The 138,645-nt window shown below is 45.0% G+C and overlaps 2 protein-coding genes across 5 annotated transcripts; both read right to left on the reverse strand.

Annotated features, from left to right (window-relative positions):
- Positions 1 to 28,837: 28,837 nt before the first annotated feature.
- Positions 28,838 to 102,227, reverse strand: LOC122927335 (RAS protein activator like-3-like). Its single transcript, XM_044279074.1, has 19 exons — positions 101,988 to 102,227; positions 101,566 to 101,909; positions 93,314 to 93,423; positions 76,420 to 76,498; positions 69,952 to 70,016; positions 67,466 to 67,539; positions 66,902 to 67,022; positions 65,601 to 65,699; positions 64,923 to 65,447; positions 64,694 to 64,838; positions 63,089 to 63,233; positions 54,742 to 54,978; positions 52,624 to 52,825; positions 51,955 to 52,046; positions 50,322 to 50,598; positions 46,499 to 46,615; positions 44,104 to 44,291; positions 41,539 to 41,614; positions 28,838 to 29,339 (listed from the first exon to the last, which is right to left on the reverse strand). Exons 2-19 carry the CDS (start codon positions 101,861 to 101,863, stop codon positions 29,196 to 29,198), a joined length of 2,994 nt encoding a protein of 997 aa, XP_044135009.1. The 5' UTR covers positions 101,864 to 101,909; positions 101,988 to 102,227; the 3' UTR covers positions 28,838 to 29,195.
- A 103-nt stretch (positions 102,228 to 102,330) lies between these two features.
- On the reverse strand, positions 102,331 to 116,764 carry PGLYRP2 (peptidoglycan recognition protein 2). 4 transcript variants are annotated; one of them, XM_044279075.1, is made up of 7 exons: positions 116,678 to 116,764; positions 116,233 to 116,301; positions 115,374 to 116,150; positions 113,574 to 113,784; positions 104,552 to 104,608; positions 103,943 to 104,237; positions 102,331 to 102,407 (listed from the first exon to the last, which is right to left on the reverse strand). In XM_044279075.1, exons 2-7 carry the CDS (start codon positions 116,288 to 116,290, stop codon positions 102,396 to 102,398), a joined length of 1,410 nt encoding a protein of 469 aa, XP_044135010.1. In that variant the 5' UTR covers positions 116,291 to 116,301; positions 116,678 to 116,764; the 3' UTR covers positions 102,331 to 102,395. The 4 variants fall into 4 exon arrangements, with proteins under 4 accessions (XP_044135010.1, XP_044135011.1, XP_044135012.1 ...); XM_044279076.1 differs by lacking the exon at positions 116,678 to 116,764 and adding an exon at positions 116,500 to 116,629; XM_044279077.1 differs by lacking the exon at positions 104,552 to 104,608.
- Between the last annotated feature and the right edge of the window lie 21,881 nt (positions 116,765 to 138,645).

A 138,645-nucleotide genomic window follows, 5' to 3' on the forward strand; every position in this document is an offset into this window, starting at 1 on the left:
CCATCCGATAAACACCGTAAAAAATAAAATAAAAACTGTTTAAAGAAAAGCCATTTTTGTCACCTTACATCACAAAAAGTGCAACACCAAGCGATCAAGAAGGCGCATGCCCCCCAAAATGCCACCAATTAAACCGTCACCTCGTCCCGCAAAAAAAAGCCCCTACATAAGACAATTGCCCAAAAAATAAAAAAAACTTTAGCTCTCAGAACATGGAGACACTAAAACATAATTTTTTTTGTTTAAAAAATGCAATTATTGTGTTAATAAAGTGAAATAAAAAAAGTATACATATTAGGTATCGCTGCGTCCTTAACAACCAGCTCTATAAAAATATCACATGACCTAACTCTTCAGGTGAACACCGTAAAAAATAAAAATAAAAAAAACAGTACCAAAAAGGCATTTTTTGTCACATAACATCAATTAAAGTGCAACACCAAGCAATCAAAAAGGCGTATGCCTCCCAAAATAGAACCAATAAAACGTAATCTTATCCCGCAAAAAATTAGCCCCTACCTAAGACAATTGGTCAGAAAATAATAAAACTATGGCTCTCAGACTATGGAGACACTAAAACATAATTTTTTCAAAAATGCTATTATTGTGTAAAACTTAAATAAATAAGGGCTCTTTCACACCTGCGTTCTTTTCTTCCGGCATAGAGTTCCGTCGTCGGGGCTCTATGCCGGAAGAATCCTGATCAGTTTTATCCTAATGCATTCTGAATGGAGTGAAATCCGTTCAGGATGTCTTCAGTTCCGGAACGGAACGTTTTTTGGCCGGAGAAAATACCGCAGCATGCTGCGCTTTTTGCTCCGGCCAAAAATCCTGAACACTTGCCGCAAGGCCGAATCCGGAATTAATGCCCATTGAAAGGCATTGATCCGGATCCGGCCTTAAGCTAAACGTCGTTTCGGCGCATTGCCGGATCCGACGTTTAGCTTTTTCTGAATGGTTACCATGGCTGCCGGGACGCTAAAGTCCTGGCAGCCATGGTAATGTGTAGCGGGGAGCGGGGGAGCAGTATACTTACCGTCCGTGCGGCTCCCGGGGTGCTCGAGAGTGACGTCAGGACGCCCCACGCACATAGATGACGCGATCGCATGGCACGTCATCCATGCGCATGGGGCGCTCTGACGTCATTTTGGAGCGCCCCGGGAGCCGCGCGGACTGTAAGTATACCGCTCCCCGCTCCTACTATGGCAACCAGGACTTTAATAGCGTCCTGGCTGCCATAGTAACACTGAAAGCATTTTGAAGACGGATCCTTCTTCAAATGCTTTCAGTACACTTGCGTTTTTCCGGATCCGGCGTGTAATTCCGGCAAGTGGAGTACACGCCGGATCCGGACAACGCAAGTGTGAAAGAGGCCTAAGAAAAAGTATACATATTAGGTTTTGCCACGTCCGTAACGACCTTCTCTATAAAAATATCATGTGGCCTAACCCCTCAGGTGAACGCTGTAAAAATAAAAAAATAAAAACGGTGCCAAAACAACCAATTTTTTGGGTCACATTGCCCCATAAAGTGTAATAATGAATGATGAAAAAATTATACGTACCCAAAAATGGTACTAATAAAAACGTCAACTCTTCCTGCAAAAAATGCGCCCCTGCACAGGACGATTGGCAGAAAAATAAAAAAAATATGGCGTTCAGAAAATGGAGACGCTAAAACTTTTTTTTTTCAAAAATGCTTTATGTAAAACTGAAACAAACAAACAACGAAAGTAGACATATTTGATATCACCACGTCCGTAGCAACCTGCTCTATAAAAATAGTGCATGAACTAACCTGTCAGATGAACATTGTAAAAAATAAAAACAGTGCCAAAACAGCCATTTTTTTTGTTACCTTGCCTCACAAAAAACATAATCATATGTACTCCAAAATAGTACCAATAAAACTGTCACCTTATCCCCTAGTTCCAAAATGGTCACTTTTGGGAGTTTCTATTGTAGGGGTGCATCAGGGTGGCTTCAAATGGGACATGGTATTTAAAAACCAGTCCTGCAGAATCTGACTTCCAAATACCATGCGGCAGTCCTTTCCTTCTATGCCCTGCTGTGCGCCCTTACATCAGTTTACGACCACATATGAGGTGTTTCTGTAAACCTCAGAATCAGGGTAATAAATGTTGAGTTTTGTTTGGCTGTTAACCCTCGATGTGTTAAAGAAAAAGAATGGATTAAAATTGAAAATCTGCCCAAAAAGTTAAATTTAGACATTTTATCTCCATTTTCCTTTAATTCTTGTGGAACACCTAAAGGGTTAACAAAGTTTGTAAAATCAGTTTTGAGTAACTTGAGGGGGGTAGTTTCTACAATGCGGTCATTTATGGGGGGTTTCCACTATGTAAGCCCCACAAAGTGACTTCAGACATGAACTGCTCTTTAAAAAGTGGGTTTTGGAAATTTTCCAATTTTTTTTTAGAATTGCTTCTAAAATTCTAAGCCTTCTAACGTCCCCAAAAAATAAAATTACATTTACAAAATGATGCAAACATAAAGTAGACATATGGGGAATGTTAAGTATTAAATATTTTATGAGGTAAAGCAGAGAAATTTGAATTTAGAAAATCGCCAATATTTCCAAATTTGGGGTCAATTTGGGATTTTTTCATAAATAAAGGTGATATATATAGACTCAAATTTATGACTGTCATGAAGTACAATGTGTCACGAGAAAACAACCTCAGAATGGCTTGGATAATTAAAAGAGTTCTAAAGTTATTACCACATAAAGTAACACATGTCAGATTTGCAAAAAATGGCCTGGGCAGGAAGTTGAAAACTAGCCCGGGGTAGAAGGGGTTAACCATCTCTCTTTATTGTTGTTTCTCCCACTATGCTATGCAGTTTATAGCTTCTGTTGGAGTTGTGGTTAGCTGGTGTTTGGTTCTTGGCTGAGTTCCTGGTGCTACCAAAGCTTCATTGAAGATAAGTGTTTCCGTTCCCTTTTGTATTTTGTTTTGATATACAGTGTATGTGTGTGTTGCCTTTCCCTGTTTGTCATTAGGCCTGAGGGAGACTCCTGTTCGTCCTTCCTTTTGGAGGAACAGATAGACTCAGTCCTGACATTAGTTCCAGGGTTCTATAGGGTGAGATAGGATTCTAGGTATCCAGTGTATGAACTTGCCTACCTTTTGGGGCCTGTTCATACTGGTAGTCTGTCAGGACTGGAGTTAGGGTTTTCTCTAGGAGGTGTCCATCTTCCTTCCCTAGTTTCCAGGCCTTATTCCGGTATTCCCTTTCCCTCCTATGCTTGGTGTGGTGTTTTCCTCCGTATTTTGTTTGCTGTATCCTGAGGACAAGTCATCAATATTCCACTCTCTGAAAACCCCTTTCAAGACAATTCTTCATTTTAATCTCAATTTTCTTAAAGTACTATTTTGGCACACACACTCACTTTACCGGACCTGTAAAGGAAGGATTACTCACATGCTTCCCGCTGCTCTCTCCCCGAGGGTAGATGTTGGGGGAAAGAAGGATATGTTGGATTTCAACATATCAATCCTTTGTTTTCAAGGGAAGCTTATTCTCCCTATTCAGCACACATGCACACTTGGCCAAGCTCAGCGTGCATGTGTACAGAGGGTGGTTCTGAAGGAACAGCTGTTGGCTAAGCAGCTATCTAAGGCTACTTTCACACTAGCGTTCGGGTGTCCGCCTGTGAGCTTCGTTTGAAGGGGCTCACAAGCGGCCCCAAACGCATCCGTCCAGCCCTAATGCATTCTGAGTGGACGCGGATCCGCTCAGAATGCATCAGTCTGGCAGCGTTCAGCCTCCGCCTGGCCGTGCGGAGGCAAGCGGATCCGTCCAGACTTACAATGTAAGTCAATGGGGACGTATCCGTTTGAAGTTGACACACTATGGCTCAATTTTCAAACGGATCCGTCCCCCATTGACTTTCAATGTAAAGTCTGGACGGATCCGTCTGAGGCTACTTTGACACTTAGAAATTTTTTAACAATATAATGCAGACGGTGTATAGCCACCTTTATGACGGATATCAATATTTGCCATCATCCAAATGTCCAGACTGGGCAAATAGATGATGCTGTGTAAAAAGTCGTTTTACATGCCCTGAGAACATACTTAACGTTTTTTTTTATCTTAACAGTTTTTTTTTTATATATATTTCACCTTCCATATAACCCCCTGCTCTTATGTGATACATGACAAACATGCAAAGACATGTTCCTGCACTCACAGAAGAATGTGCCTCAAACTCTTTCACCCAAATGTTCCTGATGTGTAATGGATATGCCTGATTACTGATTAGACAGTAGTGTTCTTCTTTGTGTGTGAAAGTGGAACTCCACCCAAAGTGGAAAACTTGTCAGTAGAGTTAGAGCAGCCATACACATTCAATAGCTGTCAGCCGAACGATTAATTGTGTGGTAACTATGTCATCCGACACCCTCGAAACGCCTATATGCACATGTACATTTGGCACAGCCAAACTTGTATTTAATGGGGAGAGAGGAGAAAGACAATGCTGGAGACTTCTAGCGGCGGCTTATCTCCTGGGAGAACAAAAGATTCTGATGAAAATATTTATTTCACCCAATCCTTCTCTCCCCCAACGATATTGAACAGGGGAGAGTCGGGAGCATCATTAGTATTGCTAAAGCCCCCCCCAAAAAAGGAGTGGATCCAAAACAGAGGTGACACGTGAATGGAATATTTGCATGTCTTCTGTGTTTTGTACCCACTCTTGCTTTTGGCTACCAAATCATAACCCAATTCTGATGGGACCATACAAGCCTTACAGCTGCTACACAGACAGGATCCATTGTGCAGTCTCATTTTTCCTTCCTTCTGACAGATCAGAAGAAAGGTCAAATAAATGATTATGACAGCCAGGCCAAAAGGCAAAATAGTGGCCCAGTCATGAAGTGGGGAGGGTGGGAACAGCATGAGAAGTCCACAGAGTGGCCCTATGACATAGTGGTAAGGTGGAAACAGCATGAGGAGACCACAGAGTGGCCCAATGACAGAGTCTGGGGGTGGCATCAGCATCAGGAGGAGGACACAGGGTTGCACAATGACAGTGTGGAGGTGGCGCAGCAGCAGCATCAGGAGGAGGCCACAGGGTGGCACAATGATAGTGTGGAGGTGGCAGCAGCATCAGGAGGCCACAGAGTGGCACAATGACAGAGTGTGGAGGTGGCGGCAGCAGCAGCATCAGAAGGAGGCCACAGGGTGGCACAATGACAGTGTAGAGGTGGCAGCAGCAGCATCAGGAGACCACAGAGTGGCAAGATGACAGTGTGGATGTGGCAGCAGCATCAGGAGACCACAGAATGACCCTGTGACAGAGTGGGGAGGTGGGTGACAATACCAGTACCAGCTGAAGATGGTGGGTGAAAGAAGGAGCACTTGACATCAGATGTGTGGCATCAGGTGGGTGGCAGCATCAGAATAGTAGCTGAGGCACGTAGCCAGAAGAAACCGGTCTCTTTTGTCAAAGTGTTGGTGTAGCACCATGGATGACCTAGTCTGATACATCAGGCATTGGTGGGTGGAAATCCTGGCTAATCCACACCTGATTCATCTTGACAAAGGTCAGTTTCTCAACATTTTGGGTGGACAGGCGAGTGTTTCTTTGGGTAACTATGGCCCCAGCCGCACTAAACAGCCACTCTGATGCCACACTACTGGCCGGGCAGGACAGCTTTTCCAGGGCAAACTCTGCCAGTTGCGGCCACAAATCCAGTTTGGTTGCCCAGTAATCCAGCGGCTCTTCAATGTGGGGTGGCAGGGTGCTGTCCAAGTATGCCACCACCTGCTGGTTCAGGTCCTGCTCCAGGTCTAGCTGCTGCTGCTGGTGAGTAGTTACTTCACTAGGCGGTGAAGAAAGCTGCTCATCAGGGACTCTAGACTCAAGTTGCTGCTGATGGAGCTGGAACTGCTCCTACCCTCCCACCCTGCCATAGCAGCCACAGCAGAGGATTGTGAGCGCAAAGGGCCCCCCGGTCAGACCTGAGAGAGGATGGACTATGGCGCAGATAGGCAGCGGCCAAATGACTACATAGTATGTCTCTATAGTAGTTCAGTTTGTCCTCCCTCTCACCAGGTGTAAAAAAGGCCCCCATTTTGGACCAGTAGCAAGGGTCCAACAAGGTGGAGAGCCAGAAGTCATACCTCTGTCGAATGGTGACAATTCGGCTGTCACTACGCAAGCAAGTGAGCATGCATCGGGCCATTTGTGCAAGTGACTCGGAGGGACTCCCTGCCTCCATCTCCACTGCATACTGCCACAGTGTGTCTGGGTCCTCTGCCTCGTCTTCCTCATTGCCCTGTTACTCCTCTGGCTGCTCCTGTTCCTCCTCTCCTGTCACCTGTGTAGAAAAACCACCCATTTCGCTATACATTGCTTGTGCTCCAATGTCCTCCTCCTCCTCCAGTTCTGCCCCCACAGGGCTCATGTGGCCGTGAGATCTAGGCGCCACGTCTCCAGTCCCCTGACCAGCCAAATTTACCAGCATCTGTTCCAGGACATGAAGCAGTAGAATGACATTGTATATCCTGTAGTCCTGGCAACTGACAAATAACGTGGCCTCCTCAAATGGCATGAGCAAACGGCAGGTGTCACGCATGAGCTGCGACTGGCTGACATCAAAGTTATACAGGGGAGTACTCCTGTCCGCTTGGATCATCAAGAAATCGTTTATGGCCTTACTCTGTTCGTATAGTCGGTCCAACATATGGAGGGCGGAATTCTAACAAGTGGAAAAGTTGCATATCAGCCTATGTTGGGGGATGCCGTTCTGCCGCTGCAGCTCAAGGAGGGTGTGCTTTGCGGTGTACGAGTAGCTGAAGTGCATGCAAAGTTTCCTGCCCATTTTTAGGATGTCTTGCAGATGGGTGGAAGACTTCAGGAACCGCTTGACAACCAGATTGAACACGTGTGCCATGCAGGGTGCATGGCTCAGCCCTCCTTGACGCAGCACCGACACCATGTTCTTCCTGCTGTCAGTCACCATGGTTCAGATTTTAAGTTGTCGAGGAGAAAGCCAGTATTCGATTTCTTGATGAAGGACACGGAGCAGTTCCTCCCCTGTGTGACTCCGTTCGCCCATGGAAACGAGGTGCAAAACAACGTAACACCACCGTGCCCTGCACATGTGGTGTGCTGGAGGGGCACTGTGAATTGTCCCTGCAGTGGAGGATGAGAACACGGTGGAGGATGAGGAGGCAGACATTGTCGCAGGACCAATGGCGTGACAACGTGGAGGCGGAAGCAGCGTCACCTGGCCAAGTTGCTGGTGTGGCTGTGCAGGAACCACATTCACACAGTCGGCCGTAAATGACATGTATTGTCCCTGACCGTAGTTACAGCTCCACACGTAGGTGCTGCCTTGCACTTTGGAAGACACCGACAGGCTCAAGGACTGGCCCACCTTCTGTTCTACATACGTGTGCAGGGATGGTACTCCTGGTGCCTTTTGTCAAAGAAATTACGGCTTGGGACTCTCCACCTCGGTGTCATGGAACCATGAACCAGACGTACAACAAGAGATAAGTGGAAATAAGAAGGCTTTATTGAAAATAAAGCTGTAAGGCAAAGTCCAAACGGATGGCTAAACCGAAGCAGGGTCTTGCGAAGCCAGAGGTCAGGAACCAGAAGGGTAGTCAGACGAAGCCTGGATCAGGAACCAGCAGGGTAGTCAGACGAAGCCTGGATCAGGAACCAGCAGGGTAGTCAGACGAAGCCAGGATCAGGAACCAGAAGCAGCAGCAGTCTTAGAAGCATGTGAACACAGGAGGACCAAGCAAGGAACTGAAGCCACAGACCTCCTATATATATGAGCTAGGCATCCAGCTCCTCCCAGTGGGAAGGAGAAGCCGCAGGGTGGGAGGCTACAAGAAAACCCAGAAACCAAGATGGCCGCCAGCACATGTCAAACGAAGGAGAACAGCAAGAAGGTAAGACCATGACACTCGGCTCGGCAAAAGCCATCAGTTCTCTGAAAGGTGCAGAGTCCACCGCTTGGAAAGGGAGGGACTGCAGCAACTTCTGCGCCGTTGGATGAATGCGCGCATACTGTTGTCTCTTGGCAATCGCTTCGGTGAACGATTGCTGACGGAATGACTGATGAGGAGATGGAGCAGGAGCATCAGGACCAGCAGATGATGGGAAGGACAGACAGCTCCCTTTGGCTGAGGTGGTGGAGCCTTGACTGCCTGAAATCGGGTGCATGCCACTGGGTGATGCAGCGGTTGCTGCGGCAGGCTGGACCACCACATCGGAGCCACAGTTCTCCCAGGCCACTTTATGGTGATGCTCACATTGCTCCTTTAGCACCTTTTCTTGGGCTTAGTTAAAGGCTATGACCTGCAAAGCGGGTTGGACTTATGCCTGAAAAATTCTGCACAGTGCGTCACATTCTCCAGTATTGATACGTATGGTTTACATGGCGGTAGTGATGATATTCCGTATTTACAGGCATTACTGCTGCCATGCAAAGAGATACTAGTGGTGGAGTGGTTTTCCAGGTTTTCAAGTTATCCTCTCCACACCATAGGGCAGTGGTGGCGAACCTATGGCACAGGTGCCAGAGGTGGCACTTAGAGCCTTCTCTGTGGGCACCCACACCCTGGAAAAAGTCTATGGTGTACCAATATGCCTTAGACTTTTCCTGCCATTCATCAGCACAGGGCGCTCTATGAACGGCACAGGCAGCTCACTGAATGTAGGCAGGCTATTATAGCTAAATGATAACGTACATGGAAGATGCACTTTACTGGACTGTAGTATTCAGGTTAAATTGCCATGTTGGCACTTTGTGATAAATATGTGGGTTTTGGGCTATAGTTTGGGCATTTAGTCTTTAAAGGTTTTCCATCACTGCCATAGGGCATAACTATATGATTAGTGATGTCCGATTCTGCGACCCCCCCTTATCCCAGGAATGGTCCTGTTCCCCCTTTTTGATGATGTTGCAGGCCACACATATGCCCTGCTGCTCCAACCACTGGAAATAGCCAGCGCTGTACTCTACCATCTCCAGCGACCCCATAGAGCAGGGCTGGCCAACCTGCAGCTCTCCAGCTGTTGCAAAACTACAACTCCCAGCATGCCCAGACAGCCTACAGCTTTCAGCCTACAGCATGGCATGGTGGGAATTGTAGTTTTACAACAGCTGGAGAGCCGCAGGTTGGCCAGCCCTGCCATAGAGAATGGATGGAGAGGCAGGGCATATGCTCGACCTGCCACTCAATCAAGAAGGGGGATCAGTGGGGACTCCAGCGTTCAGACCCCCACGAATCACTTAGTTATCCCCGATCCTGTGGATAGAGGATAACTAGAAGAGTGGACACAGGTCCTTTAACAGGTGAGCATTTCTATTTTAGGTATTCAAAACTTATTTTGCAAATGTTGTTAACCCTTTAGGAGTTCCACAAGAATTAATGGAAAATAGAGATACAATTTCTAAATTTCACTTTTTTGGCAGATTTTCCATTTTAATATTTTTTTTTTCAGTTAAAAAGCAAGGGTTAACAGCCAAACAAAACTCATTATTTATGGCCCTGATTCTGTAGTTTACAGAAACACCCCATATGTGGTTGTAAACTACTGTACGGGCACACGGCAGGGCGCAGAAGGAAAGGAATGCCATACGGTTTTTGGAAGGCAGATTTTGCTAGACTGTTTTTTTTACACCATGTCCCATTTGAAGCCCCCCTGATGCAACCCTAGAGTAGAAACTCCAAAAAAAGTGACCCCATCTAAGAAACTACACCCCTCAAGGTATTCAAAACTGATTTTACAAATGTCATTAACCCTTTAGGTGTTCCACAAGAATTTTTGAAAAATAGAGATACAATTTCAAAATTTCACTTTTTCAGCAGATTTTGCATTTTAATATTTTTTTTCCAGTTACAAAGCAAGGGTTAACAGCCAAACAAAACTCATTATTTATGGCCCTGATTCTGTAGTTTACAGAAACACCCCATATGTGGTCGTAAACTGCTGTAAGGGCACACGGCAGGGCACAGAAGGAAAGGAATGCCATACGGTTTTTGGAAGGCAGATTTTGCTAGACTGTTTTTTTTTATACCATGTCCCATTTGAAGCTCCCCTAATGCACCCCTAGAGTAGAAACTCCATAAAAGTGACCCCATGTAAGAAACTACACCCCTCAAGGTATTCAAAACTGATTTTACAAACTTGGTTAACCCTTTAGGTGTTCCACAAGAGTTATTGGCAAATAGAGATGAAATTTCAGAATTAAAATTTTTGGTCAAAATTTCCATTTTAATCAATTTTTTTCCAGTAACAAAGCAAGGGGTAACATCCAAACAAAACTTAATATTTATGGCCCTGATTCTGTAGTTTACAGAAACACCCCATATGTGGCCGTAAACTGCTGTACGGGCACACGGCAGGGCGCAGAAGGAAAGGAATGCCATGCGGTTTTTGGAAGGCAGATTTTGCTAGACTGTTTTTTTTTAATCCATGTCCCATTTGAAGCCCCCCTGATGCACCCCTAGAGTAGAAACTCCAAAAAAGTGACCCCATTTTAGAAACTACGGAATAGGGTGGAAGTTTTGTTGGTACTAGTTTAGGGTACATATGATTTTTGGTTGCTCTATATTACACTTTTTTTGAGGCAAGTTAACAAGAAATAGCTTTTTTGGCACATTTTTTTTGTTTGTTATTTACAACATTCATCTGACAGGTTATCATGTGGTATTTTTATAGAGCAGGTTGTCACAGATGCGGCGATACCTAATATGTATTCAATTGTTTTATTTATGTAAGTTTTATACAATGATTTCCTTTTTGAAACAAAAAAATCATGTTTTAGTGTCTCCATAGTCTGAGAGCCATAGTTTTTTTCAGTTTTTGGGTGATTATCTTAGGTAGGGTCTTATTTTTTGCGGGATGAGATGACGGGTTGATTGGCACTATTTTTGGGTGCATATGACTTTTTGATCGCTTGCTATTACACTTTTTGTGATGTAAGGTGACCAAAAATGGTTTATTTAGCACAGTTTTTATTTTTTATTTTTTTATGGTGTTCATCTGAGGGGTTAGGTCATGTGATATTTTTATAGAGCCGGTCGATACGGACGCAGCGATACCTAATATGTATACTTTTTTTTATTTATGTAAGTTTTACACAATAACAGCTTTTTTAAAACAAAAAAAATGATGTTTTAGCGTCTCCATATTCTGAGCCATAGTTTTTTTTATTTTTTGGGTGATTGTCTCAAGTATGGGCTCATTGTTTGCGGGATGAGGTGACGGTTAGATTGGTACTATTTTGGTGGGCGTACGCCTTTTTGATCGCTTGCTGTTGTACTTTTTGTGATGTAAGGTGACAAAAAAATTGTTTATTTAGCACAGTTTTTATTTTTTACGATGTTCATCTGAGGGGTTAGGTCATGTAATATGTTTATAGAGCCGGTCGATACGGACGCGGCGATACCTAATATGTCTATATGTCTTTTCCCTATTTTGTTTATTTTTATTTTATTTACTTTATTTTTGGAAAATTATGCTTTATTGTTTTTTTACTTGAAACTTTTAATTTTTTTGTAAAACTTTAAAGGGGTTGTCCAGGTTCAGAGCTGAACCTGGACATCCCTCCATTTTCACCCCGGCAGCCCCCCTGACATGAGCATCGGAGCAGTTCATGCTCCGATGCTCTCCTTTGCCCTGCGCTAAATCGCGCAGGGCAAAGGCATTTTTCTGAGTTCCGGTGACATACCGGGCTCTCTATGGGGCTGACAGGCAGCCCGGTGACGTCACCGGCACTGATGGGCGGGATTTAGCTCTGCCCTAGCCAGTAAAATGGCTAGGGCAGAGCTAAAGCCCGCCCCTCAGAGCCGGTGACGTCACCGAACACACTGCTGGGCGGAAGTTACCACCCGGCAGTGTGTTATTGAAAACACAAGAGCCTGTGCCCTGCGCGATCTAGCGCAGGGCACGGGAGCGCATCGGAGCATGAGATGCTCCGATGCCAGGCTCAGGAGGGCTGCCGGGGTGAAAATAAGGCTATGTCCGGGTTCAGCTCTGAACCCGGACAACCCCTTTAATTTTATTAACTTTTTTTTTCACTTTATTTTTTGTCCCACTATGGGACAAGGTCTGATCCTTGTTTAAATACAGCACAATACATCTGTATTGTGCTGTATTGAACTGTTAGTGTCTTACACTGTAAGACGCTAACAGATGCCTAGGAGACCCAGCCTGGGGGCTGGACCTCTTAGGCTTCCGTAGATAACAGGTCCCAAGCCTCGGAATGGCTTGGTGCTGCCATGGGAAAAATCGAGTCCCCGCCACAGCACAGCGGGGACCCGATGCTTCAGGTGAGGGAGCGCAAACCTCCCATATGCCCCAGTCAGCGCTGACCGCGGCATATTAGGGGTTAATCCACCGGCATTGGCGTTATCGGCGTTTGAGGACGAGCATTCTCGTCCTGGGTCGTTAACGTGTTAAAGGGGTTTAAGGGTTTGTCTCACTTCAGTAAATGGCATTTATCATGCAGTTAACACAAGACACTTTCTAATGTATAGTGATTGTCCATATTGCCTCCTTTCCATCACATTATACACAGCACGTATCCATGGTTATTACCACCGTGTAATCCAGCAGTGGTGGCCGTGCTTTACCTATAGTGTGCAAGCACGGCCACCGCTGCTGGACTGCAGTGTGGTCAAAACCATGCTGTGTATAATGTGATGGAACAGAGTCAATATGGACAATCACAATACATTAGTAAGTGCCTTGTATTAACTTTCTCTACATGATAAATGCCAATTGCTGAAGTGAGACAAACCCCTTTAACCCCTCTAAGTGTCCTACACTTAATAGGATTAGGCATAAATGTCTTGGTGTGTGCATTGCGTGTTTCCTATGTGTGATTGGTGTGTGCTATATATGTTCTATCAGTGGTGTATGTGCAGCATGTGACAGATGCATCCGTGGCATGTGAGCCGTGTATAAGGGTCTTGTGTCCCACATCTGTCCAATGAGTGATTGGTCTGCGCTGCGTGTGTCTTGTTTCTGACTGACTTACGTGCAGGATATCCATATATGTGTAAAGTACTGTATGTTTGGGCATTTTGCTGTGAGTGTCTGCCATCTTACTTCATCTTTAATATTCCTGTTATCACTGTAAGTGTCAGGAACACGACCGTTGGATGTTTTGCCGTCTGCAAATTGCGGATCCGCAAAACATGGATACCGGGTGTGTGCATTCCACATTATGCGGAACAGAACAGCCGCCTCTAATAGAACCGTCCTATCCTTGTCTGTAATGCCAACTATAATAGGACATGTTCTATCATTTAGCAGAACGGCCATGCGGACATACAGACACGGATTGCACATGAAGTAATTATATTTTTTTGGGCCCCATTAAAGGGAAGGGAACGTTACGGACATGGAAAAAAATATGTTTGTGTGCAGGAGCCCTAAGGTGGGCCCCCAGAATCAGTTACACTGGTGGTAAGTACCCCAGTCCGACACTGCACGGGTGATAGCACCTGTCCAACTTTTGCGCTCACATCATAAATATGCTGTACATTTACAAGGCTGGATTTTAATAGCCTGTTTCCACACACATAGAAATCACGGGGCCTCATACCAAAAATCCAGATTGGGCCCCCATGCCGCCCCTTCTACCCGTTCCTAACCAGTATATACAGCAGTATACTGATATATGAGGTATAAATTACAGTTCGTACGTCACATTGCTGTATATACTTTATCTCTGTACACACTGCATCTATTATACCTCGTACCTCACATATCAGTACACTGCTGTATATACTATATATCTTTACGTACTGCATCTATTATACCTCTTACCATACATATCAGTACACTGCTGTATATACTATATATCTTTACACACTGCATCTATTATACCTCTTACCATACATATCAGTAGACTACTGTATATACTATATATATGTGATGAATACCAGACCTCGTGCCCGCTTAACGTCGCCTACTTCGAGCTTACGAGACGCAGTATGGTCACAGGTTACCAAAGCGTGACGTTACGCCCTCCAGAGGAGCAGGTAAGATCAGCTTGCTACAGTTTACACAGACACTTCCTGTCCACGCGGGCACAGAGAGGCAACAAGCTGAGAGAGCCCTTTCACTGCCGCAGTGAAAACAGCACTGTCTCAGCCCGGGTATCTGCCACCAGCTTCTCGTTTGATATAAGCCCGGTCCGCTAAAGGGATTATATAGGGTGAGAAACCAACCCGGGGTAGCTTATAACTAGGCCGAAACACGGACGTGGGGATTAGTTATCGATATACCAGAACAGCACAAGATTAACCCCATAGGGACACAGCCTTATTTCACCTTAAGGACCAGGCCATTTTTTGCAAATCTGACCAGTGTCACTTTAAGTGCACATAACTTTAAAACGCTTTGACTTATCCAGGCCGTTCTGAGATTGTTTTTTCGTCACATATTGTACTTCATGACAGTGGTAAAATGAAGTCAAAAAAATTATTTTTTTTGCACAAAATAATACCTAATTTACCCCAAAATTGCAAAAATTAGCAAATTTCAAAGTTTCAGTTTCTCTACTTCTGTAATACATAGTAATACCCCCAAAAATTGTGATGACTTTACATTCCCCATATGTCTACTTCATGTTTGTAGCATTTTGGGAATGATATTTTATTTTTTGGGGATGTTACAAGGCTTAGAAGTTTAGAAGCAAATTTTGAAATTTTTCAGAAATCTTCAAAATCCCACTTTTTATGGACCAGTTCAGGTTTGAAGTCATATTGTGAGGCTTAGATAATAGAAACCTCCCAAAAATGACCCCATCTAAGAAACTACACCCCTCAAGGTATTCAAAACTGATTTTACATACGTCGTTAACCCTTTAGGTGTTGCACAAGAGTTATTGGCAAATGGGGAAGAAATGTGAGAATTTCATTTTTTTGTCTAATTTTCCATTTTAACCCATTTTTTCCACTAACAAAGCAAGGGTTAACAGCCAAACAAGACTGTATCTTTATTGCCCTGACTCTGCCGTTTACAGAAACACCCAATATGTGGCCGTAAACTACTGTACGGCCACACAGCGGGGCGTAGAGTGAAAGGTGCGCCGTATGGTTTTTGGAAGGCTGATTTTTATGGACTGGTTTATTTACACCATGTCCCATTTGAAGCCCCCTGATGCACCCCTGGAGTAGAAACTCCCTAAAAGTGACCCCATCTAAGAAAGTACACCCCTCAAGGTATTCAAAACTGATTTTATATACGTCGTTAACCCTTTAGGTGTTGTGCAAGAGTTATTGACAAATGGGGATGAAATTTGAGAATTAGATTTTTTTGTCTAATTTTCCATTTTAACCCATTTTTTTCCACTAACAAAGCAAGGGTTAACAGCCAAACAAGACTGTATCTTTATTGCACTGACTCTGCCGTTTACAGAAACACCCAATATGTGGCCGTAAACTACTGTACGGCCACACAGCGGGGCGTAGAGTGAAAGGTGCGCCGTATGGTTTTTGGAAGGCTGATTTTTATGGACTGGTTTATTTACACCATGTCCCATTTGAAGCCCCCTGATGCACCCCTGGAGTAGAAACTCCCTAAAAGTGACCCCATCTAAGAAAGTACACCCCTCAAGGTATTCAAAACTGATTTTATATACGTCGTTAACCCTTTAGGTGTTGCGCAAGAGTTATTGACAAATGGGGATGAAATTTGAGAATTATATTTTTTTGTCTAATTTTCCATTTTAACCCATTTTTTCCACTAACAAAGCAAGGGTTAACAGCCAAACAAGACTGTATCTTTATTGCCCTGACTCTGCCGTTTACAGAAACACCCAATATGTGGCCGTAAACTACTGTACGGCCACACAGCGGGGCATAGAGTGAAAGGTGCGCCGTTTGGTTTTTGGAGGGCTGATTTTTATGGACCGGTTTATTTACACCGTGTCCTGTTTCAACCCCCCTGATGCACCCCTGGAGTAGAAACTCCCTAAAAGTGACCCCATCTAAGAAAGTACACCCCTCAAGGTATTCAAAACTGATTTTATATACGTCGTTAACCCTTTAGGTGTTGCGCAAGAGTTATTGACAAATGGGGATGAAATTTGAGAATTAGATTTTTTTGTCTAATTTTCCATTTTAACCCATTTTTTCCACTAACAAAGCAAGGGTTAACAGCCAAACAAGACTGTATCTTTATTGCCCTGACTCTGCCGTTTACAGAAACACCCAATATGTGGCCGTAAACTACTGTACGGCCACACAGCGGGGCGTAGAGGGAAAGGTGCGCCGTTTGGTTTTTGGAGGGCTGATTTTTATGGACCGGTTTATTTACACCGTGTCCTGTTTCAACCCCCCTGATGCACCCCTGGAGTAGAAACTCCCTAAAAGTGACCCCATTTTGGAAACTATGGGATAAGGTGGCATTATTTGGGGGACTATTTTTAGGGTACATATGATTTTTGGTTGCTCTATATTACATTTTTGTGAGGCAAGGTTACCAAAAATTGAGATTCTGAAATTTCATCTCCATTTGCCATTAACTGTTGAGGAACACCTAAAGGGTTAATAAAGTTTGTATAATCAGTTTTGAATACCTTGAGGGGTGTAGTTTCTTAGATGGGGTCACTTTTAGGGAGTTTTTACTCTAGGGGGGCATCAGGGGGGCTTCAAAAGGGACATGGTGTCAATAAAAAAGGCCATCAAAATCGGCCTTCCAGAAACCATGTCGGTCCTTTCCTTTTGCGGCCTCCCTTTTACTGATACAGCAGTTTACGACCACAAATATGGCATTTCTGTAAACTGCAGTATCAGGGTAATAAATATTAACTTTTGTTTGGTTGTTAACCCTTGTTTTGTTACCGAAAAAAACGGATTGAAATGAAAAAGTGCCAAAAATGGAGTTTTTGGCACCGTTTTCATATTTTTTTTTTAACCGTGTTAATCTGGGGGGTTGGGTCATGGGATATTTTTATAGAGGAGATTCTTACGGACGCGGCGATATCTAATAAGTCTACTTTTTTTTATAATTATTTAGGTTTTTGACTATATTATCCTTTTTGATACCCAAACATTTTTTTGGTATCTCTAAAGTCTAGGTGTCATTTTTTTTTTTTTTTTTTTATCTGATTATCTTATGTGGGGGCTCATTTTTTGCGGGACGAGCGGACGGTTTTTCTGGCACTATTTTGGGGGCTATATGACTTTTTGATCGCTTGCTATTAAATTTTTTGTTATGTTTGGTGACAAAAAAAAATCTTTTTTTGCACTTTTTTTTTTTTTTTGGACCGTGTTAATCTGGGGGGGTTGGATCATGGGGTATTTTTATAGAGGAGATTATTACCGACGCGGCGATACCTAATATGTCTACTTTTAATAAATTATAGTTTTTTTGGGTGTCTCAAGTCTGAGAACCCTTTTTTTTTTTATCCCATGTCAGTCCTAAATTGGGATATAAATTTAGTACTCCATGGAAGTGTGATACTCCCTGAAGCAACCAATAATGCAGAGGCCCGGATGATCGGGGCACGTGTCACATTGAGTTGTAGTGTCCTTCCGTATCCCCCTCCTGTGACACACTCTGCACCTTTTTTGGGTTCGTCCCTTCTTTCCAGTATGGGGGACCACACCTGGAAAGTGTTGGCCAGGGACGATCCGGGCGCCTCCAGTTCCCGAGGTACTCCGGCCTGCTCTTTCCCGGTCCGAAAAGATCAGGTCTTTGAGGACTGCCTCATAGAATTGGAGGAATGTCCCTGTGCTGCCAGCGCTTCGGGATAGTACAAAAGAGTTGTACATGGCAACCTGCACCAAGTAGACCGCAACTTTTTTGTACCATGCCCGGGTTTTGCGCATGGCGTTATATGGCTTGAGGACATGATCAGAGAGATCAACTCCTCCCATATACCGATTGTAGGCGACGATACAATCGGGCTTGAGGACCGTTGCCGCGGTACCTCGCACAGGGACAGGGGTGATGCCGTTACCATGAATTGTGGACAGCATAAGGACATCCCTCTTGTCCTTATACCTGACCAGCAACAGGTTTCCAGTGGTAAGGGCACGGGTCTCACCCCTGGGGATAGGTACCTGGAGGGGGAGGGCAGGGAGGCCGCGTTGATTTTTCCGCACGGTCCCACAAGCGAACGTGGATCTGGCGGCAAGGGACTGGAACAAGGGGATACTGGTATAAAAGTTATCCACGTAAAGGTGGTAACCCTTATCCAGCAGTGGGAACATAAGGTCCCACACAAGTTTCCCGGTAACACCCAGAGTGGGGGGACATTCTGGGGGTTGAATCCGGGAATCTCGCCCCTCGTATATACGAAATTTGTAAGTGTACCCTGAGGTACTCTCACAAATTTTGTATAGCTTCACGCCATACCTCGCTCGCTTGGTGGGCACATACTGGCGGAAAATGAGTCTCCCCTTGAACGCAATGAGAGACTCATCAACCACGACCTCTCTTCCAGGTACATAGGCCTCCATGAATTTGGCCCCAAAGTGATCGATGACCGGCCGTATCTTGTACAGACGGTCATGGGCAGGATCACCTCGGGGGGGACATGCTGCATTATCGGAATAATGCAGACATTTCCGAATGGCCTCAAACCGGGAGCGTGTCATGGCTGTACTGTAAAGTGGGGTCTGGTATAGGACGTCCCCACTCCAGTACAGCCTGACACTGGGTTTCTTGACCAGGCCCATATGCAGCACGAGGCCCCAAAATGTCCTCATTTCGGCTGCACTGACCGGCGTCCAGCCACCGGGCCTGGCCAAAAAGGAGCCCGGGTGTTGAGCGACGAACTGTTGGGCGTACAGATTTGTCTGCTCCACCATCAGATTTACCAGTGGGTCACTGAAAAAATGACGAAAAAAGTCATATTCAGTGTAGCCCACTGTGGAAATCTGGATTCCTGATTGGCCTACAAAATCAGGAATCACGGGCTCGTATCGCTCTGGGCTACACCAGACAACCACAGGGTCCCTAACATGGCGGTCCCCTTGCTCCGCCTGGCGGCGTCTCCGCCGCCTTGGGGGCTCGTCATCATCGCTAGATGATGAGGAGGATGCGGATGACAACAGGAATGTGGGGTCATCCTCATCCTCACTGGGACTCTCGGATTCGGAGGCAAGCTGGGCGTATGCCTCCTCGGCCGAGAACGTCCGGCGGGCCATAGGGGAGTGTGTGTCTGCGTGTATATGTGCGTGTGTGTAACTCTTTATTTTGTGTGCGTGTGTGTGGGGGCACGGGTGTTCACGAACTCACCCTAAAACTAAAAAAATACAAAAATAAACTGACTAAAAAAAAGGCCAAAAAATGTGGAAAAAAAAATTCAAAACCGCTGATCAACCGTCCGAAGTTGATCAGCGGTGGGGTGTGCGATGCGCTAACAGTGGCCGGACACTAAGAGTGCCGGCCACAGTCAGCGTACACAAAAAAAAATAAAAAATCCTGCACCCCAAAAAAGTGGGGGGGGGGGGGGGCAAGTGGCAGCACCCCTGGGGGGTCTAGGGTCACACAGCTGTGCTGTGGACCCCAGACACCCTAACTAGGGTGATGCAATGAAAAGTGAAAAAAACTAACTTTCCCTTTTTTTCCCTGCCTAACCCAAACTTTCCCTAGCTGTCCCTATGTACCTGATGGGGGGTGCTGGTGGCAGAGATCGGGTCCTGGGGGCACAGATCGGGTGCAGGCAGCGGCAGCAGACACGTGCAGGCAGCTCCTCTCTCCTCCGGCTCCGGAACACAAAAGGAGGAGGAGAGGAGCGCCTGCCTCTTTTGAATCTGCCGCCGGACCGCCCACTGACCAATCAGAAAGCGATCCTGAGTGGTGATGTCACCATCACCACTCAGGATCGCTGGATGGTGATTGGTGGAGTGAAATCACACCACCATCACCATCCTGTTCCGGGTTATCGGGTCTTCAGAGACCCGAATAACCCGGAAACGCAGAAAACCGCAGGTCTGAATTGACCTGCGGTTTTCTGCGATCGCCGACATGGGGGGGTCACAGGACCCCCCGGCGCATTTGCCCCAGGTGCCTGCTCAATGATTTGAGCAGGCACCGGGTTCCGATCACCGCCCGCCGAGCGGCGGTGATCGGAACCATTCATGACGTACCGGTACGTCATGTGTCCTTAAGTACCAGGACATCATGACGTACCGGTACGTCATGTGTCCTTAAGAGGTTAAATTATATATTTAATCGCCTTAAGGGCACACTAGATATAACACAATACACAGATAATATATACAGTGGTCTGAGGTTACAGATACAGGTGATATAGGTACAACAGGGTTAAGCAGAACAATAAGTCAGTTTACCAGATATATTGGGTAGGGATGAGTTCTTAGCTGTATTCACGTCGCAGGCAGTGATGTCAGCCGGTTGCAGGTCCCTCCAAACACATTGCACGATGTGACCCCCTTTCAGAGAAAGACCCGCCCGCTTGCTGGCACAAGCCTTTTAACCTGTAGCCGGTCCCTCCCCTCCCGGCCTTTGGGAGGGGTCCAACCCCCCTCTTTCTGGGCTGGCAGCAAATGTCCCACAAAACTCTTTAGGGTTCATAGTTCCAGGCCAGAAGGTCACAGGGAGATGGTTCTGGGACCAACAGATCCGCATGGGTTCTGGCTACAAGTAGAGTCCAAACATGGTACCATTAGTTGGTTTCTGTGGGTAGATATGTATATCTCCCCTCCCGGGCATCCTAGCCTCAAGCCACGACTACATGGATGTTTGCCTTTGCCCCAGGATCGCAAAAAGATAACCGAATTATGCCTGGGATGGACGGACGATTCATAATTTCTTATAAATTGCCGTTTCCATACTGTCTGCTTGATTGGATTGAACTGGAGAATGGCATGGACCATTACCTGCAGGAGTTTTCTGCTATCTGGCTGCAGCTTTGAAGCAGGGCCCTCCTGTGCAGCTTGATTTCCTCTGCCATCTTTCAGCAAATGGTGGGTGTGAGGACATGGCTGACAGTAAATATTAATCCATATTCCTCACAATATCTATACACACTGCATCTATTATACCTCTTACCTCACATATCAGTATACTGCTGTATATACTATATACCTGTACACAACTGAATCTATTATACTTCTTACTGCAGATATCAGTACACTGCTGTATATACTATATACCTGTACACACTGAATCTCCTATACCTCGTGCATCACATATCAGGACACTGCTGTATGTACTATATATCTGTACACACTGCATCTACACTGGGCAAAAATATAAACGCAACACTGTCGGTTTTTGTCACCGCCAGGTCTGTGAGAAGGTCTGTTAGACGTTCTTCTCTACCTCTTGCATGACGTTCTTTGTTTTGGTTTCACTTTGTCATCTCCTTTCCTTCTCCCAGCTGTCACCTATTTACACTAATTGTCTCCCTTTATATTCCCGTTACCCATTCCTTTCCCGTCCTTGGACGCATCTGTCCATGGACTTCATTACGGACCTGTCTCGTTCCTCGGGGAAGACTGTGATTCTGGTAGTAGTGGACCGTTTTAGCAAAATGGCGCATTTCATTTCTTTCCTGGGTTACCCAATGCTAAGACGCTGGCGCAAGCATTTGTTGATCACATTGTTAAATTGCATGGTATTCCTTCAGACATTGTTTCTGATAGGGGCACGCAATTTGTTTCCAGATTCTGGAAGGCCTTCCGTTCTCGCTTGGGGGTTCGGTTGTCGTTCTCTTCTGCTTTTCACCCGCAGTCAAATGGTCAGACCAAACGCGTCAATCAGAATCTGGAGACATATCTGCACTGTTTTGTGGCAGAGAATCAGGAGGATTGGTGTTCTTTTATGTCCCTTGCTGAGTTTGCTTTAAATAACCATCGCCAGGAGTCCTCTGATAAGTCACCATTTTTTGGTGCATATGGGTTTCATCCGCAGTTTGGGACATTCTCTGGAGAGGGGTCTTCTGGTTTACCTGATGAGGAGAGATTTTCCTTGTCTTTGTCATTTATTTGGCAAAAGATTTAGGGTAATCTGAAGAGGATGAGTGAGAGATATAAGCGTGTGGCGGATAAGAGACGTGTGCCTGGTCCGGACCTGAATGTGGGTGATCTGGTGTGGTTGTCTACAAAGGATATCAAACTGAAGGTTCCCTCCTGGAAGTTGGGTCCTAAGTTGATTGGGCCTTACAAGATCTTGTCCGTCATCAATCCTGTTGCCTTCTGTCTTGATCTTCCTCAGACTTGGAAGATCGATAATGTTTTTCACAGGTCCCTATTAAAACCTTATGTCCAACCCACTGTACCCTCCTCTTTGCCTCCTCCTCCAATTGTTGTTGATGGTAATCTTGAATTTCAGGTCTCTAGGATTGTGGATTCTCGCATTATCCGCGGTTCTCTCCAGTACCTCGTTTATTGGGAGGGTTATGGTCCTGAGGAGAGGATGTGGGTTCCAATGGCGGACATTAAGGCCAATCGTCTCATCAGGGCTTTCCATAGGTCTCATCCTGAGAAGGTGGGCTCTAAGTGTCTGGAGTCCACCCGTAGAGGGAGGGGTACTGTCACCGCCAGGTCTGTGAGAAGGTCTGTTAGACGTTCTTCTCTACCTCTTGCATGACGTTCTTTGTTTTGGTTTCACTTTGTGATCTCCTTTCCTTCTCCCAGCTGTCACCTATTTGCAATAATTGTCTCCCTTTATATTCCCTCCCATACTGCCTCACTTTGCGGTTTATACTTTTTCCTGGATGAGTTGTTCACTGCTGGAGCCTGCTTCTGCTGATTCCTCAGATAAGTCTGTTTCCTTTATTTGTGTTTCCTTGCTGGCTTGATTCTAGGTGACCCTGACTCGGTCTGTATTAAGTGCAGGGAGCCGGTAGTCGTGTCCCCTCCCTATTATAGGGTTTTCAGGTGTCACATAGTATTAGGTACGTGGACATGCAATAGTCTACCATAAAGACCTTTGCATGAACATAGCAGTCAGGGAGAGCTCTAGGGGTTTTATAGGGCTTACCCATAAGCTCCTTAGTTTGGGATCAAGCCAGTCGGATGTTATTTATAAGTTTCAGCTTTCTGCAACACCATCTGTGCCAGTTTTGTACCCATTTTGCAAGAGCTAAACTCAAAGATCTGAAACAATATTTTAGAGTAATGGGTCTTTTGTGTATGTAGAAATTGTTTCAGATCTTTGAGTTCAGCTCATGCTAAATAGGAGCAAAACCGAAAGGGTTGCGTTTATATTTTTGCTCAGTGTATTATACCTCTTACCGGACATATCAGTACACTGCTGTATATACTATATATCTGTACACACTATCTACTATACCTCGTACCCCACATATCAGTACACTGCTGTATATGCTTCAAATCTGTATACACTGCATCTATTATACCCCGTACCTGACATATCAGGACACTGCTGTATATACTCAGGGCCGTCTTTAATGCGGGGCAAAAGGGGCAGCTGCCCCGGGCCCAGTTGCTCCTGGGGGGCCCAAGGCAGCTGCCTTTTGAGCCCCGTTGGCCAGTGATGTAGCATGGGGGGGGCCTGGGGGGCCGTTGCCCCGGCGCAAAATTCCAGGGGGCGCTAGCAGGGCTTCACCGCCAATTAGGCAAAGTGAGGAGATGGCCCCAGGAGGTGCAGCCGTGGTGACAAGTGAGGGGCAGCGGCAGGGCACAGGGAGATGAGCGCTTCCATTGTGGAAGCGCTCCTCTCCATATTCATCTGTATCGCCGTCCTCAGGACATCGATACAGATAGATGTGCTGCGGTGGGGCAGGGTAGGTAGAGGGGTCTCCATTCCCCGTTCCTCTGATAGGCTGCAGGCACTAGGCCTTCAGCCTACAATAGGCCGGTGCAGGCGGCGCAATGACATCATAGCGCCGCCTGAGCAGTACAGCCCGGGACACAGGCCGGAAGAGGCCTGCATCGTATCGCTGCCAGCCTGATGGAGGTAAGTATAACTGTTTATTTTTTTATATGGTACTACTTACTGGCACATGATTGGGGGGCATCTATGGGGGCACTTGTTACTGGCACATGATTGGGGGCATCTATGGGGGGGCTTGTTACTGGCACATGATTGGGGGCATCTATGGGGGCACCTGTTACTGAGAACATAATTGGGGGGCATCTATGGGGGCACTTGTTACTGGCACATGATTAGGGTGCATCTATGGGGGCACTTGTTACTGGCACATGATTGGGGGGCATCTATGGGGCACTAGTTATTGGCATTTGATTGGGGGGCATCTATGGGGGTACTTGCTACTGGCACATGATTGGGGGGCATCTATGGGGGAAATTGTTACTGGCACAATATTGGGGGGCATCCATGGGGCACATCTTACTGGCATTTTATTGGGGGCACTGTGGGGGCATCTATGGGGCACTTCTTACTGGCACATTATTGGTGGCACTTTTTACTGGCACATTATTGGGTGGCACTATGGGGCCAACTTGCAATCACACTACATAAACTCAGGTCCCAAATAATTTTTCTGCAGGAAACACATTTCAAACAGAGGAGAGTCTCGAAGCTACCCCTACATCCATATAAGCAATGGTTCCATAGCTGCCACCCATCCTCTGCGTCCAAAGAGGTATCCATAGGATTTAATCATACAGTACCTTTCATACTGCACCAACAACTGTCAGATGCAGAGGGGAAATTACTTCTAAAAGGAGAGATAGCCTCCAAAAAATTCACATTTGCTAATATTTATGCTCCTAATGTCTCCACGGTGACATGGCTCCTTAAAGCTTTGGACACCATGGGGGCTTTCGTGGAGGGTCCAGTGGTGTTTTAATTTAACACTCAACCCAATCACCGACTCCTCATAAGGGAAGGTTCATATTTCGCAAAAACATCTGAGCAAACTGCACAAGAGACTACAAGAGCTACATCTTGTTGATGTCTGGAGACACCTCAATCCCACAACAAAAGATTACTCATTTTACTCTAACCCACATACATCCTTTCAGAGGTTGGACTATATTTTAATATCTACAGGCTGCCGGAATAAATGTCGGACATGTCATAGTTTTATTCCGGCAGCCTCTCGCCGTGCGCTGCTGTGCCTCCGCCGGAACTCCGCCACCATTATAGTCAATGGAGACGGAGTGGCATTCCGGGGGCACGCGGTCACTAGCGGCAGGACGGATCCAGCAGGCTGTTCCCCCGACGGAACAGCCTGCCGGAGGTCCGTGCCGCTAGTGTGAAAGTAGCCTAAGATTGGTTCTATCACGATCTTAGATCATGCCCCTTGTGTGGCATATCTCACTCTGACCTCTCTGCCCTGTAGAAACTGGACCTGGAGACTAAATGAATCATTGTTATACAACCCCAGACACTGTGAGCAGATCAAGGACACTTTATCTGATTATTTCTCCATCAACGTTACACCTGACTGTAAGTATCCAATTGTATGGGAGACACACAAGGCTATAGTGAGGGGGGCTTTCATAGCGCTGGGCACCAAAGTCAAAAAAGATAAACAAAAAGCTTTAGACCAAGCATGTCAAACTCAAAGGCTAACATAGGCCAAAAAAACAAAATTTAAGTTTATGTGGGCCGCATCAAAAAAATAATAATTTTTTTTTACAATATAATGCAGACGGATCCGTTCTGAACGGATCCACCATCTGAGCGGATCCACCATTATATGAGCGGATCCGTCTCAGACGGATCCGCTCTGAACGCAAGTGTGAAAGTAGCCTTAGGGGTGAGAACCTGGGATCTTTCATCCCTTGTCCTATTCAGCTCTATCAGGGTGAATAGGACTTCACACTGTCCCTGCTGCTCTGTGCCTTGTGCACACAGCATCAGGGATGTTACCATGGCAACGAGGGCTTCTGTAGCGTCCTGGCTGCCATGGTAACTGATCGGAGCCCCAGGCTTACACAGTTGGGGCTCCGATCAGAAGCTGCCACTGCACCACCAATGAGGGGGAGGGGAGAGGACCCTGTGGCCACTGCCACCAATGATTTTAATACTGGGGGGGTTGAGAGGGGCTGGCGCACTGTGCCACCAATGATTTTAATGGGATGGGGGGTTGAGGGGGGGGGGGGCACACTGCACCACCAATGATAAATTACCCCTTTATACAGGAGGCTGGTACTGGCAGATCAGCAGTTAACCCCTCAGGTGCGGCACCTAAGGGGTTAACTGCCTCTGATCGCAGCTCCCTGTCAGCGGCAGGGTGCCGGCAATGCGATTCTGCTGCAGGCACCCGCCTCCTGTATGTGTTAAAGACTGACTTTCACTATCAGGCCACACAGAGCGGCGCCCAGCGATGTCTCAGCACTCACCATTAGTCCTGGGCGCCGCTCCGTTCGCCTGCAGTGCTCCATTACTGTCTCCTCTCCTGCTCCACATGCTGCTGATTACTATCGGAGCGATGGGAGGAGACATCAGCTTCACTAGTGGGCGTTCCTTCTTCCTGGCTGTAGCGCTGTCCAATCGCAGCGCAGGGAGAAGGAACGCCCACTAGTGAAGCTGATGTCTCCTCCCATCGCTCCGATAGTAATCAGCAGCATGTGGAGCAGGAGAGGAGACAGTAATGGGGCACTGCGGGCGAACGGAGCGGCGCCCAGGACTAATGGTGAGTGCTGAGACATCGCTGGGCGCCGCTCTGTGTGGGAAATGGGAATAGTCCTATCATTGGTGGCTCAGTGCGCCCGCCCCTCCTCCGCCCCTCTCTCCTCATTGGTGGCGCAGTGCGCCCGCCCCTCCCCCCCCCCTCTCTTCTCATTGGTGGCAGCGGCAGCAGCACAGGGGGAGGGAGGACAGCTTCCTTCTCCCTGTGCTGCTGAGAGAACATGAGCGCGCCGATAGCAGCGCGCTCATGTTCAGAGATACTAGACTGCCGGGCCGCAAAGATATTCATTGCGGGCCGCATGTTTGACACCCATGCTTTAGACTCTCTATTAGCTCAAATAGCAGCAAAAGAAAAAATACATAAAAAATCCACTACCATTACAATGCAGGAAGAATTAACAACTCTGAGACTGGAGGTAAAGAAGCTCCTTTCACAGAGGGTAGCAAAATATTTGCTTTACTACCAGCATAAAATATACGCTCATGGGAACAAGGGAACAAAAAGGATGACTTCACTGTTGAAAAAATCTAAACAGATTTCCTTCATTGCCAAGATTAAAGGGAAATATGGTACATTTCAGCTAGATACACCATCTATAGCCAAATCCTTTCAAGAGTTTTACTAAGACCTATACAACCTAAATAAAGGAAGAGAGCAGAAAGACACTATTAAGAGAGCTGATCTCACATCACAGTTCTTAAACTCCCTAGACTTACCCTCATTCTCACCAGAGATGGGAACATATCTGGTCAGACAAGTCACACAGAAAGAAGTGAGAGATGTGATCCGCAGCTTTGCACCAGGAAAAAGCCCGGGGCCAGATGGCTTCTCTTTGATCTATTATAAAAAGTTCCAGGAAATCTTAACCCCGCATCTCACGGAGCTATGTAATAAGCTTATGAAAGGTGAACCCTTCCCTAGACAGGCCCAGGAATCATGTGTCATTCTCATTCCCAAGGAAGGAAAAGACCTGTTAAACTGTGGTAGCTATAGGTTGATTTCACTCTTAAACATTGACCTAAAAATATGGGCAAAAATACTGGCCATGAGGCTGGGCTCAGTTCTACTGATGCCTTTAGGATGCGAACAATCCGGTTTCGTGAAAGGCAGAGAGGGTAGAGACAATGCCTACCGCATATTTCATTCTATTCATGTGGCCCACAAAAGGAAAATCCCATTAGTTCTCTTAAGTATTGATGCTGAGAAAGCATTCGATAGAGTCAACTGGTCTCTTATGAGGCTAGCACTCCACAAATTCAACATACCTGACACATTTGTGCACGGAATTTTTTCACTATGGCCAACCGAATGCTCAAATGGAATGAGTAAGGGTTTCCCTCTATCTTCTTCCCTCTTTATCATGGTGGCAGAAACGCTAATACAATCAATTCGCCCTTTAATCACAGGCATACGATATGGCGATAGAGACCTTAAATGCACAGCTTTTGCTGACGATCTGATGTTTCTAGTCACCAATCCAGAGACAGGGATGGCGATCCTAGACAATAAACTGAAAGCCTTTAGCGCACTCTCTGACTTTAAAGTTAATACCACAAAATCAGAAATGTTTAATGTTTTTTTTTATGCGAATTGCTACCCGCTCCTAACTACACCATACCTATTTGTACTCCCCCCCCCCCCTTCCTTTCTTATCCTAGGCCGAAAAATGTAAAGTTAGTCTTATGACTATATAACTTGAGGGCAAAACCTGAACTCATATGGAAATTAGTATACTCTCTTGCCAAGCAACTTTGTGAAAATGTTTAATTAAGGTGTTGAAAAGTTGGACAATATGCTCTTGTACACCACGTTATGACATCTTAATGTTTGTTCAACTGTATCCTCTGAAATAAAAAATAAAGAATATAAAAAAAAGAGAGTCTCACACTGACCTCATCTCATTCACCAGTAGCCAATTAAACCTCACCAATGATTCTTTGATAACATCAATGTTTAAGACAAGTTCTGTATAGATCGAAAGGTGGTCTATGAATCATTTCCTTTAGGGGGCCCAAGGTTCGACAGTCCTGCAATGCTGAACACTGATCTTCTCCTCAGATCTTCATCTAAATCAATCTTGTGTTTGTTCAACATAAGAGTGCATGAAGTCATACAGGATGCATTTTATTTGAGTATTGAGAGACAAGGGTGGGCGACAATGAATTAAGCCATACACTAAAGATTTTGATCTGAAGGCCGATTTAGACCATTTTCTGCAGACAACCAACACTTATTTGAGACACGTTTAAGTATGACAGATGCCACCAAAGACAAATATCTGTTGAAAAGTTGATTTATAAATTGTTTTCTGCTGGTTGCTGTAGTTGAAAAATCTTTCATGCTTAAAAGACAGATCTGCAACCCATCTATAGAAGCCCAGACAAGGCTACAGATCACAGTAAAGATGAGTGAATTGTCATTTTAAGATCCCAACTCCGTGTAATTTATTTACCTTCCATCTCTTATAGTCTTTTGAATGGTTATATATGACTATATATTATAAATACCGTTGACATTTTGCTCACAAACTTGATCTTTTCTGATATGCGCTGTACAAAAGGCAACTTGAACTTGACTTGAACGAAAACACTGAACCATTTGTGTCAAGATGGCAAACCCTAAATAGGTGAGCGGACTAGTCAGTGTCAGAACTTCCAATTCCATCCATATCATTAGTTATGGAGGTGTCCTCTAAGGCATTTTCTGTGCTATGCTTATGCTCATTGTGATCTTGTTTGGCGTTTCTGGATGCCTTCTCTAGAGTTGACAGACGTCTCTCCTACAAGAGTAATAACAGCAATGATTTCTCTTACTCGGACAGTATGAATAATATAGACAGTTATCAGGACAAAAGACCCTAAGGAACCTGCACAGAATCTGCCATGATCTCATACTTACCTCAGATTTAGGGATACGGTATGGAGGTTTGTCTCATAGATTCTATAAAATTGTGGCATGCTTCTTTACATGCCATATAATGGAGGGAATGTTGGGTAGAGAAAAATGGCTAACCATTGAGAGGCACATGAAGAACCTAGGGGTCTATAACTTAGGGGTTCATAATACTGACCTTTAGGGTATGTGCATGTGGCCTTTTCAAGTGTATGAACCCTGATGCAGATAGTACTAGCAGAAACAACCAGTTAACAATAATATTCTCATGAAAGATAGGATGAATTCACATGATAAGGATTGTCAATATTGACGTGGTGCATGTTGGGCTCCGATATCTTCCTGACAGGAATATATTGGCAAAAGTCTCAGCTTTTAACATCTGCTTGTATGACCAGCTAGTATAGTCAGTGGTATATCCGTTTGGTGCACTTTCTTCAGTGATTTGTATAATTGTATTGTCATCCACACAATGCTCCGGTCTGTGTAGGATGCTGTTGTGGTGCATGTGGACCGCGCGGGCGTCCTCCTTTGTACGCATAATTGCTCGGGATGGTCGTTTGCTGCAGTCCACATGCGGTGGGACTGCTCCCCCAATGAGAAACACGCCACAGTGTTTGGGGTTTGAGCAGCTCCCCCATACTTGCCACGGTATTTTAGTGGTTCACATGCGGTGGGACTGCTCGCCCAATGATAAACACGCTACAGTGTTTGGTGTTTGGGCAGTTCCCCCATATTGGCCACTATATGTCTGTGATTTTGTTCTATAAGTATTGAATGTGCCTTCATCTGGCTATTGAACATTCTTTTGCACCTGGTAGCCTCCATCACATGATCTGATATGGGTGTGGCTTACGGTCTTGCTTTGTTCACATTGCATTAGCTGTCCTGCTATGCGGTTGTGTGGAAGCTTGGCTGTGAGCTGGATTTCATCACCTTCAGACCGTGTTCACACCATAGTTAGCGCAGTGGTAGGACCCCTTGCCATGCTGAGAACCGTGACGTGGTGCATGTTGGGCTCCGATATCTTCCTGACAGGAATATATTGGCAAAAGTCTCAGCTTTTAACATCTGCTTGTATGACCAGCTAGTATAGTCAGTGGTATATCCGTTTGGTGCACTTTCTTCAGTGATTTGTATAATTGTATTGTCATCCACACAATGCTCCGGTCTGTGTAGGATGCTGTTGTGGTGCATGTGGACCGCGCGGGCGTCCTCCTTTGTACGCATAATTGCTCGGGATGGTCGTTTGCTGCAGTCCACATGCGGTGGGACTGCTCCCCCAATGAGAAACACGCCACAGTGTTTGGGGTTTGAGCAGCTCCCCCATACTTGCCACGGTATTTTAGTGGTTCACATGCGGTGGGACTGCTCGCCCAATGATAAACACGCTACAGTGTTTGGTGTTTGGGCAGTTCCCCCATATTGGCCACTATATGTCTGTGATTTTGTTCTATAAGTATTGAATGTGCCTTCATCTGGCAATTGAACATTCTTTTGCACCTGGTAGCCTCCATCACATGATCTGATATGGGTGTGGCTTACGGTCTTGCTTTGTTCACATTGCATTAGCTGTCCTGCTATGCGGTTGTGTGGAAGCTTGGCTGTGAGCTGGATTTCATCACCTTCAGACCGTGTTCACACCATAGTTAGCGCAGTGGTAGGACCCCTTGCCATGCTGAGAACCGTGACGTGGTGCATGTTGGGCTCCGATATCTTCCTGACAGGAATATATTGGCAAAAGTCTCAGCTTTTAACATCTGCTTGTATGACCAGCTAGTATAGTCAGTGGTATATCCGTTTGGTGCACTTTCTTCAGTGATTTGTAATATTGATTCTGCCCTAAAAATCCACAGCAATTTACAGTATAATACATGTCTTGGGGTTTTACAACCCCATCCACGTTTTGGAGAAACTCAGCGCAGAATTGAGGGCATGTAAGACAGAAGGACTGGGAGTACTACTGCAAAAAAACCTTGTGCCATTACTCCATGCGATGGCCAAGGCTGTATCGGTACATGGTAGGTCATCCACAATATAAAACAGCAAAAAAGAATTTGTGGTACTCACCATCCAATGCAATTATACTTTATTCAAAGCTGGTACATAGGATATGGCTAAAGAGGCGATGGCCATTTTGTGCTACATCGCACTTCGTCTGGCCTACACAGTGAATCATGTACCTCCCTTTTTAACCCCATGCCAATTACAACATAATTACAAACATAGGCTAGAGCAGTAGTATAAAATCCATATAAAATGCATGAAAAAAAAAAAGTCTCATAGTTATAATACGTAGATAACTATTGTCCTAGTTCAGTCCAAAAAGACACGCATGTCATTCTTGTCATTTAACAGCAATATAGTAGGACAGCAATTTAGGCGCAAGATCACCGTTCAGGACAGATGTAGATATAATATATCTTTCTTCTTTAATGGAAATTGCTCATCAAATAAAACAATGCGTTTCAGGGGTACTTAGGCCCCCTTCATCAGGTTAGGAAGGAGCATATAGATGTATACAATATTACATATATTTATACCTAAAAAAAACGCCAGAAAACTGCACCTGTGGGCGGTTCTAGGGGAGGAGACACCCCCAGGGTGTTCCCATATTTGCATAATTTCTGACCAACTCATACATCATAAAATCTCATAAATATAAGAGCATAATACATTCATCCATCTTTTAATGACACTACAGCTCGATCACCTGACTTGTTGTCATGGTGATCGACGATGCAGTGTCGGGTAGGGACAACAACACAGAGTATTATTAGAAATAAGAAGTGATACCAGGAAATGGCCCATATAAAGGATCCCCTGTATATTATTTAGTATGCTTAGAAAAAATTGGGCTATGCTGATAAAATGCATATTTGTAAGCTTGATAAAATGTATATTAAAAATATAGAAAGCAAAAGGACTATGTGTAGAAGATGGTAATTGAAATAAATGATTGTTTTTAAAAAATTTTTTTACTATTTTTGAAAAGGGTTTCTGATAAAGGTAAATACTGTTATAGCAGTAAGGGGAGATTCTGTTGTAGCGTGATCAAAATGAAGATAAAAAAATAAAAAATTGGTATAGCGTGATCAAAATAAAAAAATAATAAAATAAAAATAAATAATAATATAATAAAAATGAAATTCTTAATGGCCATAATGGCCTAATTTTTAATGCAAGGTGATATATGCAATAAAACATTAGACATAGAAAAAGGGGGGGGGGGCGTTTCACATAATAAAAGTAAAACAGTAAAGGCTTAGTAGATAAGATATATTACATTTGGAGGGATTCAGAGATTGATCTCGAATGCTTAATTTAGACCGTATCGGTTAAGACTATTCAGTTTATAAATCCAGTACATCCAGTACATCTCTTGCGCTGATATATTAGTATGTATTCAATGGGGGCAATTTTGAAACCTAAAAAACTACCCCCATTAAGGTTTGCACTGTGTGTGGAAACACTATGTTTTTGAAATTTCTTTTTTATGTTTGACCTATGTTTAATAAGCCTATTGCGTAATGTTTGAATACTGCTCCCAACGTATTGTAGGCCACATGGGCATTCTAACACGTAGATCACGTATGTGGAATTGCAATCCAGGGAATCGGATATTGAGAACGTTTCACCATCTCTTTTGTTTGTAAAAATAGTTGTTTGGCAGATAGTTTCACAGCACAGGCATCTAGATTGTCCACATTTTTTACTGCCTTGTTTATGTAGGGTACCCGTATGTTCGTTCATTTTGAAAGCACTTTTTATTTCACTCGGGGCTAAAATATTCTCAAGGGTGTGGGCCCTTCTATAGGGAAGGTGGGGTGCTATTGGAATGATTTGGCTTAAAGTGGGGTCTTTTTTTAGTAGGTACCAATGTTTATTTAGGATCGATTTCACCAAACTGTGGTTCTGATTGTAAGTCGTAATAGAATTCAGTGATTGCATAGTCTCTTTAGGAGTTGTTCTGGATTTGGGCAGCAGGCACTCAAGTTGTGCAAGTCCCGCTGCTCGTTTTTTCGCTTGGGTGATGATCTTATTAGGATATCCCTTTTCTCTGAACTTTGGGTGAAGGACTTCACTTTGCTGTTCCGTCTAATTCTCTTGAATTGGCTAAATGGAATGTTCTGTTTCCCTTTTTTATAATGTGTACTTTTATAGTCGAGATGTTGCTGTCTACTTAAAAAAAAAAAAAGTGCGAGTCAAGATTTCGCCCCCTTGTATGAAAAGTTCTAAATCAAGATATTCTGTTTTAATATTGTGGTGGGACCCCGTAAAAGAAACTCCCCACTCATTGTTATTTAAATGTGATATGAATTCATCAATCTACAAAAGAACATCGATGTACCTCTTAAAAAAGATGATATTGTCCATCCAGTATTTGGTTTGGTATATGTAACTCTCCTTAAATGTAACCATAAATAATTTAGCAAAACTGGGCGTGAATCTCGTCCCCATAGCGGTACCCCGTACCTGTCTATAGATCTGGTCCTGGAATTTGAATGTATTGTGTGTCAATATAAATTCAATACTATTAGTGATAAACTCTATTTGCTGCGTTGGCATAGACTCATCCTTGGCTAGGAAATCTGCAGTACATTTTATCCCCAATTCATGGGGCTATATCTTGGGGAGAGCCATTTCCTGGTATCACTTCTTATTTCTAATAATACTCTGTGTTGTTGTCAGGTGATCGCGACTAAAGCGATCACGTGACCCTCCCGGCAAGGAGCGCATCCGGGCCCAAGTTGTTGTACATTCTCTCCATAACAACGAAAAGGAGGGGCAACCACGTGACTAACTAATCACGTGCTCCTCTCGCCCTGCCTCCCGCAAGCCACGCTACACCAACAAGAAAGGTCACGTGCCGGCATACATACATAATTCCTTTGGGTAGCCATCTTATATGCTTCTGGCCTATGTAAAAAGCTGTGAACTCTCATCTTTCTGAAGCCTGGGTCGCCTATGATATAGATGGACACTTTTATTACCACTACTCTGTAAGGCCAGCAATAAAAGGTCATAAAAGCTACACCAGGCCCAGCTCATCCTGTCCGGTAAGATAAGATCAGCTCGCTGTCAAGCCTGGCTGGAGCGTGACGTCATTAATTTCCAGGTCTGGTTTGAGGAGAGCTGATAGCCCTTAATTAGCTCTGGGCATAAAACCAGTCCACTTTCATATTTCATTTATGAATCAACTTATGCCCTTTCTGACACCAGATCCAGGCTCTACAGAGTATTGTGGTTAATTGGGTATCAAATATGACTAGAGGATGTGATTCTGTAGCTGACCTATGGGTGGTAGAAGAACTACAGGTCCCAGCATTACCGTGTGTGGTCTCATTCTGTAGGTAAATAAATAAGGATCGCAAATATGTATTCTGTATAAAAATATGCCGATGTATCAGGGAGATACGAGCTTAAGTATAATCCTCATTGTAGGAACTGAACTTTGATGGGGTCATAAAACACTTGGAGGCCATTCCCTAGGCTTCACAGTCACTCTGCTGCCATTGGCGGACAGGAGTAAGTCTCCTGCCCATGGGAGAGTTAATAAAAACCCATGCACAAGGACAGAGGACTGAGACCCATGGAACATCACCAGACACTTAATTGGACATTGACGGCATATCCCTGTATCAGAAGAACTTTGAGGGTCTCCCCTGATACATACTGAAAAGGGGTTTGCAAGGATTCAAAAAGGACATATGAACGACCATCTGAAACCCTCCAGAGAAACTAAGTATTCTTTCATCTTTTTCCCTTTCATTTGAACTGTCGTGATTATTTATATTGTTATCATTATTCTGTAGATTTATAGTCATTTTCATTAGATTTGTCTGCACTGCTTTTTACCGCTTATTAAAGATTATAAAATCTAAATAGCCAAGTCTTCCATATTCTAAGCTGCTGAACAACGTACCTTGCCTTTGAAGAGACGTTACCAGGTAGTTAGTTAAATTGCATTTAGGAATTGTAGCTGGGGGTGATTGACTGCGGTTGGTCAGTAAGTGATATCCGGTTCATCCACTGATCTGTGTGATAGTGAATGACCCGGATAGTCGGCTCGTGGACCGGGAACCCACGTGGTGGCAGTTACCGAAGTGTAGTGGGGGGTGTTAGCCGAATTGTAATACCCCGGTCACGTGAGGTCTCTGTGTGTGCGCAGACTCCGTCACAGACCACTACGTCAGAGCTGTGAGATCCGGAGCGATCGGATCCATAGTTCGTGACAACGTGGTTGCCGGGATTGCGATCACGTGACCTGTATTAAAAACATTTAGGTGGTTTCATCAATAAAAGATGGATGAATGTATCATGCTCTTATATTTATGAGATTTTATGATGTATGAGTTGGTCACAAATTATGCAAATATGGGAACACCCTGGGAGTGTCTCCTTCCCTAGAACCACTCACAGGTGCGGTTTTATGTTGTGGTTTTTTAGGTATAAGTATATGTAATATTGTATACATCTATATGCTCCTTCTTAACCTTATGAAGGGGGCCTAAGTACCCCTGAAACGCGTTGTTTTATTTGATGAGCAATTTCCAATAAAGAAGAAAGATATACTATATCTACATCTGTCCTGACCGGTGATCTTGCGCCTAATTTGCGGTCCTACTATATTGGTATTAGACTAGGCTTCTCTTCTTGAAGAATCAAACGCTTCGGCTGCATACCCGGCGACTGGACAACTGTTCATAAAAAGTCTACAATAGTGTTGTGCCTATGCTTAGCAGAACTACCTAAGGTGAGCCTCCATTTTTCGTTTTATCCACCAGTACTTTAATCTGGAACCTACTACCCTATGGTGTGCTTTCTCATATATATCTTTACAGCTTCTTTACGCCCAATTATTTAAATTCTTGTCATTTAGACCCAAAGGTCCCATAATTATTTCAGCTTCCTTTCTGAATAGTTCCCAATGTCTGTCTACCCAGGTTGTCAAAAGAGCAACATGTAATAACCCAATAGATCGCATCTGTCTAGTATCACCGTTATATACAGACTGCATATGTGAGACTAGTCTGGGTGCTCCAGACCCTGAATGTACAGATTTTACATGTTCACCATACCTAACCTGCATAGGACGAATAGTCTTACCAATGTAAAAAAAGCGCGATTGCAGACTATCGCATAGACCACATAATGCGATTTACATACTCATCACGCTCCTAATCATGAATTCATGACCACTCAAATCATGAATCCATTAACCACCCAAATTGCAGAAGCACCAACGCATTAGGCCTCTTTCACACGGGCATCACGGATTTGGGCCGAATGCGTCCCGGCTGCATTGCGGCAAACCCCTGCGTGAGTAGGTACGCAATTTCAGTCAGTTTTGACTGCGATTGCGTTCCGTTGTTCAATTTTTATTGCGTGGGTGCAATGCGTTTTTCACTCACGTGATAAAAAACTGAATGTGGTACCCAGACCTGAACTTCTTCACTGAAGTTCAGATTTGGGTTCAAGGTTGTGTAAATGTAATTATTTTCCGTCATAACATGGTTATAAGGGAAAATAATAGCATTCTTAATACAGAATGCTTAGTACAATAGGGCTGGAGGGGTTAAAAAAAAAATTAAAACATAAAAAAATTTAACTCACCTTAATCCACTTGTTCACGTAGCCCGGCTTCTCTTCTTTCTTCTTTCTTCAGAACCTGGGTAAAGGAGCTGTGGTAACGTCACTGCGCAGTGACGTCACCACAGGTCCTTTTCCTCACAGATCAGCAAAGAAGAAGACAGAAGAGAAGCCGGGCTGCGCGAACAAGTGGATGAGGTGGGTTAAATTATTATTTATTAATTTTTTAACCCCTCCAGCCCTATTTTACTAAGTATTCTGTGTTAAGAATGCTATTATTTTCCCTTATAGCCATGTTATAAGGGAAAAATAATAATGATCAAAGTGGTTTACACCCATAGGAAGTGCCCACAGAAATTCCAAAAGGTATGGGGAAAGTAGTGCTCCTCTACTCAGTCCTTACATCCTACGCATCTACACTCTGTGATGGAGGAACCTCGAGGATAATTCCCCGCTGATTGTTGTTTTGTACGGCTGTAATTGGTGTTTGAATATTATGTTATAGCTTCAACCTGTCTGTTGATTCCATATGGTGGATTGCTGTGTGGGTACTCGCCTCTCTGTGACATGTCCTTATATAATTTGCTGTGAAGCTAGTGACTCCCCTGCGTGGGCTGTGACTGCTTCATGGTGTCATGATTCATGCCTGTTGTTAAACTTCAATAAAACGAGTTTAAAAAAGAAAATAATAATGATCGGGTCCCCATCCCGATCGTCTCTTAGCAACCGTGCGTGAAAATCGCACCACATCCGCACTTGCTTGCGGATGCTTGCGATTTTCACGCACCCCTATTCACTTTTATGGGGCCTGCGTTGCGTGAAAATTGCACAAAATAGAGCATGCTGCGATTTTCACGCAACGCACAAGTGATGTGTGAAAATCACCGCTCATGTGCACAGCCCCATAGAATGGAATGGGTCCGGATTCAGTGCGGGTGCTATGCGTTCACCTCACGCATTGCACCGGCGCGGAAATCTCGCCCCTCTGAAAGAGGCCTTAGTCTGTCACACAAGCAACACTGTCCGCATCTCTTTTTTCCTTTTACTCCTGAATCCTATATTTCGACCACTCACCAAACAGTCACGCAGATTTTTAGTGAGCCTGAATGTGATGAGTGGTTGAGGGTGCACTTTGTATATATAGGGTCACTGTTTATCATGTGCCAATTTTTTCTAATTAAAGTTTTATTCGCTTCCGAAACTGGGCTATATGAAAAGGAGAAAGTAAATCTTCTCTTTTGAGAGCATGATGCAGATTTTCTAATATTCACTATATGAATTATGTTGCACATTTTACCATGGATTTTAGTGTTTGCAATGGATAGAGTAAAAATGACACCTGGTCCGAAAAGATCTCAGTGTGGACTCAACCTTATGATATAATATAAGTACGGTAACTTCAGTATTGAAGCCACTTTGGCCAGGTCCTCCAGAGCGTCTTTTGCTCTTGAGGACCTGTCCTGTCCTGCATTACCCAGGCAACCCAACGATTTCAATGGGCACCTGTGTAATGCTTTCACCACAAGGGGCTGCTACAGAGAAATAGAAGCACCTCCTTCAGGGCAGTGGCATATAGAGTAGTAAGGGCCCCATAGCAGCAAGGATCAAACCAGGCCCCCTAGACAGGACAGAAGGGTTTCCACCTAAACCCTTTTCAATGACCCTTGGGCCACTTTTGCACTGCCTCATTTGATAAAAGTTGTTCCTTAGAGGGTAGAGTCCTGACCAAGTTTTCATCCTCAGTAGAAGAGGAGATGATCCCAACTAAGACTGGGCCCCCTCTTGCCCTGGACCCCATAGCGGTTGCATGGTCTGCTGCTATGGTAGTTACACCCCTGCTTCAGGGTTTTCCTACAGATTACAACTGATTGCCCAGGGATAAGGGGCACTTTGTAATCAGTTTTTTGTCGAAGGACCCTACTAACAATTAAGGATTGTACAAAGTGAACAATTCCTTTAATAGGCATACCACTATCCAGTCCAACACCGGATGGGATGTAGGGATAAACCCATGTATCATGATAGGATATCAATCACTATTCAGTGCTGGCATCAACCAGCACAGGGTAGTGCTAAATATTTTTTTTTATGATATAGGGTCTGTTCCCCCCTATGCAAACTCCTGTGTTGAACCCCTATGCCCACCTTGACGTAACTGTATAGTTCACGGTGTTCAAGGGGTGTAAGGAGCAGTCTCATGAGCTGAGCCCGCTGCTACACGGAGGATGCCAGCAGTGATATACAGCAGACACCCACGCACACTGACCAGGATCAGGAATGATCTGGAATAGCAACCAGAGGCTCCCTCTGACATCCAATCGGACCCACTGTGGTGAAATCGCAAGGCTTCTGACTGGTTGCTATAGCAGTCTTGGGACTTGTGAAGGCTCCCAAGGCCTGCCAGAGCGAACAACCTGTTAAAGGCTATGTACACCTTCGGGGGCAATCTTTTTATGATTGCATTTTACTCATTATGGGATAAAAATATATTTTTTTCAATTGGTCTTTATTAAAAATATTGAGTCCTTCTGTCACAAAGGGTTAACTGTTTGTCTAGGTACTTTTTACTTTCATTTTGTGCCAGTCATCTAATAAAACGTATCACTAAATTACTAAAAGGTCATAAACACTTATTTAAGCCACATTCTTATCAGTAGGATAAGGATTGAGCTATAATGAGTGTTTATAAGGTCAGAGATCACAAATAAGGAGCCCATCAGCTGAGCTACCTGATGGAACAGAGAGAAAATTCAGATCCTGCTATTAGAGAAACCCAAGGCTCCACAAAGACAGTGGTTAAACATTTTTAATAAAGACCAATTTAAAAAAAAAAATGGATTTTTAACTCAAAATGAGTACAATGCAATAATAAAAAAAAATTCCCCAAAGGTGCATGTAAATAGCCTTTAAGAGGTGTTGTCTGGAATTTTTATACTGATGACCTAAACCAGCACCCCCACTGATCAGCTGTTTGAAGAGGCCCATGGCCTCCTCACAGCTTACAAAGCACAGCAGCGTTCATTGAATAGTGGCTGTGCTTGGTACTGCATATCAAGCCCATTCACTTGAATTGGACTGAGCTGAGCCCAGGCCATGTGACCAATGAATGTGACATCACTGGCCTAAGAAGAGGACTCAGTGCCTGTTCAAACAGCTGGTTGGCGGGATGCCAGCAGTCTGACACCCACCATACTGAGTATAGGCCATCAATATCTCAGATGACTACTTCAAGCAGTAAAAAAAAAAAAAGTTTTAAATATATAAAAAATTCAGAATTAAAATCACTCCCCTTTACCTATTTTACACATAAAAATAATAAAATTGGTATCTCCACATCCAAAAATGTCAGAACTATTAAAATATAAAAGTACTTAGCCTGCATGGTAAACGTCATAATGGAATAAAAAATGAAAATGGAGAATCTGCTTTTTTGGTCACCTCGACCACTGAAGGAAATTTAATAAAAAGCGATAAAAAAAAGTAGTATGTCCCCCAAAATTGTACTTAAAAAAATTACAGCTCGTCCTGCAAAAATTAAGCCTTTAAATAGCTCCGTAGAGGGAAATATAAAGGGGTATTCTCAACACGCCGTTTAATACTTATCTGCTCCCGGCACGCTGTCCACTTCCTGGTTTCGGCACTCGGCAGGGGGCGGGCTCCATCTTGATTGAAGTCTTCTCCCGGCCGGGCCGCGCGCTGGACTGAACGCGCACGCCGAGGCCGCGCATGCGCCGTGGTGACTTCTTCCTGGCAAGTATACTATACTGGCCAGGAAGAAATCACCATAGCGCATGCGTGGCCTCGGCGTGCGCGTTCAGTACAGCGCGCGGCCGGCCGGGAGAAGAAAATAAGATGTCTGCGCACGCGCGGCCACCGCGATTCCTGAGAAGAGCGGTGGCTGTAACCAGGGGAGACGGAAGACAACAGTCTGGTAAGTATAGGTTTATTTTCTTCTAAGGGGTGGGAATTTGTTAATTAAATATATTTAGAAAAATGATCACTGTTAAATCATTAACAAATACCCCTTTAAGGTTGTAAAAAATAGCAGTGAAAAAAAATATAGTTTTTTTCCACAAAGGTCTTTCTTTTTCAAAACGTAATAAAACATAATAAAAACTATATAAATTTTGAATGGCCATAATCATACTGACCTGAAAAATACTGTAAGGTTGCTATGTCATTTTTAGCACACGGTGAGTATCATAAAGGCAAAATCCTAAAAACAATGGCAGAATTTTTTTCAATTTTACCGCACAAGAAGTTTTTTTTCCTGTAGTTCAGTATGGTAAATAAGTTTTTTCAATATGGTAAATTAAATGGTGCCATTAAATAATACACTTTGTCCCGCAAAAAACAAGCCCTCGAATGAACGGAAAAGTTAAAAAGTTATAGCTCTCTAGAGGAAGGGAGGAAACTAAGATGCTAATTGAACTGGTTCTGAAGGTGTTAACATGCTAGTGGCTCAATGCCACTTTCATTTTATGAGACCTCACCAGTATTGCAATCTTTTCTTCATTCTTCTCTCTTTGTATCTTCTCTTCGGCACATTCCTTCTGTAAAGAATCCATCCTGATTTAAAAAAAATATATACAAAATTATAAAAAATTTGGAAATAATTTGCTCTTGTGCAGAGCAATTCACAGTATGTTCAAATGGAAGTTTTAGTTGGTGGCCCGTATGAAGTGCTTTAAATATGGGTCACATTGGTAGGTGTCTAAGATCTGGGACTGGCACCCTCAATATAGTCTAGTATTGATGGATCTCATCTGGGGTGGACAGGAAATTTACAGTGCAGTACAATATATTGCCCCAAAATCTGTCCCTCTCTGGTGGCCATCAAAAGATTCAATTTGCTGTCCTACTCAGGGGCGTTGCTAGGTTAAAACACTAGGGGCCTGGGCCCCTGATGTTTTGTCCCAGGCCCCGAATGTCCTGCCTTCCAGCTAGATACAACTGTATTGCCATCTTCAGGACTGCAATACAATTGAATGTAATGCACTGGAAGAGCTGAAGAACCTGTGATGACATCACAGGTCATGTGACAAGTAAAACAGGCAGTGGTTGAGAAGGACCTGTGATGATATCACCATCATGTGACCAGTGCAGGAGAGGATGGCAGTGAAGAGGAGAAGACCTGAGGGAAGAAGCTGTGGTGATGTCTGCTACATGAGGAGAGGTGAGTGAAGGGAGAGGCAGAGCAATGCTGGGAGTTGTGGTTATTTAACTGGGACTGTATGTTAGGGCTGAAGGGAGGGATGTTATTTACATGGGACTGTATGTTAGGGATGAAGGGAGGTATGTTATTTTACATGGGACTGTATGTTGGAGGTGGCTAGGGAGGGGTGATGTTATTTACATGGGAATGTATGTTGGTGGCAGCTGGGGGAGGGAGTAATTTTATTTACATGGGACTGTATGTTGATGGCAGCTGTGGGAGGGAGTGATGCTATTTACATGGAACTGAATGTTGGAGGGGGCTGGGGCAGGGTGATGTTATTTACATGGGATTGTATGTTTAAGGCAGCTGTGGGAGGGGATGATGTTATTTACATGGGACTGTATGTTGGAGGCAGCTGTGGGTGGGAGTGATGTTATTTACATGGGACTGTATGTCAGAGGGGGCTGGGGGAGGCAGTGATGTTATTTACATAGGACTGTAAGTTGATGGCGGCTGTGTGAGAGGGTGATGTTATTTACATGAGACTGTATGTTGAAGGCGGCTGGGGGAGTGATGTTATTTACATGGTACTAAATGTTGAGGGGGTTATGTTTACATGGGATTGCATGTTGGAGGCTGTTGGGGAGGGGTGATATTATTTACATGGGACTATAGGTTGAAGGTGGCTGGGGAGGAGGTGATGTTATTTACATGGGACTGTATTTTCGAGGGGGCAGGAGAGATAGCGTGATGTTATTTGCATGGGACTGTATGGTGGAGGGAGGAATATAACTACAGGGGGCACTGCAAGGGGACATTATAAATACTGGGGGCACTGTAGGGGTATTATAAATACAGGGGACATTATAGGCGGTCTTATTACTAGTGGGGGCTATATAGGAGGGACTTATAGATCCGCCTTATTTCTACTAAGAGCACTATGGGGGCCTTATTACTACTGAGGGGTCTGTAGATAGCTTTATTACCACTGGGGGCACAATAGGGGGTCTTTTTTCTACTTGGGGCTCTGTGAGGGTATTATTAATGCTGTAGGGCTCTTCTACTAATGGAGGCACTCTTGGGGAGCATTATCACGGTTGGGGGCACTGTAGGGGCTGTATTAATAATGAGGGCATTCTAGAAGGGAATTACTATTGGTGGGACTATGAGGAGCACTATTACTATGGGGGGCACTGCTTTTTTTTCAGGATAGTATTTGGGGGTATTGGGGAGCACAGCGAGCAGCAGGATAACACTGTGGGAACTCGAGGTTGGGGGATGATGATAGAAATGTGAGGAAGCTAAGATGTCCGTGTGTCACACTCTGCAGAGAAGAGGCACGGCTGAAAGAAGTTGTACGGACCAAATGCAGAAGATGATGACAGAAAAGATCTAACTTAAAGGAGACGTCACCGGGAAGGCACTGTATGTGACAGGTATGTGCGGCTGTATAGAAAGTACAGCAAAATGCGGTGTGCGAGGGGAGGGAGGGCGACTTAGAGAACTGGGCCATATTCATTGGGGTTGGGTTCCGGATCTTTTGAAACCGTAGCAACGACCCTGGTCCTCCTCCAGTTCTCTCTGATTAAGATATAGAGCAGGGGGCTTAAGAGGTTAGAATTGGGCCAGAGCAGTTGAATTCAGGAGGATATGTGGATTGTGGCAAAGAGAAGTGCTTGAGTGGCCCTGACTGACAATGGGAGTTATGCAAACCTACATACACTAGTAGCTTTCCATAACTTGAATTCAATGATGAGCAGGACACGTTATCTGGACATGAAAACCAATTTTGCTACCTACATGTATTCAGTCTAAAGACCAACAGAGGTCTCCTTTGTTCTGATTGATATGTTTGAATTGTACTTTTGCCAATTTAATGTCTACCTTTTTTGTTTTTTACCTGCTTTGCATTTGTGTCATCTGGTTTGTCATCTCGGCTTGTAATGCCTTATGCATTTCCTCCACTTTGGCCAACTGGTCTAGAGCTTCCTGCATTTTCTCCTTCATTTTGATCATCATTCCCTCCAGATCCTTTTGTTTGTTCTGGTTTTCTGCTATTTGTCCCTTCATCTCCTGTAGGTCTGGCTCCTAATGAGATCAAAGATTATTCTAACTTTGCAACACATCCCGTATATACAAAGTGAAATAGACATATCTCTCTTCATTGTGTTATCTTTAGTATACTCTATTGTTTTTTTTTTAATATGATGGCTGTAATTTTTATTTCTAAGGTCATATAAGAGATATTAGCTTTTCAAGTCCTGCACTTTTGGCAGTGGCTTACTTTGGTAAAGTATAGTATAATGAGTGGTTTGGCAGAGTCTTCACAATAGAGCTTGTGGTCACTGATGGGCATCAGTAATTTTAGTCTGCCAGAATTGTTGGGAGAAAGAACTTTTGGGCATATTGAGTTTCAACATATCAGATTCTTCAATCTCGTGGGAGGCATGCCACTGCCAGACATGAGCTTATACACCATTTTCATTGAAAAAAACAAACGGGTGAACTCGTGGCGAACTGGGAACTAAAAGTGGCCCTGGAAAAAAAACTAACTAAAAGTGGCCCCATTTTGTAGGGAGGTCCAAATTAACAGAAGACAGGGCAACACAAGTAGGCAGAGTCAACAAAACTATGGTGCAAAATACCATCTCAGCAGAACCAAATAACACAGTGTACCACAATAAACTGCCCCAAAAGCTGCCACCCTGTGCCATCAATAGCTACCATCTTCTGTCCTCATCTTCCAGTTGTCTATGGAGCAGGGGGCTTAGAAGATGAGATGTGGCCACAGCAATTGAATTCAGAAAGGCCTGTGTGGTCACTGCCCGGGTACATGAGTACCTGATTCTCACAACGTTAATTACTGTTGAGAGCTCATTATGTACCCGGTCAGCAGCAGAGAGGAGGACTTGGGTGGCCCCATGGGGCATCGGCCCACCGGGAAATTTCCCTGTAGGGTCTATGGCCAATCTGCCCTTGGGTGAACTATGTGTGCATATTTATGGCCAGGAAAAAAAACTTTTGGTCAACTGAACTGAGCTATCTAAAGGTACCTTTACAAGAGGCGATGATCGGTATGTTTGAGCAACCAACGAGTCATTTCGTGGTGTAGAGAGTGTTTCAACAATGACCCTTTAGACGCACCAATTATTGTTCACAAAATCGCATTTTCGATCACATATTCCATCGTTTGTAAAGCATACTGTTACATTTACACAAAGCAAAATTTGAGTGGCGGGCTTAATCATCTGTATGTCACCACCAGACATCTGAGAAGCTCTGACAGACGTCCTTCAGAACCTCCTCCTTGAGGTTCCTTTTGTTTTGCTTTCATTTTCTCATCTCGTTAGCCTCTCTCAGCTGTCATGTAGTTGCACTGATTGCATCCCTTTAAATCCCTTCCCATACTGCATCACTTTGCGGTTTACATTCCTTCCTGGAGTGTGTGCATGCTGATGCTACTACTGAGTCTTCTACAGATAAGTTTTGTTCATTCATTTGTGTTTTCCTGTTTGCTGGATCCCAGGTGACCCTGACTCCCTCCGTATCAAGTGTAGGGAGCCGGTGGTCGTGTCCCCTGACTATTATAGGGTGTTTAGGTGTTATACAGTCGAGGTACGAGGATATGCGATCATCTACCATTGAGATTTTTGCATAGGCTGAGCAGTTAGGGAGAGAGCCAGGTCTGTTGCAGGGCTCTCCCTTTTGTTCCTTAGTTTTGGATCCAGTCAGTCGGATCTTCATTTTGTGTCTTCTAGTTTTCTGTACACCTTCCGTGACACTGTAATCGTGCGTGCAGTGAACGTTTCATGTCTACACGTATGTAATCGTTAACGTCCAACAATGATCTTTGTGCCCACACAAATTATTGAACCCACGAGAAATCTACCTTATTGTCGGTTGTCGCCCTACTGTTCATTGCTTTTACACTGGTCAGTAATTGTGCAGTTTCGCTTGATTTATCATAATTTACATGATAATCACCTCGTGTAAAGGTACCTTAAATTGTATGGCCAGCTTTATGCAAAGGTCAAAATGTAAGCAAAAGAATCCTCAGCCTTGGGCCTATTGTAGCTTAAAAAATATGGTTTCTATTCATTAAATTAAGACATTTAAAGAGGTTTTCTCATGAAATACAAGATAAGTAAAGCCAAAGGTTGGTTAACTTGGGCTTCTCTACACACATAACATTGACTAAAGTTATATAGGTGACTTGTCTTCGTTTCTGTTGGTTTTAAGGCATGGTTTCCAATGGGAATCTTCTAAGAATACCTTTTCTCCTACTTCAAAATTACCTGGCTGTCTTCTACTTCTATATTTTGCTTTACAAAGGGTCGCTCCTCATTCCTGCACCATGGTACAGTTGACTTCCGTCTGGGTAGAGTAGATGATTGCCTTGGTCGTGTTGGCTTCTGTATAACAAAAAATGACAACTATAAAGTTTTGACCACGTAAAACCAAACTGTTTAGCAAATCAGGCCTTTATAAAGACATTTTTAAAGTCACATTAGACTATACGGAGCACTTTTTAAGCTGGTATTGAATTTCATGTGCAAGAAATTTTGATGAGCAACATGCTAAGACAATTTAAGCTCAATGTGCCAGAATTATGACTTAAGTTGTGCCAATAAACTGGTCTACATGGTCTTACAGAACAGTTATTGTGTGTTTTAGACAATTTTTGCTTCTCACTCGACAAGGGAGAGTGACTTAGTGAAAGGGGAAATTTTTTAGTAGAAAGGAGGTGTGATGTAAGATGTGACACTGTGTGATGAAAATGTGCCAAAATAGTAAATGTCACGGCGGACTGGATCTCAGATACACAGACAACCAAATAAACAAGTATCTAGGCGAAATGCTGGGGAAAGGTCACCTCCTAGCAAATCCCTGACTTCTCTCCCTACGCTGCTAAGCCCACATTCAGACCTTCAAGGTAGGAATAATGTGTCCTCGTGCCTGGACTGCAAATACCCTAGAATCCCTGAGATGGTGAAAGGGGAGAAGGGGCAGAAGACACACAAACAGCCTAGACCGCAAATAACAAAAACAGAAACCAAACTTATCTGAGCTGGAACAGAAAATCCTTCCTTCCTTGAATCCAAGGCCAGACTGAATTCTATAACCTGCACGGCCCTCTGGGAGTGAAAGCAATTTAAGCCAATGACCCCACCCAGAGCACCTGAAGGAAGGCGGAACAAATGATTAGACACGTGCTGACAATCTGACAGACCTCCGCAGACCGTCCGAACAGGGCATGACAGTACTCCCCCCTTCTACGGGTGACCTCCGGACACCCCGGACCAACCTTATCCGGGTGGGTTCTGTGAAAAGCCCTAACCAGTCGACTGGCACTGACATCCAGCGCCGGAACCCACATCCTCTCCTCAGGGCCGTATCCCCTCCAGTGTACCAGGTACTGAAGGGAACCCCGAAGAACTCTAGAGTCAAGAATCCTGGAGATCTCGAACTCTAAATTTCAATCGACCAGAACAGAAGGAGGGGGCAATGGCGATGGTTCCACCGGTCTCACATATTTTTTCAATAAAGATCTATGAAATACATCATGCGGAAGATCCAGCCGAAACGCTACTGGATTAAACAGCGCAGATATTTTGTACGGGCTGATAAATCTTGGACCCAGTTTCCAAGATGGCACTCTCAATTTAATATTTTTAGTGGACAACCACACCAGATCACCCACACACAGGTCCGGACCAGTCACACGTCTCCTGTCAGCCATTCGCTTATACCTCTCACCCATCGTCTCCAAATTCACTTGTACCCTCCGCCAGATAGAAGACAAGGTAGAGGAAAATCTTTCCTCCTCTGGCATCCCAGAGGAAATAGTCCCAGAAAAGGTACCAAACTGAGGATAAAAACCATATGCGCCAAAAAATGGCGACTTACCCGTGGACTCCTCTGCCTACGGTTATTCAAAGCAAACTACGCTAGGGGCAAGAATGAAGACCAGTTCTCTTGATTCTCTGCCACAAAGCACCTCAAGTAGGTCTCCAGGTTCTGATTAGTGCGCTCTGTCTGTCCATTCGACTGCGGATGGAAAGCCGAAGAGAACGAAAGTCGAATGCCAAGCCGAGAGCAGTACGCCCTCCAGAACCTGGAGACAAACTGCGTACCCCTATCAGAAACCCCATCCGAAAGAATACCATGCAATTTCACGATATTATCAACAAAAATTTGCTCAAGAGTCTTGGCCTTAAGCAGACTAGTTAACGATATAAAATGAGCCATCTTGCTAAAACGGTCAACTACCACCAAAATCACAGTTTACCTGGAGGAACTCGGTAGATCCTGTAATAAAGTCCATGGACAAGTGCGCCCAAGGACGAGACGGAATAGATAAAGGAAGGAGTGAACCAGCCGGTCGAGTATGAGCAACCTTAGATCGTGCACAGGTTTCACAAGCTGCCACGTAATCCTGAATGCTCCTACGTAACCCGGGCCACCAGAACCTCCGGGACACAAGGTCACAGGTGGACTTTCCACCAGGATGTCCGGCAAGGACAGTATTGTGATGTTCCTTGAAAACCTTGTATCGCAGTTCTTCAGGAACAAACAACCTCCCTGGGGGACAAGAACCAGGAGCCCCCTCCTGGGCTCCCAACACCTCCATCTCCAATTCGGGATACACGGCGGAAACCACAACCCTATCAGCCAAAATTGGAGCAGGATCCTCTGAATCACCCCCCCAGGAAAACTGAGAGACAACGCATCTGCCTTGATGTTTTTAACCCCCGGACGAAAAGTAACAACAAAATTGAACCTGGTAAAAAACAGTGACCACCTGGCCTGCCTAGGGTTCAGACGCTTGGCAGATTGCAGGTAAGCCAAATTCTTATGATCCGTATAAACAGTAACAGGGTGAGAAGCCCCCTTCAACCAGTGACGCCAGTAACTATCTCCCACATCATAGTTCCTCTCGGCGACCGAGAGCTTCTTGGAAAAAAATGCACACGGGACCCACTTGCCAGGAGAAGAACCCTGCGACAGCACTGCTTCCACCCCCACTTCTGATGCATTCACCTCCACCACGAATGGCTGAGACACATCGGGCTGCACCAGAATGGGAGGAGACGCAAAACACTCCTTAATAGACCAAACAGAGACGTCGGCGCCCTTATTTGTCATATCAGTCAGAGGTTTAACAATGGCGGAATAGTTCAGAATACATTTTCTATAATAATTAGTAAACCCCAAAAACCGCATCAAAGCTTTCTGATTCTCTGGTCTGTCCCATTCCAGAACCGCCCGGACCTTTTCGGGAGTGAAAGCAATTTAAGCCAATGACCCCACCCAGAGCACCTGAAGGAAGGCGGATCCAGCACGATTCCAAAACAAAACAAATGATTAGACACGTGCTGCCAATTTGACAGACCTCCGCAGACCGTCCGAACAGGGCATGACAGTAAGCCAACCATCATTGTCATTTGCTCCATGGTTTGTGTGGCGATGAGTATATCACTGAAGGCCCCATTACACTGCCTGATGTTCGGGGAGATTATCGTAACAAGCATTCAGTCAGCGATAATTGGCCTGTTTAAAGGTGCTGCTGGTTATCTGTTGAACAAGTGAAATGATCGTTCTTTGGGCAACAGATCATTGGTGTGGTCACCTAAATTATCGTTGGTGGGCAGCAGATCGTGGTGTCTAAACAGCATTCTGCTGCCCACAAACAATTATTCTGTATGGTGGTGAGCAATGGCATTAGTGATCGCTCCTCACCATACTGTGGAGGAGATCTCTGCATTTCCTTCACTGATGAGCAGGCGATTGTCAGGAAGGAGACAAATGTCTGCTCCATTGAGCAGTGTAAAGGGGCCTACAGGCCACTTATTCGCTTCTGTAACTCTCATTCATTCATTCAACAAAGAAGGGTTAAGCATACATTGGCAACGCAGCATTGACCTTCAGGACCATGACAAACGTCATTTCAAAAACAGCAGCTGTCCCACCAGACATACCTGTAACCCGGCAATTAGACTTCCCTGATCATTGTGTCATAAAAAATATTTTTTCGGACAACACTTTATCATACAGAACCTAAAAGTATTAGAATAAAAAAATACATTGGAATATATTTGGCACAGGTCATGTTCGTACCATTACATTTGCAGTTCCGTCCTCCGGTTCTTCTTTCTCAGCCACAGAAGAAACATTATTTCTGGTCCTGCGTTCACGACCCGGCCTGGTCTGGGCCGGCACACTCTGCGTTCGTGTAACATGGCGTCTGCTCTTTTTCTCTCTTTCCTCCATCTTTGGAGGTGGAAGCAGTCTTTCCTTGATTAGGCTGCTCAGAGACTGGCTCTTTTTTACAAGTGGGCGGAAATGGCGCATGTCTTTTGGTAATATGTATTCAGGTTCTTCACTTTCTTCCTGACTAAGTAAACAATGACATTGTGAGCTGTTTACAGAATACACGTACTGTAGATCACTATCAATATAGAGGTACCTATGTACCGACCTACCTGCAGAAACCTAACCATGCATGCTTGGGAGATCCTGACGTTCTTGTTTATTGAGTGGTTTTTCGGACAAATTATTTTGGCGGTTGACTGCATTACACTGTCTGTAGCCACTTTAATAGCTTGATAATGTAAAGCTTATACATAAAAGACATCAGCTGCTGCTAGAAGAGTCTTGCAGCTGCTCAATTTCTTCTCCACATTGAAATAAACATGGATGTTCAGCTAGAGGTGAGCTTGTGTGTTTATGGTGGGATCAGGAAACATTGCTATTGGCAGGCAAGCTTGTTTATTTCAGTGAAGAGAGGGGAATATGCCAAGACCCTTAGGCAGCATCTTATCTTTCACAGGAAGAAAGGATTGGTCCAACATGTCTGATCCTTTTTTTCCCCCCACATCGTGAAAGATCTGGGAGGCCCCATACACATAATATTGTTGGTTGGTCTTACCTAAATAGGAGGAGCTTTAGATTATCAGGCTGTTAAGGTGGTCACAGACATAAGTGACTCCAGTTTTGCTCTCCATGCTAGTCCTAAGTGTTGCCTTGTAGCAAACACTAATCATTGACTACTCTTAGGACCTGAACGTCATCTGGTTGCATAGTTCATGCCTCACTGAGGACATTCTGGTTGAACCCCAGGGTACTTTGGACACAGTAACCCTTAGTTGACATTATGAAATCAAGCACTTAAAGTTATGACTACTTAAATGGGGTTTTCAAGGACTAGAAAAAGATGACCCGTTCCTTCCAAAGACAGCACTACACCTGTCCACAGGTTGTTGGTGGTGTTAGAGATCAGCCCCATTTACTTCAATGAAGCCGAGCTGTAATATCAGGCAGATAGAATGGACAGGTGTAGGGCTGTTTCTGGAATAAAGTGGCCATGTTTTCCTAATCCTGGATAATCCCTTTAAGGCTTTGTGTTTGCCTTTTCTCCATCGTATTCTCTAGGTGGGCACAGTCAAATCATGGAACAGAAACACTCCGATAATAATGGAGGCCATAATAGGTCTAGACATCACAGTGCATTATCGCAGGCCAGTAGTTTACTGTGATATTAACAGCAAGGCTTTCTTTCAAAAGCAAAAATACATCTGTCGCAGTACATTTCTATGTCATTGACCTGTTGTTTGCTGAGTCCAATAATTTAGGAGAAGAGCACATTAAAATCTGAAGTTTGCAAATAGTCTGTGTTGTTATGCATGATAACATTGGGGATTTTTTGGGGCAATATTGTCAAGGCTGATGTGCCCACTGGCTCTAATGTTACCTCTGATCCTGGGTGATGCATTCAGGGACAGGCAAACCCTCAGCTAAGGCTTTGAGGATTGTGGGCAAAGGCTCCAAATCGTCTTTCGTTTGCTACAGAAATAAAGACAAACATGCTACTAGTGCAACCTCAGCCAATGAGGTTCCATACCGATGTCTTAAAGGCAATGGACACCATCGGGGCATTTTTTTTATGATTTGCATTTTACTCATTTTCAGCTGAAAGACATTTTTTCAATTGGTCTTTATTAAAAATTTTCTGCAGTTTTTGTGATACATGGGGTTAGAAATCAGTCTATTTGCAGACTATTTCTCCTGAATTCCGTCAGCTCACAGCTCATGTGTAGCTCCCACTTTCTGACCTCATAAACACTCATTGTAGCTAAACTTTTGTCAAATTCATAAGAATATAGCTTAAATAAGTGTTTATGAAGTCAGGAGGTCAGCGATAAGAGCTCCATGTGAGCCATCAGCTGATGGAACTCAGGAGGGATCGTTGGCAAATAGACAGATTTTTAACCCAACGTATCACAAAAACTGCTGTAAATTTTTAATATAGACCTACTGAAAAACATATTTTTTTCCCAAACAGAGTAAAATGCAGTAATAAAAAAATTGCTCCGAAGGTGTTCATAGACGTTAATAAAGCTGAATTGGTTTTAATAAGTACCTGGTGGATGCCAGTGAATATCCCGCACAGCATATAATGAAGGGTAGAAAGTTCATAAGCCAGATCAACGCTGCCCTCATAACCCGTCACCGCAACCTCACTGTCGGGATCTGTTACTGTTTGCAGGAAGAGAGACATCTCATCCCAGTGCTGCTCCAGGAAGCCATTCATAAAAGACATGTAGTCCTCCTTCTCTCCAAACCTGTAGAAGCCCAATAAATAGCAAGGGTTGTATATTATTGTCTGGATCCACAACAGAACATAGTTAAAAGATATGTGCCATATACTATAGATGAGTTAGCATCTAATACATCACATAATGGAAATATAGCAAGAAAAATGTAACTATAGACACAGGTGCACATCCATAAAGCTAGCATGCAGACAGCAAATAAAAACGTATAGCAGCACACCATTACACATGCAAACAATAGAGCAAAGGATTAGGGATTATTCTGGATTAAAGTGCTATAATACCTACTATACATAGAAAATGGGAGCTCCTTGCGCACATTTTTTGATCAAACGTGTGTCGGGCCCATCTACCGGCATCAAGGTGGCTTCCGCAGATGGATACCTAACACTAGGTAAGGCAGTGTTAGGTACCCATCTGCAGAAGCCACCTTGATGCTGGTAGATGGGCCCGTCAGACACGTTTGATCAAAAATGTGTGCAAAGAGCTTCCATTTTCTATGTGTAATGGAAATACAGTCATATATATTCAGAGCATGCAAGATCAGGTCTGAACATTCAGAAAATACTCCTATACTTGCTATTCACAAGAAAAGAATCTGCATGAGGTAGCAACAATCATTCATCCCTATACAACAGAGAAAATGTTTTCATTTACATGCAGCTAATAAGTGGGGAAATGATCAGGAATGAACATTCCTCATCCCCGATCATTGCCCAACCTATCGGCCCATGTGAAATGGCCCTAAGGGTCAAGTGTGAGCAGGATCTTAGAACTCCCCATTGATTGTCTACTACAGTGTATCAGGGTAGATCAGCGCTATCGACTTGGATTCCAAGACAAAAGAAGGTTTCTTAATCTCACACGATTGTTATCTCACTGATACATTGTAACAAACCTCTGCTGTGTGAGCAGGGCTAGGTCACGATGGAGTTTCAGTCTCTGGTTGTAAATGAGAATGTTCCCATTCTAAGACATCTTGGAAATAGTGAAGATTTCAATCATGAAATGCCAGTATATTAGAAGGCTGGGCAATTGTACATCATATAATGATCAAGCAGTATTTTTAAGGTTGGACAATCCCTTTAAAATTCCATAAGCTTCTTTTCATGAAGTTTCAAAAACTTTACTTATTTTCTGTTTATTTTTATAGACTGTCTCATAGCCAGCTTGTATTGTCATTCAGAGCTGCATTCATAATTCTGTATTCTGCTGAGTCTGTATCTCTCAGCACCCCCTTTTTTTAATCAATGTCTGTACAGTAAGAAAGTGCGATACAGCAGAAAGCATTGTGTTATATGAAATCGGCTGTGCTGCTAGAGATGTGTCTCTCAATGGTTTAGAGTAGCAGAATTGTGAATTCAGCTCTGAAATATAATAGAGTCTGTGACTCAGCACAAGATAAGTAATGTGTTTGCAAAGTGACTCCACTTTGTATATAGATTTCATATGAAAGAATATACACTGAAATGTGATCTTATAAAGACAATCCCTGTCGATATCCCCTGTTAGGGCATCATTGAAGGGATCGCTAAGGACCTCCTCAACTTGGGCAACTACTAAGATGACCTATCCTTGGGATACATCATCAATATTCGATGTTTTGGACAGCCACTGTTGCTGGAAACTGTAAAGTGGATGGAAGGCTCTGTCCACTTAGTAGTTTCCAGCTCTTAGAATGGGATCTGAGCTGCAGAACCATAGCAGGCCACTACACAGTGGACAGAACCTTGTGCTTCCTGCTCCATCCACTGTATAGTTTCCAACGGCTGACTAAAACAGCTGATTAATGGGGGTGTCGGGAGCCTGAACCGCACTAATATGATATTGATGACCTAGCTTGAGGATAGACCATAAATATCTAAGTACAGGAAAACCCCTTTAAATATCACCTGGAAAATTTAAAGGTTATGTTGGATCATCACCTTGTGAAATTAGCCAGATTCTGTAAAACTTTGGCCACCAGGGTCAAGGCACGAGCAGCAAGAGGATGAGGATGTTCAGGTGAGAGGTGAAATAGTCCTGGGGAAAGGATAGCTGGACACAGGAAACGCAAGAACAGGCAGGCACTGACCAGTCGGAAACCCAATTCTGGCCTTCCTCGCATGACAACTTTTTCTTGCCAGCTGGAAAACACTGCCAGGAGATCCGGCGGAAAATCCCTGTAACAAACCACCAAAAAACATGAAAAGAGATATGTTAGGTGATTAAAATACTTAGGCTATGTAAAAACAATGGTGGGCCATCTATCTGACATTTATGATGTACCTGGTGATTATGCCATGGTAAAAAACCTCTTTAACATTTGTGCAAAATCAATGGTGTACTAAGCTTGAGGTTAGAGGTGTTATCCACTTTGGACAATACCTACTAGTTAGAAGGGTCCCTTGACAATAAGCTGATCACTACCTCAGCAATCAGCAGTGATCTGTGAGAAAACCCAGCAGTAAGTCTTCGTGCTCCCTACAGCGCCACAACAGGGGAAACTAACAATTACACCTTGACCATTCTAATCAATGGGATATATGTTTAATGTAGACAGGTCCTCCAGAGCAATAGATGTTCTTTTGAAACTGCTCCTCAGTCTGGTCAAGACATGAAGATCCTGAACTGGAGCAACTGGGTTCTCTAACTGGGTGTATAAAATGGGTTTTCTAAACCCGTTTAACTCTCCATTGTCTCTTCTCTTGTGCACTCAATCACAGAGTTAGGAAATGCATCACTCATTGGACAGCTGTAACAGTTGTTCCAGGTAGTACGAGGCCTGGATGGGCCTACCATATGACCCTGGGGAAAGCATATGCATATGGCTCGGTTAAAGGGTTTTCCCACCATGGGAAGTTCTGGTATATTGGCCCGCCTATGTTCTAAAGATCATTGGAGTTCCCAGCAGTTGTACCCCTACCAACTAGTAAATTGTGTCATGTACTTTGATCTGAAAACCTTGTTAATAGTTGAGTATAGATCAAAAGGTACATCCCACTACTCTATATTTATGCATGTCTTCTATATTTGTGTATTCATGATTATATATGTAGGCCAGACCCTTCATTGATCCTAACATTCAACTTTGTGGATGGACAAAGAGGTAAACTTAAGGCTTTGTGTGTAAGATTCGATCACTGGTCGTGAGGTGGGTCATGGCTGCAGCCAATGAATGGCTGATCGGCATCACAGACATTTTCTGCCATGTGGAGACAGCAGAAGGAAGTGGAGTGCACCAAAACTAAAGTGACGGGAAATCAATAAGGTACCCCTAGTACAGTTTTTTTCTTGCACAGGAAGACCACTTCCAAATTGTACCAAATATTGAAAAAATATATACCGTAGTTACATAGTTGTTAAGTTTGGAAAAAGAACCATAAAGTCCAACCTGTAATCCTGCTATATCGATCCCTGGATCAATGTCCATCTTCCTTTTAAAAAGGGGTTGGGCCAAAGTGAAAGAGTGTGTACAACAAGATTTCTATACATTTTCATAAGTCTCAATGTTATTTTGAATTAAAAAGTCATTTAAACCTATTTTGAAGCCATCTCCCGTATTTGCTGTGACCAACTACTGTGGCTATTGCAGAGATTCACAGCCCTTACTGTAAAGAATGCTTGTCGCCTCTTATGACTGAATCTCTTTTTCTCTAGTCGTAGGGAGTGTCCCCTTGTTTTTTTAGGGGGTTTAGCACAGAATAGCCTCCCTTGATATTTTTTGTATGGTCCATTTATTTATTTGTACAGGTTAATCATGTGCCCCCTTAGGCTACTTTCACACTAGCGTTCGATCGGATCCGTTCTGAACGGATCCGCTCATATTAATGCAGACGGTGGCTCCGTTCAGAACGGATCCGTTTGCATTACCATAAACAAAAAAAAACAAAAAAAAATTTTGGTTTTGTTTTTTTTTGTTCATGATAGTGCAAACGGATCCGTTTTGACTTTACATTGAAAGTCAATGGGGGACGGATCCGTTTGAAAATTGAGCCATAGTGTGTCATATTCAAACGGATTCGTCCCCATTGACTTACATTGTAAGTCTGGACGGATCCGTTTGCCTCCGCTGCAAGCAGCGTTCAGGTGTCCGCCTGCTGAGCGGAGCGGAGGACAAACGGTGCCAGACTGATGCATTCTGAGCAGATCCGCATCCACTCAGAATGCATTAGGGCTGGACGGATCCGTTCGGGGACGCTTGTGAGAGCCTTCAAACAGAACTCACAAGCGGAGCCCCGAACGCAAGTGGGAAAGTAGCCTAAGACGTCTTTTTTCAAGGCTAAACAAATTCAGTTCATTTTATCTTTGCTCATAACTGAGATCTTCCAGGCCCTATATGAGTTTAGTTGCCCTTTGTACTTTTTCTAACTCCAGGGAATCCTTTTTTTGGACTGGTGCCCAGAACTGAAGCGCGTATTTCAGTTGAGACCACACCAACACTTTGTATAGAGGCAATATTACATCCCTGTTCTGCGAGTCCATACCTCTTTTAATGCAAGACTAAATCTGTTGGCCTTAGAGGCAGCTAACTGGCATTGCATGCCGTTATTTAGTCTATGATCTACTAATACACCCAGATCCTTCTCAACAAGTGACTCTCCCAGTTTTACTATGGGTCATATGCTGCATGTAGATTATTACCCCCCATGTGCAGAACTTTACATTTATCTACATTGAACCTCATTTGCCAAATGGAGGCCAAAACAGTAAGTTTATTCAAGTCAGCTTGTAAGTTATTAACATCTTCCATAGACTGTACCATATTACAAAGTTTGGTGTCATCTGGAAAAATAGAAACAGCACTATTAATCCCATCCATTAACGAATAAGTTAAATAATAGCGGACCCAGCAGAGAACCTTGGGGTTCACCACTTATAACCGGGGACCATTCAGAATAGGAATCATTGACCACAACTCTTTGGATACGATCATAAAGCCAATTTTCAATCCAATTACAAATTATATTTTCTAAACCAACAGACCTCAATTTACCTATTAGTCGTCCATGTGGGCAGGGCCTGCGTTAGGGGGGGCAAACTGGGCAATTGCCTTGGGCCCCCATCACCAAAGGGGCCCCCTTCCAGTCAGTGGCTGACGTTCGGGTTGGCAGCCCCAGGCCCAGCACCACTGGGGGGGCCCAACGCTGACCCATCGCTCGCGCCTGTGCCAGGATGCAACACAGTGAAGTGTGCGCGGCTGCCATTGCGCTCATGGCACATAGGTAAGTATTTAGCTTTTCATTTTTTTTGTTTGTTTTTTTATTTTATGTGCCAACTTTGGGGGACATGGGGGGGACACACAGGAGGACATGTGAAGAGACAGTACATTGGGGGAAATTGCAGTATGGGGGCAAATTACTATGTGGGGGGGGAAATATTATAGTGGGATTACTGTGTGGGGGCAAATTATTATGTGAGGGATTACTATGTGGGGGAAAATTACTATATGGGGCAATGTGAGGAAAACTACGGTGTGGGGGAAGTGTGGGGTAAATTAGTATGTGGGGGCAGTGTGGGTAAACTACTGTGTGGGGACAGTGTGGGGTAAACTACTGTGTAGGGGCAGTGTGGGGTAAACTACTGTGTGCGGGCAGTGTGGGGTAAATTACTGTGTGGGGGCAAACTACTATATGGGGGCAGTGTGGTGAAAATTATTGTGTGGGGCAGTGTGGGGAAAATTACTATGTGGGGGAAATCACTGTGTGTGGTGGTAAATTACTATGGGGGATTGCTATATGGGGCAGCGTGGGGGGCCTTGCTATTGGGGAGGCACTGTAGGGGCAATTCTATTATTTCTGGGGACACTATACAGGGATTATTACCTGGAGCACAATATAGGGTGTTATTATTACTGGGGGCACTCTATAGGACATTATAACTGCTGTGGACACTATAGGGACATTTGGGATAATTTATCAAACTGGTGTAAAGTAAAACTGGCTTAGTTGCCCATAGCAGCCAATCAGATCTCACTTTTCATTTTTGACAGCTCTTTTGGAAACCCAGTTCTACTTTACACCAGTTTGATAAATGACCCCAATTATGACTATTAGGGTCACTATTTTTTCAGCAGTATAGTACCTGTGGCATTGGGGGGCACAACAGGCACAGTATTGGGAGTAGCAGCAGGATGACACTGTGGGGACACTAGGATGGGGAGGTTGATGCGGCTGAAAGAATTTGTCATGGCGGTCTGGGTCAAACGGAGGAGAAGAGGAAAGAGAAGGTCTTCATGACAGGAGATGTCCCTGGATGTAAGAGGTATGTGGTCACTATGACATGTAGAAAGTGTTTTTAAAGGAGAGTTACAATTTAAAGGCTATATTTGTTTGTCTTTCCAACCTGCTTCTTTTCAGTTAATAGGTTTACCTGGGAATTTGATATGGATGGACTATCCTCAGGATAGATACAAATAGTGATTTAGAAGCAGCACTGTGCGGTCTCTTGATGGTGCATATGTTCAATGCAACAGCCTCACCATAGGCCCTTGATCCATCAGGCCATGTAGTATGCATAAAAAAGAAGAAATGGCTCCGGCAGCATTCCGCAACATCCAATATTCTTTTATTGTAACCTCAAGACACAATACAGCAACGTTTCGACTGCAGAACAGTCTTTGTCAAGCCTGACAAAGACTGTTCTGCAGTCGAAACGTTGCTGTATTGTGTCTTGAGGTTACAATAAAAGAATATTGGATGTTGCGGAATGCTGCCGGAGCCATTTCTTCTTTTTTATGCATATCCTCAGGATAGGTCATCAGATCAGTGGGGATCCGACTCCGGACACCCCTGCTGATTAGCTGTTTGAAGAGGCCATGGCGCTCACAAGAGCTCCGGTGAGCACTGCGGTCTCTTTATAGTTCACCAAGCCCAGCGCCGTACATTAGACAGCAGCGATGCTTGGTAATGCAGCTCATCTCCTTTCACTTGAATGGGTCTGAACTGCAACTAGGCCATGTGACATCAATGGCCTCCCAACAGTTGATCGACAGGTGTCCTGGGAGAAGGACGATAGCCGATCTGATATTGACGACCTATCCTAAATATAATCTTATACACCTTGCTGGTACTGTATTACACTGCAGTTTCTCTGCACGAGAATCTGCGTGGAAAAACCTTGTGTAATCCGCAATCAGTGCAGGCTATGTGTGAATGTGTTGTTTGTGCAATATTTATTTTGGGGCCCCACTTAACTTTTGCCCAGGGCCACACTTTGTCTAAAACCGGCCCTGCATGTGGGACAGCACCAAACGCCTTTGCAAAGTCCAAAAACACAATATGGACAGCCTTCCCTCTGTCCAGGCTTCTACTCACCTCCTCATAAAAACAAATCGGGTTAGTCTGACAGCGTCTGTTCTTAGTAAAACTCATTATATTATTGACAGTTACATAATCCAGTATGTACTCCTGTAGAAGGCCCTCAAACATTTTCCCCACTATGGATGTTAAGCTTACTGGTCTATAATTGTCTGGTGAAGACCTAGCACCCCTTTTGAAAATCGGCACCACATTGACCTTCCGCCAGTCTCTTAGTACAATGCCTGTCATTATAGAATCTGTACATTTTCTGAACAGAGGCAAAGCAATAACTGAACCGAGCTCCTTTAGAACTCTAGGGTGTAATCCATCTGGACCTGGGGCCTTGTTTACTTAATTTCTTTTTAGCATATTAAGGACCATATCTGCAGTCAGCCAGGACAGTATGTTATTTGAGGTATTTATGCCAGTGGCACCACCCTCATGAGATGGCCTCTTTTCTTTTGTATATACAGAGACAAAAAAAACAACATTTAGGAGCTCTAACTTCTCACGATACCATCATTTAGGGGTCCTACATGTTCTGACCTTGTTTTTTTTGCGTTTATGTATTTGAAGAATGTTTTAGGGTTGTTCTTACTTTCTTTGGCCACCTGTATTTCATTGTGTATTTTCATAGATTTTATTACCCCCTTAGATACGGTAATTTATTTAGTTCTTTATACTTTTTAAAGGCTACAGCTGCCCCTTCCGATTTGTATTTCTTAAAGGCCCTCTTTTTGTCATTTATTGCACTTTTGACACTATTTGTTAAGCCATGTGGGGTTTAATTTTATTTGCTTGTACTTTATAAGTATATAAATATAAAATAATGATTTGATAAATATATAAGGTGAGGTCTAATATACAGGTAGGAACAGGGGCGTAACTAAAGTCTCATGGGCCCTTGTGCAAGAGTTCAGCTTGGGCCCCTCTTCCCTCAGTGGTTTGTGGCCAGGGGCCAGGGACCACATAGCCTTCCTGCTACCTGAGGCAAAAATTGAAATGGTACCCCCCTCAGGCCAAATTCTTGATCTAACCCCTTCCCTCCAGCCAGAGGTGTAACTTGATGATTCTGCATCCCAGTGAAAATCCATGACAGAGTCCTCCCAGCATGCAGTTTCTATAATACAGGTGTCTTGACACAAGGGTCTTTGACCCCTCAGGCTCCGGGGCCCGGTAGCTACTGTTACCTCTGCACCCCCTATAGCTACGCCTCTGGGTAGGAATCAGCAGTTCACTAAGTTTCGTCATGCACATTTTTTCCCCAGCTCGATAAAAAGAGGGACATTTAAGAAACAAAGAGGGACAGGGGCACTTGGGTCAAAAAAAGGGACTGTCCCTCCAAAAGAAGGACACTTGGGAGGTGTGCATAGAGGTAGGCTAACAATCACACCCTAGGTAATATATGCATAGTTCTTTGAAACACAAAATGTAAGTTACACCTTATAAACTGTGTGTCTACTAAGGTCCCACTTGAGTACCGTATAGTCTATTGTAGGCCTTAAATGGGTTGTGCATCTTTTGGTGGGGAGGCAGATGTACGTAGGGAAGGATAATTACTTGCTTCCCAGTGCTGGCTCCTTCGCTCTATCTCCTCAGCTGCTCCGCTGGGCTTCCTTGGTGTAAACTTCCTTTTTGATGCTGCTGCAGCCAATCACTGGCTGCAGCGGTGACCTGCTCCTCTTGGATCATGACAAATGGTTACGTGACATAAGGTTAGCAGATTACTGCTGCAGCCAGCGATTGGCTGCAGCAGCTTCAAACAGAAGGTTTACTTTCAGGGAGCGAAGCAGAGCAGCCAAGGCTGTGGAGAGAAGGAGGTAGGAGCCAGCACCAAGAAGTAGGTAAGTATGCTTCCCTTTGCAGATCTGCCCAGGAGGAGGGTTTGCCAAAAATCTCTTCAAAGGGGTTATCCAATAGTAAAAAAAAGCCCCCCCATATGCCGGGCCCCCCACACTGAATATACTTATCCGGGTTCCTGATCCCTGCGCTGCTCCTGGTCCCCGGACCCCCCAGTGTCGGGGTGGCAGCCAATGGCAGGTGTGGACGCGAACAAGCCTCCCAGATGTTTTCATCCGGGCATGGGGAGAAGCAGCAGCGGCGGTGCGGGGACCAGGAGCGGCACAAGGAGCGTGGACCCGGTAAGTATATTCAGCGTGGGGGCCCTAGGGGGCTTTTTTTTAGGATTGGATAACCCCTTTAATGTCTACACAGAGATACCACTGATTGATTATTTGCATTCTTGGAAGTGCCATTTTAACATCAGGCGCTAAGAGCAATCTGATGTAAGAATGCTAACGCCATTGTACGAGCTCAACTAAGTCAATAAAGATGTATCTGATTTGTGTCAGTGACAGACAGCAGAATTGTGAATGCAGCTCTGGACTGGGATAAAGACTGTAAATCAGGATTAGGCCGTGTGCATTCCGCATCATGGATCACGGACCCATTCACTTGAATGGGTCCGCAATCACGGAGATGCGGAACAGAGGCACGGATCTGAACCCCACGGAAGCACTACGGAGTGTTTCCGTGGTGTTTCTGGCCGTGCCTCTGCACCGCAAAAAAGTACTGCATGCACTACTTTTTTGCGGTGAGAGCCGTCGGATGCGGATCGCGGACCCCATTCAAGTGCCCCACGGTCTGGGGTCCACAGCACGGGCACGGAGCCCTAATGTTCGTGTGCATGTAGCCTTAGTGTAATATGAATTATGCTGGGTGTTTATAAATGTTCTCAAGTTATGTCGACCTAATATAAAGCGTTAGGAGGAGATTTATCAAACTGGTGTAAAGTAGAACTGGCTTAGATGCCCATAGCAACCAATCAGATTCCACCTTTCATTTTTTACAGCTCCTTTGGAGAATGAAAGGAGGAATGTGATTGGTTGCTATGGGCAACTAAGCCAGTTCTACTTTATACCAGTTTGATAAATCTCCCCCTCATACTGTTGTACAAGGGTTTTGATAATAATGGTACTATGAAGTGGCGCACTTTTGCGACTGCGTAATGCTCTCCATAACTTCTTCACAGCTCCTCCATAAATGTTCTTTATTCTCATGGAGCTCTTCTGGTGAACATCTCTGTGGGTCGACCTCATGGCTCTCCATTGAAGCGTATATGCGTGTTATAAACGGGCCTAGGCAAAACATAAGTTTTTCATATATTATTCATTCTTGCCCGTAGTTTGTTTGCCTAAAATGCTTGGCATTATTTATAAAATTAATATTTTGGGTTTTATGTTAGCAATAGTATAAAAATGTATTAATTGTTTTCTCTTTTTTTTTCTTTTAACGAAGATATGACAGATATGATATGTTGGTTCTATATCTATGGCTTTAAAAGGGGTTATCCAGGACTAGAAAAAATTGGTCTTTTTTCCAGAAATAGCACCTCACTTCTCCAAAGGCTATGTCAGGTATTGCAGCTTATGCACGTTCACTTGAATAGGAATGAGCTGTAATACCAGCCACAGTCCTGACAACTGGAATTCGTTTCTGTAGGCAACACTTATGATTTTGCTGCCTAAGGGTCCATTCACACGTCCGTTGTTTCTTTCCTGATCTGTTCCGTTTTTTTCAGGAACAGATCTGGACCAGATCTGGACCCATTAATTTTCAATGGGTCCTGAAAAAAATCTGACATTGTGCTGTCCGTTTTTTTTCAGGACCCATTGAAAATAAATGGGTCCAGATCTGGTCCAGATCTGTTCCTGAAAAAACGGAACAGATCAGGAAAGAAAAAACGGACGTGTGAATGGACCCTTAGGCCTCATGCACACGGCCGTTGTTTGGGTCCGCATCCGAGCCGCCATTTTGGCGGCTCGGATGCGGACCCATTCATTTCAATGGAGCCGCAAAAGATGCGGACAGCACTCCGTGTGCTGTCCGCATCCGTGGCTCTGTTCCGCAGCACCGCAAAAAAAATATAACATGTCCTATTCTTGTCTGCGATTTGCGGACAAGAATAGGCATTTATATTGCCGGCGCCTGTTCCGTTCCGCAAATTGCGCCTTCCGTTTTTTGCGGATCCGCGGCACGGGCGCCTTCCGTTTTTTGCGGATCCACGGTTTGCGGACCGAAAAAAACCGCACGGTCGTGTGCATGTAGCCTTATATGAAGCCTTGAGGTAGCACTTGCTCCTAGGAACTGTTGCCTGAATGGTCTCAAAGGACTGTCTGGCCCATAAAATGCATCTAATAGTACAAATAATACCATTAAGGGCCCAGGAGCTTGTAGTTACGACTCAGCATAGGACTTTTTAGACTTTAGGAAGAGAAAATATATTTATTGACTTTTCACTTATCTACAAGTACTCCTTTCTATGGCTATTATCAATAAGGACTTTGGGGGAGATTTATCAAACTAGTTTAAAGTAGAACTGGCTTAGTTGCCCATACCAACCAATCAGATTCTACCTTTTATTTTCCAAAGGAGCTGTGAAAAATGAAAGGTGGAATCTGATTGGTTGTTATGGGTAACTAAGCCAGTTCTACTTTATACTAGTTTGATAAATCTCCCCCTTTATGGTCTCCTCTATAAGGAATTGAACCTCTATATAAGGATAAGGAACTTTATGAGAAATCTCATGTTTACACACCAAGGGTCTCATGAAGATATGTTTGTCCCACCATTTTCATATACTCTTCAATAGCCTTTGTGAGAATAGTGTTTTCACGGAATATTACTGAGTCTTGGACATCATGACGGGAAATCTCAGCTACACCAAGATCCACAAGGAACTCCTAGCAGAAAATAATAAAGAAATAAGAAAGCGGTAAAAATTGTTAAATGACAAAGTTTAAAGCCAAATCTCATTCCCGTCTCACCTTGGCTTGGCCAGTGCTCTGCAGAATATATATCAGTGACCTCCCCAGATCTTCTTTTTCTCGAGCACTCAGAATAGGCTCCATTGCTCCGCTCAGTTTGAGATATCTCCAGGTTAGATACTCCGCAAACTCTTTATACTGAACCAGTGGAAGAACACAAATCTTCCTGTACCTGCCCCGTACTCTCAGTGTTAAATCACCACCAAGGGGCACCCACCTCTCCACTGCATCCTTCATTCCTTCCAATGCCAGTGTAACAGTTCCTACCCCAGTGGCTTCTTTGCCCTCTCGAAGAAAATGAAGAGCAACATGGCCTGATGCGAATGGCAAATCTCTCATGTTAAAGTTCTCTCCCCAAAATACTACTCCCGCTTCAGCTGCCTTACTTGAGGTCCGTCCATAAAGGCAACCATCTAAATGGACTTCACAAAAATACCGGGAGCGAGAACCAAGACCTGAATGGGGAAGACCCTTGGCTTCATGGATCCAGAGACTGAGAGAAGAGTCTTCACGTTCACAATTATCCTAAACCAATGGAGAGATTATGTAAATATGTAAGTTATGGATTATGTGGCTTTTATAGATGACTGTCTGTATTAGCTTACAGGATGATGAATGGGCGTTCGATATTGATGAATTACTATGATTTCACCATTAGACTGATGTGATTGTTCTAACCTTGTCTGGTTGCACAGTTCTGCGGAGAATGTCAATCCATCGATCTCGCTCTTGAACTGAAGAACATCCAAAGCAATGGCTTCCAGAGGCTGTGATGACCTGTGAGATATAGCAATATACTGAGTAAAAAGGTGGCCATAAACATCAGATTAACATCAGCCAACCCTACCAGCAGGATTAGGAAACCATCTAACGTATATGAGGGTGCCCCGACAGAAAGAAGGATCGGGCCGTTGAATTTCAATATGCCCTATCCCCTAGTTCTCACGGTAGATAAGTCTGTCTGGCAGCAGCTTACTCCTCTCTACTGTGGTAAGGTGCAGAGTACCGTAATGGATGGCAGATACGTGTCACCGAGGTTCCTAGCCTCGGTGAGGTAAGAGCCGTGTTTTGTGTGTTAAAAGCAGAAGCTGTTGACACCTTTAATACTTAGTATGGCTACAAAGCCAATCCGGGATGGCTTTTATTGGGAGTAGGTAAAGAGTTGGGCGGGTGCCTAATCCCCACATTCCAGAACCAGGTTTTGGAGCTGGGATTTAAATTTCCAGGCAGCAACCTGAGCTGGGAGGAGAAGGAAGGGAAATCACGGTGACTCTGGGTGGTTTTTGCAGTGTGTGGAGATGAGGCCTGGACCCCGACACAGGCGTACAGAGCGCCCAGCATCCTGTGAGAATACTTTATGTGGCTGTGCGATCGGCCAGGACAGGACTCATTTACGTAAAGGAGCCAGGTGAAGCTCTCTGTTATTTTGTGTGTGAACGAACACCAAGTGACTGTTTTGCTTTTTCTGTTTGAGCAAGTGTGAAATAAACGCTCTTTTGCTTCGTTACCTGGACTCCATTTGCCTCTCTACTGCACCCGCACCCCTGTCTACCGGAGTAAATCCCCACACTACCCATTCAGAATGCAAGAATGTTTGGCTGGGTCTGCATGTGTATGACTCCCGGCACCCCCGCGGATCAGCTGTTTAAAGAGGAACTAGTGCTCGCACAAGCGCCGCCTCCTCTTCAAACAGCTGGTCAGCGGGGGTGTCAGGAGTCGGACCCGCACCGATTAGATATTCCTAGGATAGGTCATCAATATGTACTGGCTTCACAACTCATTTAAAGCCGAGGAGAGGCAAATCTTCTTCTCGGCAGAAGCTACCTTGAGGTTGATAGGTGGGTCGACACAATTTTGATCAAAAATGTGCACAAATCTAGTAAATATAGCATTAATGCAATTCAGAGTAATCCATGTTTCCAGTGGTTACATGTGTATTTTGTGCATGGAGCAGGGTTTGCATTCATTAGCCCCATTACCTCAAAGCAGAACTGCTCCCCAAGTATACTGCTGTGCAGAGCCTTTATGGTGACATCTTTCTCATTATCCAGATTCAGAATTTCCACACAACCCAGCGACTCATGTGATGCATGCAGGCTCCTGTATTGCAAATGAAAATAACTGCACAAGTAGGCAGACACCGCTATATACAGTACAAACAGGTGCTCACGGTGCTGTACTCCATAAAGCGTAATGAGGGTAACAAGATAAAAGAAGCATAAAAAAGACACGTTATCTTATTTTATCGGTGTACCTGGTTTTATTTAGCACACTACAGACTGTTCAGCATTACTATTGGTATATACTATATAGTGTATCTTCAATGTTTTTAGGCTATTTTTTATTTATTTATTAAAGGGGTTGTCTCATCTGAGTCAATGGGAGTATATCCTAGCTAGGATATGCCATGTGAATAATAGGGTTTCTGGAAGACCAGGCAGACTTTTAGGGAGCACATTTGTTGGCATGTATGTAAATGGACTCTAGGCACACAATGCTGTCAGGTAAAAGAGTCCATATATGTAAAGACGTGAGGTAAGTACCTATCATCCAGTTGTAGGGGTATTGTCCCCGTCTTATTTCTTTGCTTCTTTTTTTTCCTCTTCAAAATTAATCCCTAAAAGTACAATTTAATACAGTTATAATGGCACAGGTAACGTAGACTTGGGTACTAGGACCACTGTGTAGTGCAGTACTATACAGTCGTGGCCAAAAGTTTTGAGAATGACACAAATATTAGTTTTCACAAAGTTTGCTGCTAAACTGCTTTTAGATCTTTGTTTCAGTTGTTTCTGTGATGTAGTGAAATATAATTACACGCACTTCATAAGTTTCAAAGGCTTTTATCGACAATTACATGGCATTTATGCAAAGAGTCAGTATTTGCAGTGTTGGCCCTTCTTTTTCAGGACCTCTGCAATTCGACTGGGCATGCTCTCAAGCAACTTCTGGGCTGATAGCAACCCATTCTTTCATAATCACTTCTTGGTGTTAGTCAGAATTAGTGGGTTTTTGTTTGTCCACCCGCCTCTTGAGGATTGACCACAAGTTCTCAACGGGATTAAGATCTGGGGAGTTTCCAGGCCATGGACCCAAAATGTCAACGTTTTGGTCCCCGAGCCACTTAGTTATCAGTTTTGCCTTATGGCACGGTGCTCCATCGTGCTGGAAAATGCATTGTTCTTCACCAAACTATTGTTGGATTGTTGGAAGAAGTTGCTGTTGGAGGGTGTTTTGGTACCATTCTTTATTCATGGCTGTGTTTTTGGGCAAAATTGTGAGTGAGCCCACTCCCTTGGATAAGAAGCAACCCCACACTTGAATGGTCTCAGGATGCTTTACTGTTGGCATGACACAGGACTGATGGTAGCGCTCACCTTTTCTTCTCCGGACAAGCCTTTTTCCTGATGCCCCAAACAATCGGAAAGAGGCTTCATCAGAGAATATGACTTGCCCAGTCCTCAGCAGTCCATTCACCATATTTTCTGCAGAGAGAAGTGGCTTCTTTGCTGCCCTTCTTGACACCAGGCCATCTTCCAAAAGTCTTCGCCTCACTGTGCGTGCAGATGCGCTCACACCTGCCTGCTGCCATTCCTGAGCAAGCTCTGCACTGGTGGCACTCCGATCCCGCAGCTGAATCCTCTTTAGGAGACGATCCTGGCACTTGCTGGACTTTCTTGGATGCCCTGAAGCCTTCTTAACAAGAATTGAACCTCTTTCCTTGAAGTTCTTGATGATCCTATAAATTGTTGATTGAGGTGCAATCTTAGTAGCCACAATATCCTTGCCTGTGAAGCCATTTTTATGCAACGCAATGATGGCTGCACGCGTTTCTTTGCAGGTCACCATGGTTAACAATGGAAGAACAATCATTTCAAGCATCACCCTCCTTTTAACAGGTCAAGTCTGCCATTTTAACCCAATCAGCCTGACATAATGATCTCCAGCCTTGTGCTCGTCAACATTCTCACCTGAGTTAACAAGACGATTACTGAAATGACCTCAGCAGGTCCTTTAATGACAGCAATGAAATGCAGTGGAAAGTTTTTTTTGGGATTAAGTTAATTTTCATGGCAAAGAAGGACTATGCAATTCATCTGATCACTCTTCATAACATTCTGGAGTATATGCAAATTGCTATTATAAAAACTTAAGCAGCAACTTTTCCAATTTCCAATATTTATGTAATTCTCAAAACTTTTTGCCACGACTGTACTATGAAGTATAGTTCAGTCTTATATTAAAGGGGTTGTCTCGCTTCAGCAAACAGCATTTATCATGTAGAGAAAGTTAATACAATACAATGTAAGTTAATCATGTAGAGAAAGTTAATACAATGTACTGGGATTGTCCATATTGCCTCCTTTGCTGGCTGGATCCATTTTACTATTACATTATACACTTCTCATTTCCATGGTTACGACCACCCTGTAATCCATCAGCAGTGGTCGTGTTTGCACACTATAGCAAACGGAGCTGGCCTCTCTGGTAGCCAGGACCATAGGAGCGCACATAGGCCAGTGCTTTTTCCTATAGTGTGCAAGCACGGCCAACAATGCTGGATTGCAGGGTGGTCGTAACCATGGAAACGAGCAGTGTAGAATGTGATGGAAAAATGAATCCAGCCAGCAAAGGAGGCAATATGGAGAATCACAATACATTATTAAGGACCTTGTATTATCTGTATCTACATGATAAATGCCATTTAATGAAGTGAGAGAATCCCTTTAGGGCCAGGTTTACGCAAGCATGGTCAGTCTGAACACCTCTCCTCTGACCCGAACTCACAGCATCATAATGACTTCACAGCCTTTTTCCCTATAGAGAAGAAGATGTGAAAATGCCTGAAAAAATGTCAAGAGCTCCAGCTTCAGCATGCTGCATATTAAAAGAAGCAAGAAACAAAAAAAAACACCTAATGAACAAAAACACGAGAAGCAAGAGAACGCTTGTGTGTCAATTAAGCTTCTTCTCTCGAAAATAAACATCAAAACTGCAAAATGTGAAGAGCAGAAAGCAGTCTTGTTACCTTCACATTATTATGTTGATTCTTTGCTTCTGTTTCTACATTTCCAACAGGATCAGCATCTGTAGCTAAAGAAAAACAGACCACAAAGGGTTAAATGAAGCACCCATTGTAGATGCAACTTAGAAACCTATCCTATGGTAAGTACATGGGGGTCATTTACTAACAGATCGACGCCACTTTATGGCTTATATCTGTCGCAGATTGTGGCACAAAGATCATTTGCGTTGCATTTTGAAACTTTTCCCTGCTCACGCCAGGTTTATAAAAAGAGGGTGTGGCGTGGGCAGGGAACGGGGCGGACCGACAGACCCATCTTATTTATCATTTTCTATGCCTGTTTTAGGCGTAGAAAATGGTCTAAATCTACGCAAGCAAGGGAGCTGGTGTAGGTTTAGACAGGGGGTGGATATGCCGAAGTTAAAGAGGCCGGCGCATCTACATAAATCCACCGGCAACTGAAGGAGTGTTTAGTCTAAAATGCCAATCTTAATAAATCACCCCCATGGATGTTATTTTCAACTGGTCCATATGGCAAGTGATATTCAAGTAAATCTGTCAGGTCTAGCTGAGGGTAGCATAAGAGAGACTGGGAGATGCTGAGCTTGTGAAAATATAATTTACTATGAACTACTTCAGTATTTTCATGTAAAAAGAGCCTGGGAGTCCTGCTTCCCCTGACCACACATAGCGAGAGACAGTGAGTCCTGCTTCCCCTGACCACACATAGCGAGAGACAGTGAGTCCTGCTTCCCCTGAACACACATAGAGAGAGACAGTGAGTCCTGCTTCCCCTGACCATGCATAGAGAGAGACAGTGAGTCCTGCTTCCCCTGACCACACATAGAGAGAGACAGTGAGTCCTCCTTCCCCTGACCACACATAGAGAGAGACAGTGAGTCCTGCTTCCCCTGACCACGCAATAGAGAGAGACAGTGAGTCCTGCTTCCCCTGACCATGCATAGAGAAAGACAGTGAGACCTGCTTCCCCTGACCACACAATAGAGAGAGACAGTGAGTCCTGCTTCCCCTGACCATGCATAGAGAAAGACAGTGAGACCTGCTTCCCCTGACCACACATAGAGAGAGACAGTGAGTCCTGCTTCCCCTGACCACACATAGAGGAGACAGTGAGTCCTCCTTCCCCTGACCACACATAGAGAGAGACAGTGAGTCCTGCTTCCCCTGACCACGCAATAGAGAGAGACAGTGAGTCCTGCTTCCCCTGACCATGCATAGAGAGAGACAGTGAGACCTGCTTCCCCTGACCACACATAGCGAGAGACAGAGAGACCTGCTTCCCCTGACCACACATAGAGGAGACAGTGAGTCCTCCTTCCCCTGACCACACATAGAGAGAGACAGTGAGTCCTGCTTCCCCTGACCACGCAATAGAGCGAGACAGTGAGTCCTGCTTCCCCTGACCACACATAGAGAGAGACAGTGAGTCCTGCTTCCCCTGACCATGCATAGAGAGAGACAGTGAGTCCTGCTTCCCCTGACCATGCATAGAGAGAGACAGTGAGTCCTGCTTCCCCTGACCACACATAGAGAGAGACAGTGAGTCCTGCTTCCCCTGACCATGCATCGTGAGAGCCAGTAAGTCCTGCTGTCACGGCCATGGCTATGACCTGTGACTCTCTAACCGCATGCGGTTGCCTGCGGTTTCGTTTGGGTTTAAACCACAGGTGAGGGCCGCTGGCGTGTGGCCTAACTTGTGGTTGCCGCGGGCAACCAGTAGTCTCATGTGTATGTGTCAGCAGCAGCCTGAGCGTGGCTAGGCAGCTTGCTGCAGTTGCATGCGGTTGCACCTAACAACCTTTCTGTTAGGTGCGTGTGTATTTATGCACTGTTGTTTGTCTGTGTGCACTCTGTGTAGTATGTGTGGTGTGCACTGACCCTTCCCCTCACTGTGGTTGCCCGTGGCAACGTTTGGTGGTATTGTGTACATGTGGTGGCACTGTCCCGGCCTTCGGGCTGACTCCAAGGACAGGGTTGCCACCCATGTCGTTGCCAGCGACAACAGCCACAGTGTGTTACGTTAGTTGGACACTTCCCCTTTAAGTTTGGTGTTTTCCCTTCTGTGGTGCTGGAAGGGTTAACTCCCTTCCCAGTGTGTGTGTGATGTCACTGGGTGTGTCCTTCCGTTGGGTGTGGCTTCTTGGCCTATATAGCCTGGGCCTTTGGCATGGCTCAGTAGGTTGCTTCAGCCTTGCTAGCTGGAGCAGCCTCCTGTGTTGCTATCTGCCAGTGAGAGCCACCACTGTGGTCATAGGTCTAAGTTTATGTTTATGTTTAAGTTTGCCTGTGTGTTTATGTTGTATGTTATATTCTGTTGGGACTTTCCTTTGTATTTGGTGCAGCATACGGTTCTGGATTCCTGTCTGTTTAGGGATCCAGTCAGCAAGGCTGTGGCAGGTTGGTGGAACTTCTTGTTCGCCTGCCATTTCTGTATAGCTGTTTGTGTTCCCCCTTTTCCCAACAACTTGGCCTTTGAGACTCCTGCTCCTCTGTGCCTAGGAGGAGTAGGTCGTCTTACCCAGCTCCTAGCGCAGGGATCTGCGGAGGGTAAGACAGGGCTCCGAGGTTCCTGCGCATGGGTCCTCCTACCATCAAGGTCGGCGCATGCAGGTAGGAGTTAGGGTCAGGTTAGGGATGCGTGAGGAGGTGACCTGCTCCCTATCCTGTTCTCCTTGCCGAGCAGCCATAACAACACCTGGCAGCACACGGCTGAGGGTTTCCCCCATCCTCAGCCGTGACACCTGCTTCCCCTGACCACACATAGAGAGAGACAGTGAGTCCTGCTTCCCCTGACCACACATAGAGGAGACAGTGAGTCCTTCTTTCCCTGACCACACAGAGAGAGCCAGGGAGTCCTGCTTCCCACACATAGAGAAAGCCTGTGAGTCCTGTTTCCCTTGACTACACATAGAAAGAGCCAGTAAGTTCTGCTTCCTCTGACCACACATAGACAAAACCTGTGGCCCTGCTTCCCCTGCTCACACACATAAAGAAAGTCTGTTTGTCCTGCTTTCCCTCCCCACACATGTACAAAGCCTGTGAGTCCTGCTAACCCACGTCCACACATAGAGAAAACCTGTAAGTCCTGCTTCCCCCACTCACACATAGACAATGACTGTGAGTCCTGCTTCCCTTGACCACACACATAAAGCATGCGAGTCCTGCCTCACCCAACCACACATAGAGATGAAATCATACAAAATGATATATCTCCAATATATGTAATGGTGGAATTTTATATTTACTTACTGTATCTTAGGGCTCACTTACATGGTCATATTAATAGTCACAGCAGTCTATGAGGCCCTACCATACCATAATATGCTTCTGAGTGGTTTAAGTGGTTTGAAGTTTTGTTTCTGTCATAAACCACATGTATTTGACAGAGGAAAACATGTGCCATATTTCATTGCATACTATGTATTTTACAGAAGAATCATTGCTTCTGGGGGAGAAAATCTCTGCAATATGGTAAAGGAGTTGGCCTACGAAAAATATTCAGCAGTTTTTAAACCAGCACCTTGATCTGAATACTTTTGTAATTGCATGTAATAAAAAAATTTGTATAGCTACTAAGCCAGCTTCTTCAATAAAATGCACCACCTGCTGTTTATTTCTGTGTCCGGCTCACTGAGATGGTCGCACATGCTCAGTTTCATCCTTCAACTTTCTGAGAGCAGAACAGCCACTTCCCCTGAGCTGCAGCAGAAAGGACACTCCCCTTGAGCGGCTAGCTTGATAGAAATGTAGCAGAGCAATGAATAAGGAGAACTCTGGATCCATGTGAGGTACAGGGCTGGTTCTAGCTTTGTTAGAAATAGACTGTCATGTACTATACAATGTCTGGTTTTCATACCCATAATTTCACCCAGGCAGCCCACCTGATGGGCACAGGGCAAAGGCTCTTTTGTTTACAATAACACACTGCCGGGAGGAAGCTTCCGCCCGGCAGTATGTTCGGTGACGTCACAGGCTCTCATGGGCGTGCTTTAGCTCTGCTCTAGCCGTTTTACAGGCTAGGGTAGCGCTAAAGCCTGCCCATCAGTGCTGGTGACGTCACCGGGCTTCCTGGCAGCCCCATTAAGAGCCCGGTATGTCACCGGAACTCCTGAAAATCACTTTGCCCTGAGCGATTTAACGCAGGGCAAAGGAGAGCATCAGAGTATGTACTGCTCCGATGCTCAAGTCAGGGGGGGGGGAAATGGAGGTATGTCCGGGTTTAGAGCTGAACAACCCCTTTAATTATGTGATAACACTTTTGAAGATCACCATAAGGCAGCACATTGTATGCCTACAGCTTAGTAGTACATAGACAAAAGTACTTCAAATGCCACTCTTGCGGAGTATGTATATTGCTGTATTCAGGATATATGTCATATGCAGAAGCCATAGAGGGGCCCATATGGGCCTCTCAATGCTTTTAGGGTGCAGCTTGACATTGCAGAAGAGACACCATTTTGTCAAGGGGTAAAAAAATCACAGGGTTCTCTCCATAGAAGGTCTATATAAGGTGCCATCAAGGGCAGACTGGGAACTTAAAATGGACCTGGGAAAAATAAAAAAATAAAAGTGGCCCCAATGTTCTAAGTGGATCTAAATTCCCAGAAAGGTGAGGGGGCACCACAAGTATATGGGGTCAATACAAATAGGCTGGTCCAGTAATACCACAGTGCAGCACAGAATACCAAATACCTCCCTGGAAGCTGTTCCCCCTGTGGTGGCCATCAATCGCTGCCATGTCCTGTCCTCCCCCAATTGTCTCTAATGAAGATATGGAGCAGGGGCTTTGGAGGTGATGTGGGCCACAGCACCAAGCCAGTACTACCTTTAGCATATTGCCTGGACTTTCTCTAATAAATGCCCCCTATAGTTCTCCCCGTAGTATATACCTGGCCACCGGCCATGAGGAGGGCTTGGGTGGCCCTGTGGGCATCGGAGCACTGGGAAAAATTATCTGTAGAGTCTATGGCCAGTCTGCCCCTGGGTGTCATGCAGCACAGTAGATCTCAGCTTCCTGGACCTCTGTAAGTGTGATGTGGGCTTTAATGTAATTTCTTGATCATTTTACTAGTCAGATGGTGTTTTTTATAGTAATGTGAAACTAGGTGAGTATGCAGATGTAGAAACTGAGGATGGTGTGAGTGTTGCTTGCAGTGTCAGACTGGGATACCTAGGGCCCACCAGTAAAATTTATTTTGGGGGCCCACAGTACGGATACATTCAAATATAATAAATAATCTAACAAGTTTTTTATATGAACATAGGCTGGTTGAGGTGCTGTACATTGAATATATGTATGTAGTGCAGTAAGTCTACTGTGTTATGTGCCACTTGTGCAGGGGGTGGGAGACTAGGGGCCCACCTTGCTAAGGGGCCCACCGGGGGATTCACCTGTACCCCTGTGGGCCAGTCCGAGCCTGGTTGCATGCTAGGTGTGTGTGTTCCTGAGATACACGTACATTACAAGCATTAGAAACCAGACAACACTATTAACATGATGAGTCTTCTGTAATCAGTCTCTTCCGGCAGGAAGGAAGTGGCGAATTCAAAGTGTTAACCCTTCACCAGTCATCCTGCAGTCACCTATTGTCTGCATGTCATCGGAAGTCCCGCTCCTGTAATTTACCTCTAACCCTAAGCAATTGTATGCAACTCATCAGGGTTGTAACTAACGGCTCAAGGGCGTCTGTACAACTCCTTATCCTCCCCAGTTGCAGCCCGTTTGTACCTGTTTAGCTGCGTTGATGGGTCTTACACCACAACGTGCTTTTTGTGCAGTTCTATGCATGCACTTGGTGTAAGCCACTGCATGCATATCCAATTTTAATCTGCTTGGGCTGTAGGTTCTGATATGGACCTCACATTAGTTAATGCAGGCATGCTCAACCTGCGGCCCTCCAGCTGTTGCAAAACTACAACTCCCAGCATGCCTGAACAGCCTACAGCTATCAGCCTACAGCAGCGCATTGTGGGAGTTGTAGTTTTACAACAGCTGGAGGGCCGCAGGTTGAGCACGCCTGATAATGGATACATCTTGACACCCCCTACACCACTCTAGTATAATCTCTTGTACAGCTCAGCAGACATGTGCTACGAGAACACTGTAACTCCTGGAGCCGCCCATCTGCATTTTTCTCCACAGCTTCCCTTCCTTGACTATATATTGAAGAATTGTAACTTTTGGCATTAAAAGGTTAATGACCTTCTTTCCGACAGTGGGGGGTGTCCAACATCATAAATCTTTCCCTGTCTCCTCCACTCCAGTGGCTTAGATTTGCAATACCTTGGATGCCAGACATGGATGGAAGTCAAAAAGTAGATCACACAAATAGTGTGTTGAGGGGGCCTGTGGGTCCCCTTGGCTTGTGAGCACCAGTCAAAATTGTGACCACTACGACTCCCTATAGTTACATCACTGCAATTTATCATACATCATATGATATGTCTTACCTGTGTCTAGCTTGTCTATCTGTGCTAGTTCATTGTTGGACACACAACTCCCTGCTCGGCTTCGGGTACGAAAAGCATCCTGGGAGTAAAAAGAAGACTTCTGTAGTTAATAACTTCTGAGATCCTGTGGGATATGTGACACATGTATCAAAATGCTTCTATAACCAATATCAGGTGGTAAAAAATGAACTGTTATAATATACAGTATGAATCTATTATGGCTTCTTTCAGGATGACAATATTGATGGCCCATCCTTAGATCTTAGAAAAGAGTACACTTGCATAAATCTCAGCACCAAGGCTACATCTCAAGCCTTCACTTACACGGGCTCAAAACTGTATAGAAAAAACTTAGTTTATCCATCAGTATGTATTTGAAGAGTTGGAATAATCCAGAGCAAGCATTAAAACTACTCAAAAATGCTCATTTTGCCAACAGCTGTTCTTATCGATTCCCCTATTAACATGCACACTAGACTTGGTTGACAATGTTTTTGCAGCAGGTAGCTGGAAACTACCACTTCGGCAGAGGCATATCTCCAACAGCTGACTGTAGAGTCTGGTAACCCCTTTTAATTTCACACTATGTAGTCTACTAATACAGCCAAAATCAGTAGTTTGGCCATCATTCATTTATTATGTATGGGCACCTAATTTCACACAAATGCCATGGAGATACTAGCCTAGATGGATTCTGGCACAGTAATAACAGTAATTCTGAAAAAAACAAAAACTTAACCATTTAGCATGTATATGTAGTGTCCCACTAGGTAAATGTGGGCACTACACAAGGGTTAATATGAATATTGTATTGATGTGATGTTCTATGTTCATTTCCCTGTGTTATCTGGGTAGCAGGCCTATTGGGATGTAGTTCAGCCTCCTAGACACTAGAGGGAGCTAGAGAGCCCTTAGTATACAGTACAGACCAAAAGTTTGGACACACCTTCTCATTCAAAGAGTTTTCTTTATTTTCATGACTATGAAAATTGTAGATTCACACTGAAGGCATCAAAACTATGAATTAACACATGTGGAATTATATACATAACAAAAAAGTGTGAAACAACTGAAAATATGTCATATTCTAGGTTCTTCAAAGTAGCCACCTTTTGCTTTGATTACTGCTTCGCACACTCTTGGCATTCTCTTGATGAGCTTCAAGAGGTAGTCATCTGAAATGGTCTTCCAACAGTCTTGAAGGAGTTCCCAGAGATGCTTTGCACTTGTTGGCCCTTTTGCCTTCACTCTGCGGTCCAGCTTACCCCAAACCATCTCGATTGGGTTCAGGTCCGGTGACTGTGGAGGCCAGGTCATCTGGCGCAGCACCCCATCACTCTCCTTCATGGTCAAATAGCCCTAACACAGCATGGAGGTGTGTTTGGGGTCATTGTCCTGGTGAAAAAATAAATGATGGTCCAAGTAAACGCAAACCGGATGGAATAGCATGCCGCTGCGAGATGCTGTGGTAGCCATGCTGGTTCAGTATGCCTTCAATTTTGAATAAATCCCCAACAGTGTCACCAGCAAAGCACCCCCACACCATCACACCTCCTCCTCCATGCTTCACGGTGGGAACAAGGCATGTAGAGTCCACCCATTCACCTTTTCTGCGTCGCACAAAGACACGGTGGTTGGAACCAAAGATCTCAAATTTGGACTCATCAGACCAAAGCACAGATTTCCACTGGTCTAATGTCCATTCCTTGTGTTCTTTAGCCCAAACAAGTCTCTTCTGCTTGTTGCCTGTCCTTAGCAGTGGTTTCCTAGCAGATATTCTACCATGAAGGCCGGATTCACACAGTCTCCTCTTAACAGTTGTTCTAGAGATGTGTCTGCTGCTAGAACTCTGTGTGGCATTGACCTGGTCTCTAATCTGAGCTGCTGTTAACCTGGGATTTCTGAGGCTGGACACTTGGATGAACTTCTCCTCAGCAGCAGAGGTGACTCTTGGTCTCCTTTCCTGGGGCGGTCCGCATGTGAGCCAGTTTCTTTGTAGTGCTTGATGGTTTTTGTGACTGCACTTGGGGACACTTTCAAAGTTTTCCCAATTTTTCGGACTGACTGACCTTCATTTCTTAAAGTAATGATGGCCACTCGTTTTTCTTTACTTAGCTGCTTTTTTCTTGCCGTAATACAAATTCTTACAGTCTATTCAGTAGGACTATCAGCTGTGTATCCACCTGACTTCTCCACAACGCAACTGATGGTCCCAACGCCATTTATAAGGCAAGAAATCCCACTTATTAAACCTGACAGGGCACACCTGTGAAGTGAAAACCATTTCAGGTGACTAGCTCTTGAAGCTCATCAAGAGAATGCCAAGAGTGTGCAAAGCAGTAATCAAAGTAAAAGGTGGCTACTTTGAAGAACCTAGAATATGACATATTTTCAGTTGTTTCACACTTTTTTGTTATGTATATAATTCCACATGTGTTAATTCATAGTTTTGATGCCTTCAGTGTGAATCTACAATTTTCATAGTCATGAAAATAAAGAAAACTCTTTGAATGAGAAGGTGTGTCCAAACTTTTGGTCTGTACTGTATATAGTTAGGCCCAGACAGGGAAGGGCAGTGCAGTCCAGGAGGCTAGTAGTGCAGTCTAGCCTGCCTGAAGTTCCTGAGCCTCAGTTAGCTCAGAAGATTCACCCCAAGAGAAGAATTTACCTCCTCGGAGAAACCCAGTTCCCGAACCAGAGCAAAGCAGAGCCATCGTTTCCAGCTAGACAAGTAAGCTGAAGGGAAGAAGGATCATTAATCTAAAGCAAGTGATATATACCTGAGGAGGATTACTACCAAGGATAAAAGCCAGCATTAGGGCATACGGGCCTTGGGAAACAGACAGCCAGGATATCTGAGGAGTAGTGCAGCCTGGTCTGTGAGCATTGATTTTATCCTCTGAGTATCTTGCAAAGAACATTATCTGCCATTTATGTAAATCCTGCTATTTATTACTGCTGCAAAGTGGAACTGAAAACAAATTGTATAAAGTTGGACTGTTTCCAGTAAAGAAAAGTTTGGTTTACCACAAACTGTGTTCCTCACTTTTTACTGCTAGAAATCGGTGTGCCACCGTTACAGGCACTGGCGTCATTAAATTTAAAGGGACCTTGCTCTAGGCACATTAAATACCTGCAACATCCAGGGCACCTCATCCACCATCAGGCTTGGTCCCTAAATACAAAGTGTGCCCCAGAGGACCCCTGTGCCAGCCTCTCTATCACTGCTGTACGCCTGCCCAGGGACTCCATACAAACTGTGAGTAACCCTCGTTTGCCCATTAACCGTGACCTCACATCGCAATACCCTGCAGGTCAGCGCACTGCATATACTACAAATCATAGCTCCTTCAAAAATATTTCCGTTTTCAGTAACATAGTAACATAGTAACATAGTACATAAGGGCGAAAAAAGACATTTGTCCATCCAGTTCGGCCTGTCATCCTGCAAGTTGATCCAGAGGAAGGCAAAAAACCCCTGTGAGGTAGAAGCCAATTTTCCTCACTTTAGGGGAATAAAAATTCCTTCCCGACTCCAATCAGGCAATCAGAATAAATCCCTGGATCAACGATATCTCTCTAGTAGCTATAGCCTGTAATATTATTACGCTCCAGAAATACATCCAGGCCCCTTTTGAATTCCTTTATTGTACTCACCATCACCACCTCCTCAGGCAGAGAGTTCCATAGTCTCACTGCTCTTACCGTAAAGAATCCTCTTCTATGTTTGTGTACAAACCTTCTTTCCTCCAGACGCAGAGGATGCCCCCTCGTCACAGTCACCGTCCTGGGAATAAATAGATGACGGGATAGATCTCTGTACTGACCCCTGATATATTTATAAATATTAATTAGATCTCCTCTCAGTCGTCTTTTTTCTAAAGTGAATAACCCTAATTTTGATAATCTTTCAGGGTACTGTAGTTGCCCCATTCCAGTTATTACTTTAGTTGCCCTCCTCTGGACCCTCTCCAGCTCTGCTATGTCTGCTTTGTTCACTGGAGCCCAGAACTGTACACAGTACTCCATGTGTGGTCTGACTAATGATTTGTAAAGTGGTAGGACTATGTTCTCATCACGGGCATCTATGCCCCTTTTGATGCAACCCATTATCTTATTGGCCTTGGCAGCAGCTGCCTGACACTGGTTTTTGCAGCTTAGTTTGCTGTTTATTAAAATTCCTAGATCTTTTTCCATGTCAGTGTTACCGAGTGTTTTAGCATTTAATAAGTACGGGTGACTTGCATTATTCCTTCCCATGTGTATAACTTTACATTTGTCAGTGTTAAACCTCATCTGCCACTTCTCTGCCCAAGCCTCCAGTCTATCCAGATCCCTCTGTAGTAGTATACTGTCCTCTTCAGTGTTAATTACTTTACACAGTTTAGTGTCATCTGCAAAAATTGATATTTTACTATGCAAGCCTTCTACAAGATCATTAATAAATATATTGAAGAGAATAGGGCCTAATACTGATCCCTGAGGTACCCCACTAGTGACAGTGACCCAATCTGAGTATTTACCATTAATAACCACCCTCTGTTTTCTATCACTGAGCCAGTTACTTACCCACTTACAGACGTTTTCTCCCAGTCCGAGCATTCTCATTTTATATACTAACCTTTTATGTGGTACAGTGTCAAATGCCTTGGAGAAGTCCAGATATACCACATCCATTGATTCGCCGCTGTCAAGTCTAGAACTTACCTCCTCATAGAAACTGATTAAATTTGTTTGACATGATCGATCCCTCACAAAGCCATGCTGATATGGCGTTATTTGCTTATTTCCGTTAAGATGCTCTAACATAGCATCTCTCAGAAAACCTTCAAACAGTTTACCCACAACAGATGTCAAACTTACCGGCCTATAGTTTCCAGGCTCTGTTTTTGGACCCTTTTTGAATATTGGCACCACATTTGCCATGCGCCAATCCTGTGGGACACTCCCTGTCAGTATAGAGTCTGCAAATATCAGAAATAAGGGTCTGGCTATGACATTACTTAATTCCCTTAGGATACGGGGGTGTATGCCATCCGGTCCTGGCGATTTGTCTATTTTAATCTTTCTAAGTCGCTGTTGCACTTCTTCCTGGGTCAGACAGGACACTTTTAATGGGGAATTTATTTCAACATTCGGCATGTCATCTGACAGTTTATTTTCCTCAGTGAATACATTGGAGAAAAAAATATTTAACAGCTTTGCTTTCTCCTCGTCGCTCTCTGCGACTTCCCCCTCATTACTCTTTAACGGGCCGACACCTTCAGATTTATACTTTTTAACATTTATATAATTGAAGAACATTTTAGGGTTAGTTTTACTCTCTTTGGCAATTAATCTCTCGGTCTCTAGTTTGGCCGCTTTTATTTGTTTTTTGCATGTTCTATTTTTTTCCTTATAGTTTTTCAGTGCTTCCGTGCTACCCTCCTGTTTTAGTGTTTTATATGCTTTCTTTTTGTCATTTATTGCTTTCTTTACAGTTCTGTTTATCCACATTGGTTTCTTTTTGTTCCTTAACCTTTTATTCCCATACGGTATGTACCTCTCACAATGAGATTTTAGGATGCTTTTAAAGATATCCCATTTTGTGGCTGTATTTTTATTTGTGAGGACTTTATCCCATTTAGTTAGGCCTATGGCCTCTCTTAGTTGGCTAAATTTAGCTTTTTTGAAGTTTGGTATTTTTGTTCCTCCCTGTAGAAACACTCTTTTGAATGATAATTGGAAGGTTATTACTTTGTGGTCACTATTTCCCAGGTGTCCCCCAACCTGCACGTCTGTTGTTCTGTCAGGCCTATTGGTTAATACTAAGTCCAGTATGGCCGTCCCTCTAGTCGGGTCCTGAACCAGTTGGGAGAGGTAATTGTCTTTAGTTATTGCCAAGAACCTGTTTCCTTTATGAGATATACAAGTTTCAGTTTCCCAGTCTATATCTGGGTAGTTGAAGTCCCCCATAATAACCACCTCATTATGATTTGCCGCCTCGTCTATCTCGTTTAGTAGTAGAGTCATACTCATTATGCACTGCACCATCCCCAATGTTTTGTAGACTTGGGGCTCAGAGTGCAGCAGATTTGCAACACGCCCCCCCCCCCTCCCCCCGAAATTCCGAGTGGTGTGGTGCAGACTTAATAGTCTGTGTGTGTCACGGTGCTCCTACATGGTGTGGGGATTTGCTCTGGTAGTCAGGTTAGAGGATGCAGTATAGAGGCAAGGAACCAGGTTGTAAATCAAACTTTAGTGTTTTATTCACACTCAGCAAAACATAACAGTCTTGGTGCTTGTTCATACACAGCAAAACAAAACAATGTTCACCTGGAATCCTAGGTGTCGGTTCACACCCGGCTGAATGCTCAGCCACAGAAAAGTTCACTGGCAGGCTTCCAGGCGGCCTGCACGCCTGTTTGCAGTCTTCAGCCTTCAGCACAGAGGACTCCACAGCTTCACTGTCAGATGGAGGTAAATCCACACCACCTGATACTGCTGACTGCTTTTATAAGCCTGCCAAGACCTAGCCTAGAACGTGGGGAGTAGTCACCCATCCAGCACTTTTGACTACTCCCAGTAAAACTATAATAAAACTATTTCAATGGCGCTCTGTGTGTTCCACTGTACTGTGGCAGCGGTATCGCAGCAGAACCGCAATATCTGCTGCACTGGGGGAGACACTAAATGTATATAATAGTGATACCACGCTCTAGGTGTAAATAATAGTGCCGTTCTTTATAATATTTAACTAAACCTAGTCCTAGAGCGCGGTATCACTATTATTTACATTTAGTACTCCCAGTAAAAGTCGTCCCGGATCAGCTTTACAGCCATACTAAACAGCTGAAGTGTCAGACTGCAATCTGTAATACTGACACTTGAGAAAAAACGGCTCTTACCTCACCGAGGTCAGGAACCTCGGTGACACATACCGTCCATCAATGACGGTCCCTTCTTCCTTCCTACACTGGATACCGTCGCTCCCCAGTGTTAGGCTCTGAAGCAATAGAGGGGAGAGTAATGGTGGAGAATAAGTTGAGTCTAGGCTTTATAAAGTTCAAAAGCTTTACCTGACTCACTTGCATCAGTACAAGAAACAATCTTTCTCTTGGTTCCAGCAGGTTTTGGCATAAACTTGCAGGCAAACTGGGATATTCTGCTATATCTCTATATTCGCTATATCTGCTGTGCTAAACTTGGCTTTAGTCTGGTAGCTGGACTCTGTAGCGATTCTGGTACCTTTGAAGTTGGGTGCCTTTGGATGTTGACCCCCTCGTGACACTATGTCTGTAAATCTTTAAGGCGTCAGGGTGTTTTATGATATGCTTCCCTCTGAAAAGACTTCTGCTGTTGCAAGGAGGGGGACCTTCCCTCCAATGCTACATCTTGACACGTCTGATTCCAACACTAGACTCCACTAAGGCCTCTTTCACACTTGCGTTGTCCGGATCCGGCGTGTACTCCACTTGCCGGAATTACACGCCGGATCCGGAAAAACGCAAGTGTACTGAAAGCTGAAAGCATTTGAAGACGGATCCGTCTTCAAAATGCTTTCAGTGTTACTATGGCAGCCAGGACGCTATTAAAGTCCTGGTTGCCATAGTAGTAGTGGGGAGCGGGGGAGCGGTATACTTACAGTCCGCGCGGCTCCCGGGGCGCTCCAGAGTGACGTCAGAGCGCCCCATGCGCATGGATGACGTGCCATGCGATCACGTCATCCATGCGCGTGGGGCGCCCTGACGTCACTCTGGAGCGCCCCGGGAGCCGCACGGACGGTAAGTATGCTGCTCCCCCGCTCCCCGCTACACTTTACCATGGCTGCCAGGACTTTAGCATCTTGGCAGCCATGGTAACCATTCAGAAAAAGCTAAACGTCGGATCCGGCAATGCGCCGAAACGACGTTTAGCTTAAGGCCGGATCCGGATCAATGCCTTTCAATGGGCATTAATTCCGGATTCGGCCTTGCGGCAAGTGTTCAGGATTTTTGGCCGGAGCAAAAAGCGCAGCATGCTGCGGTATTTTCTCCGGCCAAAAAACGTTCCGTTCCGGAACTGAAGACATCCTGATGCATCCTGAACGGATTTCACTCCATTCAGAATGCATTAGGATAAAACTGATCAGGATTCTTCCGGCATAGAGCCCCGACGACAGAAATCTATGCCGGAAGAAAAGAACGCAGGTGTGAAAGAGCCCTTTGACTCACCTAAGAATGACTAAACACTTCATGTAGCCCCTCCCTTGGTAGGAAGCAAGACTATCCCACTTCTGCCCAAAAGGGGGAGAAGGGAATGGTAAGTTCCATTCTATCTAAAGATCTCTGTGCCATATACGCTGCCACCTTTTGGACAACCAGGCACATTACATGAAATACAACAAATAACAGTTACATAGCAATGGTTAGGAATGCACAATGTAGGAGGACATGGAATAAATTGGTACGGCTGTGTCACAGTCTCGTTGTTGTTTGCCGTGACACGTTAGCCATGCATGCTGGTTGCCTGGGGCAACGTGTTGTTTATGCTGCATGTGTCTGCTTTGCTCCTTTCTCCTGGTTCCTTCTCTGTCTGGTGCCTTTGGGGTTAAGTTCCTGGCTGGTCGTGGTCACTTGGTGCTATTTAGCCTGTTGCTGGTAGCATGGGGTTAGTTGTCCTCCAGCCTTTGTTGGTGCTGGAGCTATGCTCCTGTCCTGAGTGTTCCATCTGCCCAGTGTTAAAGCCACACTTAATTAGGGCATTTAAGATACACTCTGGTGTTCCGAATCAATGTACCCTCAGGGGGTTAATATCCACGCGTGGTAGAAAGACTGAACACTGACACAGAAGTTGGTCAAAGCAATCTTACTCTCTAACTTTATTACATGAGGTAGACATATATTTATCTTCAGAAGAAGGCAGTCCTCACTGAGACACAAACTATTCATTGGTCAAAGGGAAAAATACATAAGAGAAACAGAGATAACACTCAACATCTGCGCAGTGGGTACCACCTTGGAATGTTAAGCTAATTGTAAACATCTAAGGTTCTCCATTTTGTAATGGTGGACAGTCTAACACTACTACTGCATACGTCATATGTGACACTTCAAAGAGGTGCTTCTCTATAGGCAGTGAACAACATATATCATCAAGTCATATGATTGGTTTACACATTCCACCACACTCCATGGGACACCTGCAGAAAGGTGAGAAATCAGACACTGCCCGCAGCACTTTGCCCCCCCCTCCCCCCTCCCTCTCCTGCTTGAGACAAAGAGAGGGGTGGGAGGGAGGCACTTGGAGAAGAAAAAGTTTAACTCATTACAGTCCTAGATATACAAGAACATAGAATAAAATTCACACATCTTTAACAGTAAAATTCACACATCTTTAACACCAGTCCTTGAGGGCCACCTTGTGGGACATCAATGTCTCCTCTATGTCTTCTCCCCTACCTTCCCTATTCTATGTGTGGTGTGGGTTATGTTTAGGGTTGGTGTTGTATGTCTAGTTGTTGTTCCATGTCTGGTCTGTCTATGGTGTGTATAGTCCTACATGGATGCTAGACATCCCCCTGTTTGTCTGTGCCTTCGTTAAGAGGGCTCCTGTGTTCCCCAGAGAGGGCTCCTGTGTTCCCCTGTGTTCCCCAGAGGGGGAACAACAAGACAGTGAGCAGCTCTGCCTGGGGCCGCCACACATCCTGTCCGCATGGGGGTCCAGGCAGTTACTGGTGTGCTGGATTCAGTTGTTGTGGTGTGCCCAGTGGGTATTATTTGCCACTGTATTCTTACCTGCCAATCCAGTTTCTTTTCACTGTCTTCCCCTTTCCTTGCATCTGGTGGAGCCGATGGAGACCCCTGTTCACCCGTATCTTGGATGACCAGGTCGTCTCTAGTTCCTGACAATATTTCTAGGGATCATCAGGGCGACTCAGGGTCCGAGGTTCCTGTGTATGAGCCCTCCTACCATCTGGGTCCGCTTATACGGTTAGGAGTCAGGGCTAGGATTAGGGCGGCAGTAGGAGGTGCCCTGCTCCCTTTCCCTGGTTTCTAGGCCTAGTTTCTGTTCTTATTTCTGTTAAGTGTTCGGTGGGGAGTTTCCCCCCACTCCCCACCATGACATAAATACAGAGATGACGTTATTGGTAGCTTATTAAAGACAGTAGCAGGGTGTAGGAATAGTAATACCACTCTGGGGTATTACAGATTGAGCATTGGAAAAAGTTAAAGGAACCCATTAATTTTGGTGTGTGACTAATGGGTCTCCCAAAGCTTGCTTGAAAGATGGATTCAGCACATTAAATTATAACTCAATTTTCCACATTTATTACCCTCTCCCTAGGAATATCTGTCGGCTGAATGACTGTTCTCCTGTAAACTTCAGATACTGTCAAGTTTTAGGTTAAGGTCCATACAGAACACATCTGTTATCAATCAGCAACAGTTACAGTGGGTGGTAGAAGGGCATACAGTAAAGCGTGGAGCCTTTAAAATCCTGTTACATTTTTTGAGGACCAGAAGAACTGGAATATTAGATGTCAAGCGAGGGCTAGAAAGCATACACAGATATTACATTGCTGTCAATTTCTTTAAGGTTAATGAGCATTAAACACGCACCAGGCCCACATTGCACACTGACCACATTTGTTGTGGAAATTTTATTATGCAGACATTTTATCTTAGGATGTGTGTGTGTTTTTATAGATTGTCACCTGTCTCCCTGTGTCGGATTTAACCGAAGAACGCTCTAGAAGAGGGTACTTGGGTTGAATCGGGACCAGTGGTAAAACCGTCAGTATGAAAACCTTCGCATGGGCTTGGAGACGTGTTCTCAGTGTGTAGGGCGGCGTTTGCTGGTTTGTGAGCACTAAGTGCAATGCACTGGGCTTCTTCCCTTCAAATGTCTATACACATTAGAGAAGTGAAGTCTGCATAACGAGAGATACATATTATACCTCTGCTGCGGCTTCGCTATCCCTTTCTGGATACATATCTGCTTTTAAGACATGCATATCTGCCTTGTCGGTATACTCGTACCTGTCATGGTCTTACCTTCTTGCTGTTCTCCTTCGTTTGACATGTGCTGGCGGCCATCTTGGTTTCTGGGTTTCTTGTAGCCTCCCACCCTGCAGCTTCTCCTTCCCACTGGGAGGAGCTGGATGCCTAGCTCATATATATAGGAGGTCTGTGGCTTCAGTTCCTTGCTTGGTCCTCCTGTGTTCACATGCTTCCAAGACTGCTGCTGCTTCTGGTTCCTGATCCTGGCCTCGTCTGACTACCCCGCTGGTTCCTGATCCTGGCTTCGTCTGACTACCCCGCTGGTTCCTGATCCTGGCTTCGTCTGACTACCCTTCTGGTTCCTGACCTCTGGCTACGCAAGACCCTGCTTCGGTTTAGCCATCCGTTTGGACTTTTGCTTACAGCTTGATTTTCAATAAAGCCTTCTTATTCCCACTTATCTCTTGTTGTACGTCTGGTTCATGGTTCCATGACATTAGGACCAAGCCATGAATTCTGACGGTACAGGGCCATCCTCGCTACCTACGCTGATTGCCAGACTTGATCAGCAGGATCACCTGTTGGGTCGGTTCGCTGTGGCGTTGCAAACCCTGCTTGAACGCACGGCTCATTTCGCTTCCGTTGCCGATGGGTCGGTTGTCGCTCCTGGGCCCGCTCCTACTGCCGCTCCGGTTGTTGCGCCAGAGTCTACCCCGACACCTGTTGCTGCGCCTGCGGTGTCTCGGGGTATGACCGGTTCTGCCCCCCTTCCACAGCGCTTTGGGGGAGAGCCAACTCAGTGCCGAGGTTTCCTTAACCAGGTGGGCATTTATTTCGAGTTGCTGCCACATGCCTTTCCTACTGAGAGATCAAAGGTGGGCTTCTTGATCTCGCTGCTCTCGGACAAGGCCTTGGCCTGGGCCAGCCCTTTATGGGAGAACAACAATCCGGTGGTTGCCGAGTTTTCCGGTTTTGTTGCTTCTCTTCGGAAGGTATTCGATGTGCCGGCTCGTGCTGCCTCTGCTGCGAAGCTCCTTATGTCCATCAGACAGGGTTCACGATCCGTAGCTGAATACGCCATTGAGTTTCGTACCCTGGCAGCAGAGGTGGGCTGGAATAATGAGGCTCTGGTCGCTGCTTTCTCTCATGGTCTCTCGGATGCCTTGAAGGATGAGGTTGCAGCTAAGGACCTACCAGTGGAGCTCGAGTCTCTTATTTCTTTCCTGATTTTGATTGACACCAGACTCAGGGAGAGACCTTCCTTTAAGGAGAGCCTGCGGAGGCCTTCTAACAGATTGGCGCCTACGTTTGCTGTCCCACCCGTGCCTCCCTCTCCTCCCACGCCTCCTGGGGATGACTTGTCTGGGGGTGAACCCATGCAGCTGGGGTTTGCTCGCCTGTCCGAGGGGGAGAGGGTACTCCGGAGACGCGAGGGCCGATGCATGTACTGTGGTCTCGGTGGGCATTTTCGGTTGGCATGTCCGAACCGTCCGGGAAACGCTCGCACCTGAGATCCTGTCGGGGGCAGATCTTGGGTGGAGTCTCCTCGTCCCCGGTTTCCCGTGTTGACAAACCACTGATCACTGTTGTCCTCTCCTGGGTCGGGGGCTCGGTGACGACCCAGGCGTTGGTGGACTCTGGTGCTGGTGGTTTGTTCATTGATAGTGTGTTCGCTGCTGCCAATTCCATTCCTCTGCAGCCTCGAGGTTCCCCACTGGCTCTTGAGGCGATAGACGGCAGACCCCTTCTGCCGCCACACGTGACTCATGAGACCCTTCCAGTGGGGATAGCCATTGGTGCCGTTCACAGAGAGTCGGTCTGTCTCCAGGTGATTTCGTCTCCACACTACTCGGTGGTCTTGGGGTACCCCTGGCTCCAGAAGCATAATCCGACTTTCGATTGGAGATCGGCCGAGATCCTCTCGTGGTCACCGCAGTGTGGGGCTAGTTGCATCCATGGGCCTGTCAAGTTGCTGTGTACTTCCTCGGACTCTCTGTTGCCTCCTGAATACGAAGAGTACCGGGATGTATTCGATAAGGTGCGCGCGGTTGCCCTACCTCCGCACCGCCCATACGATTGTGCCATAGAGTTACAATCTGGTGCCGTTCCTCCTCGTGGCAAAGTCTATCCACTGTCGGTAGCGGAGAATGAGGCCATGGAGGAGTACGTGAGGGAGGCGCTTTCACGCGGACACATTCGCAAATCCTCGTCCCCGGCAGGGGCTGGATTTTTCTTTGTGAAAAAGAAGGGCGGTGAGTTGAGGCCTTGCATCGATTACAGGGGTCTCAATCGCATCACGATCAAGAACGCTTACCCGATACCCTTGATTTCCGAGCTGTTCGATCGCCTCAAAGGGGCCACGGTCTTTACCAAACTCGACCTGAGGGCGGCATATAACCTGGTAAGGATCAAGGCGGGCGATGAGTGGAAGACCGCGTTTAACACCAGGACCGGTCATTATGAATCCTTGGTTATGCCCTTTGGGTTGTGCAATGCGCCCGCAGTTTTCCAGGAATTCATCAACGATGTTTTCCGTGACCTGTTGCAGCAGTGTGTGGTGGTCTATTTGGATGACATCTTGGTATATTCTGAATCCATGGAGGCCCACATTATGGATGTCAGACGAGTGTTGCAACGGTTACGAGAGAACAGGCTGTTCGGTAAGCTTGAGAAATGCGAATTTCACCGATCCCAGGTAACCTTCTTAGGTTACATAATTTCCGCTGAGGGGTTCTCCATGGATCCTGAGAAGGTTTCGGCTGTCTTACAGTGGCCCCAGCCCAGTGGTCTCCGTGCCCTGCAGCGCTTTTTGGGCTTCGCCAATTATTATCGGAAGTTCATCAGGGACTTTTCTATGCTAGCCAAGCCTCTCATGGATCTGACCAGGAAGGGCAGTAATTTCCAGGTCTGGCCGCTCGAGGCCATCCGAGCTTTTGAGGCTCTAAAGTCCGCCTTTGTGTCGGCTCCGATTCTGTCGCATCCCAACCCTGGGTTGCCCTTTGTCCTCGAGGTGGACGCGTCTGAGACGGGAGTAGGCGCCCTTCTGTCTCAGCGTAGAACACCAGAGGGCCCTCTGCTTCCTTGTGGGTTTTACTCCCGGAAACTGTCTTCCGCGGAGTGCAACTATCAGATTGGTGACAGGGAGTTATTGGCCATCGTGCAGGCCCTTAAAGAATGGAGGCACTTGCTCGAGGGTTCGATGGTTCCAGTTCTCATCCTGACGGACCACAAGAATCTGACCTACCTTTCTGAGGCCAAGAGATTGACACCACGTCAGGCCAGATGGGCTCTGTTCTTGTCACGTTTTAATTACGTGGTCTCCTACCTACCCGGTTCCAAGAACATCAGAGCGGATGCCTTATCACGGCAGTACTCCGAGCTGTCCAGGGAGGAGTCGATTACGACTTCGGTCATACATCTCGAATCAGATCCTGGCCGCCATTCGCACCAGTCTGACCTCTCCCCTGGGTGAGCAGATTTTGGCGGCTCAATCTGGTGCTCCCTCTGGGAGACCCAACGGCAGATGTTTTGTGCCTGAGGAGTTGCGCACTCGGTTGTTGCGAACCTACCATAACTCCAAGGCCGCGGGGCATCCTGGAAAGAATCAGCTGTCCTGGGCTGTTTCACGTCTGTTCTGGTGGCCTTCTCTACGTTCCGACATCGCCGCATATGTAGCGGCATGCTCCGTTTGTGCCCAGAGTAAGTCCCCTCGGCACCTTCCGTTGGGCCTTTTGCAACCCATAGCCACCGGGGAGCGCCCATGGTCACACCTGGGGATGGATTTCATTGTGGACCTCCCTGCATCCCGAGGCCATACGGTCATTCTCATGATTGTGGATCGGTTTTCCAAAATGTGCCACTGTGTTCCTCTCAAGAAGTTACCCTCTGCACAAGAGTTGGCCACGATTTTCGCCAGGGAGGTCTTCCGGTTGCACGGTTTGCCCAAGGAGATTGTGTCGGATCGGGGGAGTCAGTTTGTGTCCAGGTTCTGGCGCGTCTTTTGCTCCCAGTTGGGGATTCATCTCTCTTTCTCCTCGGCCTACCACCCTCAGTCCAATGGGGCCGCAGAACGATCCAATCAGGCCTTGGAGCAATTCCTTCGTTGCTATGTCTCCGATCACCAAGACAATTGGGTTGACCTCCTGCCTTGGGCTGAGTTTGCCAGGAACACGGCGGTGAACTCTTCCTCTGGGACGTCTCCCTTCATGGCCAATTATGGGTTCCAACCTGCCGTGTTACCGGAGGTATTCTCTCCCCAGGATATTCCGGCTGTGGAGGATCACCTTTCCGTCCTACGTGCTTCTTGGGTACAGATCCAGAGGTCCCTTGAGGTCTCTGCGCAGCGCCAGAGACTCCAGGCTGATCGCAGACGAGCGCCCGCTCCTTCCTACCAGGTCGGAGACCGTGTATGGTTGTACACCCGCAACCTCAACCTTCGAGTGCCCACTCCCAAGCTGGCGCCTCGCTTTGTTGGTCCCTTCCGAGTGCTTCGCAGGGTAAACCCGGTAGCCTATGCCCTTGCGCTTCCTCCTGGCATGCGGATCTCCAACGTGTTTCATGTCTCCCTGTTGAAGCCATTGGTGTGTAATCGTTTCACTTCCTCGGTTCCTCGGCCCCGTCCGGTCCAAGTGGGCAATCGTGAGGAATATGAGGTGAGCAATATCCTGGACTCACGCCTGGTCCGCGGTCGGTTGCAGTTTTTGGTCCATTGGCGTGGTTATGGTCCAGAGGAGCGTTCCTGGGTTCCCTCCGCAGATGTCCATGTTCCTGCTTTGCTCCGAGCCTTCCACGCACGCTTCCCTCAGAAACCGTTCCTTACTCCGCGGAGGAGGGGCCCTTGAGGGGGAGGTACTGTCATGGTCTTACCTTCTTGCTGTTCTCCTTCGTTTGACATGTGCTGGCGGCCATCTTGGTTTCTGGGTTTCTTGTAGCCTCCCACCCTGCGGCTTCTCCTTCCCACTGGGAGGAGCTGGATGCCTAGCTCATATATATAGGAGGTCTGTGGCTTCAGTTCCTTGCTTGGTCCTCCTGTGTTCACATGCTTCCAAGACTGCTGCTGCTTCTGGTTCCTGATCCTGGCCTCGTCTGACTACCCCGCTGGTTCCTGATCCTGGCTTCGTCTGACTACCCCGCTGGTTCCTGATCCTGGCTTCGTCTGACTACCCTTCTGGTTCCTGACCTCTGGCTACGCAAGACCCTGCTTCGGTTTAGCCATCCGTTTGGACTTTTGCTTACAGCTTGATTTTCAATAAAGCCTTCTTATTCCCACTTATCTCTTGTTGTACGTCTGGTTCATGGTTCCATGACAGTACCGTATACTGACAATAGCCGTAGCAATGTCTCGCAGATAATCTCAAACCTATAAGAACCAGTAGAATGATCTTTACTAGATACTGGTCACTTTGAGCAGTATTGAATGGGATCCTTGCTGACAGTGATGGGGGATGGGCGGCCATCTGGCTGATCAGAAAATGGACATGATTCATTTTTCCTTATACAGGGATGGGGTGCGTGTCCAGCCACGTTGATGCCCTCTCCTGTCCTTTGACAAGTACCTGAACTTTCTCATTTTCCTGTATCCTTGTTACATGAAGTAAGTGGTCAGGTGATGGGCCAGCCCCTTTCTATCGTTACTGTGACTAAATAAAAGGTGAGCAGACTGTGGAGGAGGGGGAGTTGCTCAGATGAACTCAAGATGGTAACACCTTTGTCTGACTGCGGTTGAGGGATTTTTACCTTTCCTTACACAAAGCCTGATGCAAGCGGATTTCTAATATTAATATTTCTACAACACATTCTTCTGCATGCGCTGTCGAAAACATGAACCATCACAACAGTTTTAACACATCCCATGCAAGTAAGCAATTGTCGTGAGAAATGATAAAAGTGAGGATCACTGGTGATGGAACTGATGGTTTATGAATAAGTACTACCTGTTCCTCTCCTTTGGACAGCAGAATACGTCCATCCACAAGGGAGCAGCTTGATACATCCCAGACAGGAACTTGAGGTGTTGTGGTAGGAATAGATATAGGTGGTAGCTCTGAAAAATAGACAGGAGATGTTTAGTGGGGTTGGGATTATTTCATGCCAACCATACACATTCATATACAGTACACAGCCCATTCTCAGCTAAACTATCTGTTGGTTATTAGTTACCCAGCAACCCTTAAAGTGCCAATCACATTGATGGGCTCTTCTGATATCACAGACCTGGTTTTCTGAGCAGTTACTGAACTTCTTACTGCAAAATAGTGCTGCAATCCCATGCATGGAGTCACTCTGTATGAGGGCTCCTACTCATTCAGGTTTTTTTGGGGGGAGTGGAGTTTTTGAAGCCAAAACCAGGAGTGGATTATAAAAAAGTACGCTGTTTATTTTGGCTTCAAGACACAGCACCTAAAATCAAGGGAAACTGGCCCAAGTGCCCATATATTTCCTCTGTGTTGAGTCAAGATAGGGAGCTGCTTTTTGTAGATGCTCTCCACCCTGAATTATGGAGCTGGTCATAACTGGGGCACATCCTCTGTGACATTTGTAAAAGGTGTTGTTGCAAATGGATGGCCTGTTCCATGTGCCTAATTAATAGGATTAATCAGGGCCACAAGAGAATTGTGGAGACTTCTGGAAAGCAGAGTTCACCAGACAATTATGACAGCTACATATAGGAAAGGTGGTCATGTACTGTATGTACAGGGAGTGCAGAATTATTAGGCAAGTTGTATTTTTGAGGATTAATTTTATTATTGAACAACAACCATGTTCTCAATGAACCCAAAAAACTCATTAATATCAAAGCTGAATATTTTTGGAAGTAGTTTTTAGTTTGTTTTTAGTTTTAGCTATTTTAGGGGGATATCTGTGTGTGCAGGTGACTATTACTGTGCATAATTATTAGGCAACTTAACAAAAAACAAATATATACCCATTTCAATTATTTATTTTTACCAGTGAAACCAATATAACATCTCAACATTCACAAATATACATTTCTGACATTCAAAAACAAAACAAAAACAAATCAGTGACCAATATAGCCACCTTTCTTTGCAAGGACACTCAAAAGCCTGCCATCCATGGATTCTGTCAGTCTTTTGATCTGTTCACCATCAACATTGCGTGCAGCAGCAACCACAGCCTCCCAGACACTGTTCAGAGAGGTGTACTGTTTTCCCTCCTTGTAAATCTCACATTTGATGATGGACCACAGGTTCTCAATGGGGTTCAGATCAGGTGAACAAGGAGGCCATGTCATTAGATTTTCTTCTTTTATACCCTTTCTTGCCAGCCACGTTGTGGAGTACTTGGACGCGTGTGATGGAGCATTGTCCTGCATGAAAATCATGTTTTTCTTACCTTGCAGACTTCTTCCTGTACCACTGCTTGAAGAAGGTGTCTTCCAGAAACTGGCAGTAGGACTGGGAGTTGAGCTTGACTCCATCCTCAACCCAAATCAATTATCTTTGATGATACCAGCCCAAACCAGTACTCCACCTCCACCTTGCTGGCGTCTGAGTCGGACTGGAGCTCTCTGCCCTTTACCAATCCAGCCATCTGGCCCATCAAGACTCACTCTCATTTCATCAGTCCATAAAACCTTAGAAAAATCAGTCTTGAGATATTTCTTGGCCCAGTCTTGACGTTTTTAGCTTGTGTGTCTTGTTCAGTGGTGGTCGTCTTTCAGCCTTTCTTACCTTGGCCATGTCTCTGAGTATTGCACACCTTGTGCTTTTGGGCACTCCAGTGATGTTGCAGCTCTGAAATATGGCCAAACTGGTGGCAAGTGGCATCTTGGCAGCTGCACGCTTGACTTTTCTCAGTTCATGGGCAGTTATTTTGCGCCTTGGTTTTTCCACACGCTTCTTGCGACCCTGTTGACTATTTTGAATGAAACGCTTGATTGTTCGATGATCACGCTTCAGAAGCTTTGCAATTTTAAGAGTGCTGCATCCCTCTGCAAGATATCTCACTATTTTTGCCTTTTCTGAGCCTGTCAAGTCCTTCTTTTGACCCATTTTGCCAAAGGAAAGGAAGTTGCCTAATAATTATGCACACCTGATATAGGGTGTTGATGTCATTAGACCACACCCCTTCTCATTACAGAGATGCACATCACCTAATATGCTTAATTGGTAGTAGGCTTTCGAGCCTATACAGCTTGGAGTAAGACAACATGCATAAAGAGGATGATGTGGTCAAAATACTCATTTGCCTAATAATTCTGCACGTAGTGTATATGGCCTTCTCTGCTCCAGTCTATGGGAGTTATGGAGAGAGCCAAGCCAGCAACTGTAAAATAGTGCTGCGATTTCATGCATGGGGTCACTCCCTACGAGACCTCTCAAACATTCCGTTTTTTTTTGTTTTTTTTTAGGCCAAAACCAGGAGTGGATAAACAAAAATACTCTGTTGATTTTGGCTTCAAGTCACATCACCTAAAATTAAGGGGAACTGCAAGTTCCCACACATTTCCTCTAACTATGTTGAGCCAAGATAGGGAGCTGCTTTTTGGAGTTGGCCATAACTGGGGTGGATCCTCTGTGACATTTGACTGTATGTATATAAACTTCTCTGCTCCAGTCTATGGGAGGAATAGAGAGTGGCAAGCCAGCAACTCTCATAAAGAGAAAATTACATGCATGCTTGACCACCACTGGAGATAGCAAAATGTAGGGAGACCATCACTATACCAAATATGTGACCAAGCTTATCACCTTGAAGTACTTCTTCAGATCATGGTAAAATTATATTATATTATTATTTTTGGTTATGGATTTAGAATTTTCTTATAATTTAAGGGGCTGTCTCACAAAAGGCATTTTTCACCTACCCATGGGATAAGTGATAAATATTGGAATGGAGGGTCAGGCTGCTGGAACCCCAATTAATCCTAAGAATTAAGGGTCCCCAGGTTTCCTCTCAGGTACTACATTCATTTCTATAGAAATTACAGTGCTGTCTACATCAGCCCCAAGGAAGTGTAAATGTATGCTTCAACTAGGTTGTTCTAACTGTTTTTTTTCCTCTAATCTGTCTTTAGGATATGTTTACTCTATTTTCTTTACATAATGGGGGCAGCCATCTTGCCTGAGCCACTGAAACAATTCCAGAGATATGCTTTACAGCAGATATCTGTACATCAGAAAGAAAATTGGCTTATTAGGCCCCATTTTGAAAAACTCTCTAAAATGAAATCTGTCTTTCTTGCATATAGCAACTAGTCAGAGCTCAGCTTTCTGCCACAAATGATCTTCTTTGAACGAAAGGTGTAACGGCGTGCCGAAGGCGCACTCAGTCTCCCATCAGCCGCAGACCTGCTGCTTAGCTTCGGGAGCGAGAGTCTGTGTTTGACCTCGTTCCCAGGGCGGCTTTGCTAGCTGGGAGGCTCCCTGCTCCTAGGTCTGCCCTGAGCGCCGAGCTGATCACTCGCTGCTCAACTGGTCGGTCTGTCGGTCATGTGACGCTGGCCACGTCACATGACCCTCACTCCCCACTATAAATACAGGCAGCCTGCTGGCCACAGGTTGCCTGTTAATTTAGGTTCCTGGCAGTTGTTGGATACCTGTGTACTTACCTGATCCTGTTCCCTGACGATCCTTTGCCTGCTCCTCCTGTACTGCGCATCCTTCCTGGTATATTGACCTCGGCTTCCACCTGACTATTCTTTGCGGACTCCTTTGGTACTTCTTGACTCTTCTGGTATTTATGACCCTGGCTTCTCCTGACCTTTCTTTGCTTATCCCTCTGTACTGCGTTGTCCTCTTGGTTTTGACCTGGTCCGTTCACTATCCGTTATTTGTCTTGTCTGTCCTTCCGGCACGTATCCTAAGTTAGGGACTGCCGTCCAGTTGTCCCCTGTCATCAGGACTTGTGAGGCAAGTAGGCAGGGCCAGGGGTGAGGGTGGAGCACAGTGGTCACTATCCTCCCCCCTGTGTGTGTGTACGTGACCGTTACAAAAGGTCTTTAGTCTGATTATTAAATCAAAATCTTATGCACAGCCAACTTTTTTCACCTGATGACGGTTTGTCACTAGTTGGCTAAAATGGTCGTCCATTGTTAAATTTCTCCCTATGAACTATCATTTTGGTTGAAATTGTCTGTTTTGATCAACTTTAGTATGTGTATGGGTACCTTTATACTACTGCAGTAAGATAAAAGTTGTGCTGTTGAAATGAAACCTGTTCATATTGCTCTGAGTCTCTTGCTGGAAGTATACGTCAGGAGAAATCCCAATGTTTGCCTCCACTGGAAGCAACATATTCCCCTGTATAGACATACAGTGAGATATGTTGACATACCGCCCCTCTTCCTTTCTATTGCATCAATAACTCTGGAGCTCAGGTTAATGTTGTAATAGTGGTGAAGGTGTCCCCTGGCAGCAGGAGGAGAAGGAGGCATGGGGTAGAAGTTCTTAATTAGTCCCATTATGTTGCTTAAAGGGGTTCTCCAGGAATTAAGAAAATGAAAATACGTAAATATTACTTTATTATACATATATTCCCAAATACCTTTCATTATTTATAATGGCTCGTTTTGACTAGGGAACAATGATTAGGAGAAAAAAAATGGCCGCTGTCCTATTAGTAGACACAAAACCTGTCCTAATCACACAGGAGGACAAGTTACTTCACAACACTGAGGTAAAAAGCTGCCTCGTCCTCCTCTCTGCTCTACTTGTCAGTGATTATGATCCTGAATACAGTTTTTAATATGATGTTTAATCTGAATCTTTGTGGGAATGGAGTTCATGAGGAGACATGAAGTACAGAAAGAATGGACAGGACAGACTGTGGTAATGTGTGGCTGTGGTAATGGAGACTGCATACACGTGCTGATGCTCATGAACTCAATTCCAACAGAGATTCAGACCTCCTCAGGGGCCCGCCCCCTTGACAATGACCTCCACAGTGCCCGTCCCTTTAACAGTGACATCCACAGCAGCTGCCCCTTCAATAGTGGCCCATGCCCCCTTAACAGTGACCTCCACAGTGTCTGCCTCTTTAACAGTGACCTCCACAGTGCCCGGTCCTTTAACAGTGACCTCCACAGCAGCTGCCCTTTCAATAGTGGCCCCTGCCCCCTTAACAGTGTCATCCACAGCGTTTTGGGGGGGCAACTGGTATATCACACCAGTAGAAATGATTACTTTAAATAGTGTTTTTCACTCTGTGTAGATGCGGTAACGCAGCAAAACGCAGACAAATGCTGCCCTACCTAAATGCACTATATAGAAAGTATATTATTGGTATATAACACCCCTGCTTCAATCAGTTTTTTTGGGGGGGCAACTGGTAAATCACACCAGTAGAAATTATTTGTTACAATAGCGTTTGGCACTCTGTGTACCTGCAGTATCGCAGCAAAACAGCACACAACTGCTGCACAATACAAATGCACTATAATATACTTTCTATGTTAGAAAGTATATTTTAAGTATATGTCACACCTATCGATAGCACACCTATACCAGTCCTTAAAATGACTTTTGTGGCCCTATTAGCTAGCGTTTGGTGTCCCTAACAGTCTGTCCCTGCTCCACAAAGCAACCTCTCCGTACACTGGCAAAAGACTGAATGTAAAATGGCTGCCAGATCAGGTTTATTTATAAGGTAGGGGGTATGTCCACATGCTGAAACGTCTCAATTGGCCGTCCTGTACCACCTGATGGATGTGTCAAAGTTCTTCACAATGTAAAAGAATATGGCGGGCGCGAATATCGCCATATGTTCGCCCGTTCGGCGAACAGCGAACGAGGAAAGTTTGCCGCGAAACGACCGCCGGGCGGACCGCAAGGCCATCTCTACTACCTGAGGCGATCGCCTCATCTGGCCTCATTGGTGGTGCACCCCTGGCTTCTTCTTTACATGATACAGCTTTAATTTGCATTTATGGATTGCATGATGAACTGTGTTCACACAGAATTATTTCTGGAAGTGTTCCTGAAGCAATGCAGTGATTTCCAGCACAGAATCATGCCGGTTTCTAATGCAATGCCACCTTAGGGTCCATAAGTCAGAAGAATCCAATATTGATTGTCAGCCTTCTCTCTTGGACACATGGATTTCTCCAGATTCTCTATGATGTAATGTAGATATATGTGATATATTTAAAGTCTTCACAATTTTACGTTGAGGAACATTTTTCTGAAATTGTTCCACATTTTTTAGATGCAGTTTTTCACAAATTGGTGAACCTCTGCCTTATACCCAGTCATGTGACTTAGTAGCCAATAGCTCCTCCAGCTGTTTTTAGTACCACTTAGTTTTTCAGACTTTTGTTGAGATGCGAAGCTGCCATCAAGTTCTAAGTTACCGTTTTTCATGAAACTGTAAAATGTCTCACGTTCGACATCTGATATGTGTTCTATGATCTACTGTGAGTAAAATATGATATGCAAAACATTGCATTATGTCATTTCCTTTTATTTCCATTTGAACTTTTTAGCAATTAAGGTTATAAATACATATTGCAAATGTGATGTGAACAGGGCCTTAGAGGGTCATTGTGGCTGGCACGTATTTATATACACTGCTCTGGCTAGCACGTTTGTATGGGCACTTTCATAGTAAATAGGAGCATCATTGCAGTAACTGGGCCGGGCCATTATACAGTGGATAGGGCTGTCTAGATCCAGTACCTGGTGACGGAGCTCTTGCAAACAGCTGCTCAACAGGGGTGTCGGTAGTCAGACCGCAGCTGATTGGATATTGAGGACTTATCCTAGGTTGTCAATACCTGCTGAGAACTCCTTTAAGTATTCCATAGGGACAGAGGGGCAGCAGCCCCCTGCCTACCATGTTCCATATATACATGTAATATTGCCACAATTTTATTTGGCAGATAGGCCATTGGGCTCCTCATGCACCAGTGCCCAGGTGCAAATGAACCCTTGCACCATCCATTGCTATGGCCCTGTCAATATTTTATGTATAATAATGGATCAGTCCGAGTTAATGTTCTTAAATTTCTAGCTCTTGGCACACAGTTTTATTGAAGTTATAACGGTATATTTTGGAGGTATGGCTACGATAATTAGGTGTGGAGTTATGTTAGCACATGCTTTGATGACTGACACTAAATGACTATCCTGTATTGTGTCTTCCAAAAGACAGTCGATAAGCCACCGCTTGTATATTATTGATGTAGAGGACAATAAGGCAATGGAGGATGGGTCATCATGAGGAAACATTAAAATATATTGTAACCTAGCTAAAAGTATAAATCCAGACTTGGTTATCTGCATGTCAACCCTGTGAGGAGAGAGCAGGAAATGTTCAAATTTCCGTTGCTTCAACCACAGTATCAAAGGCTTAACGAGAGTCTCCCCACGGTAAAAGACTAAGAGTCTGTAGATTGTATTCCCCATAGAGGAGCTGTGCGGTGTTAATTTATGAAGATGTCTGCTTTTATATGGCGTAGGCAACATATTGTCACATGTTTAAAGGTCAAATATTACCGGATTTTTAAGACCATTACCAAACATAATCAGGGATTAATGCCAGGTTCTTGAGGACATATACACAGCGATTGTACTAATGGAATAAGCTGTATAATAATAATTTCTTTGCACTATTATCTGTGCTTGAAGCTACATGCTTGATATGTGCAGCTCTTCCAACTACACTTCATCCTCTGCACTCAGAGCTACCATAGTGAACTTGCCCTAGATGTCTTGAAGACATTTTGTCATTCCATGTGTCCTTCAACCTCTCTGTCCACAGTGAGTGGTATAATTGTAGAAATTATAAGTATAAGCTGTAAAAATTCATTTGGATGGTGCTTTGAATTGTCAAACTTTTGACATGTTGTGAAGGGTGCACAGGAATCATAAAGACTTTCCTGCTCATCATTTAAATTACCAGCATGTAATTCTACATGATGGGTGTATGAAGGCGCAAACCATTCTGTCCTAAAATGGTAAAAATTCCTTCCTGACCTCATGTGGTGAACAGATTCGATCAACATTGAAGCAAGAATTCTATAATAAGTAGATGTTGGTAAGACACCTGGTCATTTTTGGACAGCCTTGGAGGAAAGGTAAATAATGTCATCCCAAACAGACATTCCAACATGAAAATTGCCTGATATCTACAATGACATTGTGAATTTCCTTTGCATAAGGATGATAGGTTTGTGTCATGTATGAGCAATTTTATACAGAGTGCCCCACAATCTTCTACTTACCTTCTAGAACCTCAACTGGTTCAACCACCTCTTTATTCCCTCTTTTCTGGTGCAGTGACACTGAGCGCAGATAATGCACAATGCCTCCAGTGTTAGACTCTTTGGAAGACTTTTTCTTCTTAAATAGATTCTGCTTTTTCTGTGATTCCTTGTTCTGGGATCCACGAGAAGACTTCCACCTTTGAAGTCGATCCCACATACTGCGTTTTTGACCCTTCTTCCATTGATAAGATCCCATAGGAGAAGGCTCTGGAGTGTTGGACTCTAGATCTACTGGGTCTTCACAAGGTTCCACCATCCTTCTAATTCTTGAGGTTTTTTTTTACTGGAACTTCTAAAGTCTTCTGCAGGGTAGATAGATTTTTTACCGTAGGTTCTAGATTATACTGAGTACCATATTATATGTTCATAATAGCATCCACCTTCTTTCTTTGAAAACACCTTCACTCCTTTTCTGTTGTTTCCTGTTTTTGCAATTTCCTCAGATTTTGGCTTCTTCTTAAGAACCCGTTTCTTCTTCCTCTGCCCCCTTGTCTGCTAAGCTGCCTTGTCTACACCCCTCTCTCTCATCCTCCGTCTTTGTATCATCTGTTTCGTCCCCTTATTACAGGAAATATGCAGAAAGTATTAGATTAAAGTAAACTTGCGGTGTCATGAAAATCTTAAACCATACTGATCAGAATGTAGTAAGGTAGCAAGGCGGCAAGAAGGTGGGGGGAGGGGAGGATTGTGGTTATATGCAAATACACTAGAATTCACAGAAACTAAAATGCTAAAACTTTATTAAGTACAAAACAGAAGGGTTTGAAGCCTTGATCTGTGATAAATCTTTATTTGGATTCCTAGAAAGGAAACAGAATAAATGTTAGACAACTTAGATATTGATCAAGGAAGATCTAAATTAACAATAGAAGCTTAAAGAGGTTGTCTAATTTAGAAAACTAATTGTCACATAGTGAGTTAATATAGTGGGGTCCTTTGTTATGTATCTAAATCTCTTGACTCCAGTGGAGAGCAGTTTCAAAAGTGTCTCATAGTGTAATACTGTATTTCCCAGTGGTGGCGCTGCAGGGAAACGGATTTCTTACTGACAGATTGCCCCTTTTTTTTTAAGATGGAAAAAAGTACTGCACGCAGGAATTCTTTTTACATCTTAAAGAAGCGGATCTCAGATGGAAATGGCTCAAACATCTGCCTGCTGATTGACAGGGCCCTACATGTCAGCCCTGACCACCTGGACCCTGCTCCACTGCACCAAGTAGCGGTGCAGGCACTGAAGCTCAAATTTGGCTTTGGAAGCAGAGACTGCACATGTGCCACTACACCGGGTAGCTAATGGACTAAAAAGCCAGTGATTGTAACCACTAGATGGCATGGACAGCCTTTGATTCAATCAGAGGTCATAATACCTTGACACTGACAAAATTCTGGTATTATAGAAATATTTAAAGGTTTGGGACCTCCAAAACCTATAAACCTTTGGGACCAAAATAAACCAATAAATGTCTACGTCACTAGCATTAGTCACTACCACTTGCTGAAGTCAAAACTAAAGGAAAAATGACCCAAGAACAAGCAGGAACTGAAGACAGTTGCAGTATAGGCCTGGCAGAGCATCACCAGGGATGAAACACAGTGTCTGGCGATGTCTATGCGTTCCAGACTTCAGGCTGTAATTGACTGCAAAGGATTTGCAACCAAGTATTAAAAAGTGAAAGTTTGATTTATGATTATTATTCTGCCCCTTTACTTTTGGTCCCTCAACAAGTGGGAGGCACATAAAAAAAACTGTTGTAATTCCTACACCGTTCACCTGATTTGGATGTATATACCCTCAAATTAAAGCTGACAGTCTGCAGTTAAAGCACATCTTGTTCACATCTTAGAAGTGTGTCAATGTCCCAATATTTATGGACCTGACTGTATGTCAGCCACTAACTCCCCAGGCAGTGCGTGTGGAACCACTGTGTGAACTGAACATATTTGACTTGATGGCTACTCCTAAGGATGTTATCCTGGCAGTCCCCTGGTCTTCACCCTTAAACCCCTATACAGGGATCTGGACCTTGCTGCAGGAGAACCACCAGATGACTCTCTCCTGGAGTATTCTCTGATTGGTTGACAGCTGACACATGCGGGTCAGAGAAACTGGTGCAGAGCACCGAGGAGTAGGCAAAACCTAACAAATTTGACTGCTGTGCCTGCTGGAAGGAGTATGACGGCAGTCCCACGCCACCATACGTGCTGGAGCAGGTAAGTAGTAAAACAGCAGCCACAAGATGACCCAGTAACATCAGGGAGACACCCCAGCTACACAACTATTCCTGTGATTTCCCCTATATGAAAAGAGCTTATTACAAATGTTTGTTATTATTACCTTGGTGAAGTGCTCCCAGCTGGTAATCTCTTGGAAAAGAGCATCTCCTGGACATGTGGTGTTACCAACCTGTCGATGACCTTGAATGGTATAGTTAGGCACGATGTAACCAGATCTCACGGCACACTTCAAGAAATCTTTGACCAGTTTCAGTATGCGAGTATCAGGAACTGATGATGTGAAATCTCCAATGAAGCTAATGCCATAACCCACAGAGTTGTAGCCCTTTGTGTGAGCCCCAACCCAGTGCCAGCCACGTCCTTCATACAGGTATCCATCAGAACCTACCACAAAGCTAGGAAATGTGGACAAAGAAGACATTTTGTATTATTATTACAAGCCTAATCTATTAGTTATCTACACTCACCTAAAGAATTATTTGGAACACATGTTCTATTTCTCATTAATGCGATTATCTAGTCAACCAATCACATGGCAGTTGCTTCAATGCATGTAGGGTTGTGGTCCTGGTCAAGACAATCTCCTGAACTCCAAAACTGAATGTCAGAATGGGAAAGAAAGGTGGGCTACAACAGCAGAAGACCCCACCGGGTACCACTCATCTCCACTACAAATAGGAAAAAGAGGCTACAATTTGCACGAGCTCACCAAAATTGGACTGTTGAAGACTGGAAAAATGTTGCCTGGTCTGATGAGTCTTGATTTCTATTGAGACATTCAAATGGTAGAGTTCGAATTTGGTGTAAACAGAATGAGAACATGTATCCATCATGCCTTGTTACCACTGTGCAGGCTGGTGGTGGTGGTGTAATGGTGTGGGGGATGTTTTCTGGGCACACTTTAGGCCCCTTAGTGCCAATTGGCCATCGTTTAAATGCCACGGGCTACCTGAGCATTGTTTCTAACCATGTCCATCCCTTCATGACCACCATGTACCCATCTTCTGATGGCTACTTCCAGCAGGATAATGCGCCATGTCACAAAGCTCAAATCATTTCAAACTGGTTTCTTGAACATGACAATGAGTTCACTGTACTAAAATGGCCCCCACAGTCACCAGATCTCAACCCAATAGAGCATCTTTGGGATGTGGTGGAACGGGAGCTTCGTGCCCTGGATGTGCATCCCTCAAATCCCCATCAACTGCAAGAAGCTATCTTATCAATATGGGCCAACATTTCCAAAGAATGCTATCAGCACCTTGTTGAATCAATGCCAAGTAGAATTAAGGCAGTTCTGAAGGCAAAAGGGGGTCCAACACTGTATTAGTATGGTGTTTCTAATAATTCTTTAGGTGAGTGTATATCCAGTTCTCTTTTGTAACCCTAAATAATTTACTTTCAACTTTGGACACAATATTTATTTTTTGTTTGTAGGGTACCATAGGACTCCTCATGTCCAGCACCTGGGACTTGTCATGGAAGGGGCTCTTGCCTGTACATCAGTTCAGACTACAAGTCTCTGAGCACTTTGCTGTAGGAGAAGACTTCTTAGGTTTTGACTAATCTCTGCTTATCATTCTTAAATGTTTTAAGAAGATGACATGAGATGAGCTGCGGCACGATGAGGTAAGATTAAAAAAAGTATTTCTTTAAAAAGTATCTTTATTAAAGTTGGTTTCTTTTACAGGAGGTGACACTTTGAGGCCGGACAAGCCCCTTCATCAGACCAAGAAACAATATGAAACCTTGATTTTTATTTCTGGTGGATCTAAATCTAGTCTGGTCACATAGGCTTACATAGGTGCACAGCTACTTTGGAATAATTGAGATCAGAGGCATTGCTAGGGTCTGAAAACATCCGGGGCACAAGCCCACTGTGTTGAAATTGCACATTAAAGGCATGCTTAAAGGGGTGTTCTGGTTTATGCAAATGAAGTGCAGTACTGCAGACTGCAGTCATTATATAATACAACAACAAATCCCAGCAGCTGTGTCTTTTGCAAGTTGTTTTTTTTTTTATTTCATTGCAGAAAATGTCCTATAAACAGGATGTGTTTCGGCATATAAGCCTTTCTCAACACTGACCTTGATCGAATGGATAAAGTTGATCCTAGGACCTTCAATCTTTTTCTTGCTAAAATGCAGGCATTGAGGTTACTGGAGAAAGATGACTCCATTATCATCAAACCGTCCGATAAAGGCGGCAATCTGGTCATTCTTGACTAGGATATCTATCTACGTATGTGCCTTGACTTTTTGAAAGATAGGGATGGATATAGGATACTATCTACAAACCCTACTCCATCCTTTTTGTGGAGCTGAAACTGTTATTGTTGAGGGGTCTTAGCAACAAGGTTATTAGTCCATCTGAATTTGAGTTTCTCCTCCCTGTAAACCCATGTATAGCGACTTTCTACGGATTACCTAAGATACATAAAGGTACAACACCACTCAGGGGTCGCCCAATAGTTTCGGGGGTTAATTCCCTGACACAAAACTGTGGTGTTTACCATGATCAGGTGCTGAGGCAGTTCGTTGTGTCCCTACCCGCGTACACGAGGGACACAATGGATTTCCTTAACAAGATCGAAACACTTAATCTGGACCCTGACTGTCTATTGGCGAGTATCGACGTAGAGTCGCTCTACAGCTCCATCCTGCACCACTACGGACTCATAGCCGTTGAGTACTTTTTAAGAACGAGAGGCACACACTGTGGTTTACACAAGATCTTTACCTTACAGTTATTGGAATTCACGCTCACTCATAACTTTTTTTTGTTTAATGCACGCTTCTACCACCAGCTCAGGGGGACGGCAATGGGTAGTCCCTGTGCCCCGACCTATGCCAACCTCCTCCTAGGCTGGTGGGAAGATACATGTATATTCTCTGACCAAACGGTCTGGTGGGCCGATAACATTTTATTTTGGACACGCTACATTGACGACATCTTCGTGGTGTGGAAAGGTTGATCGGGGGATTTCAAAAGGTTTGTCGCCGACCTTAATAAAAATTAAATCAGCCTCCGATTCACCTTTGAACTGGACCTTAACACTATTACCTTTCTAGATGTCCGGGTGACTAAGGAGGGTGATAGACTTATGATGAACATACACAGGAAAGCCACAGCCACTAACTCCTTGCTCCACTGGAATAGCCACAACCCTGTCCCCCTCAAACGAGGTATACCCAGGGGCCAATATCTCCGAGTTAGGAGGAATTGTTCTGAGGGCGAGTCCTTTTTTAGTGAAGCAAGAGTATTACAGGACAGGTTCAGGGCCAGGGAATATCCGCAGTTCTGAAAGAGGCTTTCAAATATGTCCAGGGAAAGAATCATGCTGATCTTCTGGTCCTGAGACAGAGAGCCCTTGAGAGACATCAACCACTGCGGATTATCTCCACCTTTGATGTGGCCAACCAAGAGGTTATGAGTGTGTTGAAGAAATATTGGCCTATTTTGCAGATGGACTGATGTTGTCACCGAGCACCCTGCCGTCACGCATCGGCGCAGTAAAAGTATTAAAGATCACCTTGTACACAGCCACTTTACACCCCCAGCCAAAACTGGTACATGGCTGAATCGGAAACCTATAGGCGTTTATAGGTGTGGCTCTTGTAAGGCGTGTGAATTTATTTCGACAGCTAAGATTATCACGTGTTCTGTGACAAATCAGACTTTTCAAGTCAGAGATTTCATCAACTGTAGGAGCAAAGGGGCAATTTATATATGCCAGTGTACGTGTCCAATGAAAAAATAGAGGTGAGAAGGAGGATCCTTGAACATGTTAACGACATAGTGAAGAAGAATGCAACACCGGCACTGCATGTTAATGATCACCATGGGGGAGACCCGAGATGTCTAAGATTCTCGGTTCTTGAACTGGTACCCCCATCTCCCAGAGGGGGTGACTGGGACAGGAAGATCCTTCAGAAGGAATGTGAATGGATACATTGGTTCCGGTCCCAGTCCCCCCGCGGGATCAATGAGAGCTTGACCGTCTCTTGTTACTATCAAGGCAGCGGGTGCCCTGTCCTGGCTGTTTCGGTCTAATATGGCTGGGCCCACTATAAAATTAAGTATCCCTTTACTGGCCAGATGCGGGAAGCATCTTAAACTTGAACATTATTGTGATCAATGAATTTAATCGTCTCATTGCTAGGTGTGACACCCTCTACAATCTGTGGGGGCCTATTGACAGTATTAGACTATGGTTCTATTAATCACTGTACCTCCTAACTATAATGAGTTTCTTCCCTTCACTTTATACCATCGAGATTGGTCATCTTTGACAGTGACATCCCTTTATTGCCCTGGTACTTGCCATGCGGCTTCTGTGGCTGCCATATATATGCTCTAGTAAGATAAAGGCAGTCTAGGTGTCAATGGGTATCTCGATGTTTCAGACAGCGCTCTTTTCACCATACTTTACCTGTGGTGCAGGTCCGGAATCACGTGATCGGAAGTGCGTTTGCGGTCCACTGCGTTCTATATACCGGAAACATGTGGCCGGAAATGCGCATACGTACCTAGGACGAATTTGAGTTCCATCGGCCGGAAATGACTCACTTCATAGACTGGAAGTGACGTCAATTGATAGGCGACGCGGACGCAGTATCTGTGGGCGGGAACCATGACCAGTAGGAGTATATTTAAAAGGGGGACATGGGGCACATATGGTAGCGGGCCTCTGGATGAGCCGGGACGCTTTATCTTATAGATGGACGACTATTTGTAAGTAGGGACACACTTCCCCTAAGAAGTCTTTATCATTCTGATTATTTTTGGTGATACTGAGTATTTATTCTTTATGACTTAGGACATCTATATGTGTTGATGCCATCTTGCTACTCATTGGACTTTTCTGATCTTTGTGGAGACTGTGAGTTCTGGCTTCTGATATTGGTGGTCACTGGTGGAGGTGAAATTTTGGAACCTGTTGTGGTCTATACCATACTATGTTTTTCTGCTCCACAGATGCCTCTATGGAAATGTAACCTCGTGGGATATCAACTTCTTTATGTTATGGTCCGCGTATTGTCCAAATGAGATTGATCTCCTCCCGCTATCATCTAGTGGCCCCCCTCCTAATCGATATTAATGAATAACGGACACTAATATATCACTATTGGTGATCCTCACCCAAATTGCGGATATCACAATATCATTATTGGTATCCAATATCTATGATATCAATTGAGCTTACTTACCCCCTGATGATCCCACATAGTAGGGGAAACGCATTGGGGTTTTCTTTATGTCTATCTACTTTTAGGGTGAATTTACTACTTATACCTTGATGCATTGTTTACCTTGTTAACTGTTATAACACAGTACTAGGGTTGTATACAGAGTCCATCAATTTTCCATATCTCTATATGTATAGTATTTATTTTTCCTTTTTTATTTTCACTGACAGGCACCTATTCTACTCCCACCACTTTGCTAGGGTTGATTTTAGGACCTTTCAGTCCAGGTTCGAGGACAGGGAGTCCCCACCATCAGGAGTCATCCCTGGGCTGAGCACTAGACTAGGGTGAGACTATAAGGACAGTTCTCCCCACCCTTCAGGATATCTGTATAGCTGCCTGCTGTGGAACTATCTCAGTGATTTTCTGTTCCGTGTGTCTTATTTTAAGGATATTTAATTAAAGTTTATTAATTTTAAGGGTTACAATAATTGCTGGAGCTGTATTTTTGTCTACTAACCCTGAATTAGATTGCATCTCTACTTGCTGGACTACAATTTCTTTTTTATGATTGCATGTTACTCATTTTTGGCTAAAAATAATTTCTTCAATTGGCCTTTATTAAAACTATTGAGCTGTTCTGTCACAAAGGGTTAACTGTTTTTCTAGGTGTGTGACTGGTACTTTCACTTTGCACTGTCATCTAATAAACCTGATCTGTAAACTACTGAGAGGTCATAAACACTTTTTTAAAGGGAACCTGTCATCTAGCAACCCATGTCCTCAGCTCTATACACAAAATCCCAGTGACAGGTTCCCTTTAAGACACATTCTTACCAGTAAGGCTACTTTCACACTCACGTTTGGTGCGGATCCATCATGAATCTGCACAAACGCATCCGTTCAGATAATACAACCGCATGCGTTCAGAACGGATCTGTCACGGACGGTGTACAGGAAACAAGACAAAGCAACATGCATATATGACTGAGTGGATCCAAAGCTAAGGAACCAAAAGGGAGACCCCTGCACAAGACCTGGCACTTTCCCTGGCTGCTCAGCCTATGCAAAGATCCGAAAGGTGGAAGGTTGCATATCCACGTACCTCGACTATATAACCCCTGAACACCCTACAATAGTGAGGGGACATGACCACCGGCTCCCTACACCAGACACGGAAGGAGTCAGGGTCACCTGGGATCCAGCAAACAGAAAATAACAGATAAATGTTCAGCACTTAACTTTGTAGCAGACTGGAAAACAAGATCAGCATGCACACACACTCCAGGAAGAAGTATAAGCCGCCCAGTAATGCACTATGGGGAGGAATTTAAAGGGAAGCAATCAGTCCAACTCCATGACAGCTGAGAGAGGCTAACGAGATGAGGAATTGAACAGCACAACAAAGAGAACTCAAGGAGGAGGTTCTGAAAGGCCTCTGTCCGTTTTGGTGTCCGCCTCCAAAGCGGAATGGAGGCGGAACGGAGCCAAACTGATGCATTCTGAGCGGATCCTTATTTATTTAGAATGCATTAGGGGCAAAACTGATCCGTTTTGGACCGCTTGTGAGATCCCTGAACGGATCTCACAAACGGAAACCAAAACGCCAGTGTGAAAGAAGCCTAAGATAAGAAGTAAGCTATAATGAGTGTTTATGATGTAAGAGCGCAGAGATAAGGAGTCCGCCTGCTCCTGGTCTGACGGAAAAGACAGGAAATCCAAAGGGTGCTACTAGAGCATGTACAGAAGAAAGGATGCCATATTTATTTTAAAAGACCAATTAAAAAAATTATTTTTAGCTCAAACTGAATACATTGCAAAAATAAAAAATATTTCCCCCAAAGGTGTACATAGCTTTTAAATCATGTTTTCATGTAAAACATATTTTTAAAGAATTTTTGGTGATTTTTTTTTTTTAAATTCTCTCTCTCTCTATCTATATATATATATATATATATATATATATATTATATCACTAAAATCCTGCAGTTTTCACACTGGCCACTAGGCCTAAAATATGTTAAGATTTCCTGTATTTTGAAAGAAGCTATATGGGCCACACACACAATGGACAGGAACTTACCCTATTGATGTCTATGAATTTTCTAGACATGCACTGTAACCTGTGCAGAGGTCAGGAGGGAGCTGATAAGCTGTGATATCACCTATTATTAATGGTAGATTCTGTGTTATCTACACAGAGGTGTTACTTGTCATTGTAATTCTGCCTGTGGTGATAATGATAATACCTACTAAAAAGTTACCAGTACAAGAAAATCACGACCAAAAAAACTTTAAAAAATATACTGTAGATAGTAACATGGAACATTTAAAAAAAAAACTCGCCAAAAATTCAAAAAAATTATGTTTAACACAAAAAAAGGTGATTTAAACAATAGGTCATTTTCTAAGGACACATTCCCTTTAAGAATGCAGTTCTGGAGCATACTACTGGCTGTAATTCAGGATCTATAAAAGGTAAGTAAAGCAATAATTTTACAAAGTTAAACCAATATGTGTGAACAATATGGCTGCAGTCGAGGCTGACATTCCACAGGGGGTTTAGTGTCGTAACTGCATAGTTCTAGAGCTCATGTGGATATTCTTGGATGACATCACATTGTGGCCATATTGATTACATATGGTCATAACTTGAGTGGCTCAGTGGTTAGCACTGTGGCCCTGCAGTGCCAGGGTCCTGGGTTTGAATCCGATCAGGGGCAACATCAGGAAAACCTAGTATGGGCCTCCCAGTTTTCCCAGTACGTGTGTGTCAATCAATTCCCGTGCAATGCCCCAAATTTCTGATGAATTTATGTTTTTAAGTGAAAGAAAATGTCATGAAAAAGATTGTAATAAAAAACACTCTCAGTCTCACCACTCTATCTTGCTTTAATGTCAGAAAAAGTGCTTTATAAATATGGCGCTCTTTTTGAACACCATATTTCTCAATGTATTTTATACCAAACAACTGGCATAAACACATTGATGAATCTCCTACATCCCTTCCATTACAAAGCTGGCTGTCTGCTGCCACCACTAGGGGGAGCTCAGTTCATACAAATTAGTGCAGTAACGACTGACTGAATTAAAAGCTGTAATAATCTATCTGCACTTAGTATGCCCTAGTGGTGACTGCATGAAAATGACATGCCGTAGTTTTATTCCGGCCGCCTCTCGGCATGTTTGCCATGGTTTCGCCAGAACTCCGGCCCGCCCCCATTATAGTCAATGGGCCCGGAGCCTACCTCCGACGGCAGTGCGCGTGCACTAGCGGCAGCACTGGGAAGGCTGTTACTAGTGTGAAAGTAGCCTGTTAGGTAAATTAGACTGATACGTGTGATGACGATTTCTGTACAACGCTGTAGAATATGTTTGCATTATATAATCAATAGAAATAAATTCTTTTTTAGCAAATAGTCAAAAATTTTCGCATAGATCTGCCGATTGCAGACCTTTAACCTCCCTGACCATGGCACCTGAAGGGAGACAATGCTGCATCCACACGCTTTCTTCCTTGTAACAGCCTCCCCTCACTGAGATCGGGGAAGCTCTTATGCTCTACGATTACGCTGGAGCCTGCTTGAAGCACCAATGCCTATTAGTGGTGTATCCCAAAACAGGCCTGCAGGTGGCAGCACTGTATTGGAATATACTGAAATCTGTCTTATGTAATGAATATAAATCGCAGAAGACAAATAGCAATCCAGTGGATGGTATAGAAATGAAGGGTAACTTAAAAAAGTGAAGTTTAAAAAGTTAAATAAAAAGAAATAATAAAAAAAAAAAGTTAAAATCACCCCGTTTTCCTCAAAATTTAAATAATAGAAAAAATCATCGGCATCTCTGTGTCCGAAATGCCTGTAATATAAAAAAAAAAATATGTGGTCAATTTGCCATTTTTCATCACGTCATCTCCCCAAAAAAGAATTGAATAAAAAGTCATCAAAAAGTCATATACACCCCAACATGGTATAACTGAAAAGTACAGATAGCCCCAGAAAAAAAGGGCTTCCATACTATAAAAAAGTTATGGGGCGCAGAATATGGTGTTAAAAAGTTAGTTTTCCAAAGTTGTTTTTCAGTATTATAACATAAGAAAAACAATACAAATGTGGTATCGCCATAATTGCACTGGCCTGAAGAATGAAGAGCACAAGTTTATTTCACTGCATAGTGAACGCCGTAAAAACAAAACCCATAAACTGTAGCGGAATTATTATTTTTTTCAATTCCACCCGGTTTAGAATTTTTTTCCAGTTTCCCACTAAATCCTATGCAATAATAAAAGGTACCATTAGAAAGTAAAACTTGTCCCGCAAAAAAAGCCCTCATACGGCTATTTCAACAAAAAAAATGTAAAAAGTTATGGCTCCGAGAAGCCAGGGAGTATAAAACAAAAACACAAAAACAGAAAATCACCTGAGGTAGAAAGGGTTAAACCTAATACCTTATGTAACGCTGATAAAAATAAAAATGCAGCAGTGTGCGCCATCTAGTGCTCAAGATGTGAACAGCTGATGTGCTTCTTATTCCCTTACCTGTAGCCAATGTCATCCCAGCCTCGATCCTCCTGGTGGAATCTCTGCATACTGCGCATGTTTGCTGCAGATTCCTGGAAGGAGACACTAGGCCTAGAGGGCTCTGCGGTATGATGGATGTAGACATGAGACAGGGGTGGCTTTAGTAAAGTTGGGGTGCCTTTATATGGCTTGGCCTCCCACATGCAGCGAGGTATCACAGCAGGACATTCTGTAGAAAAATACGTAATAATATTAATATTGGAAAATCAGGTTACCATGGTTTATTTCCATTTCAGGTCACTGTAGAATATAGGTCTTTGTCCGTTGGTAGGCTGCTGGTGCTCATCTTATAAAATCTTAAAGGGGTTGTCCAGGATTTGTATATTGCTGGCCTGTCCTCGGGATAGACCATCAATATCTGATCGGTGGGGCTCTGACACCTTGCAGCTGTTTGCCAGCGCTATATAGCTGTGTCCATTGTGTAGTAGATGGAGCAGGTTACTGCAGCTCTGTTCCCATTAAAGTAAATGGGGGCAGCAGAGCAGTAACCAGCTCCGTCCACTACACCATGGACGCAGCTGTGTCGGAGCTGGAGCTACTCTGAAACAGCTGATCAGTGGGGATCAGGCCCCTGCTGATCAGATGCTGATCGCCTCTTCTGAGGATAGGCTATCACTATTAAAATCCTGGAATCCCCTTTAAAGGGGGTTTCTGGTACTCCCATATCATTTATAAAAATGTTTAACACAATAAATGCAAACATTATATACGGACTAAGCCCTCACTCTGATATGATAAAATCTGAGACTCGCAGCCAATATATTTTGATCAAAACACATCTGTGCCCGCCTACCAGCGCCATGGTGGTCTCAGGTCAGGCAGGTCTTACTCTAAACCTACCTTTGCCGTTGGGCATCTACATTCAGGAGTGCAGATCCTGCACATATAGTGTGCTGCTCCTAGTCACCTCTGTGTGCATCCAGCAACCAATGACAGGAGGAGCACGCACAGCAATGTGTACTACCTAATCAAGGCCGCCTTTGGGATAGGAGGGGCAAAAGGTGCACAAGAATGCTACTCTCAGGATAAAATAGAAGCACATGCACACTTGAAGGTGCCAGTCCTTCAAGAGTAAATTACAAATAAATTTAAAAAAATCACAGAAAAAGGATAAAAACACCCTGCACTATGTAATAAATGTATTATATTGTGCAGGATGTTTTGTATCTTTTTCTGTGATTTTCACTCCCATACCATCTAATGTGTATGAAAGTGTCTTGGCTTTTGCCCCAATGGCAGATGTTTAGTGAAAGAAGGAGTCAGGCTATTAGAGTTTAACCTGCCCAATCCATTTGCTCTCTAATGAGATAAGCTGCCACCAAAAGACTTTTACTCATCGTGCCACTGAGAACATATGCATGCTCAGCCAGGCCTAGCATGCATGTGTATGGAGGAGGTCAGGACGAATAGCTGTCAGCTGAGTGTTCCGCCAATATCTTTGTACGGTTTATAACCAGTATTGAATTCAATAATATCTCAGTATGCAATCAGCTCCCTCCAGTGGTGGTGCAGGTGACCAGCACATTATATCTTAACAATGTCTTGGGGGATTTGGAGCTCTGTATTAGAAAAATGAAGCTGTGACTGCTATAAAGATATGTTAAGAAATCCATCAGCACAGAAAATCTGATGCAGATGTCGCTGGATGGTCAGGAGGGCCCCATACACATTAGGTTGTCTACAGATCCCACCGAAATCGGCAGGTTCTCACAGCTTTTTCCCAAAAAATTGCTTCATTAAACAGATGGTGGGATGTACCTAAATACTGCTGTTCGAACACTTTGGCCACTTCATGAGCAATGGAGTTTAACCGCTCATCTTTGATAGGCTGTAGGTCATGATCTTCAGCATGTTCTCTGTAGCAATTAATTCCTTTACGTATTTCATCTGCTAACTGCCCCTCCTTTAGCAGATCATGGAAGCCCTGTCTCCGGAACGCACTCTTTGTTGGTCGTCCCCAGTAGTATGACTGGAGTAATGAACTCATTTTCTGGGTATCTTTGATTAGCATCTCTCTCAGCAGAGTGCCATCCAAGGCACCATTGATATAAGCCAGCGTTAGGTCACACTTGGAAGGGGCTCTTTGTAATTGGAAGGTTTTGGGCATAGAAATGGAATCCCAGAATCCATCAGGAAAATATTGTGGTGCTTTCAGAGACACTTCAGATTTAGCAAAACACAATGCCAAAGACATTGCGAGAGATGGATTGTCTTCTTGTAGATTCTCCCATTTCCAATCAACTTTCCATCCCCAGAGAATAGCTCTAAGAAAGGGTCTTATTGCCACTGTGCTTCCATCAGGGGCCAAGACAACTCCTTGCTCCTGCCAGCTCTCGCCTTTTGATGCCACGACTTTGTGAGTTAATAAAGTGTGGATAAGAGATGCTTGCTCAGCACTAAGAACCTCGGGGGAGCTGGATGGTAAAGTGATGGTTGAAATTAGGAGTTGAGCAAGATCCTGAGCAGAAGAATCTGGCAGAGCGGTCTCCAGCTCCTTTATAAGACCAAGAAAGGTGTCCATATTCATGATAGGACCTAAGGGAAGAAAACTCAGAATGAGGACAAGGAGGGGTCAAGCCAAGTTGTGCATTACAGAAGATGGGTACTTGTCAATTACCATTCTGAGGATCTGATGATAAAAATGGAGAGAGGAAGACAAGATACCAAATACTCATCTTTATGTCACCTGCAGGACAATAGAAACATACATTTACTTGGTCTTAAAGATCTGGGCAAACCGTGGAGCTGATGCTAAAGGGGTTCTGACTGCCCCATTCATTTCCATTGCTAGATCTGGTCCAAAGATGACTGAATAAACCAATCAAGACTATGATTAACAGGCAGGGCTGCAGAAGGAAGAAGCAATGTCTCTAACAGCACATACCATGTTCTGAGTCTGCTGACTTCACTGATGCAGGCTATTTTACTTTCACTTTTGAAAAAAAAAAGATCTACCAATTCAGGCTATAAAACTGCAAATAAAATATTTTCAAAGAGCTTTTTGTCAGCCCAGTCCCAATTAAATGTCCAGCAGTCCAAAATCTATAAAATCAACAACTTGCCTTGAAAAGGGTCACTTTGTAGCAGGAAGGAACAAGTAATTTTTCCTCCAACTGTAATACCCGCTGACTACTGTACATGTACTTCCTATATGGGAGGGTCCAAATCTGTTAACCCATTTGAGGACAATTGATAATCTCAGCCATTAAACATCACCTTGATATAGTCAACTCATCGCAGGAAGCCAGAACTTTACCATTACTTGGGTTTGGTAATATGGAGTCTGATCTTAAATGGCCACCTTTGAGAGTAATTTTCTATCATTGCATTTTACAAATATTGGGCTAAAATTATTTTTTCAGTTTGTCTTCAAGATTTTCAGCTTTTTTATTATTGTACAGCATTCACCTTCAGTGTATCTGCAGACCTTTTCTTTCTGCTTTATTCCCTTCACTACCAAGCCACTTTTCACGTTAAATCCCAGGCCGATTTTTGCAAATCTGACATGTGTCACTTGACTCACTTTATGTGGTAATAACTTTGGAACGCTTTTACTTATCTGTCATGACAGGCAGGCGACGGGCTTCCGTCCCCCTGAGCTGCCGGCGGTCCCCATTTTCACGGCAGCCGTGATGCTTGCTGCATCCGGCTGCGCTTCCCAGCTCCCGACGTCTCCGTCGTCATGGTGACGGGGGGCTTGGTACGTCCGGCTGCACTCCTCCTGCAGGAGCGGTCGGTGTTCCCCGTCACCATAGGAACCAGGTGGGGCTAAGCGCCGAGCTAGGCACTCGGCTACTGTCAGAGAGGAAGGGTCATGTGACGCTGGCCCCGTCACATGATCCCTTTCCTCCACTATTTAAACAGGCAACCTGCTGGCCACAGGTTGCCTGTGATTTCGTCTCTTGGGCTGTGTGTATAATATATTATCATCTTAATTGACCTCTGGTATTTGACCTTGATTGTTTCCTGACCTCCCTTCTGCCTGCTCCCTTGTTACTGATGCTATCTCTCGGATTTGACCTCGGATCGTTCTCGGATTTGTCTCCTGCCTCCTTCCTTGTATTGACGTGACCTCCCGGACCGACCTCGGCTTGTTGACCCGCCATTGCCTCTCCCATTACATTTGTCTTGTCCCCTTCCCTGTCTGTCTATTTGCCTACGTTTCATATACCGCTCTCTGCCTTGCTGTCTGGTTCCTCTCTGTCTCTATCCTCTCTACTTGCACTTACATAGGACAGGGACCATCGCCCAGTTGCGCCCTGTCACCTAGGGCGGGTGGTGCAAGTAGGTAAGGACAGGGTTGAGGATGGCAGTTAAGGGGGCGCACTTCCTCTCTACCTTCTTTCCCGTGACACTTATCTAAGCCATTCTTGTTACATTTTTTTTTTCATGACAGTGGTAAAATTGAGTCAAAATATTTCATTTTTATTTATAAAAAAATACCAAATTTACAAAAAAATTCAAAAAATTTCCAAATTTCAATTTATCTAATTTTATAATAGATAGTAATACCTCCAAAATAGTTATTACTTTACATTCTCCATATATCTACTTCATGTTTGGATCATTTTGAAAATGGCATTTTATTATTTTTGGGACGTTAGAAGGCTTAGAAGTTTAACTTCCAAAACCCAATTTTTCAGGACCAGTTCAGTTATGAAGTCACTTTCTGGGGCTTACATATTAGAAACCACCCATAAATCACCCCATTTTAGAAACTACACCCCTCAAACTATTCAAAAACTATTTTACAAACTTTGTTAAGTCTTTAGGTGCCCCACGAGAATTAAAGAAGACTGTTGGTAATGACCCGAAGGATGGGGAGGGGAGGGGTTAACCCCCCTGTACACAAACCATTCCTGAAAATAAAGACAGCGAGCACATACTTCTTTTAACTCTTTATTGTTGGATTGTAGTACGCCACAGCTATTTTATTCAAAGACGGCAAACATATAAACTGTGCGATCTGCCAGCCGCTGGCCTCCCAGCGGGCAGTTCCGCCAATTCTTTCTTTTAACACATCTTATTTGCCTTAACTTGCTGCCAGCTGTGACTAAAAATGTATTCCCAGGGCATACAGTCTGCTCAAATCAAGATCTTAATCCACCTCCCAAACATGAATACAGAAAAGAAAATGAACTTCAGAACAGAACAACCAAAGGGAGGGAGGGATACTGTGGTCCGTTCAAGAGGGATAGAATATGCGGAACCCAGCTTAAGTACCCTCACTTTACTACGCCCCTTCCCCTTGCTGCCGGATCCCCAAGTAAACCCCTGACAGACCCTAGACTCCCTGGACTACAAATTAACCCCTGAGGGTCCCTCAACACCCTAAATCCCCAAACTGCATAGAAAAAAGGGGGAAAGGGGGGCCAGTGACATAAATAACACCACCAGAGAACTAAAGGGGAGAGGGGGACCACCAGTCACTAGCTACCCTCCCTAAATAGTCGGGAAGCCTCCAAAAAAGGAATGAAATTTCAAAATTTCACTTTATTTTTTCAGATTTAAAATTGTAATCTATTTTTTTATGCAACACATCAAGGGTTAAACAGCCAAGCAAAACTCAAAATCTATTACCCTGAATCTGGTGTTTACAGAAACACCCCATGTGTGCTCGAAAACAGATGTATGGGTGCACAGCAGCCTTCAGAGTGGAAGGAGCACCATATGGCTTTAGCAGAGTGGATTTAGCTGGAATGGTAATTGGGAGCTTGGGATGAAGACACCCTGAGGTGGCCCTACAGTGGAAACCCCCAAAAAGTGACACCATTATGGAAGCTACAACCCTCAAGGAATATTTCAAGATGTGTAGTGAGAACGTTGTCCTCAAAGGTGATTCATGGAATTGGCTGTGAAAATGAAAAAATGAGACCTTTTTTTTCCAGAAAAATGGACTTTAGGCCCAGATTTTTCACTTTCACAAGGGGGAACTGGAGAAAATGCACCTCCCAATTTATTGCCCATTTTCTCCTGATTACAGCAATATGCCATATGTCAGGGCTGGCCAACCTGCGGCTCTCCAGCTGTTGTAAAACTACAATTCCCACCATGCCCTGCTGTAGGCTGATAGCTGTAAGCAGTCTAGGCCTGCTGGGAGTTGTAGTTTTGCAACAGCTGGAGAGCCGCAGGTTGGCCAGCCCTGCCATATGTGCTTGTATACTGCTATATGGGCGTACCACAGGGGTCAGAAGGAAAGGAGCACCAAATGGCTTCTGGAAGGCATATTTCACCGAAATAATTGACAGGCGCTATCTTGCAATTAAACACACCCTGGGGTACCCCTAGAGTGGAAACCCCCAAAAAGTGACCCCATTCTGGAAACTACAACCCTCAAAGAATATTTCAAGGTGTGTAGTGAGCAATTTGACCTATCAGGCGTTTCACAGAATTAGGAAACGCTTGGCTGTGAAAATGAAAAATTTTGATTTTTTCCAGAAAAAGTTGCTTAACAGGACAGGACAAAATGCCTCCCCCCCCCACATTTTGTTACCCATTTCCCCCTGAATACGGCAACGCCCCATATGTGTTTAAAAAAATGATGTATGGGTGCATAGCAGGCTTCAGAGTGGAAGGAGCACCATATGGCTTTTGGAGAGCGGATTTAGCTGGAATGGTAATTTTCGCATCTGAAGACACCCTGAGGTGGCCCTGCAGTGGAAACCCCCCAAAAAGTGACCCCATTCTGGAAAACAACAACCATCAAGGAATATTTTAAGGTGTGTCTTGAGCACTTTGACCCATCAGGCGTTTCACAGTATTAGGAAACGCTTGGCTGTGAAAATAACAAATTTAAATTTTTTCCAGAAGAAGTTGCTTTACACCCACATTTTTTACTTTCACAAGGGGTAAAAGGACAAAATGCACCCCACATTTTGTTACCCATTTCCCCCCGAATACGCCAACACCCCATATGTTCTCAAACAATGATGTATGGGCGCACAGCAGGGCTCTAGAGTCAAACAGCAAAATTTGGATTTTGCTCACCTGAATTGACAGACATTGATTTGAGGTGCTATGTCGCATTTAAAAGATTCCTGAGGTCCGCAGAAATTAAAAACCCCAAGAAATGACCCCATTTTGGAAAGAGCACCCCCGTACAAACATTTTAAGGGTTGGAAAGGGCACTTTTGACCTAACAGGTGTTTTACAGAAATGAATATGTAGTGGTTGGTGAAAAGTGGATCTGTAAGCTATGCGGACTAAATCAGAGATATAAGGTGGTGAAACTACAGGGTACATCATGGATGAAATTAAATTAAAGGGAACCTGTCACCGGGATTTTGGGTATAGAGCTGAGGACATGGGTTGCTAGATGGCAGCTAGCACATCCGCAATACCCAGTCCCCATAGCTCTGTGTGCTTTTATTGTGTAAAAAAAACGATTTGATACATATGCAAATTAACATAAAGGAGTCATATCTTACTTGTGTGACCAGAGAAGAGTCATATTTTCAAGCTCTGACTCATCTCAGGTTAATTTGCATATGTATCAAATCGGCTTTTTTTACACAATAAAAGCACACAGAGCTATGAGGACTGGGGATTGCGGATGTGCTAGCGGCCATCTAGCAACCCATGTCCTCAGCTCTATACCCAAAATCCTGGTGACAGGTTCCCTTTAATACTCCATGGATGAGTGGTAGATTCTGAAACACTCCTGCATGCACAGGCCAGGTTTTTCAGGGCAGGTTTCACAATGGTAAATGGTGTATTTCCTTATCCCCTTTTGGAACACACCCTGAATCTTTTTTGGGTCCTTTCCTTCTTCGCTGTTTGGGGGACTTCACGAGAAAATGTTGCCCTGGTATAACTCGGGCACCGTAGCCTGCAGAAGTACTGGGGCTCTCCATTGCTTGGTTTGGAAGAATTAGGTTCATCACCACCTCTTGAATGTTCTTGTCTGGCCTCTAGTTCTAAATAGTAGGTACGCATTGTACAACACCATCTGTACAATGTACACGGCCAGCTTTTTGTACCACACTTTTGTTTTTTGTGTGGTACTGTATGGCTTCAGAACTTGATCTGAAAGATCAAACCCGCCCATGTGCCTGTTGTAGTCCAGAATGGAGTCTGGTTTGGGGACAGTGGTAGTGGTACCACATACAGTGGAGCTGGTGTTACTGTTAGGCCTCTTTCACACGGGCATCCGGGATTTGCTCGGAATGCTTCGCGTGTGCATTGCAGGAAAACAGCGCGAGTAGGCACGCAATTTCAGTCAGTTTTGACTGCGATCGCGTTCCGATTTTCATTTTTTTTCCGCGCGAGTGCACTGTATGTTGTACCCGGACTTCTTTACTGAAGTTCGGGTTTGGGTTAGGTGTTCTGTATATTTTATTATTTTCTCTTATAACATGGTTATAAAGGAAAATAATTGCATACTTAATACAGAATGCTTACTAAAATGTGCCTTGAGGGGTTGAAAAAATAAATACAAATTAACTCACCTTATCCGCTTGTTCGCGCAGCCGGCATCATCTTCTTTCTTCATCTTTCAGGACCTGCAAAAGGACATTTGATGACGTAATCAGTCAGCGCAGGTCCTGCTGAATGAAGATCTTCTATCTTTATTCAGCAGGACCTGCGCTGACGTCACCGCGCTCACCACGTGGTGAGCGTGATTACGTCATCAAAGGTCCTTTTGCAGGTCCTGAAAGAAGAAGAAAGAAGACATGCCGGTAGCGTGAACAAGTGGATGAGGTGAGTTAATTTAAAAATATATATTTTAACACCTCGAGCAACATTGTAGTAAGCATTCTGTATTAAGAATGCTATTATTTTCCTTTAGAACTATGTTATAAGGGAAAATAATACAGTAAATTAACTTTTATCAATTCACTAACATCATCTCCTAGCAACCGTGCGTGAAAATCGCATTGCATCCGCACTTGCTTGCGATTTTCACGCATCCCTATTCATTTCTATGGGGCCTGCGTTGCGTGAAAAACGCAGACTATAGAACATGCTGCGATTTTCAAGTGATGCGTGAAAATCACCGCTCATCTGCACAGCCCCATTGAAGTGAATGGGTCCGGATTCAGTGCGGGTGCAATGCGTTCACATCACGCATTGCACCCGCGCGGAATTCTCGCCCGTGTGAAAGGGGCCTTAGTGTTGAGCGCGAATATTCGAATCGTGAATTTTAATAGCAAATATCGTCACTTCGAGAATTTGCGAATATTTAGAATATAGTGCTATATATTCGTATTCGCGAATAATGTTGAGCGCAAATTTTTACCGCAAATGTATTACATTGCCGATTTTCACAATCAAGTAAATAATAACTCGAGATCACAACTTCTCAAATTTGCTAATTTATGGCGAAAATCCGGCCAAAAATTTGCAAATATATTGCGAATTCAAATATTGCCTATGCCGCTCTTCACTAGTTACTGTGAATGGTAGTCAGCAAAATGACATCCCTCTTGTCCTTGTACTTAACCACCGTGTTCTTATCAAGGAGAGCACGGCTGTCTCCTTTTCTTAGTGGTTGCCCTACCAGGGAGGCCTCCCTGATTTTTGCGTACTGTGCCGCATGCCACAGTACCTCTGGAAGTTAGTGACCAGAACAGTGGTAGATTCATGTTGTAATTATCCACATAGAGGTAGTAACCCTTATCCAGCAGTGGGTGCAGTAGTCCCACACTATCTTCCCACTAAGGTCTCTTTTACACTGGCATGTGCGCCCCATGGTCGTGCTGCGGCCATTCCACAAAAAGATAGGACACGTTCTATCTTTTTGCGGAACGGAAGTACGGGCGAAACCCGACGGAAGCACTCCGTAGTGCTTCCGTAGGGTTATGTTCCGCGCTTCCGTTCCGCATCTCTGGATTTGCGGACCCATTGAAGTGAAAGGGTCCGCATCCATGATGCAGAATGCCCACGGAACGGCACCCGTGTATTGCGGATCTGCATAAATGCGGTCCACAATACGGCAACGGGGCGCACATGTTCGTGTGCAAGAGGCCTTACTCCTAGGACGGGGGCATTCTGGGGGTTCAATCCGGGTGTCCCTCCCTTCATAAACCCGGAACTTGTCAGTGTGCCCAGAGCTACTCTCACAGATTTTATACAGTTTTATGCCATACCTTGCCAGCTTGCTGGGCAGGTACTGGCCAAATTTTACCCTCCCTTTGAAAAGTAATAGGGATTCGTCTATGCAGACATTTTGTTCTGGGGTGTACACTTCTGAAAACTTTGCATTGACGTGGTCAAGGACGGGACTAATTTTGACCAGACAGTTAAATGCGGGGTCATTCTAGGGTGGGCACTGTGCATTATCGTTATAATGGAAAAAAGTATTGATTGGAATCCATTAAGGGCCATGGTATTACTGTAAATTGGAGTGTGGTACAAGACATCTGCACTCCAATACTGAGTAATCTTAGTTTTTTTAACAATGCCCATATTCAGCAAGAGCCCCCAAAAGGTAATAATCTCTGTTGTGGGGTTCTGGGAAATAAATTGCTGGGCGTATGAGTTTGTTTGGGTTACCATCAAATTTATAAGATCTTCAGAGAAAAAGATAAAAAAAGATAAAATTCTATCTGAATTCCTGAGTTGCCCACAAACTCAGGAATTTGGGGCAGATAATTGTCAGGGGGTGTGGTCCATGTGGGTTCACTCTGGGGGGCTGTCTCCACTGCTACCCTGGAGTGCCTTCTAGAGGGTCCCTAATCAGCGGATGATGATGATGAGGGTGTAGAAGAGTAAAGAAAAGTGGCATCCTTTTCTCCCTCACTGGCAGACTCAGTATCGGAGGCGAGGATGGCGTATGCCTCTTCAGCTGAGTATACTCGTTGGGGTGGACGAGCCATTTGTATTTTATTGGGGTGTGACGTGTGAAATGTGTAAATCTGTATTTAGTGTGAGGGGTGTGTATGAAGTGTTTTCACGTGTGAAGGGGCTTGTAATAAATTTGAAATTAAATTTAGGAGAAAAAAAATACAAAAAAAGTATTTTCTGCAAAAAAAAACTTGCAGTGCAAACTGAGCAGACGCGATCGGTTGCAAATTGCACGTACACAGATGGTGCGTGTTCGTGCAAAAACCTAAACTGACACTAACTGAATATTAAATATATATATAACTACCACTAACTGCAGGTCTTTTTTTACACACAAAAAATAAAATAAAATAAAACTGGAAAATGTGCAGATGCAAATGAGCACACTACTGATCGGTGTTCTGCAGCACGCATGCAAAAACTGTAGTATAAAAATTCACTACAGTGTTAAAAAAGTAAATAATTAACTTATATCTATATACTATATACATATATAAATATAGAACTCTCTATATATTTATATAAACCCATAACTACAGTTTCTTCTTTTTGAAGAATTTTTTTCAACAAAAAAAGTGAAAAAAAAAAAAGCGCAAAAAATAATCCCTAGGTGCTGATTGGCGGTAACAACTCGAACGCAGAACAAATGGTGCAGAGCTAGAAAATTGAAGAAAAAAAAAGACCCCAAAAAGCGTACAGACCAAATGGTGTCCGTAAAAAAAAGGACGGGGGGGGGGGGGGGGTTTTGGCTGGGGGGAGGGAGGTTTAGGGATCTGGAACAGGTGCAAATGAAAATAAATAAAGAAATAAAGAAATCAGAGCAGCAATTCCAGATGTTCTTCTTCTCTTCCTCTTTCAGCAGGAAAGGGTTAAATCGCTGTGCTGGTGCACCACAAGTCCCATCAAGCCAACAGCAGCACAGAAAAGGATAGAACCTCTCTGCACGCAGCCACCAGCTTGAATGGCTGCATGCAGGGAAGTTCAGCCATGTCCTGTGCAGCTATAGCGCTGTCATTGGCTGGAGCGTTGTTGCAGCCAATCGCGGTGCTGGCAGGGGACGCCAAACACTGGTGTCCCGTGCCTCACGTCGGGGGAGACAGGTGCTGACTAGTTCAGCACCAATCACCTCTGTACCACCTCCCTGCAGCTCTATAAATAATCCGGAGCTATGATCGGAGCTGCAGGGGGGCGGAAAAACCTCCCTGTGCCCGCAGGAAAGATGGCTGCCTGCCGTGCACAGCAACCATTGTACCCCGGTCACCGAGCGATTTCGCTCAGGGACCGGGTGTTCACAGCGCCGTACATGTACCATTTTTTGACCGGCCCGTATGTGGAACCATTCACTTCAACGGGGCCGCAAAAAGGGAAATGACTCAGTGTACATTCCGTTTCCGCATTTCTGCTCTGCAAAAAAATAGAACATGGCCTATTATTGTCTGCATTACGGACAAGGATAGGACTGTTCTATTAGGGGCCAGCTGTTCCGTTACGCAAAATAGGGAATGCACACAGACGTCATCTGCATTTTTTGCGGATCCGTTTTTTGCGGAGCGCAAAATATAAACGGTCGTGTGCATGAGCCCAAATTCACATTCTAATCAGTCTGATAAGAATTTAGCTATGATATGTGTTCATGACTAGGGATGAGCAGACCCGTGGATGTTCGGGTTCAGCCAAACTTAAGTTCAAAGTTTGGTTTGGGTATCCGAACTTGACCCCGAACCCCATAGATGTCAAAAGGGACCCAAACTTTGGTGCTGTAAAATAGTCACAGTAAGGGCTAGAAGGCTGCATAGGGATCAAAAATGGGGGGTAAGAGCTGTACAATTGCCCTGCAAACAAATGTGGATAGGGAAATGACTTAAAATAACATAGAATAGAATAAAATAAAAAATAATCATCTTGAACCAGGAGGCGGAGGTCTAAGTGGAGTAGGGGGTTAAGGATGTGGTGGACGTGGCGGTGTAGGTGGATAAGGTGGTAGTCAACACTGTTTTTGTGTTCGTTTTTTTCTTTAATTTTTTATTCGTGGAGGTCCCAAAATATTGGGAAATGACAAACAGAACGAACAAACTGCGCTGGAGTATAACAATGGCTGGGTGCGGCCGGTATACTTCTCTGCTATACCCAAGTCCTGTGGGATCAATGCCTGGATAATTTTAGTGAATGTGAGCTGCCTCCTGCCAATATGGTCCATATCAGATGGTGGTTTTCCACATTTTGGCCATGTTAATCCGCCCTTCTTAAGTTCGTGCCAGTGCCCCAGCTGCATTGGCGACTTCCTCCTCCACCTCATTCTTCCACTGAGCTCCCACAGTCAGATGGGAATGCCGTCAGTAGTACGTCTACCAGCGTGCGCTTGTATTCAAGCATCTTCCTATCACGCTCCAATGACTGAAGTAAGGATGACATGTTGTCCTGTAATAGGGATCCAACAGGGTGGCAACCCAGTAATCAGCACTGGTAACAATGAGGGCAACTCGGCGGTCGTTGCGCAGGCACTGCAGCATATAGTCGCTCATGTGTGCCAGGCTGCCCAGAGGCAACGACAAGCTGTCCTTGGTGGGAGGTGTATTGTTTGTGTCCTCTTTTATCCCCCCAGCAATGCTCTCTGATGCCGTGAGCTGATTTGAGTGCCACCCTGCTATGAACACGGTTCCTCCTCATCCTCCGCGCTGGCTGGACAGTCGGATACCTGGCCGCTGTTGGTGCAGGAACCCACCCTCCGAGCCACGTGTGAACAACTGGCCTGATAACCGTTGGAAAAATCCCTGTTCCTCCTCCTCTTCCTACTGTGCCACCACCTCATTAATCATCGCCTGAAGCGGAGACATGGGAGTGGGATAGTAAGGCTGATGACAGCATCATCACCGCTGGCCATGTTGGTGGAGTTCTCAAACAGCGCAGCACGTCCCGCATGGAGGCCGACTCGGTGGTAAAATGGTGCTATTCCGCAGAGCGTACTGCAGTTGAAACTCCACTATCGCCTTCTGCTGCTCTTATAGTCTCTCCAGCATGTGCAGGGTGGAGTTCCACCTTGTGGGTATGTCGCATATGAGGCGGTGAGTGGGAAGGCAGAAGTTACTCTGCAGCGCAGACAGATGAGCAGCAGCACGGTGAGAACGCCGAAAGCGCGCACAGACGGCCCTCACTTTCTGCAGCAGCTCTGACATATCGGAGTTATCGGAAACTCTGTACCACCAAGTTCAGCATATGCGCCAGGCAAGGAATGTGCGTCAAACCGGCTAGGCCCAGAGCTGCTACGAGATTTCGCCCGTTATGGCAGACCACTAGGGCTGGCTTGAGGCTCAGCAGCACCAACCACTCATCGGTCTGTTCTTCTATGGCCGCCCACAGCTCCTGCGCGGTGTGGGGTTTTCCCCCCCAAACAGATGAGTTACAAAACAGCCTGCTGTTATTTCCCCTTGGCTGTGCTGAAGTTGGTGGTGCAGGTGTTGGCTGACGTGATGAAGAGGCGGTAGAGGAGGAACAGGAGGATGATGCGAAGTAGGAGGAGGAAGCAACAAGAAGCAACAAAAAACATCCAGAAATCCTCGGTGGTGTCAGGACATTTGCCAAAACGCTTTCAGCTGCAGGCCCAGCTGCCACTACATTTACTGCCTGTACTTACTGGTCCATGTATCAGTAGTTATGTGGACCTTGCCACTGTTGGCGTTGCACAGCGCACACCTGATTTTTTTCTGCCACTTGTTTGCGTAGGGCAGAGATGCCCTGCCTGGAAAAGTATTGGCGGCTGGGAACCATGTACAGTGGGACAATCACCACCATAAGGTTTTTAAAAGTGTCCATCTCCATCAGACGGAATAGCAGCATTTCAAAAGCCAGGAATTTTGAAATGCTAACATTTAGGGCCAAGGCTCGCGGGTGGGTACTTCCTCTTTCTCTCCAGTGTTTGGGGAGGGACAGCTGATTGCTTCAATGGGACAGTGTGGAGATGCTCTGTGACACTGGTGGTGGTTTTGTTGCTGTCACATCCTCTCTTTGCGGGGAACCGGGTGGCCCTGTTGCTCTAGAGGGGGAGGAAGATGCCAAGACCGCAGTAGAAGAGGGAGTAGGATTAGCCTCAGATCTTTTGTGGTTCTTCAGGTGTCTACTCTACTGCAGCTCAGGCTTTGAATTTAGATGCCTGGTCATGCAGGTGGTGCTCAGGTTTAGAACATATGCCTTGCTTCAGGCTCTGCCTGCACAGAGCAAACCACCCTTGTCTTGTTGCCAGCACACTGCCTGAAGAACTGCCACACCCAGGAACTCCTATGAGCTGGCTTTGGGGTGCTCAGTACCTCAGTGCAGTGGGCGGTAGAAGGGGCCTGCCATTATCGTTTTGCACCCTGCTCCCTCTTTTGCTGTGCGGCTGCACAACCTCCTCCTCCGAACTGCACATGTCGCTCGGATTACCCGGATGCCATGTAAGGTCTATGACCTCATCATCCTCTACATGATCTTCTACCCACTTCCCACCTCCTCATCCTCAAACATAAGTGGTTGGGCATCAGTGCACTCAATCTCTGGCACTTCTGGGGCAGGGCTAAGTGGATGTCTCATAGAATTCCCGCTAGCAGAGTTATTAAAAAGCACAAGTAACTGCTGCATGACTTAGGGCTCAGACTGCTTGGCTGATTTGCAGGTTGAGTTGGAAGACAGATGCCCATGGCATCTAATTCCACCTCTACTTGTTCTGGCCTCACTATTCATACAGCGATATTCAGGCTTACAAAATCACGCAGAATGTCCTGTCGCCTGCGTACACTAGAGGAAGGTGTTTCATTTGGATGCGTAGCTGGCACAGATCGACAACGTCCTCTCCCTACAGCAGCACCACGACCACAGCCACATCCCTTATTTGATGCTTTCCTCATTTTCTTACAGTCACCCACAAAATTGACAGACAGATTAACTGTTGTATTTCTGTGTCACGGGTGCAAAGGAAGTGTATCTCACCCCAAATATGGGTTTATGTCACCCACAGAATTAACACACAGATTAACTATTGTATTTCTATGTTACGGGTGGTATCTCACCCCCAAAAAGATACTATTGTTCACCCACACAATTACCAGACAGATTAATAGCCTAACACTGTACCTCACTGCAGCAGCGTCCTGTCCCTACGCTACTTAGAGCAGAATGTATGTGATTCGACATTTATACATTCCAAGTGCCCACAGCTAAAAAGCTTGTTGATTGGCTGTGCTGCAGCCTTTCAACAAACTTTACTCAGCTTTTTGAACACCGAACCCAGACTTCCGTGACAAAGTCCGTGTTTGGGTTCTGGTGCCCGAACCCTCGATGTTCGGCTCATCCCTATTTATGACCTGTAAGGAATTCAGAGATAAGAACTACAGATCATAGGATTTTGTACCTACTTAACCTCCTCTGGACCGCCTAACGCACGGATGCGTCCTGGAGGCGGTCGATTCATTCCTCCTGGACGCATCCGTGCGTCATCTCGCGAGAAGCGAGATTTCGATCTAAGACGGCCCGCGCATGCGCATCGCGGGCCGGCAAAAGTTCAAGCACCATTTCGTCACCAGGCTGCCAGCCAATGATCGTTTCTGGCAGGCTGGCGATTTTTTAAATCTCTAATCAGAAACCATCTAACACCTTATATTTGTAAATGTAAAGTGTTAAATGGCTTCCCTGCTGGTCCTTTTCGTCGGTTGGTCTCAGCAGAGGAGCAGACATCACAGTGAGTAGCACCAAACACTACACCTTATCCCCAGATCACCCCCCAGCACCCCTTGATCACACCTTCTTGCCCCTGTCAATCACCTAGTGAAAGGGAAAAAAGTGATCAGTGTAAACTGTCACTTTTTTTTTTTCACTGGTATTGACTGTTAGGTTTTAGGTTAGTTTAGGCCCCTTGGTTAGGTAGTTTAGCGATCGTTTAGCGCCCAGCCCACCGCACTGCAGACACTTATTCGCTGATTAGCATATCGCTAATCAGCTTTTGTACTTTTATAGTATCTGTAAGTGATCAAAACTGATCACGGTCAGATCTATAATAGTATTAGTGTCACCTTAGCTCGCCCTCCACCCTAAACGCAGTGTTTGCCCGATCAGTCGCCCACACGTGCGTTCACCCACGCCCACCCCGCCGCAGTGACAAAAAATATGATTTTTTTGATCACTGCACAATCACTTTACAAGCGCTGCGGCGATAAAAAAAATCAGTTTTGATATTTTTTTTATCAACCGCAGCGGCCTCCGGTACTTCGCTAGCCTCCCATTTGTAAGACAGGCTTGCTTTTTTTCTTGGGTAGTCTCAGGGAATACCCCTAAATTTAGTAGTCCAAATGTCAAACAGGGGGTATTCTTCTGAAGAGGCCTACAGGCTTCTGACCCAGTCGGATGAGGAATGGGAACCCCCATCTGATGAATCTAGCGCGTCAGAATATGAACCTGTAGAAAGCAGTGGCAGTCTGACACAAAGTTCGGACGAGGAGGTTGAGGTCCCTGATAGCACCAGGCGTACCCGGCCACGTGTCACTAGACCACAGGTTGCGCAGGATCTGCTTCAAGGGCAGCAGAGTGGGGCTGGCGCTGTCAGATTACGTGGTGAGGCATACACCAGCAGCGCAGCCCATCCTGGACCTAGTACCAGCACTGCCGTACAACATGGTGAAGTGGCGAGCACCAGAAGGGCAGTTGAAGCTGGTACGGTGGCTGCGACGGGGTAACTACTACACGTGCCACCGTACCAGCTTCAACTGCCCTTCTGGTGCTCGCCACTTCACCATGTTGTACGGCAGTGCTGGTACTAGGTCCAGACAGGCCCGTAGAGCCCCTAGAATCCCTGATTGGCAGTCCCCAACTTCAGCCGCACCTGTAGTTCCCCCTTTCACCGCCCAGTTTGGAGTTCGGGTTGAAACAGCTCAGATCGGTTCGGCCCTGGGATTTTTTGAGCTGTTCTTGACTGCGGAGCTCTTGGACTTAGTTGTGGCAGAAACAAATCGGTATGCCACTCAATTTATATCCGCCAACCCGGGAAGCTTTTATGCCCAGCCTTTCCGGTGAAAACCAGTCCAAGTTTCCGAAAAAAACATTTTTCTGGGCCTTCTCCTCAACATGGGTCTAACCAAAAAGCATGAATTGCGGTCATATTGGTCCACAAACCCAATTCATCACATGCCCATGTTCTCTGCTGCTATTTCCAGGACACGATTTGAGACCATCCTGCGTTTCCTGCACTTTAGCGACAACACCACCTCCCGTCCCAGAGGCCACCCAGCTTTTGACCGGCTCCACAAAATTCGGCCCCTCATAGACCACTTCAACCAGAAATTCGCAGATTTGTATACCCCTGAGCAAAACATCTGCGTAGACGAGTTCCTAATACATTTTACCGGGCGCCTTGGCTTCAAACAATACATCCCAAGCAAGCACGTCCGGTATGGGGTCAAATTGTATAAGCTCTGTGAAAGGGCCACAGGCTATACCCACAAATTTTGGATCTATGAGGGTAAAGATCAGACCCTGGAGCCGGTCGGTTGCCCTGACCACCTGGGGAGCAGTGGGAAGACAGTCTGGGACTTGGTGTCACCCTTATTTGGCAAGGGGTACCATCTTTATGTGGACAATTTCGACATTTCAAGTGTGGCCCTCTTCAGGCATTTGTTCCTAGAACAGATTGGCTGCTGTGGCACTGCGTGAACTAGTCGCGCGGGTTTCCCCCAATGGCTCGTTACCACCCGTCTTGCAAGGGGGAGAGGGCTGCCTTGTGTAATGAAGAACTGCTCGCGGTGAAATGGAGAGACTCGCCATACCCCTCATTGAATACCTTGGGGTGTCTTCTTTCCAAAATGGGGTCACATGTGGGGTATTTATACTGCCCTGGCTTTTTAAGGGCCCTAAAGCGTGAGAAGTCTGGAATCCAAATGTCTAAAAATGCCCTCCTAAAAGGAATTTGGGCTACTTTGCGCATCTAGGCTGCAAAAAAGTGTCACACATGTGGTATTGCCGTACTCAGGAGAAGTTGGGGAATGTGTTTTGGGGTGTCATTTTACATATACCCATGCTGGGTGAGAGAAATATCTCGGCAAAAGACAACTTTTCCCTTTTTTTTTATACAAAGTTGGCACTTGACCAAGATGTTTATCTCACCCAGCATGGGTATATGTAAAATGACACCCCAAAACACATTCCCCAACTTCTCCTGAGTACGGCGATACCACATGTGTGACACTTTTATGCCGCCTAAGTGGGCAAAGGGGCCCACATTCCAAAGAGCACCTTTCGGATCTCACAGGCCATTTTTTACAGATTTTGATTGCAAACTACTTCGCACACATTTGGGCCCCTAAAATGCCAGGGCATTATAACTACCCTACAAGTGACCGAACTCGACCCGAACCCCATTGAAGTCAATGGGGACCCGAACTTTTCGGCACTAAAAAGGCTGTGTGTTTGCTAGGTGTCGTGGGTGTGACCTCAGGCCTCCTTATATGTTGGGGTGGTGGAACCTGAGGTCAGTTTGATTTTGCTGTGTGTCTCCTCCGGCGTGTTTCTGTTTTCCCTCTCCCACCTCGTGTATGTTGTTATGGTGTGGGCCTTGTTTGGAGGTTATTGTCTTGCGGTGTGTTTCCTCCGAAAGGGGGTTGCTTTCCCGGTAGGGGTTTAAGCAAACATGTAGACAGTGCGTTTCCGGTCCATCTCGTCGGCGGCAGGTAAGTTCTGGTAACCTAGGTTGTCTGTTGCCTTTTGTTACTTACCTGTCATTCGGCTGTGAACCCTGCCTAGTTGGTGGCCAGCTGATGGGCTTCTGGAGACATCATGTATCTGTTGTGTAGGATGAATGGGTGGTCTCTGCCCTGTCTTCAGGCTTAGGGCATAGCAGGGATACTTGGGGTTCTAGGTTGGTGAGCATGAGCTCCCTTACCTTCTGAGGCAGCTCATGTATTAGGAGTTTAGGGAGATCATCGGGGTCGCGTTAGGAGGTGACCTGCTCCCTGTTTCCTGCTATCCGGCGTAGCAGCGACTGATATTGTACGCCGTGACACATGTATTAGTAAAAATGCCCTCTAAGTGCCAGTCAGGGAGGTAATTCCTGGCCCAGTCTGCCCCTGCTGACCCATAGCAAATGGTGGATCCTGAACTCCTGCTGCTCCTTCTCCTTCACTGTTTTTATTCCGTCCCTGGGATGATGCTGCAAGTAGCATGGTCATGAGACTGCATGCCTCTGTATTGTCCAAGTAGAGTTGAGTGAACACCTGGATGTTCGGGTTCGAGAAGTTTGGCCGAACTTCCCGGAAATGTTCGGGTTCGGGATCCGAACTCGACCCGAACTTCGCCCCGAACCCGATTGAAGTCAATGGGGACCCGATCTTTTGGGCACTAAAAAGGCTGTAAAACAGCCCAGGAAAGGGCTAGAGGGCTGCAAAAGGCAGCAAAATGTAGGTAAATCCCCTGCAAACAAATGTGGATAGGGAAATGAATAAAAATAAAATAAATAAAAAATAACCAATATCAATTGGAAAGGGTTCCCATAGCAGAGAATCAGGCTTTATGTCACCCACCACTGGAACAGGCCATTGTCAGATATTTAAGCCCCAGCACCCAGACAGAGGAGAGAGGTCCCATTGCAGAGATCAGGCTTCATGTCTGTCACGAACCGGCAGGACAGGTAGTGGATCCTCTGGACCAGAGAGGCGATGGCGCGGGTTGTACTAAAGGACCGGTTCTAAGCAGTTACTGGTCTTCACCAGAGCCCGCCGCAAGGCGGGATGGATTTGCTGCGGCGGTAACTACCAGGTCGTGTCCCCTAGTAACAACTCGACCTCTCTGGCAGCTGATAAGGCGTGGTACACAGGGAGAAGGCAAGAGCGTAGTCGGACGTAGCAGAGGTCAGGGCAGGCGGCAAAGGTTCAAAGGCGAGTAGACGGTAGCAACGGGTTCGGCAACAGGCAAGGCAAACAAACACAGTGGAACACTTTCTCTGAGGCACAAAGATCCGGCAGGAAGCTGTGGGAGGAGAAGGTATAAATGGGCAGTGCACAGGTGCAGCCTAATTAAGTCAGCACTGCCTCTCACAAACCTTAACCCTTAATATCCCTTTTGGACCAGGCACCAATCATTGGTGCACTGGCCCTTTGAATCTAAGAGTCCCGGCGCACGCGCGCCCTAGAGAGCGAGGACGCACACGCCGAGACACTGGAATGCTGCCTGGGGGCATACGCTGTGAGCGCTCCGCGGCCAGCAGGGGACCCGGAGCGCTCAGCGTAACAATGTCATAGCAGAGAATCAGGCTTCACGTCACCCACCACTGGAACAGGCCATTGTCAGATATTTAGGCCCCGGCACCCAGACAGAGGAGAGAGGTCCCATAGCAGAGAATCAGGCTTCATGTCATAGCAGAGAATCAGGCTTCATGTCATAGCAGAGAATCAGGCTTCACGTCACCCACCACTGGAACAGGCCACTGTCAGATATTTTTAGTCCCCGGCACCCAGACAGAGGAGAGAGGTCCCATAGCAGAGAATCAGGCTTCATGTCACCCACCACTGGAACAGGCCATTGTCAGATATTTAGGCCCCGGCACCCAGACAGAGGAGAGAGGTCCCATTGCAGAGAATCAGGCTTCATGTCATAGCAGAGAATCAGGCTTCATGTCATAGCAGAGAATTAGTCTTCACGTCACCCACCACTGAAACAGGCCATTGTCAGATATTTAGGCCCCGGCACCCAGACAGAGAGAGGTCCCATTGCAGAGAATCAGGCTTCATGTCATAGCAGAGAATCAGGCTTCATGTCACCCAACACTGGAACAGGCCATTGTCAGATATTTTTAGGCCCTGGCACCCAGACAGAGGAGAGGTTCATTCAACTTTGGGTTGCCCCACAATATAATGGTAAAATGAAAATAAAAAGAGGATTGAATGAGGAAGTGCCCTGGAGTACAATAATATATGGTTAAGGGGAGGTAGTTATAAATGTCTAATCTGCACAAGGGATGGACAGGTCCTGTGGGACGTATGAACGTCAGCTTGTCCACATTGGCTGTAGACAGGCGGCTGCATTTGTCTATAATGACGCCCCCTGCCGTGCTGAATACACGTTCAGACAAAACGCTGGCAGCCGGGCAGGCCAGCACCTCCAAGGCATAAAAGGCTAGCTCTGGCCACGTGGACAATTTGGAGACCCAGAAGTTGAATGGGGACAAACCATCAGTCAGTACATGGAGGGGTGTGCACATGTACTGTTCCACCATGCTAGTGAAATGTTGCCTCCTGCTAACACGTTCAGTATCAGGTGGTGGTGCAGTTAGCTGTGGCGTGTTGACAAAACTTTTCCACATCTCTGCCATGCTAACCCTGCCCTCAAAGGAGCTGGCCATGACACAGCTGCATTGGCGACCTCTTGCTCCTCCTCTGCTTTCGCCTTGGACTTCCACTTGTTCCCCTGTGACATTTGGGAATGCTCTCAGTAGCGCGTCTACCAATGTGCGCTTGTACTCGCACATCTTCCTATCACGCTCCAGTGCAGGAAGTAAGGTGGGCACATTGCCTTTGTACCGGGGATCCAGCAGGGTGGCAACCCAGTTGTCCGCACACGTTAAAATGTGGGCAACTCTGCTGTCGTTGTGCAGGCACTGCAGCATGTAGTCGCTCATGTGTGCCAGGCTGCCCAGAGGTAAGGACAAGCTGTCCTCTGTGGGAGGCGTATCGTCATTGTCCTGCATTTCCCCCCAGCCACGCACCAGTGATGGGCCCGAGCTGCGTTAGGTGCCACCCCGCTGTGAACATGCTTCATCCTCATCCTCCTCCTCCTCCAGTAGTGGGCCCTGGCTGGCCACATTTGTACCTCCCACTGAGTCACTTCGAAAAGACTGGCCTGAAAGTGCTAAAAATGACCCCTCTTCCTCCTCCTTCTGGGCCACCTCCTCTTCCATCAGTGCCCTAAGTGTTTTCTCAAGGAGACATAGAAGTGGTATTGTAATGCTGATATCGGCGTCATCGCCACTGGCCATGTTGGTGGAGTACTCGAAACAGCGCAACAGGGCACACAGGTCTCGCATGGAGGCCCAGTCATTGGTGGAGAAGTGGTGCTGTTCCGCAGTGCGACTGACCCGTGCGTGCTGCAGCTGAAACTCCACTATGGCCTGCTGCTGCTCGCACAGTCTGTCCAGCATGTGCAAGGTGGAGTTCCACCTGGTGGGCACGTCGCATATGAGGCGGTGAGAGGGAAGGCCGAAGTTACGCTGTAGCACAGACAGGCGAGCAGCGGCAGGATGTGAACGCCGGAAGCGTGCACAGACGGCCCGCACTTTATGCAGCAGCTCTGACATGTCGGGGTAGTTGTGAATGAACTTCTGCACCAGTAACGCCTCTCCAAGAGCGCAAAGATGACGAATACGCCCCTCTAGAAGCGGGAAAACTAAAGACTGCCCCCAGTGAACTTTCTATTGTGAGCCGAGGGGATAAAGACTCCTCCCTCTGGGCTCCACCCTCAGATCTGGCAGTTTGCTTATTCAAGGAAGCGAAGATGTTACTTGATAGCCTTGTGCTCTTACATGACATTTTATACCCTTTGGATTACAATTAACTTTTATCTTTGTGGATTACAATGGACTTTTATCAGTTTCCAGAGGATTCTACAACTTTAAACACTTCCAGGAAAAAGGACTCAAGTTATTGTTGGGCCTATCCTTGCATTAAAATTTGCACTACTTTTATAAAATGTTTTATTGCAACATAAAAGTTTGCACCCAAAGAAAAGACTCAAACGTGATACCTGAGCTCTTTGTGATTTTCATGCTATTTAATATTTTGCACTATTGTATCATTTACCAGTTATGCAACGTTCAAGATAACATGCCCATTGTGTGTATTCACCTTATAGATGCCGCAATGTGAAGTTATACACTAATTGTAACTATTGCACTTAACAAAAATGTAGCAACTTACTTAAGTGTGCCTTAACTTAAAGGGCTTCTGTCACCCCACTAAAGTGATTTTTTTTTTTTTGGGCTGGTGAAATTAGTTATATTGCAATATATCACAATATAATTGTGTCACTTACTTTGATCCAGCAGTTTCTTCCAAAACGAAGTTTTATCATATGTAAATTAGGTCTCTAACAGCAAGTAGGGTGGCTACTTGCTGCTAGCTGCTGCAGAAATCCGCCCCCTCGCCGTGTTGATTGACAGGGCCAGCCGGGATCTCCTCCTCCGGCCAGCCCTGTCGGCATTTCAAAAATCGCGCGCCTCTGTGGGTTCGGCGCAGGCGCTCTGAGATGAGGAGGCTCGTCTCCTCAGCACTCCCTCAGTGCGCCTGCGCCGATGACGTCTTCTATTTCGGTGATGTCATCGGCGCAGGCGCACTGAGGGAGTGCTGAGGAGACGAGCCTCCTCATCTCAGAGCGCCTGCGCCGAACCCACAGAGGCGCGCGATTTTTGAAATGCCGACAGGGCTGGCCGGAGGAGGAGATCCCGGCTGGCCCTGTCAATCAACACGGCGAGGGGGCGGATTTCTGCAGCAGCTAGCAGCAAGTAGCCGCCCTACTTGCTGTTAGAGACCTAATTTACATATGATAAAACTTCGTTTTTGGAAGAAACTGCTGGATCAAAGTAAGTGACACAATTATATTGTGATATATCGCAATATAACTAATTTCACCAGCCCAAAAAAAAATAATCACTTTAGTGGGGTGACAGAAGCCCTTTAACAGCTCTTGTTCTCTCCCCTCTTTATACGGACTGTCTTCATAGGGACGTTGTAAACTAATGGCCTACACCTGGTGTTATATACCCATAGGTACCCAGGGAAGGACCAAGTGGTAAGTCCAGGCAGATCTAGTTACTACACAGGTACCCCGCTGCTTCGGGAATCATTAGAAGCCCTAGGCTGCTCCTTCCGCTTGTTAAATGTTCAGGATTGTTCCCATCCTGAGGTGTCTTATTTCCAGGAGAGCGACGGGATTAAGCTACCCTCCTCCTGTGACATTGCCAGAAGATACAGAGACGATAAATACCTCCCCTTCTGAGCCTTTGCCTAAGGTATGGTACCTCAAGCCTTAGAGCCATATTTTAGCTTCCCCTCAGTCATCATAGTGATCGTGCTACAAGCCAAATTTCTTCAGGCTATGGTGCAGGGAAGGGAATACAGGATAAAGCCACCCTTCCATTTGCGGGCTTTGCATTACACAATGGCGGGATTACGGAGTAAAGACACCCCCATGCTTTCCTTGATGATCCAGCGCTTAAAACATACAAAGTCAGTCAGTAATGTTT

Source organism: Bufo gargarizans, chromosome 2 (genome assembly GCF_014858855.1).
Source record: "Bufo gargarizans isolate SCDJY-AF-19 chromosome 2, ASM1485885v1, whole genome shotgun sequence".
Classification (NCBI taxonomy): Eukaryota; Metazoa; Chordata; class Amphibia; order Anura; family Bufonidae; genus Bufo; species Bufo gargarizans.

Excerpts from the sequence above, each read along its gene's own strand:
- LOC122927335 (XM_044279074.1), bottom strand. The coding sequence starts at position 101,863 with ATGGTGGAACCTTGTGAAGACCCAGTAGATCTAGAGTCCAACACTCCA. Across the intron at positions 67,023-67,465 it reads CCCCTACAACTGGATGATAG|GAGCCTGCATGCATCACATG; the intron begins GTACTTACCTCA and ends TTTGCAATACAG. Across the intron at positions 46,616-50,321 it reads ACGGAACTGCAAATGTAATG|AAGCCAACACGACCAAGGCA; the intron begins GTACGAACATGA and ends TTTGTTATACAG.
- PGLYRP2 (XM_044279075.1), bottom strand. The coding sequence starts at position 116,290 with ATGAGTATTTGGTATCTTGTCTTCCTCTCTCCATTTTTATCATCAGAT. Across the intron at positions 104,609-113,573 it reads TGGGATGACATTGGCTACAG|AAATCAAGACTCATCAGACC; the intron begins GTAAGGGAATAA and ends ATGTCTCAATAG. Across the intron at positions 104,238-104,551 it reads TCTTCAACAGTCCAATTTTG|CTTTGTGGTAGGTTCTGATG; the intron begins GTGAGCTCGTGC and ends CACATTTCCTAG.